The sequence below is a fragment of the Musa acuminata genome, chromosome BXJ3-8, assembly GCF_036884655.1.
Source record: "Musa acuminata AAA Group cultivar baxijiao chromosome BXJ3-8, Cavendish_Baxijiao_AAA, whole genome shotgun sequence".
Lineage (NCBI taxonomy): Eukaryota > Viridiplantae > Streptophyta > Magnoliopsida > Zingiberales > Musaceae > Musa > Musa acuminata.
Genome location: NC_088356.1, coordinates 39,233,233 through 39,373,143, shown reverse-complemented (window position 1 = coordinate 39,373,143; position 139,911 = coordinate 39,233,233). Strand labels below are relative to the sequence as shown.

Here is a 139,911-nt window from a genome sequence, read left to right as displayed (position 1 = left end):
TTAATAGTTATAATGTATAAAATATAATAAACTGAAGTTTATTTTTTATCAGAAAATATCTATATAAATATAAAATCCGGCATAGAACATACAATAAATATATGATAAACTCCTACTAATCTGAAATTTTCTCAAATTCTAATACACATATGAGCAATATACTTATGAAAGACCTTAGGTGGTATACCTTTTGTGAGAGAATCTACTAATATAAAGTTTGTCCCTAAGTGTTATATGAAAATTTGTTAACTTTACACCCTTTCTTTCACAACTAGGAACTTGATGTCAATGTGCTTTGACTTAGTCGAGCTCCTATTATTGTTGGAGTATAAAATAGTTAATTTATTATCATAATATATCTTTAGCAATCTTTTAACCCCTTGTACTATTTGCAGCCCTATGACAAATTTTCTTAGTCAAATTTCATGATTGGATACCTCAAAATATACTACAAATTTTGTTACCATGGTGAAAGAATTAATAAGAGATTTCTTGGCACTACGCCAAGAAATCGGCCCACCAGCCAACATATAATTGTAGCCCAATAATTTCCTGATATCTTGGCATCCAACAAAATTGGAGTCAGAATACCCAATGATCTCCAAATAATTTGATCTGAGCATATGACATTTTGTTCCTTTTAAATATCTCATGACTCTTTTAGCTACCTTCCAAATCTATTCCAAGATTGTTTAAATATCTATCTAACACTTCAACAATGTACACTATATCTAGACGCGTATAAACCTATGCATGCATTAAACTCACTACAACTGATGCATAGGGAATCTTTTGCATTTCTTTCTATATTTCCTTTAGAGCACTGATTGAGACTGAACTTGTCTCCCGTTGCGATAGAGGTGTCTCCTAATTTGTAATCCTGCATGCTAAACCTTTTGAGTACCTTATCGATATAGCTCTTTTGTGATAATCCTAGAATACTCGAGATCTATTTCGATGTATTTGGATTCCTAATATAAAAAAAGTGTCACCAATATCTTTCATTTCAAAATTTCTTGATAGAAATATCTTGGTTATATACAATATGCTTATATCATTTGTGGCAACCGGAATGTTATCCACATACAATATCAGAAAAATGAATTTGCTCCCATTGAACTTGTGATGCACATAATCATCAACAGCATTCACCTCAAAACCAAATTAGAGAATTATTTGGTGAAATTTATGATACCATTGACGAGATACCTATTTTAGCACATAGATGGATTTTATAAATTTACAAATCATTTTCTTTAGGTCTCCTAACACAAAGCTTTTTATTATACCATATAAATTATTTCACCAATGTTTCCATTGAGAAATATTATTTTTACATGCATATGATGAAACTTCAAATCAAAATGTACAACTAGAGCCAAAATTGTCCTAAAAGAGTCATTCGTTGAAACTAGAGAGAATGTCTCTTTAAAGTCAATCATTTTTTTTTAGTATTACACTTTGCCACAAGACGTATCTTATGCCTCTCCACATTACCATTAGAATCCCTATTGATTTTAGAAATCTGTTTACAACCAATGAGTTTCACACCTTCTGGTAATATGATAAGTTCAAACTTTATTGTCTTGCATAGACTTATACTCCCGATTCATTGCTTCAATCTACTCATCCGAATTGGAATCCTCCATAGCTTTACGGAAGTTGATTGGATCATCTTCCATCATACCACTACTTTATTCATGTTTTTAGAGAAATACCATATAATCATCCGAAAGGACACTCCTCCTTTCTCTAGTGGATCTTCGCAAAGGTGCTAACTCTTGTGGTAGGGGTTCTTGTGGATGTTGAGTTTGTTCTTTATGAACAATTTCCTTATACTATATGGGAGCTGAAATGATTATATACTTTTGAGGTACTAAATTTATCACATCAATACCAACTATATGAATTAGATTAGATTGAACCAATTCTTCCTCAAAGGTAAAGTCTTTAAGCTTATTTCTCCCCCCAAACTCAATATCCTCAAAGAATGTAACAATTCCCATCTCAAAAATATTTTTTGATTTGAGATCATAAAATTTATACCCCTTAGATCGGTTAGAATAACTAAGAAAGTAACTACTCGCTGTTTGGGATTCCAATTCCTTTTCATTAGGCTTGTAAGGCCTTGCCTCAACTAAATAACCCCATATATGAAAGTGCTTTAGACTAGGCTTTCTCCCAGTCCAAAACTTATAAGGTGTTTTTGCAGTTGCTTTAGTTGGTACTCTATTATGAATGTAAGCTGCAGTCTTTATTGTTCTCCTTAGAGTAACTCTGGCAAATTAAATAGAGGAATCATACTTCTTACCATGTCCTTAAGTGTATGGTTTCATCTTTCAGTTATACTATTCATGCTAAGTGACCCTAACATTGTATATAGAAGGACAATTCCATACTCCTCTAGGTATAGAGCAAATGGTCTTGGAAGTTGTTCACTTGAGCTATCATTTCTATCGTAAAATTCCCCTCCACAGTCAGATCTAATGCTTTTTATCCTTTTGCTGAGTTGGTTTTCAACTTCAGCTTTAAATGATTTGAACATATCTAAATATCGGGACTTTTCATATATTAGATACAAGTATCCATATCTAGAGTAATCGTCTATAAATGATATAAAGTATTGTTGATCATTCTATAAAGGTATAGGAAATGACTCACAAATATTAGTATGCATCAATTCTAAAACATTTGTAGCTCTATATGCACTTGATCTTTTAGATTTGATTTGTTTACCTTTTATACATTTAACACAAACATTTAAATATGATAAATCAATGGGATCAAGATTCCCTTCTGACATAAGTCTTTCAACTCTATATCTAGAGATGTGACCTAACCGTTTGTGTCATAATACACTCGAATTTTTAATTTTACGTTTAGTACCTCGCAATTCTGCATTCATGGATTCATGATAGAATGCTATAGTATCAAGTAAATATAGATTGTCATAAGTCATAAATGAACCAATTCTAATCACATTTGAATTTAAAGACAAAATAAACTGATTGTTTCCAAATGAATAAGAATAATAAGATTTGTCCAAATAAGAAACAGAAATTAAATTTCATCTAAATGATGGTACAACAAAATTATCTTTTAAATCTAAATAGTATCCAATACACAATAACAATTTAAATGTATCTATAGCTTCCATATCCATCGATTTTTCATCCCCACATAAATGCATCTCTTAACATCATTGGCCCTTTGGCATCTTAGGTAACCTTGCATTGAAACACTAATGTTAGTAATTGCACCGAAGTCTAATCACCAAGTGTTTCTAGGTACTAAAGTTAAATTGACTTCAAAATAAACCAAAAAAAGGAACATACCCTTTTTAGCACACCAAGCATGATATTTGGTACAATCCTTCTTTAAATGCCTAGATTTCTTATAGAAGAAACAAGTATTAGCCTTTTTTTTTTTTTTTGTTGGACCCTTATCAGTCTCATTCTTTTAGTATTTGTATTTTCTTTTCTTGCCCTTATCCTTACAAGTGCTAACCAAGTTAGCACCTTCAATCTCTTCTTGCTTCAACCTTTCCTCTTCTTGCACACAATATGAAATGAGCTCAGAGCTCATTAAGAGATCATTTGTCCTTTTGACAATTATAACTGACCTTAAACTAACTAAATTATGCAAGGAGAGATATAAGAATTAAATGGACAAGTAAGTCCTCTGATAAGTCAAGCTTTAATGCTTTGAAGCAATATTAAACATCTTCAATGTACTCCTTTATATTTCCTTTGTCATTGTACCTCATGGAAATCAAGCTCTAAAGCATAGTACTTGTTTCCGCCTTATCATTTTTAAGAAAACACATTTTCTATTTAGGTAAGAAAATATTTGGCCTTAATAATCCCTTTGGATATTGTACTCCTAAAAGCCACCGAAATATCATGCTTAATGATTATGATACTTATGCGATTAGACCTGTCTCACTTCTTATATAGTCTCCTTTCATCAAGAGTACTAGTTTTCATAAGAGAAGCGGGTTGGTCTTCCCTTAGTGCAAGGTCCATATCTATGCAGCCTATAACGATCAAAATGTTTTCCTTCCAATCCTTAAAGTTGATTCCATTTCGGTACTAAATTGAGGTTAGCAGATATTATAGCCAGAGAATAATATACAACCATAAATTATACTTAAGTAAATTCAAATAATGATATAACTCATCTTAAGATACCAAATGCAACATTTATATCTTGTCTTTGGACTTCAATATTAATTGTTAGTGATAGTCTTATTGTAATGATCAAACATTGAATTCATCTTTGGATTGATTTATCATTCATATGTATAATTTTATAATGGTTACATGTTTACCATTACAAGTGTGTATAAAATCTTATCAGTCGTTAACCTTCTTTTGGGTCGAGTAATTAGTGCATGGATATAAATTCACACTACATTTAATATATTTTCATGAGAAATGTCACTCATGAGAGATCACTTTGGTGACTCATGCATCAAATTACTTAATCTAACATTAAACAACTATATAATCATTAATTAAATTTGAACCATATTAGTCAAATTAGCTTGACCTTAATTTGTTGACTCAAATATTTAGGGTATATACACTATTCAATTTATGTCAACAAATAATTTTATAGAACCAATATTATGCATAAACTAATTATTATTAATTAAATTTATATGAATTTAATTAATGAGAAAATCCAAAGGCGTTGCAACGAGCAATGTTTTTAGAAAAAGGCATTGAAGAAACATTTTAAAAAATAAACTAAGGATACACTACAACAAGAAGATTTATGCATTATAGTGCTAAGGCACGATAGACCGTGAAGCACGTTGCAATGTAATTACATAAAACCATCGTCTTCCTCGACGATGATAGAACTAAATCATGCTAAAATACTACCAAAATATCATAAAAATATGTGAAAAATAAGCCTAGATGTTCAGTAATTATTGTTGGATGGCTTTGATACCAATGTTATGTTATTCATTGTTGGTAATTTAACACAACAAATATGGATCAAACATGCTTTATAGACCTAAAACTAAATTTTAGAATGTTTTCATAAAACTTATTACATCCACAATAATATACTTGAAATCCTACAATAATTATGAAACACATTAATACAGAAGCATATTTGATGAATCCATCAGAGTATTTACCGAATTAACCAATCAATTGGCTTTCCAATTGCAGAGTATCCTTAATAACCTTTTAATTTCTCTTTGACAGGTGAAGAGAATTTGAATTTAATATTGCAACAGAGGACTATAACCCTATTTATATTCATAATTGTATCTATAGTTATGCCCTAGGATGTTTAATATTTCTAATTTATCTAATCACTAAGTTAGAAATATTATTGATGGTATCTACACAATTAATTTTTATGATAATTATGCCTCTTAGCCAAATAATTTTATTTTAATTAGGTCACTTTATTTTTAGCTAATCAAAATAATGACTTAACACATTTAATTATACATGTATGATCCCAAATATTCTAACAAATCTGATTAAAGATTAAGTAAGAAAATAAGCCAAATTTAATGATCTAAAGCCCCCATAAGAGATCATAATAGACTTGTCCGACAACTTCCCGAGCAAATAGAGTGAAAACTCTCTTCTTCGTTGAGAGCAAAAACTAATCAATTAATCCTTCGTCGAAAACTCAAGAGTGCTGAGTGTATAGCATATGCTTAAGACATCAAAGAAATATAAACCTTGTCAATTTGGCAAATTATAATAAGGGGTAATTATATATTATCCCCTATAGTTAACTATGATTAGGATCTTGATCCCTATACTTTAAAAAGTAGTATTGGAGTCCCTTACACTTAAAAGTGAAATATTTAACCCCAATTATTCTTTTGTTGTTAACTTCATCAACGGAAGAAGGTGCACGTGGTGCAAAAGGGGCACAAATGGAAAGAAAAAAAAAATAATTTTACTATTTTTACATTATTAATTTTATATAACCTTCCCTACATGGCCATGACCATCAGTTATAGAGTTACAATTATCTATCACAATGATTAAAACCATTGATTTGTTGAATCTCGGATTTTGATGATGAAGTCAATTGTCATTTGTTGTCTAATCTATATGTTGAGATAAGTGTGCATGATTAACTACGATGAAAGTAAGATGTGCAGCAGGAGTTGCGCTGGAGTCAAGACAATGATCACATTGGGAGTTCGAGAGTTCGACGGAAGTTCGGACAGTCGTCGGAGGTTCTGCGGGAACAAATCCGAGTAGTCCATAAGCTTGCCAAAGAAGCTCGTCGGAACTCGCCAAGTGGATCGTTGCAAGTCCAGGAGTTTGCCGGAAGTCCGCAGGAGCATCACTGAGGGTTCATCGGATGATCGACGGAAGTTCGCCGGAAGCTCGTCGGAAGAAGCGATTGACGCACCGGAGCAAGTTGCAGTAAATGTCTTAGGAAATATCATAGTTAGCACAATGATTAAGTTGAAAATGGGAGGTGATCCCATTAACTTAATCTTGGGGCAATTGGGCCCCTGAAAAACCCAAATTGGGCCAAATGGATCAACCCATTCGGACCCTGATTTCTACCAGGCGGTTGAACCGCCCAAGCCAGGAGGTGGCACCGCCTGGGCTCAGTCTCCGAGCGAGACTGGGCGGTGCAACCTCCCCTGACAAGAGGTGGCACCGCTTGGGCTCGGTCTCCGAGCTCTGGCTGAGCGGTGCAACCGCCTCAGTCAGGAGGTGGCACCGCCTGAGCTCGGTCTTCGAGCTCTAGCAGGAGGTGTAACCGCCCCTGACAGGAGGTGGCACCGCCCAGAGGCTCAGTCTTCGAGCTCTGCCAGGCGGTGCAACCGCTCCAGTCAGGAGGTGCAATCGCCAGATCCCAGAATTCCGGGAATTGATAGTTTTGAGCTCCAAATTCAAACTGGGTTGGGGCCTATAAATACCCCACCCATTCAGTACTGATACACCGAAATCCTGATCTTGTTCTGTGATTTTTAGAGCTCAAAATTGTTGTAAAGGCCAAAAGTTCTTCTCCCTCTTTTCTTCCAAGTTCTGAGTTTTAAAAAGAGGAGAGAAAATTCTGTAAGGGTTGTCTCCTAAGCCCGTCAAAAGGAGTAAAACTGTAAATGGTTGGTTGGCCTTCGCCTATTGAAGGAAGGCCTCTAGTTGACGTCGGTGACCTCGTCGGTGGAGGAAGCCAAAAGTGGAGTAGGTCAAGATTTACCGAACCACTCTAAATCTCGGTTTGCATTTACTTTGAACATATTATCTTTACTACAAACCTCCTGTAAAGCTTACTGCTTTCTACGCATATACGATCGGGTTTCAAGCTTTACACTTTCCAAATCGACGTTTAGACGTAAATCAGTTTTATCGTACGATCATCATATTTCTGTTTGCGTTTACGTTTTGATTTCTATCATAACTGCAAACTACCTTTATATCCTTGCTTAAACTGTATCTTGCTTAATCAAGTGATTTACGAATCAGCATTTAGACGTAAATCAGTTTTTTCGTACGAATATCATATTTCAATTTGCGCCTACTATCTGATTAGAATCATAACTGCAAATTGCATTTATATCTTTGCTGCATCTCGCTTAAACAAAAGTTAAAGTGATTTACGAATCAGCTTTCTTACCAAAATCACTTTTAACGAACGAACGCAGTTTTTATTTTTCGTAGAAGGTTTTCCGCTGCACTAAATCACCCACCCGCGCACCCCCCCCCCCCCCCCCCCCCTCTTAGTGCTCTTGATCCTAATCCGAATTTAAGGTTTTGATGCTCCCAAAAAAACCTCCAAGAGTGGTGCAGTTGAGGCTGCTAATCATAGGTGCTCTGCAAGTCAATCACATGAATGATAGTACGTGTGACATGACACACTCTTTTTTATCATTATTATTATTATATTTTTCTCACTTTATATTATTATTATTATTCTTATTATATATATATATATTGTGATATCAATGGATATTATATATATATATATATATATATATATATTGTGATATCAATGGATCTATGCAATAGGAATCAGATCATGATGAGATCATGATAATGAGACCGATTCATCTTTAAACACAGATCCTAAAGAATCTCAGTCATAAGTTACTCGAGAGGGACATCGAAGATAACTGAACAAACTGGTATACTATATACCTATCCATATGATGAAAGCTGTTAGTCGCATAGCTGGTCTCATTGGAGAATGAGTTCACTAATTGATCCGCTCATAAAATGTTAAATGGTTGATGATATCTCATTGTTAAATAATGATTCTGTCATCTCAATAGTGTATCTGGTCCTTAGACTTGAGACACTAAAGATGTCCTGTATGAGTACTTCACTGTTTGATACCGAACTTATAAGTCTAGAAGTTTCAGATTTAGCACAGTCGGTTATCGAGAGTGGTAGCCAACCTTACGAGGGTTATTGAGTGTCGATAGATGATCATCTGCTCTCGGTGTCATGAGAGAAATATCATATGTGTTCTTACTCAGACAAATCCCTAGCTAGAGTCATTCGGATTGAGAGAGAAAGAGTTCTTCAAGAGAATCCGATTAGAGCGAGACTGTAGTAGAAACCATATAGGTCTGACAACACAATGCCCAATATACAATCTTTGAGATATTAGATGAATAAGGGACTATAAATATATGGTAACTGAGAACATATAAGTCCAATGGATTGGATTTTCTTGTATCGTCTGGGGACTACGGCGTAGTGGCCTAGTATGCCTATGAGTCGAGTGAATTATTATGGAGATAATAATTCAGTGAGCCGGAAGGAATTCTGACAGATATGACTCACGACCAGCTCGATATTGAGCCTAGAGGGTCACACATATGGTAGGTGCTACGACGAGTAGAGATTCAAATATGAGATATCCGCTAGAGTCCCTATCTTATCGGATATCCAATATGCCTTTTTATTATTAGATCTTATGGATGAGATCCAATAAGAGCCAATGAGATATTATAGGGTTGAGATCCAATCTAATAAGCTTAGGTAGTTGGATGAAGATCAATACCCAATAGGACAGGATCCATTAGGGTTATGTTGATAGGGGGCCTCTATAAATAGGAGGGAATCAAAGGGCCATAAGCTAGGCCTTTTTTACTACCACCTCTTACTTTCCTCTTCCCTTTTCCTCCTCAGCCAACAGCCCTTATTTGGGGTGTGTGAAGATTTGGGCTGCGATTCAAGGAGCATCTTCGCAGCCCCTACCGTGTAGATCATTACTACAGAGGATAGTTGACCTCCTTCATCCTCTCCCACAGATCTGTAGAAATTCAGGAATATATGATCTCCTTGGGTAACATAACTACGTGATTTTTAGTTCCGTAAGTTTTTGCGCACCAATCTTCGCATGATGATGAAACTTTTTTATGAAAATTTAGGATTTTTCCTTTTGTTCTTCTATTGCGCTTGTGATGTCGCTCATAAATTTTCCTATAGAGGTGAGGGGAGTTATCATTTCACCATAGTCAGCACTCTTTGAGGCAGCACCTTGATCAACCCAATCTTACCGACGATGAAGCGAAAGAAGTGGAGAGAGGAGGAGGCGATGCTGATCTGGAGCACGCGACCCTGCTGTCGTCGCTATTAGGGGGTGCCCTCCTTGCCAGACTTTGTACGCGGGAGAAGAAGTTATAATCGATCACGGATCGAGTGAACACTACCCACCACCTTCGCGACCCTCGTGGCCTTCCCCTTCTGTTGGTCTCGACGGGATATCTCCGTCAAGATCCATAACATGCGATACCAGTTCCTTCACATCAAGCGCAAGCTCCTCGCCCACCTCCACCCCAACCATGCCCTCCACCTTTGGCCAAACTTCCTCCTCTACAAGTAGATCATCTTGACCCTTACCTCCACCCATCCTCCAAAACCCTTACTTCCAACATTGATCATGAGGATGATGAGAGCCTCAACAAAAAAGATTACAAATATGAAAATGATGACGTTGAGGAGGACGAGGAGCAATTAGCCACCGATCTCTTTGCCTTCGATCAGGAAGAAGTGGTGAACAATGACAAAAGGAGGTGTGACGGGCGAGCAAGATTAACAGTAGGTGCATCGAGCGACGCACAAGTTGGGGAAGAGGAAATCGATCGTGACGAAAAATTTATATAAAATTAATAATTTAAAATATAGTAAAATTAATAATTTATAATTTAAAATATAATAAAATTAAGAATTAAGGTTAAATATTTTAAACCCCAATACTACTTTTTAAAATATAAGGATCGGAATACTAATCATAGTTAACTATAAAAAACAATATATAATTACCCATATAATACATCATATACTGCTCACAGCAAATGCCTATTCAAACAGACAAAATATGCAACCTAGCATAGAGAATTGTGAAAGCCAATTATCTAAGCACCAGCTGACAGATTCTAAACCAAGTCCATTGATGAATCCTCAAAGATCTGGTCAATATTAGTTGTGGACCAAGCTGTACATCATACGTTACACATCAAATGAACTTGTATAAATAGTCATAGCAAAAAAGACTAACATGCATAAACCAATCTTCTAAGCACTTGTTAGACAGCAAAACTCACTATACTTGTGATCTTTGCAAAAGGGGTGTTTACTTCAACATCCTTTTATATTCTCCAAGAAGAGCAAAGATGTCAGAAGCAAGAGAAGTTGCATATATGGTGGCCATCATCTGTTATCTAATTCAGTATGAGGCCTTCTGCTTCTTGTTTGCAGTTAAATCATGGAAATATGAAAGAGGAGGACTCAGCTGCTTTATTTTCCAAACAAAAAGAGCAAGACAACATACTCCTGCTAATTAACTAGACACATTTCTCATTCTCACCAAGAAACCGAGCACAACATTAGCAGAGTTATATTTGCAATCCAACCCTAAAGTCCATCTAAATCACTCTAAAACTACTGCAAACAAAATCCTTCAGAAGATCATCCGCAGCATATCGATACAGGTGAACAAGCAGTTGATGGCAGACCGGTAGGAGCAAGGATGGAGTAGAGCCAGCCCCTGAGAGGAGAGTAAGCCACATGATCACTAGTTCAAACCCTTGTCTTACAACCTCCTCCCACAGACACTAGGCCTGATCTCGGATTAGTCCAAGAAGGTTTCCATGATGTCTTGGTAGATCCCGGCCTCCGAGCCCCTGTAATCCATGGGCTGTGGTGTTGATGCATGATGATGGTCCAACGAAGACGACGAAGAAGAGGTAGTCATTCTTGCGGGTAATGTGAAGCTCCTCTTGAACTTGCTGTTCTCCATCTTCCTAGCCTTGCCGGAATGGCTTTCCAAACTCAAGAGATCCTCGGTGTTACTGGCACTGAGTGCTGCGCCGCTATCGCCTATATTTCCCTGGCCCGGCAAGCCAGAAGCCTCGATGGCCTTCGACTCATCCGCATTGCCACAGATGCTGACCGGAGAGCTTGCAGTCAGATTCTTCCGAGCCGTCATGAGAGGATGCTGATGAGGTGGTGGTCGGTGTCCCAACATCTCGGCACCAAACAGTAGCTTGGCATCATCTGTTCTTCCCGTTAAAGCAGTGAAGAAAGACAGTCCATTGGGCCATTTCAGGTCGGATTCCTGCTCCGGCATCATCTCATCCATCTGTGCTTCGGAGGAGGGAGGGAGGAGGTACAGCTGGGTGTCGTCTTTGTTGCTGGGTAGTCCCATTTGAGCCGAAGGGTGGTAAGCAGGGGAAGCGAGTGGAGGGTGGCTCCAGTTGAAGACCGGCGGCGGAGGCCGAGCTGGGATCTGCTTCACCGGGGCAGATGGTGATGGAGAGCTGTTCCTGGAAGAGGAAAACAGCTGGGAAAGGAAGAAGCCAGATTGGTAACCCAGTGACTCAAACATGTGTCTCATCCTCAACACAAAATGCAGGTCTTCAGGTATCTGATACACATCCATACAAACGGATGGAGGAGGAGCATGTCAATATGAAGCACTTGGGGACTGTTCATCTTGGTCCACAAACAGAAAGAAGAACATTGCCACTCACAATGTTGCAGGAACCCAGCTGTAGCAGCCCATGGCCAGCTTGAATCACAGCTATAGTCTGTGCACAGAACATCAATACATCAGAACACAGAATCACTCACCTCAGCACCAGCAACGGAAGGTGAATAAAACAGGATTAAAAAAGAGTGGAAATGGGAGTGTGGGTTTTGCCTGAATGCCAGAAGCAAATTGATCATTCCATTCAGGAGGAAGCTGCAATGACCAGAAAACAACATGAACAGAGAAGCTAGCATATGAATCCACTACTAGTGTTACAGGACCTCTTTCTTTCACTCGTTCAACAAAAGGAAGGAAGAAACCAAAAAAGCAAAACAGTGGCACAGGGGCAAGGGGTACATACAGCATCAAAGGAGCTCTGCCAGTAGTTGGCGATGTTGGGTTCGCATTCAGAAGGTTCCTTGAAGACCCATTTGTGACACTTATCAGAAGCAACCTTACCCATCAGCCTGTTCGAATCAAATCAATCAAACCATATTAAGGTTGAAGCCTGAGCTAGAGCTAGAGAGAAGATGAAGAAGAAGAAGAAGAAGAAGAAGAAGAAGAAGTGAAAAAAGCAAAAGTTGCAAAACAACTCCCCTCTTTCCCGTCCTAATTTCCCTTTGCTCCTCCTGCTCTTTACCTTTTCCAGACCAATGACAACAAAATAGAGGACACAAAGACTAGCACTAACTTGTACTGGCTAAAGAAACAAATTTGGGCAAAGGATTACACCACAGGCAAAATGAAGAGAAAGATAATAATTATAGTGTCCCTTTCTGTGAAAATAATAACAACACCTACCCAGTACCCACCCTTCTCCATAATTATACAGCTGAATGGACATCTTGCTGAAGGCCTTTCTCACTTGGTCTTCTCCATCGATATCATCCACTCTTGTCCTACAGAACCCATCCTCCCACATCAACATCCTGCAGGCCAAAGGAAGCAATCAAATAGAAGGGAATCAGACAAAACAAAAATAAAAAAAATTAAATTAAATTATTTTGCAAAAGAGCAACACGAGGTGGTGTGGAGTGAAGAACACGACTCACAGGTTGCCATTGTCGTCCCCAACCTTGCAGCCATTTCCTCCTCTACACCTCCTGCAGCAGCAAACCACACATCACAAAGAGTTCAAGAAATAGGAGTCGGGGGAAGGGGGAGCCAAGAGATGATGATGATGATGATGAATCGAAGAAGATGGGAGAGAGAGCGGAGGGGATACGGGCGAGGTCGGATGGTCCAGAAGACGGAGTAAGTCCAATCCGAGTTGAGGCAGACGTTCCTGAGGGCCTCGTGGAGAGCCAACATGCCCACGGCCTCCTTGCTTCTACTATCTCCTCCCACTCCTGAGCCCACCATCTCTTTCTTCCTTCTATCTCTATCTCTATCTCTATCTCACTCTTTGTTTGATATATACTTATTTTTCCCTTTCACCCTCCTTGAACTTGCTCCGATGATGCTATCACACCTTCGATCAACAGTGCAACCAAACCCCACACCAAGGTTGGGTAAGTAAAGAGGAGTGGCAGGGCCCCTCGGCTTTCTTTCTCTCTGGTCTCTCTCCAACTCTCTCTTTGCAGCAGGAGGTCTCACATCCCCACCTCAGCTTTCCTACCTTTCCCAGTGGCCTGACCAAGTTTGTTAACAAAAGAGCAGAGAGAGAGAGAGAGAGTGAGGGATTTTGGAGCTGTTGGTGTCTGGCTATTACTTTTGGGAGGAGTAGAAAACAGTTCAACGTTGAGGAGGATACGGGTGAGCTTCTTTCCCTTGCTGCTTTGTCATGTGGCATGCTGGTCCTGTCTCTTTTAACCTCGGGTTACTTTTTAACTCCTATTACAGACCTACCCTCGAGCGCAGTTGACAACACTGTTGCTTGTTCAGGTGACGGAGATGAGAGAGGGATGCCAACAGTTGCCCAGCTCACGCTCGCCATGAACCTGCATGCATGCTTCGTTCCCGCTCCACTTGGTCCACAAACCATGGCCATCCCGCAATCCAAGGAAACATGGATGGCGGACGGATCAAACTTCCACCGCCGCACAGAATTCCAGCAGAACAGCTCGAATTACCCTGGTCATACAATCCGATACCAGATTCAGCCACCACAAATGATCAGATCTCCACCTTACAGCGCACGTGAGTAGACAGTAAAGAGGCAACAGGGAGACCATTGAATAGTCTCTCGGTAGCATCTTCGAACAAGAAATGCTGCCCACATTTTGCATTCTGCCAAACAATATGTCGACTGGTTGGCACATTTCCTCAAGGATCAAGGTGACTGCAGCTGGCAGAACCCCCCTCCCCCCGGTTAATCTTGTCGTCAGTCTCCTCTGCAAGAGGAACCAAAAGAAAAGAAATCTGCAAAAAAGAAGAAAGAGAACAAAATTGGCACTACCTAAGCAACCTTGGCTGTTGCAGCCTGCAGATGTCAGCTGTTACATTGAGCTCTGTTTCGGTGGTGGGGGGGAGGATGGTGTTAGTACGCGAAAGCAGGGGCAAATGTGCAGCTCAGGGTCGGCATCCACGGCGAGCCCCTGGCCGCAGGGCAGTATAATATCAGGGGGACTCACGTGCGCACGTGCTGTGGCAGTGGGGCGGTGCCTCGTGAGGCATAAAGAAAGCAAAAGGGAGCAGAGAGAGAGAGCGGCTTAAGCTCTCATCACTCGCAGAAACAACACACAGTGGCCACCAAACTCTGGTGTGCGTGGCTCAAACCGAGACGGAGCAGTCAACCAAGGAAGAAGAAAGGGGAAGAGGGACGAAGGGAAAGCGAGGGCGCACGAATCGCGGGGCGCTGCGCCCTCTACACGCGACATCCTCAACCTAAACAACCCTCCTCGCTCCACCCCCCGCATTGACCGCCCACCTCTCTCTCTCTCTCTCTCTCTTCTTCCCTCTGCCCACGCTGATTCCGACTTCTTGTCCGTGTCTCTGGGCCCGGTCCCGGGCCCCACCTAATTATTGTTGACTGGCGGTCCGAATCCGATCCCCGTCAGATTCGCCGGGTTGGGTACGTATCCCGCATAGCTGGTACCCAGAAAAATACCCGTGAGCAAGGAGGAATCTTTTTTTGCCCCTTTCTTTAGTACTTCAGTTTATTTGTGATTTTAATGATATAATAACTTGACACAATTCTTGCTGTATTTTTCTCAGCCAAAGTTTAGTAATCTGTCAGCATAAATGAATTAACACCATCATTTTATGCCTGTTCATTCTGACACACTGGAGTGTAGAGTAAAGATAGTGTATGAGGTGAGGAGGACCATGAGAGACATGAGCTGAGAGATCAGATTTGGACCACTATATTCTTTTTTGTTTGTGATTCAAGCTGGATCATTAATTTTCATTGAAATGTATAACTTACCCCTTTTTTTCCCTCTTTCTTCCTTGCCTCCAAATAGGCTGTTTACAGAGGAGATGGACTTGATTTGTTCCTGTCAGGCTGGGAGAGGGTAGTCAGCAAGTCCTCTGCTACCAATCTACCAACAACACTCACCCAGTTGGCACTCCACACAAGCCTATATAAATGCTGAGATATGCTATCAAAGATATGCCAATCTCATAAATGCTAGGACAGGAGGGAGGATCCTAACATCATGGTAAAATCATTCTTTTATGGCCTTAAAAAAAGGATATTTTTTCTCTTTCCTCAAAATAATCTCTATGCTTGATAAGACTATAAGACATTCCTTGTATGTTACTAAATATATTCTTGAACACTTTGAAAAAGGAGATGATGCTAATATGATACATACAAACAATTGGTTGTGACCTATCAATGCATGCCACATATATATAATCGAGGAACATTAACTATGTAATAATACAAGTGACTTGGGATCAGCTCGAATAAAACTACTGGTTTTGCATAAACAGACCAATTCCAAAGGTCTCCTCTGCATTATGGTATATTAAGCCATGCATGTCCACAAGTTGAGATACTTGTGTTGGGCTGTGTTTTTTTCCTTCAACCTATTAACCTAACATAATTGCATAAATACATAATACCTAAACATTATAAAGATTGGTTTTGTATTGTAAAAAAGAGTGATGAAGAGGGCCTTTCATGGGCATCAAAGACTGGTGTAGCTCCTTGAAAGTGGAGCCTGTCCATCATGCATGCTTTGTGAAGACCATGTGCCTAAACAAATGAGTTACCACTCAACCAATGGCACCATGAAAGCATAGTGATAATTAATGGTGAAAGAAGAAGATCCCTCAAGAGCTAAAGAACAGTTCAATGCACATAATAATGGCAGCCACTGTCACCTCTCCCACAGCTAGACTCCTCTAACTCAGCTTTTCAGAGATGTCCATTGTTTTCTACTCGTGACTTTTGGTTCAAAGAGAGATTGGAATCTTGTGCGTGTACTATGGTTGATATAGCTGTCATTTGAGAGGAGATCAAATTGGATATTTGAGCTAGTAGTAAGTACTATGGCACTTGTATTTATTTTAATTTTAATTTTCATGTCTGTGTTGGTTGTGGAGATCCATTCATTGTTGGCATGGCCACTGGGAAAGGCAATTGGAGATGAATTAGGTAATGGGGTGCTTAAAAAGACAGCCATCATCACCCTCTTCATGCAATTAAGTCATTGTGGATTAAACATGCTACACACATAAAACATGCATGCTTTTCGTTATCTACCAGGAGTGCATTAATGGATAAGCCGAAAACTCAATTGGAATGTTACTTGGATCCGAAATAATTAATATTTTCTAACCTGATATTTATTCCTGAGTGTATACGTTCAATTCTGAGATGTTGGCAAATAACATGAATTGCAATCCAAAAACAAGATTTAGATTCCACGTGGATCCTACACCAAACCACAAATGTAGTTAAAACAGGGAATATATATCGATCGATACATACAGAAATTACAGATTAAATTTGATTTGTAAATTTGCTTGTTTGTTACTATTCGGAGATAGATGCATGTAAAATATAGTTTTTAGTTGTCTCTACATCTTAATTGCTACACAAAAAAAGCCAAAACGAAACCTAAATTTTCTTATTACTCAATAAATATATATAAATGTACAGAAGAAATTAACTGGAGCCAGCCAGAAAAGTGAAATCATACCTCGTTGCATGATTCCGGGGAGATCGAACGGACCGCATTGTCTTTGACCGGGTGCAAACCAAGTCAACGTCGGCATCGGCTATTAACAAAACCAGGCCGGATATGCAGGCATGCAAACCCTACGCATACAAGTCTTTCAGAATTCCCTCCATCACCGTCCATCCATTCCCTCCTATGATCCCAGCCACTCATCGGTGTTCGAGTCAGACGGACGGACGGTCATTCATGCATAGAATCCGCGTTCAAATTCTAACGAGGGCCCCATAAAAAGAGGCGGAGTCGTCGACTCTTCCTCGGAAGACTTTTGTTTTTCTTTGGTGGGGGTGGTGGTACGCGATCCATCTCCTCCTCCGACGCTTCGTCTTCTTCTTCTTGAAAGAGAAAAGAGAGAGAGAGAGAGAGAGAGATGGAGCATATGATGGGGCTTCTCAGGGTGCGGGTGGTGAGAGGGGTGAACCTTGCGTACCGCGATGCCCGAGGCAGCGACCCATACGTGGTCATGCGCATGGGCGGCCAGGTCTATCAGAACCCTTCTCCCCATGCCTGTCATCCCTGTGTTACATTCATTCCTTCATCTCAGATATCTCTGTAAGCTTTGGATGTTTCAGGACTAATATTCCTCCTATTGTCGAGGGCTTATTCCTAGAATTCCTTCTTTAGTTGCATGTCTAATTTTCTGTGATATGATGCACACCAGATAGCATTAGAATCGGTACTAGTTTTCAAATACATGGTAGAATCATGAACAAGTCTTTTCATTGGACAAGATAATAATGGCCTCTTCTTCTACATCCAACCTGATTTATACAATGTTAAGAGATAAGTTTTTGATGGTGGGAAGTTTAGGGCCCCTATGTTCCATTTTTATAACGTTAGCTAAATTTATTGTCCACATATTGATATTTAATCTCACATTATTCAATGATTTCTTGCTTTACCAAATGGTTATTTTTATCTATCATTTTGTTGGGCAGAAACTGAAGACCAGTGTCAAGAAACACAATGTTAATCCGGTTTGGAATGAGGATCTCACTCTTTCTGTTTCGGAGCCTCTCCGACCAATTAAACTTGTATGCGCCTGTCTTTGCTTATATAATCTTTCTACTCTGCTAGCTAAACTCTATAGAGGACATGAAGAGTTTGCTTGCTATGAACAGATTAGGACCAAAAAAAAAAAATCCTAACATGTGTCTGCTTTAATGGATACACAAACAAAAACATAACCTACACATAATAAGATGCCATTTATTAATATAAATCTAGTGCTCAATGTTGCTTTGGACAAACATTTTGCTAATATACAGACAGCTAAAAAGAAGCATGAAGGTTGATCGACTATTATCGATATCGGCTATGAGAAAATGGTAATCTTGATGAACTGCTTCTCATGATAATGCACTGAACAAGAAGCATGAACTCGAGTTTGAAAAAGTAGCAGCAAATTGACTACAATGAAATAATGCAATATAAAGTGTTAGCTACTATGATCAACTTCTTAAAGTAGTGCAAGAAACTAGTTAATGGCAAGAAGATGGCTTGTCTAGTCCTATTGCATAAATTAGATCAAAGTCAAAGAGCAAACCTTGAGATAATATCTGTGCCTTGTTGTAACTGCTGTTGATATGATCTTGTAGCAAGTTTATGACAAGGACACATTCAGCAGAGATGATAAGATGGGTGATGCCGAGATCGATATCCAGCCATTTGTGGAGGCAGTCAAAATGAACTTCTCTGGCCTCCCAAATGGTACCATAATCAAAACTTTGACTCCCAACAGGCAGAACTGCTTGGCTGAGGAGAGTGCCATTGTTTGGAAGGATGACATGATTGTGCAAGATGTTGTTCTCAGGCTCAGAAATGTGGAGAGCGGTGAACTGGAGCTGCAACTTAACTGGATTAACATACCTGGTGCATTAGGCTTGTAGGCTTTTATTTGTATACCCAGCAAGATGTGCAATTTACTCATGAAACCCCATATGCACACTGCACTTTTAACTCCATTTCCTACAGTTTTGTACCACTTAATACTGTTGCTGGAATGTAGTCTTATCAACATGCAGACTTGCCAAAGTGATAAATATGATGATCTCATGTATAATGAAAAATATTGACACCCAACTATCCATCAGGCAATGATTTCGTGTGCCCACAGAAGTCACCAGATGTGTAACACAGCTGCAATCCAAGAAATTACTGTGTAGACATGGGGATCTATAACCAACTTCATCCACCAGTAATTTCCTGATCTGAGGTAGCCATAATAGCCTTGATAAAATACAAGTTAGTCTCAAAGAGAGCTTCCATACAAATGATAACTGATACGCTTAGTGAAACTCTAGATGAATATGGTGTGATCACTAATATACACTGTCCAACAGAAAAACCCATAAATCATCAGTGTTTCCAACAAAATTTCATCACTAAGTCGAGATATCTGATGAATTAATGCAGACTCTTCCAAAAATATTTACTTGAAGCGTCTAGCATCTAGTAGGGCCTCACCTTCAAATGACTCCTGGTCCTCAATCATGGCATTCACCCTCTCTTTCTGTGCTTCATCAGAAATGTCAACCTTGGTCCAGTCATACAACTCCATATCGTAGACCTTATCAAGCACAAACTTTGGAATCTCCAGTCCATGGAAAAGCCACAGCCCCTTCGCCTTGAAGGGTGGGTCAGAACCAATCACGAGCATCTTTCCAAATGCATATTTGCGAGCCAAGTCCATGCGCTGCAGGAAGCCACTGACCTTGTTCAGGGTCACGAATTACAGTGTTCTCGTCATTGTACCTTGTAGTCACAGAACCAAAGAGAGTAACCCTCAGGATCATACATATCCCAGAAACCTGGAGTCATGCTCCATAATAAAAGGAGTCAGTAAAGCTACCCGAAATATAATGCAAAAACAAAAAGTTTTTTACTGCATTACAAGATAAAGCTAGAACATGGAATATGGTTCATACAACTATTAGAAATAGAATCAATAGAAAAGGTCATTGGTTCTCCTACCATTTATTAAATGTACAGAAAAAAAAAATAAACTTATTGCCACCCTTGAATAAAAAACAGTCATCACTGTTTATTAGTTCTTATAAAGTCTTCTTAGGCTTCTTCTATCACTTTGCACCGCATTAGTTCTTATCCATTATCAATTCTCACTAGAATCTACACCTCTGCTCTTAAATCCTCTACAAATGTTCTGTCATGAGTGCTACCTATATCACAAATAGGTTAAAAAGTACACTATTATAGACTTGTTAAAACCAAAATCCATCATATATTTAAGCATGTCTTGTTTCAAGAATTGCAATGAATTAGGTTTAGCAGATATTGCTACCTATATCATAAAAATAAATGAACAGTGAATTACCAATTAAGTAGCTAAAGACATCATACACATTAAAAAAATCAAAATCTATCATCAGTGATCATACTATCTAGTTCTCCTTCATTGTCAAATTCAATCAGCAACCCAATTCAATCACAACTTAATGATCATCAGAAAAACAAATTCAATCAGGATCCAAAGCTAGAAGAGATACCTTTGATGGCAAGCTCACGAAAGTTAGCTTTTGTATTCGAATAGAGCCTCTTCCACTCATCCAATATCATCTTACTAGGTGGCAATAGGTCTAGAGGATTTTTCGGATTGGGCTTGGGAGCCTCCTCTTCCTCTTCCACAACCTCCTGTACTTTGGGTTTCACAGCCTCCTGCTTTGGTTCTTTCTTGACTTCCTTTGGCTTAACTGCCTCTTTAGTTTGAGACTTATTTTGTGATGGAACAGATGGAACTGAGTCTGCCTGCTTGACCACGCCTCACCTTTCTGAAGTTTGGTTGATTAACCATAGTCCAGAAATACCTTTCCACATGAGGGAACTCCAAGGTAAAACTCTTAAGCATGATCAGACTGAACCCGAGGTATAAATTGCATGTCATGATAATATCAACTAAAGTAACAGAATGGCCAACAAGAAACGTGTTCACGGCAAGATGAGGGTTCAGAACATGAAGTTTCCTCTTCAGACAAGATATTGCAGATTCCTCAGCCTAAAAGACAATTTCTACAACTTATATAATGCAATTACAAGTGTCACGCTCACAACAGCAAGGTAAGGCATATGGCCAAGTCATGGATAAAGCCAGCGGGAAGTATTTGCATCAACTTCCATCGAGGCAAAGTCAATTATCTGTTCAATGTGGGCCTGACAACAACATGAATTAACAATTAGGTAAACTGTAAGAGGAGGCCAAAAAAGATAAAGACAGCAAATAACTTACATAATCCATACGTGAACTGCCATAAAGAGGGTTATCAGTCTTCAAGTGAGTAACTGAAGAGACCAAAAGAGCAAAGAAGTACACATCACCTTTGTTATTGGTCAAATGGAAATTTGCACTTTTTAGTGGCATCAGTCATGTGAAAAACAAATCACAATTCTAGTGCATTAAAACTATTTAAATATGAATATTTAATGGAAGAATAATGTGTATGAAATACTCATAATCACTGATGGTGAACAAACCATAATAAATTAAAAACTTGAAAATAAAGTGGTTCTTTCATACCATAACGAGCTACAGCATTGCTCTAAAATATGGGACCATCAGGTGTTTCCAGTACAGGCACCTGAAACCAAAAGTAATTCCAGATTTTACAAAAGATATACAACTTACACAAGCTTGTACTATGGTATGAAAATAAAATAAACATTTGCATATAGAAACATTACCTACCTTTCCTATACGGTTCGTCTTGAGAAACTCGAAGTTTTATTCGAAACACCCATTTCAAAGTTCTTGGTTAACTCAACTTGGACCCCGCTGTAGTCTGCTGCAATGAGTGTCTTAAATGCATTCTTGTTTGTGTTGCCAGCATGCAGAACCTGAGGAACAAAAGTCTGAAACATCATGCAGCTGTAAAACCAAAAGATTTACCAAAGAAGATGAATCTCTTTGCCAAAACATGGTAAAGTGCACAGTCTGCAGACACACGAACTGATAAGAACTCTACAAAGAGAAAAAAAATAGAAACTTTATTTCATACTAAGACAACCTGGGCCCAAACAAACTAGGAAAATAGAAGGAAGCCACACGAGATGTCAAAAGTAGAGGTTAATAGGGAAGTTGCTTCTAGGCTCCAAGAGATCTTTGTATTTGAATCTCAATATGCCTTGAGCCATTAATAGCTTTGATTGCTATTGGTGTTGCATAATCTAGCTGCAGATATCAAGGCGACAAGAAAAACACATAACATTAAATTCTCTTAAGTTTTACCAGTTACTTATAATTAAAATAGCAGGAAAAAAGTTTGCTGATTAGCAATTTTTCTGAAAACCCTTTTTTCATGGCTCCCAACTGCATGGCCGAGGCCACTATTACCAACTAACATCAGCTTCCTGAACTATCATATAGACTAGCAACGCTTACCCAGTCCACCCGACCACTTGAGCACCGAGTTCTCACACCTTTCTTTCTTGGCTTAATGATAAAAAACAGCAAACCCTTAGTCCCAACTATACGAAGTCAACACGAATCCCCGACAACCCCTGTGAAACTACTATAGTTGAGCCAAACTCTTAAAAAGTCAAACAACAATTGACCCAAGCAAATGGTAATTTGTCACTATCTAATGTCATTTAAGTCGATTAATACTGTTATCCATTAACATACAGCATAAATGACAAAAGTCAGCAAGCCTTGGTGGTTAGAACAACCAGAGGAGAAGCGACATGAGTGGATTTCTACAAGATCAACCGGACCCCCACAGGTACGGAAAAGGAATAGAATGTAGAAAAAAATGTCCAGCGAGAACGACATTATAACTGCAAATAGAAGCAGGAGCATGTGGATCCAACAGCTAAATCTCTTTTTTGACCTAAATTGATATCATAACATAGATCCATCTGTTGCAAGCACATGTTAGATTACAATTACACAAGGATGGGAGCATATCAAAAGACAGCATGTTCCGATAAAGATCCAACAACACCAACACGGCCGAAAACCCAAAGATGACTTCTTATGTTCCGAACCCCAGATAACAATTGCGGACAAATCAAAACAAAAGTGACAGCATGACTGGTAATCCAATCACACTTTCAAATGAATAAAGAGACCTAACTCTCGGACGAAGAGGGCCGATCAATAAAAGAAATACAACTACAGGAACAAAAATGGTTACATCGTTCCAAAAACTCACCAGCGCCATCGCATCCGTGACCCGCGACCGCCTCGATGCCGGATCTAATCGACACGAGATAATCAAGTCAAATCAATAATAAATCAGCGAATAGATCAAGAAAGAATGGGGAATCTGTCGTTGGAGAGTACACCAAGAGGGGGAAGAGAGGGCGAGAGCGGACGGGTGGCGTCGAGAAGCGAGTGAGGATTAACCGAGACCCGAAGTAACGGCAGCCCAAACGCTCTGTTTCTTGAATCCTACGGCTCAGATTATACCGTTCGGGCCTCAGTCCGTAGGATTAACCGAGAGCGATAAGGGGTCGGGTTCGGGTCATCTGGTTCGGGTTCGGTCAGCTTCCTCCAAAACAAGCTTTTTAATGTACATAACAAAAGTCATTGATTCACGTAATATTTCTATGCTCCAAGTCATTGAGCCGACTCTTAATCAATTACATGAAACAGGTTTTCCTTGATGAATTTTCCTTGGAACAATTACAAGGTGGACTGAAATATTCTGTAAGGGTTCATGCTGATATGACACAGCAAAGCAACTTCCATAATCAGAGAGAATTCTTCCTTTTCCTTGCGGTTTCAGTATGCTTCAACTTCCATTTAATCGATCTACATCCGGGAGTAACCTCTGTAATCTTCATATTGTTCCATGAACTCATCATTGAATTTCTTGAAACTGTCCATGATTGCCGGCATTTCTTCTTCTGCTGGCAAGATGGTTGTCCTTAGATGGAAAACCCTGTCAAGAACCAAAGGCTTGATTATTATAAGCTTCTTTGAGGTTTTGAGACCTTTGTTTCATACAGGCTTTGCCTGTCAACTTCCACGAGAAAAAAGGAAATCAAATTCCTATTCCATCACATTCAAAGGTTAGCAAAATCTCAAACTTAAAAATTCAATGAAAAGAACTTCTATATTTCAATAGAACTGCAAGACATTTAAGCTGAACTTGATTGAAGAAATTGTCGTTATTTTAAGTAGAGCTTCTAAAGATCAACTCCTAGCTTTGCCGAGTAGCAGCAAATTTTGTCTCAAGTTTTTCATGTAACCCAAAACAAAAGCGATAATCAGGGCCCATTATTTCTTCCTCGAGAAATATCTATGCTCTATAAACTCTGGTCCTAATCCTTAATGATCATGATTCCTTTGCATAAACTTTCTAAATCAAAATTATTATCAAATTATGTATGTATTGCTCGAAATAACCAATTTACATAGCACAATTAGGACAATGGAATTTTTCTTGCGTCAAAAAACCAGAATGAATGGATTTCCTTAAATTGTTGCATACCCATTTATGTGAATCATACTTCATTTATAGATCATTATATACTTCAATCTCGAGAACTTAGATTCGAGAAACCTGATAAGATGAATTAAAAAAATCTAAAAGCAGTTTACAGAATAACTCATAAGTACCCTTCTTTTTGGCCGAAACCTGAGCCTGGTACTGTTGAAATTCCTGTAGCTTCCACAAGCTTGAGGCAATAGAAAACATCAGGAGCCTTGCCAGCCCTTTTAGCAGCTTCAATTGCTTTTGGTGGTAAGCGTATTTGTGGAAATGAATACATGGCACCTAAAACCAGCCTCAACTTTAGTAGCCAATAGTTCATGCTGACTAATGTTGACACAATATGATTCACATGTATTACCTTCTGTAAAGTTGCAGACAACATTTCTGCAACTATTAAACCCATCAGTCATTATATGGGCTCTTCTCTTCAAGGACTCGAGGATTGCATTACTGCACCATAATTTAACAGCATGACATATTATTATACGCCTAGGTCCAGTTAAATAATAACGATGTGCATTCAATATTTGTAATACAGAATTATATAAATAATTATGACATTAAAAACATTTATTTTTAATTAAAATAGATAAAATTAATCCCATAAAAAATTGATTACACAAATCAACTGGCAAGGTGTTGCAAACCAAACAGGTGGGTCAGGCAGTGATTTGAGCATCAATTCTATATCACATCAAATGACATATGACAGATTCACATGATATAAATTCCAATTGCAAAGCATCAACCTGTGTGATAATGAAAAACTGCAATTGATATATTTAAATCCAAATTGACCCAGTCATTCCAATCAATTACTCCAAAACATGTCATTTTCTTTAGTCTATCTGCCTAAACTGTTAGGTTATTCTTTTCTATACTTTCTTATTGATGTAATGCAAACTAGTTGATGTTGGATTATACATGGGAATTCATAGACAGTGAATGTGTAAATCAAGTGTTTAACCTGTTTGTCTAGGATCATGATCTTTGATGTTCCAAAAAATCCTATTTTCCATATTAGGAGGTCATACAGCTTGATCTAGTTATAGTGGTATGGTAGCAAATCTGATGGTTTTCAGTAAAAAGTTGCAAACTTCCATTTTTCCATGTTTAGTCTAACTAAATTATAGGGAAGTTAGTCCACATAATTGACATAAGCAAGATTTAAAAAATCAGTATAAATAATGGTCAACACTATCATAAATGATTTTTCTTCACATTTGGAAAGCTACAATGTCAAACTTGATACAGGGGACCAAGTTTGCTGCTAGGATTTTCCAATGCAAGTACAGATATTCGGGCTGCTACAGCATTCATTGTTGTTCTTATACCATTTGTACAAGACAATGTACATAACATTATACAACAGAAACTAAATGAAGACTTTATAGTACATAGGCATTTAGACAAGACAAGTGATAGGTTTCATCATTAATTTTAGGTAACATTGGAAAACATTAATTTGCATCATGAAGATAACATAATCAATGATGTCACATGCATTTTTACCAAAAGAGCTACATATATAAAGCTTGTATGGACTAGGTTAAATATGATACACATCATCAATTCTTGATTGGTACATGTTGATGCATTTGAAAATACGACGACGACGATAACAACAAAGTCATAAGTCCCAACTATTTGGAGTCGGTTACATGAATATTTTAACCCGTTGAAATATGTAAAAAATCATATATTTAGTTAAGCTTAGAGTACTTTAATTTTTATTTATGATTTTTATTAGGGTCTTTTTAGGTTTTCTTTTATCTCTCCTCGTATCATTAATCATTTCATCTCTTTTAACTACTGCATCCATAGGTCTCCTAAATATATGTTCATACTATCTCAAACAATTTTCTCTCATCTTATCCTCTATTAAAGTGATACATGATTGTTCATTAATAAAAATATTTTTTTTATCTTTCCTAATAACTTCACACATCCATCTTAATATTTTTATCTTGGTAACACAAACTTTTTGTATATTTTGTTTCTTAAATGCCCAATACTCAGATCCATAAAGTATTATTGGTCTCACAACTATCTTATAAAATTTTTCTTTTAATCTCAAAGGCATCCGATGATTACACAAAACTCCTAACACCCCTCGCTATTTTAATCATCTTGTTTTCACAGAAGGTAACTGGTGATCACCTTTTGTATACGTTGATGTATTTGAAAATGAGATCTTAAAATGCATATCTCATACTAAAATCTGGAAAAGGAAAGACACTGATCCTGGAAGTTGCTTACTAATTATTCGTACCTCTCTGCAGCAAACCTCAAGTAAGAGATATCTCCTGGTTTGGGGGGGTTAACCATCAGCCCTAACTGAAAAGTAAATCACCTTTTTCATATTATGATATAACAAGCAGTTACAGTTAAAGAGCAACCTGAACCAAGTTAACAAGAAAAATAAACTTACAAAGATCTGTCCAGGAACATTAGGACTGAGTGACACTGATGCAACTTTGTAGATCTCATCTACAGTCTGTAAAAGAATTAAATGTTACGCATAATATTAAAAATCAAGCAGTATCATTAGAATAGGGCATCTGGTTATGAGGAAAGCACTGTGAAGGACTGCTTATGATATTGTCGGTTGCATTAACCTTGATAGCTCCAAATACCATAATCTGGTTCCTTTATGAGATCCCTAAAATTTCACTTGTAAACTTAAGGAATATAAATCAATCCTTTGCAAAATTTGTTAACAAGTTTTTTTAATTAATTCTAGAGCTGGTGGTAGATGTATCTCATCCCATCTTAACAAATTAATAATTTGCTTTACTAGCTAGTTGCTTTATGGACAAACTTGCATTCGTTTATGAAAATTTGAACATTGGCATATCTGATTCCTCTGTGATGCACCAAAAAGAATTACCCATGATCGGATAAAAGCTCTTAATCATGTCAAGTGTTATTAATGAAAACATGCTGATAAAACTATTCTGATAATTCTGGAACTGATTAGCATAGAGATATCATCTTATTTTTAGTGCAGACATAAATTTGTCAACATCTAGTTGGTATAGGACATCATTCAGGTACTGATCATATTCAAATTTCCATCAGACATTTATAGGCACGGATGAGCAGATCACATCAAGCACTAGGACAAACGATTTTTCTTTGGACTTTGTAAAAATGTACAAAAGGTATTTTATTTCATGCATCTTCTAGTGTTCGGTGATCATAACAGAAGGATAAACATGCAATGCATCACTAAGATGTAATAGAGTATAAAACAGCAGTTAAAAAATTTGAAAAAATGCACCTTAGCAGGTAGGTTAGTCATTTCAAAGTATCCTCCACGCTGACCACATTCTCCCCAATATCCTTTTGACACAGTGTGGAAAGACACAAGTTGGACCTCCGTACTAAGAGGTGGCCCCATGTCCAACAATATCTGGAAGTATTGAGTAGATTCTAGATCAAAATACCAGTCATGACAAATCATACAAGAATTTTAGCAATGAAAACACATTTCCACTTCCTTACTTTTCTTGCACTTATGAAGGGTCGTTCATCCTGATATATGTTTTGTTGATAAACTTCATCAGCAAGTAGGACTATGTTTTCTTGAAAACAAAATTTCAACAATTCTCTTAAATTGGCCTCACTCAGACATTGGCCAGTGGGATTTCCTGGGTTTATGATAACTAGAGCTCGAACCTGTGTCCACAACAACATTATTTGTTATGCTAGCTAAGGTGCAGAGCCTCCAGCTGAAGTCGATAAAAATAAAACACAAAATATGTTTTTAATTGTAATCAAGGAAAAGCAAGCACCATAACAGATAGGATATTGATGAGAACTTCTCCAAAGCCAAAAACATATATATACAGACAAAAAATTTCAACTTTTGTCGTTTGATTCAAGCCTAGTGGGACTTGGGAGGAAAGTACATAGTTTAACTGTACTTGATTAATATAAAATACTAGGAATTGGATAGCGATGGCGTACGTGGTTATGCCGCACAGAGAATTTTGAGAAGCTAAAAATTTTCATATTTATATCTTTTTAGAATGGTTAAACACTTGATTGCTTTAAAGGTGCAATGAAGATGCATGGAAGGGCCACAATGTTGCTATTGGTAAAAGAGTAAAGAGAAATTTCCATACAGATAACATGCAAGTTGTTATCTGATTATAGTACAAATGACATAAAAGAGTGAAGAGTAATATCATATGAAGAAATTAATTCAGAGGCTGGAATGTTATTAACTGCAATAAAACATAAATGAAAAGTTGAACAGTGACCAAGAATTTGTTTTTTAAACAATACTATAACAACATATTGATACTTGTAGTTGTTAGTAGTAAAAGATGCAATGCTGACAAGTAGTGGGAAGTTGGAACTTTGATTTGGTTGTCACCAACATCAACAAAAAGCTAGGTTCTTGAAAATTACTTCAAGAAAAACATAAATGTAAAATTGAAAACAACACTAGCTTACACAAATTCCTTTCATCCGAGCAGCTGCTACAGATTGGCGAATGTGATTGATATCAAGACCCCAATTGGCCTCTTCTTCTAAATAATATGGAACAAGAGATCCACCAAACAAGGATATTGTAGCTGAATAAAGAGGGTATTGTGGAACTGGAACCAAAATCTGTCAAGTTACAAGTATTTAATCCCGACAATCTTAGAAGAAGAAAAACTGCAAATTAGAGAAATCAATAATGGCTAACATTATGTATCATGGTTTCTTTCCTTTTTGAGTTTTGTTTGGGTATATGTTTATATTCTCAAGAAAAATCTTACACCATCGTTCTCATTTCTGATTATAGTATTTAAAATCTGCATCACACCTTTGCTAGCTCCATCAGTGAGATATATTAACTCTGGGTCACTGCAATTAGTGAGATACAAGATTAATATCCTTACTAAAATTTAGTTACTATGTTCCTTTGTTAGAATATAATCAGTCAGCTAGGTCATAATCTTGTTACCTAGGGTACCCATCACGCCGTCCAATAAACTCAGCAATTTCTTTCCTGATTCCAGGAAGACCTCGGGAATCACTATAGGCACCTGATAGCTCAAAGAAAATTGATGATTCTTGTCAAGAATACCAAAGCATATCATTCTCTTGGATTTATTGCATAATAATAGCTAATAAAAGAATCAAATCTAAGAAATGAGACTGAAAGATTATGAACACCAAACACTGCACTTGAGAATTAAAAATTTTGATTAACCTGGTAAAATACAAAAAAAATGTTGCAACATAGCATCGTCACATTTTACATGAGCTTGGAATAGGCCTAGTATACTAGCATGAACTATAAATATGGGGACTCTGGGTAGTAGGATTAACAATTTTCCTTTCTGACTTATGATTAAGATCAGATAATCTGGTAAAACAAATATAGCTTCATTGCTGGTTTATTTGGAAAAAAAATACTAAATGACCAAAATCACATCATATCATATGTGTCTAATTATATAGTTTTCTAGATCTAATGTTTAATGGATCTTGAGGTGCGTGCACACCGAAGAATAATTACGGGTGATATATCCGAAGGCAAATTTGTCCTGAACTGCTGCACCATTGGGAACAATATGCATCCTAAAATGGTGCAACACATTGAAAACATCAGGTTTCATTTTGTTAAATGCCAGTATGATGTATTTATATGCTAATGCAGCCAATCCAGTCATTATATAACTCCAAATTATATGCCCCACATATGGATACCAAAACCTAATCGTAAATTAACTGAAATGGTAAAAAGCAACAAGTAGATGCAACACTTGAGTGATTATGGAGCCATACTTCTGCAGGCAAAAAAGATAAGCAAACAGAAACACATGGAAAAGATAATAATAAGGTAACACTGAAACAGTTAGGAATAAGAAATACATAGAATAGAGACAATCAAGATTTATCATTAAAAGTAAAGACCAAAGTGGGTCTTCGAATGAATTGATATTATCAATTTAAAGTCATATGTGATAAAACTAGAGAAAAACAAAGATGGATTATTGGTTGAACCAGAAGTAGCAGACTTTGCACTTATTATTGATCAATGTCTCAAAAGCCCATTAATGAAAAGCATGAACAAGTATGGAGAGATATTTCATCTAATTGCCATCTTAAGATCAACCACCAGTGAACAAAAGTGAAAATTTAAGATCTCCAAGCCTGATAAACGAGAAGCATGAACTCTACAGAAAACAGGTTTGACCAAGTTGCCATCTTGAAGCAGGTGACCAATAGAGTACCTAAACCACCCGAGGTCAACGAAAGATAATGTTTAGCTCTATCAATGGCATCTGCTGGGAAGAGAAGCCCAACATTAGGATCATCCAACAAAAATGGAGCCTGGCATAATGCTATCACCTGCAATAGAATGTACCACATAATGTCAAAATTACACAACCAGAAGCGATATCTAAAAAAAAAAAAACTTCATGAAGTCCGAGCAGGAAAATTTGCTCCATATTGAAACAAATATGTCACCTAACGAGACCTATGAACTTTACACTGTCTATAAGTTTCTCAAACAAATATAAAAGTAGAATAAAACATTAAAGAAGAAAGAAATTGATAATGATGCATCAACTAGTTTATTGAAAAAGGATAGTGAAGACAGGGAAGACAAATAACCTGACGGGGGAATGTTAGTGGCTTCTGTCCTAGAGCATGAGGATTCCCAACATTTGTAAAAATAATCTGCAAATAACAGAAAATTTCAAATTCATAACAAAATTATGTAAACAAGATTCTCATGCATATCAATTTTTACCGGTTAAAGACTTTCCAAGAAGACTAACCCCAAATTGCAACATACTTTTTGAGAGTAAATTGCAACTTGATATTTTTTTTCATTATAAATCTTGATCTTACACAGGATACGCCAAAGAAATAATAAGAACCTAAAGCAGTAAAATTCTTCAATACTGACATCAATTCTAAAACTAGATATGTTCAATATCAAGGCATTCGACAACACAAGGAAAATTAATTCAAAATCTGATCCACGTGACGATGCTCAGGATCATTCTCTCTTTCCGAAACACGATTCTTAATAAAAGCACAATCAGCAATGTACAACCTAAACCCTGATGCCGCAAAATCAAACATGGTGAAGCGGAAGAAAACAAAACCTTCTTCCCTTCCTTTTGCAGCTCCGAAGCGCGCAGATAAAGCTCGCCTCTCACAGCATACGCGACCTTCTTCACGTTCTCGTTCAGCGACTCGTAATCCAACGGCTTCGGTGCCATTCCCGATGGAGATCCCTCACCTCCTATCCCTGAAATCCAGTCGAAAAAGCCAACTCTTACCCCCAAACAAAAACCGATTTGATGAGATAAGCCATCCGAAAACGATAAAGAAAAGTTGGACTGCGTCCGATCCGATCGGATTACCACCTGAAAATCTCGAGGGTCAGAGGAGGAGAACAGAGTGAGAGTGCAGACGGAGCCGTTTTAGTGGGTTTCTGACGGCAGAGTTCAAAGCCACTGCACCAACAAAATAAGAAACAAGAAAGGGGGCCGGCAATAAGAATATTGGCTGGTCATCGTTTCACGAATATATATGTATATATATATATATATACATATATATATACCTTAGAAAAATATGTGTTTTTTTTTTGGATCATTCGTCAGGAGATAATGTACAGAGCAGTCTGTCCTCTCCTTTTATTATTTGTTTATTACTATTTTTATAACACAGAATTTGGGATTGAATCAACGCCACAGAAACTGACAGAAATATATATATTTATTATATATATATATATAATTAATGAATGAGAGAGAGAGAGAGAGAGACAGAGAAACTCTGATTGATAGAAAAGAAGAGATAACAAACAGATCTGTAATTGAAGCAAAGGCCACAGAAAGAAGAGAGAGAGAGAGAGAGAGAGAGAGAGACTGCCAATCCAAAGAGTGCGGTGGGGGATGAATACGAAACTCTTGGTGGAAAAACTTGAAGAATTGAGAGCTCCAACAAAGGATTCATCAGGCTTTTATGCAAAGATTTTACGGAGCTTGTGATCTTGTGGAGAATATCAGATATGGAAATTGACGAGGGTAATAATGACGATAAGACCCGGGCGACGTGAGCTCCCCGTCTCGACAGCACCTGATCAACATAGATAGGACGACGACCGGGGCACGCCATGTCCTGCGCAAGCCCGGTCGTCCATGTCACGCCAACACCAGTATCAGACGTTACCAGGAGTACGAGCCTGTCCCCTGCAAGCGAGCACATAAGGAAACAATAAGCTTCCCTATAAATACCCTCGCGTCCTGAACAAGGAGAAGAAGAAAAAGGAGACACAACTCCGTTAAAGAAACCCCCTGCGACTACCCACTAACTTGATCGTCGGAGGGGTTGGTTCGAGCTCCCCTTGAGGAGAATTATTTCAGATACGGAAACAAAACAATCGCCACTTGAGGAGAATTAATTGATTCATATAATTTATGCACATTATAATGTATTTTAGTTCTTGTGTTATCATTCATTTAATATAAATCATTGATAAAAATACTTACATAAAATTGATAATAATATATTTATCAGATGCTTCATCCTACTTAAATATCAAATATAATAATTCGATTTGATTAATTAACTAACTCATCAATTTTATTTGATTTAAATCACTAATTAAAACATTTAGATTAAAACATTGATTTTTAATATGAGACAAATCGAAATATTATAATTATGCCCAACCACCCTCTATAAAATATTGAACACATGTGATAGTTTCCCATTGTTATGATCCTTAGGATAATAATGATTTTGATGGCTGTCACAATAGATTAAAGAAAAAACCCTTACAATACTTCCCCACCCCCTAATTTACGGATTTGGTGAACTCGAAAGTCCAAACGACCAATTTTCTATCACCTCTCTCTAGTCCACTCCGTCATTTCATTGCATTTCAAACGAAGAACCGAAGGAAGAGCAACACCATGCCTCCGTTTCTCTTCTTCCATCGGCTCCCCCACTCCCAACATAAGCGGCTTACGTTCTCAATCGTCATAGTACGAACAGGAGGCTCTCGGTGTCCTCCGTTCCCGAGGCTCAGCTGCCTAAACTAGCTTGTCGGTGGTGGCGAGCATGCCCATCTTTTCTTCGCCTTTGGGTTTGTTTGATGCGAGCATGCATTTAATGTGGCCCTGTCGGTCCCCAACCACTCGCCAAAGTCGTTCTACCTAGCAGTCCGATCATAATGTTTACATAAAGGCAGTGGAGGCTGAATGAAGTAGGTTTCTTCCCCGTAACAGAGCTCGAGATTCCTGTGGGAATGGTGATCATGTGACGCATTCAAATACGTTGTTATACTAACCCTAGACGGTAATGTTGTACCGAGGTAAAAGCATTTATAAAGATCCAAGTGGCCGCTCTACATCTTCATGCAACTCCTCTGAAAACGTTGTACGCAGGACGTAGCTGTTCCCCGTCCCAAGACAGCCCGACGCTGTTCTCTTTCCTCGCCGCAGCCACCCACAGGGAGCTTTTTACCCTTCTTCCTGGACCTCTCTCTCGCTCTCTCTACGTCTATTTGTCTCGTTCTCTTTGGGAAGCCTATTTGCAAAGGAAGCAATACGTGCAGCTACGTAGAAGAAACGAAAAAGTAATTAAGGATGCTGGCAGGCGCCGCTCCGCTCCTCGGTCCGTACGGTAAGTGGGGGACGAGACAGCGAGAGATGGAAGAGCGAGTAGCGCAAGCGGGTGAGAGACCGCACGCCTGTACCCGCTTCTCAAGCTGTGGTAGGGCTGACGCCAGGCTCACATGAGGTCGCTGCGACACGTCAAATCATGCGGCGGCTCACCTCTCTCTTCCCCTTCCCCTCTTATTGAGTTGTACATGTCTCTTCGAAGACGGCAGCAGCAGCGTGTAGGTGAGCAGGAAACATCGGTGGCCAAAACCCATACACATACACGCATCTCTCTGTCGCTCTCTCGGTCGCTGTTTCCTTCTTCTGTTCACGAGGATTGTAGAGGAGTAACGTTGCGGTGGGAACCTGTGTGAGACGGCAAGGAGAATGGAGGGGACGAGGTCAGGAGGAGAAAGGAAGCAGCAGCAGCAGCACTACAGGGGGGTGAGAAAGAGACCGTGGGGGCGATACGCGGCGGAGATACGGGACCCGTGGAGGAAGGCGCGGGTGTGGCTCGGCACCTTCGACACCCCCGTGGAGGCCGCCCTCGCCTACGACCGCGCGGCTCGGTCTCTGCGGGGAATCAAGGCCAAGACCAACTTCCCCCACCAGTTCGCGCCAGCCCCCCCGCCTCCGCCAAACCCTCCGCCCTCCTTCGCAGCCGCTCTCGACCTCAACCACCCATCCTTGCACCTCTGGCTCGGCCCAACCCCACCCTCGCCATCGCCACCTTCTCCACCGCCGTCAACCAAGCTGGCCTTGGGAGGGTTCGTGCCTCGAGAGCCTCCGGCTGCTGCCACCTCGTTCTACGCCGTCTCTGCCGGGGGCTTACCGTTGGATCTCAACGAGCCACCGCCGCAGCTGGCGCCTGCCTTATCGCTACTCTTCAATTGAGCAGCCTTCCTCTGATATGCTAGCATTAATATGCTCCGCTGATCTGATCCGTGCATGTGATATCTTTCTCTTGTTATTTACGCTTTCTTTCTTCTTCTACTCGTTTTAAGATTCTTGACGTAGGTTTCGGAGAAGAACAGTAGGGAAAGTAGCAAGCATGCACCTAAAAAATCCATCCAGCTGTATATACTTGATGTTTAAGTGCGTCTTCTCGAATCCTTTTCCTTCAAGGATAGTTTTATGTGGTCGATCCGCACATGTTCTTCTTTGTATTACCATCCTATTCTCCCTCCTTGGTTCCAAGTCCTTCATGCGGACCTTCGGGAAGTCGATCCTTCTGTATATCGTCATACATTTACAAACCTTCAGCGCATGCATGCTCATGCTTTTCTGTATACATCATCGAGTTCGGTGGTGGTTCCCACAAAGTTAGGCTTTTTCTTCGTCGTGTTGTGGGATTCATAGGACCATTGTGGCCGTGGATAAAAAAGAAAAAGGAGACAAAGGAGCGGCGGCCGCAGCGCGGTGCACGCACATCTTTTATTTAATGCAGCGACGAGTCCTTGGGCTTTGCTTTTGGACGAAGAATAGTGGCCGAGTCACGTGTCGCCAAAGCAAGAGCGGAAAGCAATGATCTTGCGCTTGGGGCAGCTGACGTCGACCCGATTTCATGTTGTCATGGGAAATTACGGAGGGCGGAATAACCACTGTTTCTGTGGAATAAAGCCATTTCATGTTGGTCTTTAGTAATCGTTGTTTCACATAATCGAATGAACCACTACGATCATCACCTGTCGAAAGTGGCGACGAATAATATTTGATGAAGAAGGTGCATTGCAAAGCCCAAAATCTGAGTCCCAACCAAATTTGATGAGAGAAGAATCAGGAGCGAAAGAAAGTAGAGATGTAAATTAAGAAGTGAGAATTGCGGCAAACGAAAAAGGAGGACAAAAAGAATAAGAATCATACGTCTGCAACTTGGCATAAGATCGGATAACATCCATGTCTCTATCTATGATTTGGTGACCTCAGGTTGACCCCAGAGTCTTCGCTGGAAACTGTTGCTCGGCCGCACCTCTTCCACATCAGAAGCGGCATCGTGAAAGACTCGGCCAGATAATGCGGTTGTTGGGTGATCTTTTGGTAGGGATCTTCCGTGTTCTGTCGCCATGGATCTGAACCTGTGAAGGTACGAACTGGCCATCAACTTCATCACTGTGGCTGTTGCTGCACAGCAACCAAAGGGGCAGGCGGCCTGGACGGTGGTGCGGAAACGGTTGAGATCGCACCGTTCGCGCTCTAAGATGAGCAGATAGGTGGGGCCGGATTGTGATGGGTGGGGGTCCAGCCGGTGGAGATTGGTCAGTAAGCGTGTACACGTTAAGCATCGAAGCCAACATTTATGGCGTCTTCAAAGCAACGTTGCGTGGTTTTTGCATCGCTGTCACACATTTCCCCCACCTCTCTCCCTCCTGTTCTGGCCGCCGGTAAATCCAACAACAAAAGAATAAGAGAAAAAAATATTTCGATACCCACTTCACTTACCGTCAGGTTGTCCTGCGTGGGCCCACACACTCGAACATATCAACACACAGAATGGACGGACCGGTAAACATTTGGGTGGAGGAAAGCATATCCGAAAGCAAAAGGAGCGCTTGCGGGCCCCACTTGCTCTCTCCGCGCGTGTTAAAGGGGCGGGATTAGATGCGTTTTAAGTACGGGCCGGCCGCAGGCAGGTAGACAGCCAAGCGGCACGTGGCTCTAAGCGGCACGGTCCACGTGCGGGGCCCTTCGCTCAACCACCGAACCACGACGCGTCACGCGACGAGCGCGGCTCGACGATGGCAACTAATGACACCATCTGCTGACGTTTCATGTTATCGTTGGCTGGGAATCGGCGGAGCCCTTCGATCAACGAAGAGATCTACGATCCTTCTGGCGAATAGAAGCCCGCCACGTCGTCCAAGGTATTTGTATGCTGTCCGCTAAAGGACAGCCGTGCCCGGCCACCCGCCGCGACCGCCGTTCCTCCTCCTTAACGTCACCTTCTCCCACACGCTTCCCCCTCACTGCCTCCGCTGGGTCCGAGACGTGCCCTCCTCGACCGGACCACTCGAAACCCCTCCGTGCGGCAGCGGCCATGCTTAGCAACCCACCGCCCCCCCCGCAAAACAAGAAAACCACACCGCTAATGTGCCTCGAACGAAGGCTCTCCATTTTACCCCTTCATCATTGGCGAAAAGAATGTGGGGCCCCAGTCCAGAGGTGCGATTAGCGACGCGGGTAACGAATCGCAGGTGGGGAAACAATCGGTGTGATACGAGAGAGCAAGCTTCTGCATAGAACTCGATCACGACCGCGACGGGGGTCCATGTAAAAGCTGCCGCCCCTCCCCGCGCCACCCCACATCCCCAACCACCGCGCCGGACCATTCACGTGCCCGAAACTTCCGCAAGAATATTCTAACCCGAGGAAGGGCCGGTTTCCCCTCGCCGTCAACGAAACCGCTCTAAACCCACCGTTTCTGCAGACGACAGGATCCGTGGGGCCCAGCCGGCCCCCGACAGAGAGAGCTAAAAGTGTGGCGTGGATTTAAACCGGCACACATCAGGCGCGCACACGTGTCCCACCCTGTCCCCTACACCGCGAGTCCGGCTGCCGTCAACACGCTTCTACCCACGCCCAAATAGCACTCGTGATTCGCTCTCTCAGGTCTCATCGATCGCCACGCGTCGACCGGTTCGATCCAGCACCCATTTTAAAGCAATCGTGAGAGAGGAAACACTATCATCATGATGAAAATTAATAATATATTCTGAAAGATAAGAGCACTGAGAGTACACCTCATCTCGGAGCCGACTACATGAGTTCCTTCCCGGAAGGCAAAAGGAAAAAGGCGAAATAACAGAAGAAAAGCTAAATATTTACAAAATTTGCTTCCTTTTTTCGAACATCGCTTGCATAAGCGGAAAAAGAAGGAAATAAAGAGGATTTTTTTTTTCTTTTGTTGATATCAGAGGAGTGGAAGAGTTTGGGGGACGGTCTGACGGTTTCCGAGTCACACGATCTCCTCCGGCGGAGGGAGGTTGAGGTCGAAAGCGAAAGGGAACGTCTTCGCCTGCGGCGGAGGAGAGCGATAGTCCGGGTGGAGATCTACGACGGAGGAGGAGTCGGAGTCGCTCTGCACGGCGACGGCGGGCGGCGGCTGGAAGCAGGCGACGAACATCGGCGGGCAAAGGGCCAGCTGGCGGTTATTCGTGGCCGACTTTGCGTCCAGGAAAAAGAACTGCTGGGCCGACGGGGCGGCGGTTGGGTATGACTGAAAGGGGAAGCGACCGCCGGTTCCGCCGCGGTAGAGGAGGCCCAGATCGAGGGAGGGTGGGAGCGGAACAGCGAGTGGAGGCACCGCCGCCGCAGCCACCTCGCGGCCTGAGGATTCCACGGTGCTGCTCTGGCTACTGGGGCTGCCAGTGGCAGCCGGGACGGCGCTGGGGCTGCTGCAGGCGTCTGAGAAGGCGAAGTTGGTCTTGGCCTTGGCACCGCGGAAATCGCGGGCGGCGTTGTCGTAGGCTCTGGCGGCCTCCTCTGCGGTGTCGAACGTGCCGAGCCAGACTCGGGTCTTCTTGCTGGGGTCGCGTATCTCGGCGGCGTACCGGCCCCACGGCCGCTTCCTCACCCCTCGGAAACGCATCTCCTTCCCTTCACCGTCGGCGACGGTGCTGAGCTTCCCCCTTGGAGCCATGGAAAAGGAACCAAACTCACGCCTTTCTTTCGACTGTTCGATCCTCTCTCTCTGTTTCGTTTTCCGCGGTACCTCTGCAGACGACGCAGGGCATTATATATATAGTGGGAAGGGGGTGAGCGGCTTGGATTAGTGTATTAAATAACGATTAGGCTCAGTCAACGAGTGCTTTGACTGTCTCGCCTCGCCCCCCTCGGTGCCGAGCGTGGTCGCATTTAATCGTCCTCTCCGTCCATGCACTTGCTTCGGGAACCCTTTCGGCCACCCTGTAGTGGTACACTAGCGGGCGCCACCCAACGTCCTTACCCAGCCGGCCTCTAGGGGCCCGAAAGAGTTTTGGTTTACGCACCGCGTACGTGGCCGGAAGCAGTCGTGACACGCCCTTCGGGGCGGCTTCCGCTTTTTCGGACATGACGCCGTCACTTGGCGGGCGGGCGGGCGGGCGGGCGGGCGTCAAGATACGTGGACGCGACGGCTGTTCCACCGGGTCGAGTAAACAGGCACTTCCGTGGCGGAGGGCGTCTGCCGCCTCACCGCTTGCGTGACGCGCGTAGGATTCTTCGAGTGGGCTTAGGCAGTCGGGGGGTAAACGGCGTGACTCGCGGCGCCTCCGGGTGGCGATGGGGCCCGCACCGCCTGTCGGCATCGCGCCGCGAGTAACTCGGATCACGGAGGGGCCACTCGGCACGGAAATCGAAGCGGCTGCGAACCAACGCGTGTCCTCGTTGATTCTGCGCCGGCCTTTTGTGGGCGGAGGGCTCCCCGCGTGGGTGGGGCGACACGATTGGATGGACTCAGTCACGGGAGGTGGGGCGGGGCGGGGCGGAGGCATCGGACGGCTTTGATGGCTCCTCACGGAAACGAACGGCTAGGATGAAACGGTGGAGGATATAATGGACCGACGCTAACGCGGCAGGGTGTCGGCACTGGTACGGGACTCTCCGTGCGAGTCGCGTCCACGTGCCGCCTATACTTTTTTCGTGTCGCAAAATGGAATGCCTGCTGTTGTTTACCCCCTCATCGTCGCCATGGGTAATGCTTTAGGGCGACAATCCTATTTCAGAAAAAAATAAAATAAAAAGAAGGTTATATTCACAAATAATTTTGATTATACAAATGAGAAGAATTTATGAAAAAGAAAAAAAAAGATTTCCCAATCGGAACCAATTAAATCCGATCTCATTTAAGATTATCATTCTTGATTGCAGCATATATTTCTTTTGTATGGTTTTTGGTATATAGCTTGGCAGATCCACGATCCTTCTCTCTATTCGCCTTGACGTGTGACGACGCAACATGTGATGCCGTGGCTCGCCGACATTTGCCTCTGCGTCATGTTACGCTGAGTTGACTTGGTCACCGTCGTTGATTTCGTCTTGATGCTCTGTGATATGCAATCTACAAAGAGGGTGAGACTGAAAGAGTTGATCGAGTAGGTTACATGGAGCACCTGCCTGTAGTCCCATGGATTTGCGTCGAAAGCAACTCTTAACATAAGAGTCTCTCCCCAACAAAGATAGGGCTGACAGTGAGAGTATTTATTATCCATATTCACCCGATTTATTTAATTAAAAATTGGAAAATTAGAAACATCAAGAACGTTACGATTCATTAGTATATCCATCGTGGGTTTCATTTATTCCTCCAATCTAACATGACATTGTCATTCTAGTCACACCTGATGAAATCCATCACATTATCAAATAATCTGGATTTTATTTATCATTTTGTTTTTTTTTTATCAATATCAGGTTCCGATAAGGATATCAAAGGGATATAATTGCACAAAATAAAATGACCCACCCTCTGAAACAAATGCAACAAAAGTAAAATTACAATATGCTTCTACACTTGCACGAACCAATGGAGTTTCATAAAGGAGATAGGAAGATGAACACAATTTTATGGAGACTGCACTTGGAATGTTCATCTACAGTATTCTACACTGCATTATGTATATCCCTTTTAACTTATTTCAAACAATATCAAACCACACTTGGTAGCGAATATAAACTAGTGCTAGGAGTTACGGTAAACTGAAACATCTTACCTAGGTAAACTTAACTACTATGCAAGAAATATCATCTTTGCTCTTCCTTGCAACAGCCTCCTCTGTCAGATGCTTGGCAGCTGCTTGAGGATCTCTCGTATCCTTGATGAGATCCACTGCCTCTTCGTTTGACATTACCTGGTCAAAAACGTAAAGAGAAAAAATATTCTTAGAAAAAAGAAAGGAAATACTTCAATAAATAAGAGCTGTCCGATCTCTTTTAATCTCCTCTTGTGAAGGACATATTGATGTACTTGGTTGCAGAAGCATGCAACATTCTCTATACAACAATACAAGTAAACTTCTATTCTACTTTATACTAAATTTGTTGGTCATTGCATGTATGCTATGGCAACCAAAATTTTCCTCACAGTCCTGCTTAAGGCTGAGAAATGATCTCGGTCATTCTCACCCAGTTAATTTTAACATTTAAGTCTTATGAGAAAATGCTAATCTCAGGAAAGCAAAGGACTGCCACGAATCTACATGAATGCACCTTCTGACATAGGTACACATCCAATGGAAGGAAGCCCCCAAATTAATGGGCAAAATGCATTTCATGTGGTTTGTAATTTCATCACCAAGAATAAGTCCATGAATTTTCAATCTGTAATCAAATTGTTCCATGTGATGATGCTTGCCCTTTTCAATAGAGAGTTTACCTTCCATAATCCATCACTTGCTAGGATCAGTGACTCTGTGTCATCATCGATGACATCATCGGCCACATCAGGTTCAGAACTGAGGTGTGCCTTTAAGCTGCAATCTCCGAATGCCCTTGCCACAGCCAGCTGCCCATCCACACGTGGTACATCTCCTGAAACAAGATATTGCTAATCAGTTTTTAAGGCTCATGCTCAACAGCAAACTATCACATTCCAGAATTGCAAATCACATATATAGGTAGCAACAGAATTATTTATCTTGTCTGCTGACACATCCCAAGCATCAGTTGCTTCAAAATGTAACCTGAATAGCAAGAAATTTTGCCTACGTAGAAGGATTTTTACAATGTGATCGATAGACAACCAGCCCAAGGCCAGTCGTATCTGTAGTCGCAATGGCATTTCAGTTTAAGGTGGACCACACAAATCTTGATGGCACACAAATAAGATAGGAAAACAAAGAAATAGTCAAGTCATAGTTATTAACTACAAATTACGATTGTCAAAAAAGGCCGCCACCTATCTTGGAGTACCACAATAGAGTTAAATAATTTTTATTGATATTTCAGATGAATTATTGTTGTTACCCTGTTCATCTAACCAATGGTTGACAGTTTTATCTAGGTCAAACCGTTAAATATCAGTCAGCAGACTATGGCATGGTCCATGTTGACCGATGCGAGCCAAATCACAATACCAAGGATGTTAAATATATTTTCTGCTTGACACGAAACTCCTGATTAGCATCTTGGTAGTCCAATGGTCCCATTGCTTTAGCAATCCATGGTGCTATGATGCCCCACTTGAGATTTGGTTTTATTTAGAGTAGATAATAGGTCATGAGGATATGAGATTGGGGAATCTTGGAGGTTATGTTATATAGAATTTTGTGAAGAGTAATGCAACGGCTAAAATGGAAAGATTCATAATTATGTAAAAGATCTACATAGATTATGGCATCATGTTACCTATGCTACTTTATTACATAAACTATACATAATGACAAGTGTTTTATATCAACCTCTAGAGAATGACAAGTATCATATATCCATATCAATTTTATCCACATGTTTAAATAAAATAAATCACACTTCTCATGAGCCAATATAACTTTTAGAAAATCGACTAGATTTGCTATTTGGTTGTTTACCATCTGTGTCACACACCTTCAAAAATATTCACAGACACCAACTGCACAACTTTTACCCATAGCCAAGTCGTTTATCACAAACTGCTTTGTTCAGAAGACGTCACGTCCCAACTATTTAAGATAAGCTACATGAATTTTCCACTCTACTAAGCTCTGTCCAAAGGAATATACCGCACTAGTCAAATTAAGAGTCACCAAATCTCTATATTACTGTTTCTAAAATTGTCTTTCTTCCTCTACTATCCTCACATCACTAGTTTTGATTGATCCATATCATCTAACCAAGTGCATCTATAGGTGGACAAGTGCATTTCATCTTAAACATATCACCTTATATATTTTTTGCTCACCTCGAAATTTTGTACTCACTAGAAAAAAATCTTATATTTTTATTTTTTCTAGTTTCCCACATACTCATTTTAACATTATCATCTTAGTGACAGATACTAACTACTTTGTGTTGCTTCCTATCAGTACAGCATTTTTATCCATAAAATATAGCCGAACTTACAATGTCCTTAAGATCTTTTTACTTGCAATGATCACAAAACACTCCTAGCACCGCCTCTTTGCACATTAATTATCTCTTTTTGAATCTTGAACAATATCTTCATAAATATCTCTCTTCTGATGAATAAGATATCAAACATATCTATAACTTTTACTTCTTCAAAAGGTTTCTTGACCATGTATGTTTACTGTACACCTTAATTCTTCCCTTGGTATTATTAGAATTGCACTTCATATTTCTCCCCAGTTTAGGACTTTCTTGTTATCATTTGTCTTTATAACACAAGCTCAAAATTAGTTATACCCTTGATTTCTCACTTGGTGATGCTCATAATTTTCACTGTCATCAGTAGAACTCTGGACGATTGGTGAGTTTGCAATAATTTCTTTTCAACATATACATTAACAATGAGGAATCAAGTGAGACATTAGGTTCCTTCTCTTATCTATTATCACAAGCAAAGTACTTGAGGTTTTTCTCGTTCAATAAAGTCTTGTAAAGAATACTTTGCTGATATTCCTTGAAATCTCTACCATGGCTTGTTCAATTAATCAGCAATCTTGGTTCACTGGAAACTTTTCTTACCTGATTGGAAACAAGAATTACAATTTTGAATTTGTTAAAATACTTTGTGTTAAAGTTCAAGTCATAAAGACTAGTTTTAAAAGTAGCTATCTCTCTGTTTGCAAGATGCAAATGGTCCACATTAATTATGAAATTCATCATAAAGGTATAATGTTCTCTAGAGATTAGAGCATAACAAGAAAATTTCAGGATAAAATACAATGGAGAAGACAGGAAAAATGGATAAAGCTGATTTAGCGGAAAACTAAAGAACATCACATTCTAATAATAAAGAGGAGGTACAAGAAAACAGAAGAAATATGACAGGTATGAAGGAAGGATAATCAAAAGAAGAGAGCAGAAAGACACTCGGAAGAGCCAGAGCCAGTAGACAAGAAAACCATCAATTTATTGCTCAAGATTATCACAATAACTCACACTTCTAGGCAATTGTACATTATGCTTATAATAATTTTGTTTCACTTTGTTGGACAAAGACTCTACAAGATCCATGAAGAAATAAATTAGTCAATTGGCACCTTATCTAAAGCAGGGTTCATCGTACCGAGCTGTACCGCTCGATATGGGCGGTATGTATCGGTCCAATAGGGTATCGATAAGCGGACCACCCTATACTGGGTGGTACCCATTATATGATCTTGTATCAGGCGATACAAGGTCTATACCAATCGATAACGATCGAAATCCAATCATTACCAATCAAAGGGTGAGATTGCTCTATTTCAAATGGTCAATTTGACCGTCTAAACCATAGGAAAGGGTTTTTCAAATCCTTTTCTCCCCTCTCTTTCAATCCATTTTACTCTCACAATCTCTTCAACTCTTTCAAACTCTTTCTCACTCGTATCTCTCTCTCATCCAAGAGAATCCTTTACTTGATGAGGCAAGAGATCCTCCACGTCCTTCGTGTTTTATCGCTAAGGCAATAGAAGAAAAGAAAACACATCCCCAATAGGAGGAAGATCCCCCTCACTCAGAGCGTGTTGTAAGAAGTCAGATACCATGGAGTCAGACTGCTCGAGGAACTAGAGATAACCAACCGTCACAATCATCCGCCTAACGCACAAAGGCAAAGGCAAAGGCAAAGGCAGTGGGAAGACATGAGCATCAGTTACACGATTAGAAATAATCGAGTCGAGCAATGAGTCACCTTCTCAATCGCATTCAACAACCCGCTCAGTCCAAAGATATGATAGCAACGTGGATAGTAGTGCCTTGACCGTGGATGGCGATGACACCGGGGAGTCGATGGTCCCCTCTACACAATTTGAGAGTAGTGCATCGACCAAGGAGCAGCATTTTACACATGTCACCCAAAATTCACTAAAACCATTCAGTTCCTTAAATAAGTAAGATAAACAAAAAAAAAGAAAAAAGAAAACTTGAGCAATCGAACCATATTTTCAGCCAAAACTTACCAAGACATGGATTGCAGTTGAGTTTGTTCTAAACCTATGTAATTCTAGCAATTCCCAATCATGCAAACAGTCTGCCCCTTTTATTATCTTACCAAGCTAGTAATTACCTTAAAATTTTGTCATTTAGCCATGCGTTGTATTAAATTCGTTTAAATCATTACCAGAAATTTGACACGATGTTATGAAATTTTTATGGCGATCCATCAAGTTTGATATTATAACTCTTCTCTGTTCTCCAGGTACTACATATATGGCATATACAGCACATCAACCACTTTCCATTCAGTTCCAACTTGTTGCCATTTTTGTTCATAGGTTAAATAAATTGGGAAGGGAGCCTCAACAACTTAAAGTAACAAAAATAAATAATTTATAAGTTACCTGGAATGTTTGACACAAATCCTCCCTTTTCCTCAATCAAACGCTGCTCGGTGCTTGGTTCATGATCGACAGAAAGTTGTCTGGCTACACCATTCTTTGAAATTACAGCTCGTGAATCTCCAATATTAGCTACCACCAGCTTTACTCCATCTATTAAAATAGCTGTAACTGCAGTAGAACCTCCTCTTCCCAACTCAGCTGCTTTTTCCAGTATTTTCTGATCAGTGCGATCATATGCTTTCCTGATTGCACTTTCTATATCACTCCAAATTTCAGGCTGCAGGAATATGAAGGTTAGCAGAGTTTACATATTCAAGCATGTAATTAGTATTTGCATCATGAATGTTTGATGGTATGAGTAACAATCTTACAGAACGTCGCTAAAGCAAATGTTGAAAATGCAATTTGGTTACCTCTTTCAATATGTTCTCGAATAGATGAGATCGCAGATAATCAGCAACATCATGGCCCAAGTGGCCATCAAAAATCGCAAACAATCCCAATTCATGGTCATCAACTTTCTTAAATTCCGCCACCAGATAGTCCTCCATTGGATGGCTGGATTTTCCCTTCACCAAGTGATAGCCATGTCGGATATTCCTGCCAGAGATCTTGCACCTGCCCTTTCCAGTCTCTGACGATGAAGCAAACCCCGCTTTTGCCTGCGAGGATAACATGATCCCACGTAAATCGCACTTGGAAACCGCATGATAGATTTGATTATAGAGAAAGATAAGAAAACTAGTGTATGAAGTCAACATATCAAGCTCAACAAAGATTCAAATGATGCTCAAAAGGCTTAAATTTTCCATCGCTGCTTTGTTCCGTGCCGCCGAATTTTCGAGTAGCATCGTGGAATTCCGCATCAACCTCAACAAAATTTATACTCATCGAAAGAAAGAAAGAAAGAAGCGACGAACAAGATCAGAGCAGAAATGATGTCACAAACCAAGCATCAAGATCAAGATCCGTACGGGTAAGGCAACGGATACTAGAAGCGAAACGAAAATTGAAAGACATGGAAACACAAGATTTGAGGCAGGTTGTGATGACGCACTTTCAACTTGTGCAGGATCTCCTTCCCCGTCATTCTTCAGATCTGCTCCGCTCGCGATCAACCGGCGCTCGAAACCTAACGATATCTTTTTGGCTAGAGAAGAGGAAAAGGGAGAGTGAAGGAAAAAAGACGTGCTGTGAAGATTAATAGATCAAAAAGGAAAGAAGCACTCTTTCTTCCTTCGACACGGGATCTTATGAACGGAGAAATCCAACTTGGGGGCGTTCGTTGTCGTTGTGCAGTCGGTCGGTGGCCTCATGGCGAAACCCTCCGCCCCTTCCGTTTCCCTCGGTACTCCTCCTCGAGCTTCTCCTGTCTTATCCACGACAGGGTCCGGGGCTTTGTCATCCTCTAAGAGAATGCGGGACGGGACGAGTGTCTATTTGGCCTCGTGGAGCCCACAGCTGCCAACAATTAATAAGCGAACAACAACCCACTCGATCTCTCGAGCGGGACACGATAACCGGACTCCGCGAGTGGGGCCCATGCGTCGGCCACCCTGAACCATGCAAGGGCTCGAATAGCTGAGCCTCAGAACGGACTCGGAACGCGAAAGCATTCGTCTCTACAACAGGTCACAAGGGGTCCCAAGATGATCCGGTGAAGGGAGGCTTGTCTCGATCCTGATATGATGATGGCCACGGTGGATGCGCGCGCTTCTCTCGCAGCCTTTGTTGACCAGGATCAAATCCAGTTGTTTAATGAACGGTGGTGATGCCGCGAGATATGGCTTCCGCGTCGTCGTCATCCTGATGACACCGCCGTGGAAAGATCACCGACCAAAAACACGTGCGTCGAAAGAGACTCTCCCTGGCTTTTATGTGAAGTCATATACACGTCTCCAACCGCCGAGCTCTTTACCTCAGGAAGTAGTTGTAGGCGAATTATTGAGGAGCTTTTCCAGAATCATCCCCGTGACAATTCGAACTAGCATTTGTGCAACGTCCTCCATATATCAACATAAAAACAAACCACTATGATCTAATCTAATGGCCAATGTCTGCAAGTTTGGAATAAATCAAAATTTAGAGAGAGAAATACACAACAAATGGAGGCCCAAATAGTTGAGCAGTTTGATGGTTGACTTCCTGCAGCATTTGTTTAAGCTATCAATTTAATCAAGATACGCTTCGGGGACTCCTGACTCACAATGCATCAAAGCCAGTTGACAATTGCATCAAAAGAATTTGATTGTGTAGAATATACGACTGGCTACGTAGTACACACACTCGGTTCCTGAGTTGTTCCTCTTCCTTTCAGCAGAAAGATGTTACATATTGTGCAGACAGACTGGTGGTTCAAACAGTCTTGAACGACTGCAGAAGCAAATCATCTCATGTGAAATGCCTGCCGCAGCTCGACTCTTTGATTCACACGCAAGTCTGGTGACTTTGGCTTTGTAGCTTCCTTCGTAGATCTGTAAACATATTACCGCAATCTAGTCAGAAATAAAGAAACAAGGAAGCAGAGGTTTCTATTGATTCTAGTATCAGTTTTCATACTTCTGAGGGACAAATGGATTGCTAAATTTTGGAAGGGGCTTTGCGTGAGGCACCATTGTTCTCCTCATCTGCTTCACTGCCTTCTCTTCTTCCATCTGGAGACAAGAATAAATTCATAATCACGAACCGACCGAAGGTGAACAAATCTAAATTGCAAATTTTCAGTGGTTACCATCTGCGCAAATTCCTGCTCTTCTCTTAATCTCTTGTATGTCAATTCTTTCTCCTTAATCTGCACATGGTATCGACAAACTCAAGATCACACCTTTATGATGTTGCTTCCGGAGGGGTTATTTCATACTACTCCTCACTCCTCTCTCTCAACAGTGAGACATAATAAACATGTGCAAGCAGAATGTGTCGGAGCAGAAACAGTTAAATGCAGGCAGACATAATTCTAGCAAGGGGACTTTGAGCTCTTCAATATTCTAACTTTTCACAGTAGAAAGTTAGAAAACAAATGATGTAAGGAGTTGTAAAGAAATTAAATGATGTACAGTCTTGTGAAGAAAACAAATGATGTACTACTACACACACAGCTGCTCAGGAGCAGCAAACAAGTATTTATTTAAGACTGAGAAGGATGGAAGGGTACAAAACAGATTTGACAATAAGAATTCAGAAAAAAGGTAGTCAACTGTGGAATCAACAAGGCCAGATTTGACAATAAGAATTCAGAAAAACGGTAGTCAACTGTGAAATCAACAAAGCTGGCACAGCTTAATTACCAGATATGACAAAGAGATGCATGAAGAATGAATTAACAGTGAAGAGTAACCTTTTGATCAAATTCTGTTCTTTCGACAGCTCTATGATCCAAATGCAATACAAACTCCTTGATTTCAGTGAGAGGCTTTCTCTCCCTTTGTGGAAGTGGTAGAGGGTCACTGCCATAATGTCGCAAAATATACTTTCAGTTTGTCTTCAACTAACGCACTGAAATTGTGAATTAAAAAGTACTGGAACTTACTCGTTTAAAATGGGCTGTGCTCTAAAAATTCTTCGTTGTGCCTCCTCTCTTTCCATCCTCTCTTTCTCTTCTAACTTTCTCTGCATCTCCTCTTCGTGTCTTACAAGGCTTTCTAACTGAAAGGCTTCTGGCTTTGTACAATGCTTAGGCTCAGGTTTGGGAGGTATCTGCAAGCACGCGAAAATTGCCAAAATGCAATGAGAGCAAGGTATCGTTGTAATTGTGTTGTCATTGGTAATAAATAGATAGTGCTTCTTACCACCGGATAATCAGTAGTATATGGGTAAGGGTTTGCCTTTGGAATTCTAGCCCTTTCCTCTTCCAACTCTTTCTGTAAAATCTGTTCTGCAAGTTGCCTTTCTTTCTCAAACCCTCGCTCCTAAAACAAGGGGAGATCAGGAGAGTCTTAGATTATAACTGAAAAATGGAAAACCAGCATTCGCAAAGAACATAGTCCACATACCTCTGTATGAAGATGGAAAGGAGTTGGAATTGTGACTCTAGGAACTTCTTTCCTCTCATGATTAGAAGTTTCAGAATGCAGTGAAAGCTGAAAATTTTGAAATGCAATTATCAGTAAATTTCTCATACTTCTGCTTGATGTAAAACCAAAAAGCAATCTGATGCCTGCCTTATCGAAAAGTTGCACTACTGCTGCAGGAGGACCCAACCTCTCATTTGTTGCAAAGTGAAATTCCTCAGTAATAGTAATCTGGGGCTTTGGATTACAAAACAAGCCTATTTCCCCTTTGCTCTCAAGAATCTGGATATATCAGACAGAATTTGGTAAATGCATCAATCTATAAATGAGTGAGAAAAATATTGCATGGTTTGTTTGATTAAAGAGACCTTCTTATTGAGTGGCCTAGCCTTGAACTTCGGTATCTTTTCAAGATCCTCCAACTCTAATTCCTGAGTACTCTTGATCCTGTAAAAGACAGGTCTATCAGTAACAGTGAAGCAACATAATAGTGCATGATGCAACGTTCTCTACGACATATAACTGAGATTATACATTGGTGGTCGAGCTCGGAGTGACGTTTCAAGATGAGGAGGCCTCGGTTCAGTAAGTCGGAAAGGTTTGTTCTGATTCTGTTAGATTGTGTGATCAATTTATTAGAAGCAATATTATATGAATGACATCCTCAACAATTAGCAAAGACGAAACAAGGAGAGGTACCTGAACGGAACCATCTATAGAGGAGACTACTGATGATGTTTCAGTATGTTGATTTGCTCTGTCCATTGTCTTAAGATGGAATTCCTTTGCAAATTTATAAAATAGGTAAGTCACAACTGCCAACTTCTTCATAGCTGATGGAAAATCAAGCAAATCCAACCTGGAAAATAGGTGGTTGTGGAACACTTTTGGGCAATGCAGGAAATGAAGGTGCTTCAAAAATCTGCAAAATTAAAAAAATATTGACATAAATATAGACCTCAAGTCTGACGGAAACAAAGGTTCTTGAGAGAAACAGGAAACCTTCTTATTTAACGGACGAGCTTTGAACTTGGGGATCTTTGCCAGCATCTCTTCTTCTAGCTCAGCAGAGCTCTTAATCCGTACTGCACGAACTCGGTGGGCTGTTTCAAATTCAGGATTTTTTGGCCTCGTCAAGGTAAGTTTAGGCCTCCTTTGTATTACTGAAGCTGTATCATCCTGAATAAAATATCATATGAGAAAATGAAGGCCTTCTAGAGATTGTCAAAAATCGGAAGCAAAGAGCAAAAACTTATGACACATCACAGGTAAAAAATTATATATTGAGAACTATATATCTTTAAGATCTAGACATTTGTGAATATCTTGCAATGAGAATAACCAGGCACACTCCAATACCAAGATAATAAAATATGTAAGGCCGTGCTGGTGATCTCATTCGACTAATATGATTGCAATAAATCTTAAGTGAGCAATATAAGTTGAGCAATATAATCTCATTCGACTAATATGATCTCATTCGACTAATATGATTGCAATAAATCTTAAGTGAGCAATATAAGTTGAGCACTAGAAAGCAATCAACTAAGTCAACTCTTTACTTGCAAGGGAAAGCATGTCTAAGTGATCCATTTCAGTGTGACCAATGTGCAACTTCTCTGGTTTGAAGCTAGCTACGTGTCTTTAAGCTAGTTTTGTCTTTGTCTTCTGCAGTTGAGTTTGATGTCAACACTAGTCTTGTAAAAGATAATAGACAAAACATAAAGATGCAGCTAAACATCGAAGTAATAGTTGTTATTAATAGGCATATTATGCACAAACAACACAAGTAATTCCCACTAACGCTCGTACCTACTACCAAAAAGTAATATATCTGCAACATAACGAAGTATGCAAAGTATACAAGTTCTTGGATCTACTCAAAATTCTTCCTTTGGAATGCCCTTAATGTTTTAGAATAAATAACAGAGAAAATGAAGATCAGGGAATCACCAAATTTCAAGCTGATTAAGAATGAAGCTCAAGAGGGCCACCTAAGATCAAGCTGATTCAAAACGAATCTCAAGAAAAACACCTAAGATCAAGGTGATCAGAAAAGCACTATGCATTCAGTTCTGAGTATGAAATCAGGCTGTTCTATAAAATGTGACCAGATTGCTAATTCGCTGATAAGAATCAGAGCCGACTTAAAAGAAATTAGCATAAGCTACTTGACTGAGCCTACACTTACAGAGTTCATTTACACATCAAGAAAAAAGATAGATAAATCACACTGTGGAGTGAGAGAAAAGTCTTAGATTCTAACTAACATTTGAAAGTGATCTATTCTGAGAGAGATCCAAGTCTCTAGTCCTTGAATGGAATTTATTAATCATCTCTGCAGCAGATATGAAGGGTGATATTTCCTGTTTCACAACACAAAACACAAGTTATTTTGTGTTAAAGAAACATAAAATATGGCTACTATATCACAGAGTATTCTAACAGTCTTGCAAATTATCAGTAGTTCAAAAAGAATTTATACCTTTCGCGATGATTTCTCTTCCAGACAACCTTTAGCAGCAGAAGTAGACATACCAGTGCCACCAGTTAAACCTAATCTCGGCTTGTGGAGTAGAACTCTATTTTTGATATTGTGTATCTGAAAATGGTCATGTCAAAGTGAATTTGTATCAACATCTATTTGAACTAAAATTTCTGTACTTCTGAAGAAAAAAATTGCAAAGCTTAATAAACCTGTCTGGATCTTCCATCATCCAGCTTTTGTCGTTTTACTGCTTGATTCTCTTGTGCAATTTCAGCAGCCATGGAACTCTTTGCAGCAAGGCTACCAGGACGTCTATCACAGACAAATATGCCAATCTAGGTGATCCATTAAGTAAATAACTGCTAGATGATATTGTTGCAGACACAAAACGTACTTGATTATATTCTTTCCTTTGGTGCTTTTTGAAGATTGGATAGGTGACTTGGTTTTTGGCTTTAAAGCAGAAGGCTGTCGCATCATACTTGCATTTTTTCTAGTTGTTAAATGCTTTGAACTGCTCGGTGCTACTCCTTTTTCTGGAACTCTCTGCGCTCTAGGGGTGAAAGCTTCAACAGTCACATGGTTGTTCACGGTACTAGGTGCTACCAATTTTGTGCAACTCTTCTGTGCTTTGGCAGTACAAGCTGTTGATGTTATCAATACATTCAAGTAATACAAACAAAATCAATAAAAGGAATAATTTAACCAAACTACGGCAATGGAAATTTGTCCATGAATCAGTAGTATATACCCGCAGCCACTGGAGCACCACCTGGAGCAATATGGAACTCCAAACAAGGAGCTTCTTCCTTGCTCGATGCTAAGGAAGAAATGCTACATGGAAAACTGTCGTCAAAAGAATGTTTGAGCAATAAGCGAGTTGGGTTATGTTTCTAGTAAGAAAGCAGAATGGAAAAGGCTCTGAATTAAAAACCTCGTCTTCTGTTGTGGAAGAATGTTAGTCTGAGGCTTAACTTCGGACACCTAGACATACACACAGGTAAAAACATTTTAGAACTTGAGGACCGGGTATATATATCAATAGAGTATTGTGTTCCCAAACCAGCATCTTTTAACTTACAAACTCGAAAGAATTTTTCCTATCCTCTACTTCTTGGCTTTGTTCAGGTTTAACCAAAGGCTTGGTTTCAAGCTCCTGCTGATAATTTCTGAATGCACGAACAAGAAACAATGTTTCAGGTCAGTTCTCGGCAATATAGCATGTATCCCTCCAACAGAGAAAAAAGAAGCATTTGCTCGATAAATTCAGGTCAGGTCTCAGCAAGTTAGCATATATTAAGGAGTCAATAGATAGATTTTCCACCTTGTGGTGTTCTCTGCTTCATTCAATGCATCAGTTTGGGTAACTTTGGTTGATACTTCCACCTGATATTGAAAGAGTGAAAAGAGCAGACACAACTTAGCTAAAAGCTTCCGTTTCTACTCGACTAGCACAATAAAAAAAAAAGAAGTTTGGTAACATTAAAAATCACCTTTTGTTGTTGATCAACGTTTCCAAAGTCACAGAGACTGTCAATTTGAACAGATCTACCCTCTCTGATTCTGGGCATGAAAGCTAGAGCAACAAAAAGAAACATAATTGAGCCCTATTTTCCTACTCAAAGAAAAAAGAAACTCTCTCAAGGAAAGAAGGAAAAATCTAAAGAACCGACGGTATCCAGAGGGGAGAAATCTGGAACTTTGATATTAGAATCAAGAAACTCATTGCCCGACACAGAAGTAAAACACTTTCTTGATCGAACACAAACACAATCTTAGTATCAAATTCCAGTTCAAGGTACAAGAACCTAAAACAAAGCCCTGATTCCCCACGATCTATACGAAATAACAGCAAACAAAACCCTAAACCCACCATCATCGACATCAAGAAAGCAACGAGTTCAAATACAACTCCTCTACCAACAATCAGGAACATCAATTGGAAGAACCAAATGCAAAATAAGGTAGAAAGAGAGGCGTACGAGACGGGGCGTAGCTGCGCGAGGTCTCAAACCAAAGCTCGGCCCTTTTGATGTCCTCCTCAGTCTCTTCGTTGACGAAATCGAAGAACCGAGGCGCGCGGAACTCGTACGCCTCGTCGATCTGTAGGACATCGACTCCACCGTTCGCCATCAGATTCGATCCCCTTCTCCTCGTCTCTTGCTGCGAAATCGATAAGAGGGGAACCACGAGAAGCGATAGATGGCAACGGAAAATGGGGTTGTTTAGTTCCTAATCCTGCAAAAGATTCGTTGATCTTCGCGATGGAAGGGCACGGCGTTTCTCTTTCTTGAGGCTCTCTCTCTCTCTCTCTCACTCCGTCTCTCTCCCCGCCTCTCACTCCCTCTCTCTCTCTCTCCTTCTTGATCGAGGAGTAATATTTCCTTGGAAGGGCGATGAATGAAATAAACGATTCCAGGTGGCAACGGTCGAATTTTTTGAAACAGTTGATCGGTCGGACCAACGGCTATTTTCTAGGCGCTTCGTGGGGTGTGGACCCGCCTCTGCACGTGTTACGCACGCCGATACTAGTCGTTACTAAAATCGTAGCGTCACCAATCGGAACACAAATATAACATTTTTAAATAATAATTACATCGAAATATTTTTCTCACAAATTATAGGAAAAATAGATCCAACGCAATGTTTATGTTCGAGTGGCATTGCCATGAATCAATCATATGCAGATAATTCTCACTATTTTACAAATAAATTTAAAAATAATTATATAACTTCCACAGACAATCAGTTGTGCTCCTAATCTAAAAGATCATTAAAATAATTTATATATATATATATATATATATATATTAAATAGTGTATTTCAGAGTCCGATGTCACTATTTATCATATACAAAATCATAATTAATTTTTAAATAAATTAATTTAATTCAATTGAATCAAATTTGATTTAATTAATCGATTTGAACCAATTTAGTATCAAAAACTCAGTTGAATTTATATCTTTCAAATTAAAATCAATTTGATTTGGTTTGATTAATCAAACAAAAAAAGGCATCCTCAAACTATTAATAACATTTAAAATCGAATCCATCCAAATAAAAAAGATTTCAAATCAAACTAAATTGAGCATTATTTTTTCTTTTGATTTGAACACCCCTAATATACTATCATCATGTATCATATTCGTTGACATGGCATGCAAGTTCTTTTAGATCGTAGTTGACAGTTAAAGTTGGGGTGGTCTCCTGTAGCCTCCGGAAACATGGCTTTGACTGACTTTTTGGTGCGAATGGGTCGGACCTGGTCTGGCTCAATTCAACCCGTTCCGTGAGTGCAAATAGCTACAGGCTCAATCAAGGCTATGGGCTGGGCTAATCATGTATAGTTCATGTTGCGAGCTCAACTGGTTTCGACCTAATCTATGATTACGGTCTTTAGAATTAGAGTTAGAGTTAGAGTTATCTTCTTATCTCTTCGTATCTATGATTCACGAGATCATTATAAGTGATATAATATGGACTAAGAATGATTGAGAATATATCTCATATCGTATATAGTTTTTAAGAGGTTTTATTTATTTATAAGAGTAGAGGATTTGGATAAATAATTAGGAGAGTCACTTTCAATAAAAAATCATCTCTTAATGAATCCTTCTATAATTAATTTTTTTATTGATTGATAACTATAATCAGAATCCAATCAGATCTCTAATATATCTTACTCAATTAAATATGATCAGACAATCTAATTTTTTCTAATTATCCAATAATTATTAAGATATAAAAGAAATTCAAAATTAAATAAATAAAATAAAAAAAAATATATTAAAAAAATAATTTTACCTAATAGGATTTTAAAAGTTTTGAAAAGTATTTTATATCTTGCTTTGAATTTTAAAATAGGTTACTAAGTCTAATAAATATAATAATACTATATTAAGTCTAACTACCAATACGAGTTATATCGGCTGTTTATCATTAATATCATACTCCCTTCTATATATCATAATACTATTAGTATTTCTTAATATAGTTTAGAATGATCCTTACAATTTATCTTATCTGGACAATCATGTTATCATTGTTGAATCATATATTTTGATAATAAAACTAATTGATGAGTTTATTAGACTAAATATGTTTTTGAGATAAGTGACATGTTGGAAACCTTAATAAAGCATCACATATACAAATATAAAACAAAATTAGTTCCCAAAGCTTCAATATCAAATCGTCGTGCGAAAATTGGTGTGTAAAAAATCGTAAAATTGAAAATCGTATATTACGTGTGAGATGATTTACCTAGGGGAGATCATATATTCCTAAAAATGCATATCCAACTGTTTGATGAAGGAGGTCAGATGCCCTCCTTTCTAGCGGTGATCCACGCAGTAGATGAAGTGATGACGCTCCTCCTTTTATAGCCCAAATCCTCGTAGTCTTTGCACACCACCTCACAGCAAAGATCAAGGAGGGCTGGCCCTTTGTTACTGTTCTCTTGCACCACCAAGAGGGTTGTCAACTCAGGAGGAGAGGGAGGAACGAGAATAGGAGGTGGTAGCTAAAAAGAGTATAACCTATTACCCATTTGGTTCCATCCTATTTATATAGGTCCATGTCAACTTAGCCATAATATATTTTGTCATATTGAGTATTGGATCTCTATCTAACTACCCAAACCTCTTGTATTAATTGATTTCTATCCAATAATACAGGAGCTTATTGGATATCCAATAAAACATAGGCTCGATGGATATCTCGTATCCAAATCTCTATCCGTCGCAACACCTATCATATATATGTGACTCTCTATGCCCAATACTGAGTTTGCCATGAGTCATATCTATCAGAACTCTTTCTGACTTAGTGAATTATTATTTGCATAACAATTCACTCGACTCATCGACTATGGACGTACTAGGTCACTATGTCATAGTCCCTAGACGATACAGGGAGATCAAATCCATTGGACTTGTCCACTCTCAGTTACCGTGTATCTATAGTCCCTCATCTATCTAATATCCCAAAGATCGTATATCAGGTATAATGCTATCAGGCCCATACACAATCTACTCGAGCCTCACTTTAATCAAATTCTCTTAGAAAACTCCTTTCTCTCTCAATCTGAATGACCCTAGCTATGGATTTGCTTGAGTAAGAACACATGAGACATTCCTCTCTTGATATTTAGAGTGGATGATCCTCTATTGACACTCAATTACTCTCGTAAAGTTGGCTACTACTATCGATGATCGATTGTGCTAGATTTGAAACTTTCAGATTTATAAGTCCGATATCAAATAGTTGAGTACTCATATAAGATATCATTGGTGTCTCAAGTCTAAGGACCAGACACATAATTGAGATAACAAAATTGATGTCTAATGATGAGATATCATTAACCATCTAATATTCCGTGAGCGGATCATTCATAGACTCATTCTCCAATGAACACTAGCACTATACCCCTAATGTCCCCACATGAGCAATTATGAGACCAACAACCTTCATTATATGGATGGACATACAACATATTGGTCTGTCCGACTATCTCAATATCTCTCTCTCGAGTAATTTATGATCGAAAATATTTAGGGTCTATATTTATAGGCGAATTGGTCTCATTATCATGATCTCATTATGATCTAATTCCTATTGCACATATCCAATGACATCATAATATATGCAATAGGTTATTAGGAAATCTAGAGCAACATCACATACACAATAGAAGAACAGAAAATAAAAATTTTAGATTTCCATATAAAATAGTTTCTTATCATTGTGCGAAGATTGGTGCATAAAAATCCATAAAATCGAAAAACCACATGTGTTAAAGGATATGTGTCACTTAAGGAGATCGTATATCCCTAAAAACCAGTAGATCTGTAGGAGAGGATGAAGGCGGTCAACTATCCTCCTTTCTAGTAGTGATTACATGGTAGGGGCTGCAAAGATGCTCCTCAAATCGTTGCTCAAATCTCATTGTCGCGTGCATCACGCAATCAAGAAGGGGCCGACCCTTCTTATTGTCCACATTATTGAATCTTGTATTTTGATGATGAAACCAATTGATAAGTGTTTAAGATTTAATATACATTTTGAGTGACGTAGGATGCTTCGATCAGGATGAGACAATTAAAGCAGGAAGAATCATGTTGGGTCGGGGGAAAACATGTCAAAAGATTGGACGTCGGGTCGAAGGATCGGTCGACGTATCAACAGAAGGCTTCGGGCCATGGATTCAGGCATCAGGCCAAGAAGAGCGGATATTCTGTCAAGAATATCGGAGTTGTGGAGTCAACTTACCGATTGGGCAATAGGTCGCAAGAGAGGACGATGCGCCGAAGAATCGGATGAAGCGTCAATGGACCAATGACATGCCGGACAACATGATTCAAGCTTAGTAATAATTGTCTAGATTGAAGTGTGTTTTTACATGTGTAGGATTAACTATGATAGCAAGGCATAAAGCAAAATGAAGTCCCGGAGTCAAGAACGCGATTTTGTTAGAAGTTCGAGAGTTCATCGGAAGTCCAGACGTTCGTCAAAAGTTCTGTAGGAATAAGCCAAGAAGTCTCAGAGCTTGCCAGAGAAGCTCATCGGAACTCACCAAGAAGATTCTTGTGAAGTCCAGGAGCTTGCCAGGAGTCCACTAGAACATTGCCGAGAGATCGTCGGAAGTTCGCTGGAAGATCGCCGGAAGAAACTAGACTTATGGATTTGTTTAGCTTAGGAAATGTCTTAGAATTCATAGTTAACACATAATTGGAATTGGATTTGAGCCAACCCAATTAGGGGCCAGTTGGGCCCATGTAAGGACTGTATTGGGCTCAATGAAAGGCTCAAACAATAACTCAAGAAGTGGCACCGTAGTGGCACAGTCTTCGAGACTATATCAGGCGGTGGTACCGCCCTGCGCAGTGTTAGTGTCAGACTGACACTAGCGGTGGTACCGCCCAGCACAGGCAGTGGTACTGCTCGGACTCAGGAAACCCGGGATGAGATGTTTTTAGGCTCTAAGTTTGAATCAACTTAAAGCTTATAAATACCCCTATCATCCCTAGTTAAAATACACAAGTACAGAGTATTTAAAAGTGAGAACACGCTGTTGCAATCACTAGAGAAATCCCCTCCTATAGTCTAAGTTTAGAATTCTGTTTAGAAGTAGTGTGTGCTTGTAAGGGTTGTCTCCTAAACCCGGTAAAAGGAGAAGAGGGGTGTAAGAAGGAGATTGATCTTCACCTATTAAAAGAAGATCAATAGTAGATGTCGATGGCTTCGACGGAAGAGGAATCGACGAAGTGGATGTAGGTCACGATGATTGAACCACTCTAAAATCTGGTTTGCGTTTTACTTTGAGCAATTTATCTTTACTGCAAACCTCTTTAATAGCTTACTGCCTTCAATACATTTACAAACACGTGTTTTAAGTTAAGCATTTACGAGTTCGACTTTTGTCATATGAAAAGTTTTTGGAACTAACGTAATTTTTACTACTGCACTAATTCAGCCCCCCCTCTTAGTGCCGACCCCTGTTCCTAACACACATACCCTAAATAGAGGCTGCTAGCTGAGGAGGAGAATGGGAGAGGAGAATAGGATATGGTAGCCAAAAGGGATCTAGCTTATAGCTCTTTAATTCTCTCATATTTATAGATGCCTCATATTAACTAAACCCTAACGGATGTTGCTCTATTGAATATTGAATCTCCATCCAACTATCCAAGCTTCTTAGATTAATGGATCTCTATCCAATAATCTCATATTAGCTCTTATTGGATCTTATCCACAAGATCCAATAATTTAGGGGCTTTATTGGATATCCAATAAGATAGGGGTTCTAACGGATATCTCATATTCGAACCTTTACTTGTCGTGACACCTACCATATGTGTGTGACCCTCTAGGCCTAATATCAAGCTGGCCGTAAGTTATACCTGTCAGAACTTCTTTTGGCTCAGTAAATTATTATCTGTATAATAATTCACTCGATTTATCGATTACAAACGTACTAGGCCACTACACCATAGTCTACAAACATGTCTAATTCATTGGACATGTTTGTTCTTAGTTTCTATGTATCTATAGTCCCTCATCTATCTAATATCTTAAAGAACATATACTAAGTATGGTGCTGTTAGGCCCATACGATTTCTACTCGAGTCTTGCTATAATCGGATTCTCCCAAAGAACTCTTTCTCTCTCAATCCGAATGACATTGTCTAGGGATTTGCCTAAGCAAGAACACATGGGATATTTCTCTCATGATACTGAGAGTGAATGATCCTCTATCGACACCCAATAGCCCTCGTAAGGTTGGTTTTCACTCTCGATAACCGATTATGCTAGATTTGTAACTTCCAAGCCTATAAGTCTAATATCGAAAAGTAGAATACTCATATAGAACATCCTTGGTATCTCAAGTCTAAGGACCAGATATACCATTAGGATGATAGAATTATTGTCTAACAATGAGGTATCATCAACCATCCAATACTTCGTGAGCAGATCAATTAGTGAACTCATTCTCTAATGTGCACTTGCGTGGTATCCCTAGTGTCCTCATATGGGCAACTATGAGACTAGCCGCATCCATTATATGGATAGGTGTAATATCCCATTAGTCCCACATCGGAAGTGGAGAATGTGTATGATTAGCTTATAAGGGCCTGATGAGTATACTACGAAAACCTCCCGCTTAAGCATTTTGGTTCGCCGTTGAGGACCAAAATGGAGTTATTGGCCAGTTAGCTCATCAGACCCGGGTCGTGACATTTGGTATCAGAGAACTCATCACGGCGTAGAGCCACCACTGAGTTAATCCTCACATGCACTATGCTAGGGTTCGATATGGGTTAGCTTATAAGGGCCTGATGAGTATACTACGAAAACCTCCCGCTTAAGCATTTTGGTCCGCTGTTGAGGACCATAATAGAGTTATTGGCCAGTTAGCTCATCAGACCCGGGTCATGCATATGGGTTAGCTTATAAGGGCCTGATGAGTATACTACAAAAACCTCCCGCTTAAGCATTTTGGTCCACCGTTGAGGACCAAAATAGAGTTATTGGCCAGTTAGCTCATCAGACCCGGGTCATGACAATATGCCCTCGAGAGGCTCGACTAAGCATATTATGTCCTTAGGTTACTGGTAACATTTCTATGTCATAGATAAGATACCGAATTGCGATATAAGTGAGTCTTGAGGGACTCGACCAACTCAACCTACGTTGGGAATCGATTTTTCCTTATAACAATCGAAGGCCACATTGGTCAATCTAATTGTCTCACATTTACCGACTTAATATTATTGAGAAAGGATATTTTAATATATTCTTTGACGTGTCACACATATACATATTTAATATATATCTATATCGCATGCAAATATATATACATATCTAGTGAGTGTATAAGCAGTTACATTACATGAGTAATCACACAAGATAATCATGGACCACGATCTAATGTGATCAAGCCTGAGCCAATGGGCCTAATCACTCACATCATGATCTATATGTGCATCGGCACATCTCCATGCTCTGTGATCATCCATCTCGTCCTCGTCGATTTTGTCAATGTTTCGGTGCATCTCCAAACGTTGCGATCATCTGTCTTAACCTCGTGGGTCTCGCTATCGCCTTCATGCTTTCGCTATGCCTTTTTATATAATTACAACATAATCACAAGCACATAGACTTGACAATAAACGAGAAAAAATAGAGGTGTAGACCCCAATAATAATAATAATAATCATAATACTATTATGATCAAGAGCGGCACTAAGAGGGGGGGTGAATTAGTGCAGCGGAAAACTTTTCGAATTTAAAAGACTTTAAAAGCTTTCGTAAAAGTGCAAGAAAGAATTAAGGAGATTTGCAGTAATGTAAATTGCTCAAATGAAAAGCAAACCAGGATTTAGAGTGGTTCGGTCAATGTGACCTAATCCACTTTCGGATTTCTCTTCCGACGAGGTCTCCGACATCCACTAAAGGCCTTCCTTCAATATGTGAAGACCAACCACCTCTTTTACAATGCTTTTTCCTTTTTATGGATTTAGGAGAGAACCCTTATAAGTCTCACACCTCTCTTGAATGGTCCCAAAACTTAGAAAGGGAGGAGGAGAACTCTAGCACTTGTTTACAATACTTTTACACCCCAATAACTCAAGATTATCTCAATGTTTTCGTGTCCTTTCATGCAAAAAGGGTGGAGTTTTTATAGGCCCCAACATCTTTAAAAATGGAGCCAAAAAATGTCTAATCTCGTACTTTCGGGGTCCTAGCGGTACCACCGTTATTACTGTATGGTACCACCACCTTACACCTGACACTAGGTGGTACTACCACTCAGTTTGGGTGGTACCATCGCCTGACAGAGCTCGGAGACTGAGCTCTGGCAGTACCACCGCCTAACAGGGGCGGTACCACCATTGGCAGCAATAATTGTCGACAGTACCACCGCCTAGATTTCCTAGGGCATTGCTTTTCAAGCGGTGCTAGCGTCGACCAAGAATTCAGGGGTTGAATTGGGTGCTTAATTCGGCCTAATTCAGCCATGTTAAGGGCCCAATTGTCCTCTAATTAAGTTAGTGAGATTACCTCACAATCCTAACTTAATTTACACTCTAACTATGATAATTAAGACATGTTTACTGCACTTCTTGTTCCGGTTCGTCAATTGCTCTTCCGGCGTACTTCCGGCGAACATCCGACGAACTCTTAGTAATGCTCCAGCGGACTCCCGACAAGCTCCTGAACTTTACGACGATCTTTTTGGCAAGTTCCGATGAGCTTCTTTGGTAAGCTCCTAGACTTCTCGGTGTTTCCGACAAAACTTCTGACGAACGTCCGGACTTCATATGAACTCTCGAACTCCTAACGTGATCTCGATCTCGACTCAAGTTTTCAGTCTGATATCGATGATAGCAAGTCGAATTCAGGATATGTGTACACCTTGAATGGAGGAGCAGTGTGCTGGAAGAGTTCTAAGTAAGATACTACTGCTGACTCGACCATAGAGACGGAGTACATTGTTGCATCAGATGCAGCAAATGAGGGAGTCTGGTTGAAGAAGTTCATCACAGATTTGGGAGTTGTGCCGGATAGCGAAAAGCCGACTTCCTTATATTACGACAACTATGGGGCGATTACTCAAATAAGGGAACCCGAGTCTCATCAGAAGTGTTCTGAGGAGGTTCCAGCTTATCAAAGAGATCGTAACCTGAGAAGATGTAGTAGTGGAAAGTGTTCCATCCGAAGATAACATTGCAGATCCACTGACAAAGTCATTGTCTCAGATTGTCTTTGAGCGTCACAGGGGTCTGATGGGGATCAGACACATAGGTGATTGGCTTTAGGTCAAGTGGGAGATTGCCAGTCATAGGTGCCCAACAAGCCAATCACGTGAGTGATGGCATGTGTGACTTGATACAGAATCTTTTTTCTTATTATATTTTGGTATATATCACTTTATAATTATAACTATATATATATATATATATATATATATATATATATATATATATATATATATATATATATATATATATATATATATATATATATATATTGTGATGTCGTTGGATTTGTGCAATGGGAATCGGATCGTGATGAAATCACGATAATGAGTTCGATTCACCTTTAAACACAAATCCTAAATAATCCTAGTTATAGGTTACTCAGAGAGGGACATCGTGATAACCGGACAGACTGGTATGCTGTATACCCGTCCAAATGATGGATGTAGCTGGTCTCATAGCTGCTCGTGTATGGACACTAGGGATACAATACAAGTGCTCATTAGAGAATAAGTTCACTGATTGATCCGCTTACAGAATGCTGGATGGTTGATGATGCTTTATTGTCAGACAAAGATTCCGTAGTCGTAGTGGTGTATCTGGTCCTTAGACTTGAGACACCAAGGATGTCCTGTACGAGTGCTCCACTCTTTGATACCATACTTATAGGTTTGGCTGTCCCAGATCTAGTACAACTGGTCATTGGGAGTGGTAGTCGACCTTACGAGGACTATTGAGTGTCGATAGAGGATCATCTACTCTCGGCGTCATGAGAGGAATATTCCATGTGTTCTTGCTCGGACAAATCCCTGGCCAGGGTCATTCGGGTTGAGAGAAAAAGAGTTCTCTAGGAGAATCCGATTAGAGCGAGACTCGAGTAGAAACGGTATAGGTCTGACAACACCATGCTCGATATACGGTCTCTGGGATATTAGATGGATGAGGGACTATAGGTACACGGTAACTAAGGACAGACAGGTCTAATGGATTGGATTCTCCTGTATCGTCTGGGGACTACGGCGTAGTGGCCTAGTACGTCCGTAGTCGATGAGTCAAGTGAATTATTACAGAGATAATAATTCACTGAGTTAGAAGGAGTTCTGATAAGTATAACTCATGGCCAGCTCGATATTGGGCCTAGAGGGTCACACATATACGGTAGGCATTGCGATGAATAGAGGTTCGAATATGAGATATTCGACGGAGCCCTTGTCTTATTTGATATCTAATAAGCCTCTGAATTATTGGATCCCATAGACGAGATCCAATAAGAGCCCATGAGAGATTATTGGATAGAGATCTACTAATCTAAAAAGGCTTAGGTTATTGGATGTAGATCCAATACCCACTAGGCGAGGATCCATTAGGGTTTGACAGGGGACCTATATAAATAGGAGGGATTCAGAGCCTCATAGGCTAGAGCCTTTGCTTGCCTCTCCTATTCTCCTCTCTTGCCGTGTGGATCACCGCTAGAGAGGAGGACGCTTGACCTCCTTCACCCTCTCCTAAAGATCTGCAAAGAAATAGGAATATACGATCTCCCTAGGTAACACAATCTACTCTATACGCAGTTTTAAGTTTCGCGAATTTTACGCACCAATCTTCGCACGACAACGAACATCTTTTTGGGAATCGGAGATTTTTTTTTCTTGTTCTTTCGCTGCGCATGTGATGTCGCCCCCAATATTTCCCAACACAATGTCTGCTCTTCTAGGCTCGATGCCCAAACTCATGGCACGAAGCCTTCTGTCGATACGTCGACCGATCCTCAACTCGACGTCCAATCTTCTAACATATTTCACTCTGGCCCAACATTGATTCTTCCTAGTTTAACTATCTCTTCATGATCAAAGCTAGTCTTGTGTTACTAAAAAATACAGATTATATCATAAACTCTATCAATTTGTTTCATCATCAAAATATGAGATTCAACAATATCGACTAGTGTTAGGCAGTGGTACTACTAGATTGGGCAATGGTGCCGCCCAATGTCAGAGTACCAGCTATGGTACTGCCCAGCATAGGTAGTGGTACCGTTAGTACCTTGAAATCTTATGGATTTGAATTTTGGCTCAAAATTTTAAAGTCATTTGGGGTCTATAAATATCCTAATCTTTCTTGCTTAATGTAGCAAGAAAGTAAAATAAAACTTTATGATTCTAAAGCTGTAAACCCTTGTAAAGTGTAGAGTCCCTTATCCTAAAATTTAGAGACTATTCTAAAAGAGAGTACGAGGGAAACTTTGTAAAAAGGGGGTGTAAAGGTTCTCCTGAGCTCGTTAAAAGGAGAAAAGAGTTATAAGAGGGTAGTTGGTCTTTGTCCATTGAACGAAAACCATTAATGGATACCGGTGGCCTCAACGGAGGAGGAATAGATAGTGAACGCAGGTCACGATGACCAAACTATTAAATATCCGGTGTGCTCTTTTCTTTTGCTATTTACCTTTATTGCTTATTAATTTTATTGCTTATTATGTTCTATAAATATTTTCAAGTTAAGTATCTTTTCGATACGGGGTTTATTCAACGATATTTTTCTAAATCGTCATTTTTAACAAAGCACTAATTCAAACCCCCACCCCCCCCCCCCCCTCGATTTCGGTCCTAACAATCATTTCTATTTTATTATTGGTTGAAATATTAATATATCTAATGTTCACAAAAGATTTTATAATTATGGAGGACTGATATTATTTTTGTGAAATTGTATTGTTATCCTTGGTCCTGAACTACAAGAATATTAAAAATAATATCATCCTATTTCATCATATATTCCTTTGAGACTATCTAAATCTTCTAATTATGTATGCTATTATAAATATTATTTTTCTTAATATTATTTAAGACTAATCCTTAATGTAATTTTATAAATTTATTAATATAGATAATTTTGATGGCTATAAAACTAATATAATAAAATATATTTTAAATATCATATCAATGATAAAATATTTATTATAATTCATATCCCATAAGTCCATCAACCTATATCACTTTAGTGATTACAAATTAAATAAAAATTAGGAAAAAATTTATAAATATTACTTAATATTTTTAAAATATAATTCATTCAAAATAGTTTAATAATTATTATAATAATTATTGAACTTTTTTTAGTATAAAAAAACTCATATGGTAATTGTAATCATAATAAAACATAAATAATACCTTTATATGAATAATAAATATTATTTTATTTTTTAATATACATATGAATAATCATATAAATATTCAAAAGTAATAATTTGAATTTAAGTACCATAAATAAATAAAAATACCAATATTATATATATAAATAATGAAAATTCAATATTTTTAATTTTTAATTCTATACGGAACCTTAAATTAGGGCAACTACTTAATTAGAAAATCCAAAAATTAGGTGGGTCAAATATTAACCCAATTAATTAAGTTGCATAAAATTAAAATTGACCAAGGTCAAATAAAGTTGATTAATTCAAAAACTTAAATTTTGATCAAATTATGCTATTACATGAAATATTTTTACCAAAATCAAAGTCAAACAATGATATATTAAGATTGAAATTGTGTACTTTCAATGCAATGCAGAATACCTTTCTTCTCATCTACAAACACATCGTCATTGAATTCAAAGGAAGCAGCAATGTTAATTTATAAAGAGAACTAAACTAGTCTTCTCCTCTCTTCCTATTTTTTACAGAATAACTATAAGTGATGGACTATGAACTAAGAGAGATTGAGAATAGATCTTCAGTTTATTTATAGGCAATAGGCGAGAGTAAAGGGCTTAGGATAAGTAATTAGAAGAGTCATTCCCATCAAGATTATCTTCTAAAAAATTCTACTATAATTAAACATTCTTTCAATTGGCCTATAAACATATCAAAATCTAATTAGATCTCTAATATATCTTATCTAATTAGATATGATCACATAATCTAACAAAAAGAAAATCAAATATCAAATATCTTAATTAAAAAATAAAAAATTCAAATATATATCAATTAAAAAAACTTATGGAAAAGACATATATAGAAACCATGTTTGAAGTAAGAATTTATAGAAAACATATCAACGTGGGAATATCATATAAACTATTACAAATATGTATTAATACATATGAACCAAATATATTAATTTTCAAGGCTTCATAGGTAGCTGGTTTTTCTCTTAAGTTGGCACATTTTTCTCATGTTAGAATAAATTGTTTTCAAATCTCAGTTGATTTGTTCATTCAATATTTATGAGTTAAGCTGAAATCTCATCATTAATTACATCATATACTTTGTCATATCTCATGTTAACAGCCTCCAGAAATTGATAGACAAATCATTATACATTTACTTTAGCAAGCTCTTGTAATATATTATAAATCATGTTATCCATGAAAACTGTTTTCTAGGATTTTTCAAGAACAAATCTTTGCAGGTTCCTCAGCTTACATTATCCTCACTAAGTCTGTATTAGTAAGGCTTCAATTATCATGTCAATATGAATATAAGCAGCTCCAAATTTAAAATTATCTATAACTGAAATCAAATATTTTTACAAGTATAGAATGAAAAATCATATACTTTAAAGTTTATTTTGGTAATTAAAAGGACAAAACATCAAAATTTTTGAAACCCTGACTAAAATAACTAATCTTCAAATGACTTCTTTAAAACCATATGTTTTCTTTAAAGTAGAAATAATTTTATTATGGAAATGATTTTCTACCACTAATTACTTTGTACAAGTCAAACTGTGGCACAATTTCATATAGCCATAGCTGTAACTTATATACTCTTCATAACTTGGCATCAGCTCTGTGATAGTTCAACTTAACCTGGATTTCTCCATATGATATTTAGGTTACATATATGCTTCTTAGATTACAGCACAATCAATGACCCAAAACTATAAGTTACATATATTTATTTTCAATGCCATAAGCAAGGGAGGGAGGGTTTGTCTTGTTCACCATCGAAACTATCTTATGAACAAATGACAATGCCTGTTTTCTAGCCATGGCTAAGAAGAAGACCAGCATACCATTCTAATCAAAACAAGTCTACCATTCCCAAGAGTAAGGATACTTTCCTTTTCCTGGTAGGTTCTGTGCATCTTGTGTTCTATAAGTTAGTGCCATTCACTGAAGAAATAGATAAGCAGCAACTCGAAGAACATAAGAACAGAATCTAGTCTCTCTTTCTTGTTGTTCCCCCTTCTATCTACAAGCATAAAATCTGAGTGTTTACAGTGGTTACATGATCTTCTCCTGATCTTGTTTCGCATAGAAACTTAATCATCACAGACACCACAACAACTGCAAACTTCTCCTGATGATACTCAAATATTATAGCTGGTAGATTACTACACAATTACTGACATCTAAGCAGGTTGTTCTAATGCTATCATCAAATAATAAGTTTCTAACGCATCAAAGGGAAAAGGTCAAAGAGGAAAGTGATGAACAATGGCAGTCAAGGCGAATCTAATAGCTCCAAGTGCTACGTTACATGTAGGAAAAAGTTAGGGTTTTTGTTGCCCCCACTATGTGGGTTATACCTTTTTATCCTTTACCTGATGATGAAGAGTTGTCCATGAAATCCAAGAAGACAAACCTGTACAAAAGCCGAAACACATGACTGTCAAACTGATGCGTCTCTACAAGCATGTACGAAACACATGCAAGCCATGCCTGCACAAATGCATTTCTTCCCTACCAAAGATTCAACTGACATGATAACCATGAAGGCAAGGAAAGCTCCACCCAGAAGAACACAAACTCTAGCTAGAATACTGCTGAGAAAGACAGTCATTGCACTTCTGAACATAATCATCAGAACAAATAAAACCACTCAGTCCATTGTCAATACAGTCAAGGAGAGATAGAGAGAGAGAGAGAGAGATTCGCAAAGGTTATCGATACACCTGTTACAATGGAAGAAAGCCCAAAAAAGGCAAACCCTAAAAACCACTCATAAAAGTGAAATAAAGCCCCACTCCAGAAGATTATTGTACTAAATCTTTTCTGCAAGTACACCAAAGAAAAGAGAAAAGAGAAAACAGTAGTAGAAGAAGAAGAAGAAGAAGAAGAAGAAGAAGAAGAAGAAGAAAAGGACTTGGTTGTTAATTGGCTTCTGCACCAACTGAGATCACATTTACTGATGAAGAAGAAGAAGAAGAAGCTATGATGAAAGACCAACCACGCAGTAACCAGTACATTAGAAGAAGATGGTATGCCATGCCTGCCATGTAGACACATGCACAACCAGCTCACTCCTCCAGCACCTCTACAGAAGTCTTCTTCCTCTTCCTTCCCAATTCACAAGGCTAAACATCATCCGAGTACGATCGGAGATGGATAATGCATGTTACCGATTAAGCCGAATGGATCCGAGGTTCCTCTCGGAGCAAACGGTCTTCTTGATGCCACAATGACTGAAAAAACACAAGGGGCTTGAGACGTTTGCGTCCGACAGGAACTCTCCGATCCGCATTCCCTCCGGTGATCCGCCCTTGTTGCCCCCATCACGACGAACATGAAATATAGTTATAGCCCACTACTACTACTGGTAATTGAGAGAAGCAGCAAGTATGAACGATGAGCAAAGTTGAGAGACGGTACTAATTATCCATTCGGACTAGATCAGAGGCGTGACCGACGACCCACCCGCAGTTTGTGCCGTCTGGCCAACCGGCGCCGCCGCTGATGGCAGCATTCCAGTACACTGCTGCAGCTGGACCGTAATCATCCAAAGAATTCTCCGGTGGAATCTGCCAATCTATGCAGCTGTTGATGTTGTCGTTCACCATGTGATTGGTCTGCCCTTCTAATTTCACTTCCTTCATCATCCCATTAATGCTCTCGCTCATCCCGCCAGAGGTTTGCAGTTCATCAAGCGGCAACAAGACTTGATGGTCCTCCACTTGCTTGGGCCGTTTAATGCCCGATACTAGAAGCGATGCAGATGACAGAGATGAACCAAAGATTGGATAGTCGTTCAAGAGTGAAATCGCGGCTGAGCTCATCGGCGCTAATGGCTGAAGCTCCCCGAGATGGTACTCGTTTTCGAGCAGCGGGTCGGACGACAGCCCGAGACCAAGTGCGCCGAGATGAGGCTGCAGATCGAAGGCAGAAGCGCAAGACGGGAAGTGGATGCTGTTCGCGATAATTGGCAACGTGAGGCTCATGTCCGAAGATGAAGCCGCCGCTTGCAGGGCGTAAATCGCGGCGGCGTCGAGTTGGGAAGAGGAAGATCTCTGCGCCGACAAACAAGCGATCGGATCCGGCGGAAAAAGGGGGCGGGGGTGCGGATTACCCGGCGGCACCATGGGAGCGGCTGCCGGCTTCTTGGCGCGCTTGTTTTTGCGGCACCCGCCGCCGACGGGGACGTTCCGGAGCGTGCCGCCGCGGGTCCAGTATCGCTTGCACGCCTTGCAGAAGTGCCTCGGCTGAGACAGGCTATAATTGTTGTAGTAACAGAACTTGGTGTTGGAGGAGTCACATCGGGGGCATCTCAGGGCCGCCTGTGGATGATCTTGCGCTGACGGCTTGTCCATAACCCTAGCAACACCGGGAGTAGTAGAATTGACATGGACCATATCGTTGTTGTTGGTGTTAGTGATGGTACTGCTACCATTGTTGTTGTTGGTGATGGTGGTTGTAGTGGTGATACTATTGCAGCTCTTAGCAGCGGTCATAGGTCTTTCACCCACCATCTGCAGAGAAAATTGAACAGAGGAGTTCAGAGAAGATCTGACAAGGGGGGAGAGAGAGAAAGAAAGCTAGGGTTGGAGGGGTATGAATGATGAAAACCAGAGAAGGTTCCCTGACAAAAGCTAGCCAACAAAAACAAGCATGCAGTACCATTGACTGATGGCGATAGGGAGAGAGAGATAGAAAGAGAAAGAGAGGCTAACGAGGAGGAACAGATGCCACATGTGGACTAGCGGAAGAAGGGAAAAATCGGTGCCAACCTACCTGTGGCCGTTCCTTGCCTGAGCTGATGCCCAACTTCTCTCCATTGCAGAGCATCTTCCTTCCTCACTGCCAACCGCAACTCCGGATACCGATGATATCTCGATAGAAGTTCAAGGCAACAGAAGCAAGAGAGAGAGAGAGAGAAGAAGAAGCGAGAAGGGTGTGCTTATGATCAAAGCAACACTAACTCAAAGAGTTGGGTGAGCAAAATTTACCCAAGAAACAGAGCATTTAAGTAGTAGTGGTGGTAGTAGGAAGAGGAAGGGAGCAGGAATCCCGATGCAGGAGTAAGCGAGAGAAACGAGGCAACCGAGGGGCAGGAGAAGAATCCTTGCGACTGCCACTCGCCTCTCTTTTCTTTACTTTGCCTTTAGTTTTTTGTTTGTGCCCGCTGTGCCTCTCCCAACTGTTCAAAGCAGCCTCCCTCCTCTACCTCAAAAGAAAGGAACTCCCACAGGAAAGCGACAACGCTCACCATGTGATCTCATGAGTAAAAGAGAAGAGAGAGAGAGCGAGAGAGAGAGAGAGAGAGAGAGAGAGAGAGAGAGAGACTGTGGGTTTTAGGTCTCGTTGCTGCTCTTCTCTGTTGCGAGTTCCCGTTAGGCCCAGGCGTGCCACTGCTTTAATAGGACAGCGGATGGGCTCACCCATGTGATCGAGCAGCTCACAACTCCCTCCTCGTCCTCCTCCTCTCTCTCTCCCCCCTCCATCTGTAAGAAAGAAGAAGGCATTCATCTATTCACGTTCCAGGGAGAGGAACAAACGACAAGGGGATTTTGTAGTGTCCCGAGGGATCTCCACTACACCCCACCATTATTCTCCCCTAAACCGACACTCTATCTTCTGTGTCATAGCCACACAAGACGATTGTTAAGCTACATCTCATTCCTGTAAACCCAAGCTCAAAAGGAGCAGCAACAACACTTGTTACTCGGTCTTTTGAAGGTCCTATTGGCGTCCACAAAAAGAGCAAGAACCACAAGCAATACCGAGCCCTGGAACATGGTGGTGTTTCATGCATGCTGCAGTGAAGATAGACAGTAGCACTGCTTGGTCCTTTGAACGTTTGGTAGCACTACCAATCATTCAAACCTGGTGTTGTTTTGTGCTGCAGCGGGGGTAAGCACTGGCAGTACTTGTTGTTCTTGTATTGTCTTCTGAAGGGTTTGTTGATTCAAAGATGGCGTTGAAGGTCTGTACATGTAACAGTGAGGAGACATGGAGGAGAAGGCAAGCTGGGTAAAGGCTTCAGGTCAAACACATGAATGGGGGAAGTGGGTGGCGGGGCCCTCCTGGGGGCCCCACCCACTACCACCACGGATTCCCATGCATTGCATGATGATCATAGAAGGACAATGTCCCATAACGAGCGTTAAGTGATCCCCGTTTGGCACGGTAAAGAATGTTTTGATGATCGAAAGAGAGCTTAACGTGTGACTGACAAGTGAGCGGCGTAAGAGAGAGAAAGAGAGTGAGAGAAGAATCCTCAGTGTACCACGACGACAAAGATCTTAGTTCCGATTAGGCTGTTCTATTCTAACCTATGACATTCTCATGAGTAAACTATTCATGAATATGATATTAGGTTCTCTCTCTCTCTCTGTCTCTGTCTATCCATCTATCTATACATATATAAAATAGACTGATAAAGGGATGTTTATAGTGCTAAAATTCGAGCATTACAAACTACAAAAATTGTGCTTTTAATGCAGGCAACAATTAAGGTTAATGACTGTCTTCTGACTAATTTTGCTAATGTTTTTTAGGATCAGTGTGTGAGGAATGATATTGATATCAATCCCATTCGGTATTAAAGTAATAATTATTGTTTTTCGATGATACTATACCATATTTTAAACCTTGAATATAAAAAAAATTCACCATTTTCCTTTTGATAATGTTCTAAAAAGTGCTTACGACAAGAATAATACAAGTATTTCATCTGATTATTTTTTATCGATTACGACGAGCGAGTATAATACATTACGAAAACTATCAGCTTCATTAATTTTATATCAGGCCACCTATCATCATCATCATTCAGATTCAAAATTTCATTTTGTTATTTTGTTTTTTTTTGTGTGACAATAATGATTGCAATAAAGAAATAATGGGTTATGGTGGTAGTCAATTTCATCTTCGTTGATATTTATGTGAGATTAAGTTCCTACAAATTTACAATTGAAGTTATAAATAGTGACTTTTTTCTCAAAGTAGTAATGGCTAATGGAGGCATCTATCTTGAAAGCCTCAACACGATCAAAGTGGTCGACCAAAACTCGAATCAATTGACACAGGTACTAATATTTTCGAAAGTGAATGACCAGAAGAACAACAATGCACATGAGAAATGCATGAGACTCATGAAATCTTGTCAGGTCCAAGTGCACTAAATGGTGTTCCAATCATAGCATATGGCAAGCCTGTCAAAAGATCACACTGTCCAACTGATCATTGTGGAGACTTGATGTGGTTTTATTGAATATGTGAATCTTATCTTATGTTCCATAATTTGATGCGAAAACCAAACCCAGTCTTATCTTAAATTAATATTATTACTTCACAAAAATATGGATTGCATACACATGAACACATGACAAATGTCTTCCATGTACTAATATTTTCCTTAATTCCCTGATCCATCTGATGAACAACATATCAAAATCATAGTATATGTACTAAAGAAAACCTCTTGTGAATTCAATGTACCTTCCATGGTCGATCAATTTCGATGCTGTAGCAAAGTTGAACTTGTGTGAGAATATCTCATGAAGTAATCTTGGTGGTTTTGACCCTAAGAACACAGGACAACAGTTCCTTTCATGTTTTATGTGTATTGTGTTGACAATCCCACTCGATGAGATGGATACATGGTGGAGAGAAATGCATTGCCAAAGTGGATTTGACAACTCCATCAAGTCAACACCCAATAAAAAAAATGGTAATAGAAAGAGAACTACAGGTTTAATCTAATCATTATTCCATGGAAATGAATATGTAGAAATACATTTGCAAAAAAATTACATCTACTCCTAATGTCATGCATGATGTCCCTATAAATACATTTAGAGATAAAAAAAAACATATTCACAAGCTAATTATGGCAGCATACTATTCAATTCCTTTGTGTCTGTGTGTCTTCTGATCATCTTGTTGCCTATATATATATATATATATATATATATATATATATATATATATATATATATATATATATATATATATATATATATATATATATATATATATATATATATCACAGTCACAGCCTCAAAAGCATCATTTCGAGGGTGACAGATTGATGCGACACACCACAAGGAATCGATTACAGTCATTATCCTCATATATTGGCGGCCAATGCCAGCTTGCTCAACTAGTGGAATCTAAGATCTCCCGAGTGTGTCCATGGCCATGCCACTCCCCTTCCTTCTCCCTCATGGCAATGTTTAACATCAGATCATGCTCATCCACACAGTCTCATGGTCCTATGGACCGTTAGGATCTCGTTACTAGCTCATCATAAGACTTGAGTCGCATAAAGAAAGGGGGAAGGTGGCCGACGACACTGGAGCAGATGCATCTTCCTTGTTTGCACCACCTGCTCTTTGTACTACGTTTTGGTGTTTGCTTCTGTGACACTCGCTTCCCTTGTTTTTATTGATGTATTATTTGTCGTTGATCAGGTGCAGAGAACCTGAAGCTTGTTGTCTAGGAATTTGGTGAGACTTTTGTGCAGCTTACGCGTGCTTTAGAGTCAAAGATTGGTCCCAAACACTGTGATTTTTCCTTCAGAAAGCATTACTCCTACCACTGTGTTGTAGATCTTCTCCAGATATGACTCAGCTTTCTTTTGACCTTTGATCTCCGGAACAGAGAAAGAAAGCGATGGAATCTAACAGTGATGAATCCTGTTGTGCAAGCTTAATTCATGGATCTCACTGGTTGGCAAAGATCAAATCAATCCAACATAAATCCACGTATATGAACACAGAGAGGGAGCAACCTGGTCTGAGATGGAACATTGGAAGAAACAAACGCCTTCGCAAAGTATGGCCTCATCGCATGGAAAACAGTAAAGAAGAGGAATAACTCTGGCAGGAATCCCCAGTTTACTTTTCCCAGATTTGATGGTAGACAAACAGCATCATCCCTTTCTTGCTAGAGAAGGATCCTCGTCCTCCTCTTTCAAGTTGATCTGCTCTTTTTCTTAATCCCAGCCATTCTCACCAGCTTCGGGTCTCGGGTTTTGGAATTGCATGCCTGGAATTCCGGGAAAGGGAATGTTTCGGGTGGCTCAGGTTGACACAGGTGGCATGGAGATTAATTTAGTCTTAATCCAAGCTCCACTTGGTCCCACTAAGATCGCTTGTTGGATCTTGTTAAGAGTAATTGGATCGAGCATGTCTTTTTAGCATGTTCTTGAGGCTCCTCTGTGCTATATGCCATGATGATGAGCATTACTCTACGTGCAGTTCCCCACCAAGGTGGCAAATAAGTCTCCATAAACCAGCAGCTGACGTCGTGTGATCATGAGCATAATAATATATATATATGCCTAATGGAAGCTCATTTGCCTCAGAACGATTCAAAAGCTTAAGCATCATTCATTCGTAGGCCTCATACATCGTAATTGTCTCATTCCGATCATGGAGACGAGCTTTAAGTTGAGGAAGACATCTCCAGTTGTCGTGTTTCAGAACGAAGGAAGGGTTCTCAGCAAGATGACAGGAGTCTCAAGCCACTCCTCCATGGTTAACTCATTCCGACGGTGCTGTCACTGAACTTTTAGGTGGTCAGAGACCTACAGCAGAGGAATCTGCAATCCACGAGGGAGGAGGAGGGGAAACAGAAGGCCGAGCTACCTTGCAAAGCTATGTTTAGCATCAAATGATGCTTCCCACAACGTTGGGATGTGACACTGCACATATTTTTAGGAGCTCCACTATGCCCAATACGTGATCTCACGCAGCAAGAACAAGATCGAATGAGTGTTGTTTCAAGTTCCTCCTACTTGGATTTGCAGGTCATTCTTTGAAGCATTGGGTTTCTTCCAACATATCTAGGGAGTCTAGTCTACTTCTCGTGTCTATATGGTCTTTCCTGGCTGGCCCTTTAGCTAAAGATGATGAATTATATTAAAAGATTAGTGCAAAAGCAGTGCCTTGTATCCATGCATATATATACAATCTTATAGGATCCCATGTCATTCCATTGCCTTTGGGTGAAGATGAAGAGTTAATTGGGTTCATTGGCAGTCCTATAAAAAGAAAAGCACGCTTCTTCGATCACTCATACACTAGAAAGGGAAAAAGAAGACAAAATTGAGAACACAAATTGAAACGGATCAGTTTGCTAACTTATATCCATGGACGAAGAAGACGAAGATAAAAAACAATGCAAGATAAAGACGACAGAATTGCTGCATAAATGAAGTATCAGAATACACGGAAACTCCAAACTGTAGGAAAAATCATAATAAAATGGTATAATAGACAACTCTAAGATAACATAGAATGGCCAAAATTGATCACGAAAGATAATTCGATTTATTTTAAAATCATCTGCACGATGTCCTGATAGGGATTGAACACAAAGCATGACCCACAATCAAAGATCTACATAAGGTTGCCAATACAAATCACAAGTAACCAAAGAACATCTCTGCAGTCGTGAATATACTCACGTTTCAAGGCAAGCTAAACTGTTCTGAAGGTTGAGTAAACGTATCTAATACCGAATGCATTGCATATACAATGTACACTAGACTGAAAAAGGGTGACCCCAGAATATATCGGTCTGCTGCATCTGTGTATTGAACTCTAATCATCAAGATGTCATTATTAGATGCAATCTTCTACCACAACAAAAAGGGAGAGAAGTTGCATCGAGAAACAAGTGAACGATTTCCTCCCTATCAAAGTGAATGGGCAATCAGTTCTCTACAAACAACTCTTTCGATAATATCTTTGTTAGCATTTAAAGATCCAGGGTCAGCTGAATCTACAAATTAGACCACCTTTCAAACAGTTCCAAACATATGGGAACCAACTATTTGTAAACCCAACTTGAAGAAAAAGCAGCAACCAGGAAATCAGACCATGTAAGTCATGCCCACCTGCATCAGGTTTGTATGGGGAACGCTTAGTGATGCAATACCTCTTCTGCAGTTCCTTCTCAAGAAAGCATAGAAGTAGTTTATAACCAGCTTCTTAATGAACCAAGATTCCTTCCTAGCCCTAATGTCACCATGTCCAAGAAGATAAACTACGCCGGACTCTTTTGCCTTGTGTATGAATGAGAGCTCCCGCTCAAGGCTTTGTCGTGCATCTGTCACAGTTTCATCACGTGGCTCATCAAAGGAAGTGCTTGCTTCTGAGATTGTCCTATCAATACCGCTATAACCAGCCATAAGTGGGACACCAAGAGAATAAACGCTGCCATTAGGAGCTACAAGAATGTTTGAACAAGAAACCTCAGTTTCAGAGTCTGTGTCACGATCCTCGTCGCTCTCCAGTGAACGTTCTTGGGCTTCTCTGCGTATGAACTTCTCAAGGCTTTCAATCAAAAGTTGTTCAAATATCAGGTGATGCTCTTTACGCACATCCTTGTAGCCATACCTGCATCAAATAACTAAAACTAAGCACACTAGCAGACAAATTAGTGGAAGTGTTGAACAACTGTACTGTGATAGATGGTACAAGTCATCGACTCCTTGTAAGCATAGCATCCATAGGACAGCAGTGTGGTGCATATCAATCAGTGAGCTACAGACCACCAACTGACTAAATGACCAGGGTGAGGTGCCAGAGATATCATCCCTACTTGAGTATATTATAACAATATCATGGAAAGAAGAAAAATAGGACAGCAAATTATGAACATAGAATATGCTGGATATGTTTTCTAAAGAGAGTTTCAATGACATGTAGCTGTTTGAATAACAATAAAATGTTTCTGAAAATTCATAAAAAATATCCATAAATATACAAACAGATAAGAGAACTTAAATCTGACTCAACTCAATTTTTAGTTTGAGTTTAACCAATTTTCAACGTAAAATTTTACTGTTAAGATTAAGATCTTTTAGGACTCCTAATTTCATCTTTGTAACTCGATTAAAAAAAAATTAGACCTTTCATTCTAGTTTAGGTCGTAGTTGTACAGAACCAAATTCAAGACAAGAATCCTCATTTGGTGCATAGACACGGGATCTGTTTCTCACTCGTTGAGTTTCCCACTGATAATAGTTTCCTAGAGAGAACATCAACATCTAAGTCAAGGCACTAGGAGTGCGAACAATGACCAGTCATGGAAACCTTCAGAATTGTCAATATAGTAAATGCACTAGAAGAAAATAAATATTGTTTTGCAAATTTTAATTGACAGAAGAAACTGGAAGTGTTTTTCATTGTTTTATCTTTGCCACAGTGTTATCCTAAACTACTAAATATAAACATCTCAAAAGCCTAGTAAATTATTCTCACCGAGCAATGCAACGAAACACGTGAAAACTTTTAGGGCAGACCCGCCTGAAGAGAAACCTTTCTGTCTGTGGCACGACAGGAACTGGCACATATTTTATGCACACAAATATGATCATTGAGTGAATTGCTGGCAAAGTGGTCAAGAAATGACCAAAGATTGCAGGGATTCCTTTGACTAGCTCATTGTAAACCAAGCCAATTCCAGGGGCCCTTATAGTACCAAGGTTGCTACCCAGTTCCATCATCAAATCCATAGAAAGTTTCTGTTTCACTTCAGTTTCATACTTAAGCTTGCTGCCATAGTTCCATATGTACATTATCATAAACAATACTGCTGCAAAAACCAACATCACCCAGCTACCATCTACCACACTACCCAGAACTGAAGAGAAGAAAAGTAGTTCCAACCCCAGAAAGAAAGTCAAGAAGCATAACACAAATACAATGTTGATCTGCCATATAAGAAGCATAATTATAGTTACTAAGATTGTGGTCATAATCATCACGCCAAGCTCGGCAATGCCTGCACAATATGTTTTGTCAATAAAGGAAACAAAACAGGAGACATATATGAATGAATGGGCTATTCCGATCAGTAAAAAGGAAAAAAATTCAAAAATATTTTGGAAAAGGGAAACAAATATATAATGAAATAGGAAGAACCAGTATTGTTGGAAATATCAATAGTGAGACAATCTCATAATCTTTCACATTTTCTGATCAAAAGTTTCAAGAGGCATTAACTGAAAATTCTTCATTGTGTATGCCACATGGACTCAGGATTCAGGAAGCATATTCCATATAGCAGAAAAACTAATCAAAATGCCAATGACCGAAGGACCATATTCACTATGACATGCTCTTTCTGACCATGAAGATAAAAAACTCCTAACAATAATTATCATCATACGTGTGTAGATTTCTCAAGCTTCCAAAATTTTACCATCTTATTCTATTATTCCATTTAGGAAGTGGGATGTGAATTCCTAGGAGAGAGCCTCACTAATCCTAATAACTCTTGAGTTGGTCTTGGACTTCTCATCAAACACTTGCTTATATCAAAATCAAGAGGAAACTTTGATCATGGAAGGTATACTACAAGATGTAAGAATGGGTAAATAAGAATCATGACAATCCATCCATCAGAGCATCATAAGAAAACCTTTGCATGTGAATGTCCATATGTTATCCAACATTCAGTCAGACTGTACACAGGCAATTATATTCAAAATGGTTAAGAAAGGTGGTGTAACTTTAATCTCAGTGACTGAAAATGAGTTCCAAGAACTATTGGTCAACAACAACAAGAACAACAAGTCTTAAGCCCCAAACGTGGGCTGGCTAACCAAACGACATAGAGATGAAGAGACAAAATTATGGAGAAATAAAAAGTGTGACACATAAAGAGGTGATCCATAGAAAGAGTATGACTACTTGCTTCAATGCATCAGAAATTTCTCTTCTCTCCACCTACATATTACCCATAGCTTTTTTATCCCCAACCAAAAGACATTGTCATGAAGATTATCATCATAATTAAACAAAAATTTAAAAAAGGACCACAATATCATTTTCAAGGCAAAAGATAAGCAAAAGGATAGGAATAAAGCACCATATGCATTGCCAATCTCATATATGTTACCAAAGGTAGCAACAAATGCCACACAGAAAACCAGCAGAAACCAGTTTATCACTGGAATATATATTTGGCCCATGAACTTCCGAGACGTATGTATGATTTTAAGTCGAGGAAAACAGCCAAGAGCTATTGATTGTTTTATGCATGAAAAAGTTGCTGTTGTCATTGCTCGACTTGCAATTAGCGCAGCTATAGTTGCTATGAGAAAAACTGGCCAGAAAGCTTCACCTGCAATTGTAAATAGCATAGTTATGTCCTGAAAATTTGCCAAACCTTGAAAGCATACTTGTGATATTAAATGGATTTTGACCTAGTTTACTGATCAAAAGTTGTAATGTTGCTCAAAGATTGATGGTGTCATGGATTAGAACATCACAAGTACAAGCAGAAGACAACCTTGCAGATACAAAAGAGTAACAAAGACAAGAAATAGATTGATCTAGCTTCAACTAGCAGATATCAGTTAGAAGAAAGTAATGAAGACAGGAAATAGATTGATCTAGCTTACTCGGGATAGATGAAAAGAAGACCTGCTGATTTTCCGTAAAATTTTCCATAAGGAATGCAGCCTGACCAAGGTACCCCAAGATAAGGCATGGCAGAACGAGAAACAAAAAGGTGAGCTGCAATAAGGAGCTAAAGTAATCAGAGCATGTAAAAATGTTATAAAATAAGTTCTGAAAGAACAGGAAAGGAAACAAAAAGAAACAAATTTTCATAGTTCTCGATGCTTTACCTGGACGGATCTAACAGAGAAATAGCAAAGGTCAGCAAACATTGCCTCAGATCCTGAAATACAATGGCCAAGTCAATCACTTAGCTTGAAGAAATAGTTATAGATAATGTTGAGCAACAGAGAATCTGAAGAAGGGCTACAGAAGTATTTGTTATGAGTAACTAAGGATTTCAGTTTTTTACTTCACATAATCTCCATGCTATCATATTCATTATACTCAAGTTGCCACATGAGTCATTTTGTCAAGTTATATCAAAATCAGACTGCTACTAGAAAGCACTTCGGATCCTGAACTAAAGAAACTATTAACAAAATAACATGTTTGTTATGGTAGAAAGCTCCAATTCATATTAATTGAATACTGAGTTGACTTTGGAGTAGTTAAAAAATGCAACAATGTCCTATTTTTCTGGGATCTTAGCTGACACAGCTGGGAATTACAGTATTGCTGTTGTGTGTTGAATGCAACCTAAAGATATCTTGGTAGAATGCCATTGTCTTGGACAACATTGTAAATATTACATATTCACAAACAGACATCAAACATGGTTCAAGTTTTTTGTTTCCTCAAGGTACAGTTGTATTGTACAGTTTAGTTTATATTGGTTCATCCATATTTAATGGAGATAGTCATTGGTTTTTGATATGGCAACAAGCTGGACATACTACTCAGTGAAGAAGTCAAAAAATGGTAGCATCTAACTGTTTAATGTCATCAAAGACGATTTTGGCTACTAATGAAAAATAGTAAACATCTAATATATCACAACTAGATTACCTAATTGGACTAAGATCAACAATATTAGTTTATCAATTAGATCCCAACTTGTTCTGATGGAAGACAAACACTGATTGGACAATTACAGTCAACAAATTTTGTAGAATGCATATAATGGACCTTTAATCAGACAGTGAAAATACTATAACTTTACCATTTAAACCTGATGGAAGCAATAAAAACCTAGAACGCTTATTTGGCCATAATAAGTTGCAGTTATTCCTGAGGTACAGATTAGGCATGAAGAATGTACCAATCTATGTCAAACCTCCACTATTGCAACACAAGATACAGTTGCTTTTTCAAGAAAAAATAGTATGTTAAAATAGAACCTGATGACAATACCCAAGACATCGAGTGTAATGACTTGTTCTTTTGCTTTAAGTAAATAAGTAAAATTAAAAGATTGCTCCTTACCTGTTGCACAAAGAAGACAACCCCCAAGAGACATCCATGCCTGAGTTGGATTTCTTTGGAAAAAATAGTAGATATAAACAGGGCTAAATGCTCTCAAAACATCTGTTCCATACTTAAAAAGGTTGTAGATTCCAACGAATCCAAGTGAGCAAAACCATATAAACAGTGCAGGACCCACAGCAAGCCCAACTTTGCTTGTTCCAAACCTCTGAACACTGAACAGGACAATAAGAGATGCAATTGAAATCATCACCACTTCATCTGCAAAAAGTTGTAGAGAAAATTAACTATACACGCTGATAAAATATCGTAAGAAAACTAAACAGACAAAAAAAAGAGCTACACTTGAATTTCATGCTCCAATCTAAGATTTATAATAATACATCCCTCACCATGGATTATCTTCACAGGCTTACTTTGCCCAGGTGTGTTTTCAGTGAACAAACTACACTAGAAGAATCTGCAAGATCTTGATACATTAACTAATGGTTATCAATTTCTTTAATTGGTGAGGTTAAGGTAAGGGTGGGAAAAAGATCATCCAATCCATTTGACAAGCCTAATAAGACACAAATTTGGACTCAAATATCGCAAGTCATGCCTGATAACTAGCTTTGAACATATTTATTCTGATTAAAATAAAACAGCATTGGTCAGAAACTACATTTTTGGACTATCTGAGTGGCAATAACCCAATTCTATCAGTGGAGGGCTAATCCAAACCAGCCACATTGATCAATGAGATGGAAACAACCATGTGACAAGACGTATTTTTATAAATGGCATGGTTTTGGTGGTGGATGGTCTGCATTAATGAATAACGACCCATGTCATCCACAAAAGGTAACACTTAAATTATGTCACAAAATCCACATGTGGTATCATCATCTCACCGCATGGGTTATAGTAAGCCCGACACTTCACACCCATACAATTCACCAAACCGTACTTGGAGAATGGTCATCCTCCCATACCCAGCTATGGAAAAATGACTCCTACCTTAGGAAAGATGGAATACCGCAAATGGCAATACTTCTTCAATCATGCAAGATTCCTCTTTATGTCTCTCATCACCCCTTTTTCTAACAACAATTATCCTAAACAGTTAAAAGATTGTAAGAGGAAAGATGAAGCTCAGAAGGCATAGGAGAATTTCAACTTACTCCAAGCCATACACAATGGAAGGCATGAAGCTCATAAGGCATACAAAAATTTCAACTAACTCCAAGGACACAATGGAAGTCCTTTCATATATGATAGACAGCCTTGGACCACATGTACCGTGCACAGATAAAAAAAAGTAATATGGTGTGCAGCTAGTGGGCAACCCATGAATCTCACCAGCCACACAGCCTTCTACATCACATATAGTATAGATATTAGATAAACCAGTTAAATTATCACAACATATATTGATTAAAAACTATCAGAAGAATTGCAGGAATGTTAAATGTGATCAGTAATGCTCACATTTCACCAGTTGTTAAATGAAAACATTCATATAAAGATGCCTGCATCTGAATAATAGTTATGATCACAAGGTTACCTTGCTCCACACTAGATATTCCAAGCTTCAATCCACTGAAAGCTGACATAACTGCGATCACAAATATTAAATAAAATAATCATATAAGAAGAAGTAACAAAAAAAAAGAAGACATATTACTAGTTAGGCAAAGCAACAAGATTTTTATGTTTGTTCTCAAATGTTAGGCAACATGATAGCAGTAAATATGGATTTGAGGAAACTAATCACGCAACCTGACATTGCTGGAGTGACAACACCATCAGCAATCACCATAGAGGTACCGAAAAGAACCAAAATCAAAAGCAGCTTTTTGAGTAATAATGAATTTTCAAGATATTCCTTGATTTTTAGAGACCTTTCCAGCTCCGGCGATGGCACCTTGAGCCTAAAACTCGATATGCGAGCATCAGAAGGCAACTGATTTGGAAGAAGACTGGCCTTTGCATTTCTGCATATCAAAGAATACAAAGCAAAGGTGCCCCCTGCAAAAGGTACAGCATAATGAGAAGACACCAAAATAACCTCCTAGTAAAAAAGGGTTGCATACAATAATACCCATGCATACGGCTCCTAGCATACCTTCGCCATTATCATTGGCCCAGAGGACAACCAAGATGTACTTCACAAGTGGTATCAAGATCAAAGTATATAAAACAAGAGAGAGTGCTCCTAGAACATCTTCCTTCTGAGCGAGAGGATACTTGTTGAACAAAACATCAAAAGTATACAACGGGCTGGTCCCAACATCACCAAACACCACTCCAAGTGTCTGAAGAGCAAGCACTATATGTCTTCCCAGACTATCATCCTGCGCAATCAAGCAGACCGGCTTTAGAGAGCAATCACCAGCACGAAAATACATATTCCAAAGGAAGGTTATCTTTAAAGCTGGCCAAATCTAAATCCTCAATTGCCACACTACCAAGAGTTATGCACCACCATTTTCTTTTTGAAGAATCAATTCTTTCATATTCTTTAAAGATAATCAGAAAATATCAACATAATTAATTGCATTGGAAAATATGCTGCACAATAGCCATCAGGATACATTGACATACCAATCAAATTAACATGACAAATTCAAGAAATATCCCAATTTGATGATCAATACCCACCTCAAAATCGTTCCTAGGGGCACCAGGTACCTCGAGAGCCTCGACGTCGAAGGAATCGATTCGGGGGGCGGTTCGGATCAGCCTCTGCTCCACATTATCATCTTCCTCCTCCGACTCCAGGCCCATCCTCTGCGACAACGACTCCCCTTCCTCATCCGAATCCTCCTCCTCGTCCCGGGCGACCCATCTGGATTCGGTGGAGTCCATCTTGGCCAGCTGCCCGTACACCCTCTCCGACCCTTCCGCCATCGAGCTCTGCACCAATTATTTCCCAAACCGAACCCTAATCCATCAGGAACCACATAAAAGATCACCAGGATGAAAATGAATCGAGAGAAGACAAGGAATTAGGGATTAAGACTCTATAGAGAGAGGAAATGGGAAGAAGCATCAGAGAGTGGACAATCGGAAGCGTACGCACGAAGCCGGATATCCAGGGTGGAAAAAATAAATAAATAAAAGAATATTTCGGAGACGGCGTTTACAAGGGAGGCCCGAAACCACGGGCGTTACGAGGAAAGCAAGCCTCCTGTCTGTTGTGAGTCAGGGAACACGGATGAAAACCCACAAATAAAGCTGATACGATAACATATGAACATATGGCCCACTGGGTACTGAGAGTTAGCGTGGATCCCGCATGGATCAAGGCAGCTGAGCTACACAGGTCTGACTGCGGTGCTCCCTGACGTGGTTTCGCTAAACGGCCGTCATAGCGGTCATAGTATAGAGATAGAATATAACTAACTGGTGTAATTACATATGTCTTTTGACTAATCGAAGGTTCAAATTTTGTTTCCTAATTATTTATTGCCTACTCATTTCACCTTCCTACCCCTTCCAATTAATTATCTATACACATATATATTAAAACAAAAGGGTTATTCATATATCGTATGTATTAATGCATGTATTAACGTATTGCAGGTGCCAATTTTTTTGTCCCACTATCATCCGTGAACGCTCGACTCCGTGCACTCCTCCCCTGATGGCGCGACGATCTGCTGACCTCTGTCGCCTGCGTCACTTCGACCCCCTCCACAAAGCCTCCTTCCCTTCATTCCTCCGATCTCAGTGCCATCTGCACCTCCGCACCAAAGCCGCTCGCCGCCGCCCCGATGACGACCCCGACGATCGGCACAGGCGGAACGACGCCGGAGGCGGTGGCGAACCTTGGGACCGCAGCTTCCGCCTCGACAAGGGCCGCGGCCAGTACCTCCTCACCAACCCCCGCGTCCTCGACACCATCGCCCGAGTCGCCGGACTCCGCCCCTCCGACACCGTTCTCGAGATTGGCCCCGGCACCGGCAATCTCACCGCCCGGCTCCTCCAGTCTGCCCGCAGAGTCGTCGCTGTAGAGATCGATCCACGCATGGTCGATTCTGTCCTCGCTCGCGCGTCTCGCCTCGGCGTCGACGATCGACTTACGGTACTCGATCCCACGCCCTTAATTTGTTCGTCGTAATTCCTCGGTGAAGTAAGAATAGGAATTTGCTGTAACTTGTTGGGTTGAATGGGAACATGACGTATCAGGTAATCACTGGCGACGCGCTGAAGACGGAGTTCCCAGAGTTCGACATCTGCGTCGCTAACATACCTTACGGGATCTCGTCACCTCTTATCGCGAAGCTTCTCTTCAGTACGAGCAGGCCATCCAGCTTCAGGAGCGCGGTGCTCTTGCTCCAAAAGGAGTTCGCCCGGCGGCTCCTGGCCGTGCCAGGTGACTCGGAGTTCAACCGGCTGGCTGCAAACGTGAGACTGGTGGCCACAGTGGAGCTGCTGATGGACGTGAGCAAGAAGGACTTCGTGCCTTGCCCAAAGGTGGACTCTACGCTGGTGCGTCTCCGGCCCAGGACTGATGTTCCTGAGGTTGATTTGGATGAATGGTTGGCTTTCTCCCGCACATGCTTCAGCAACAAGAACAAGACCCTGGGTGCCATCTTTAAGCAGAAGAAGAGGATCGCCGAATTACTTGGGAGGTCCAAGTCTGAAGGAAGATCTACCAAAGTTTTCATGGAAGAGGAGCAGAATGATAATGGAGCCGAGGAGAATGATGATGACAATCGTGATGATGATGATCTTTTGGAGCAGAATGCATCTGAAGTAAGTTCTTTTAAGGAGAAGGCTGTTGGGATATTGAAGTCTGGGGGCTTTGAAGGGAAGAGACCTTCCAAATTATCCAACGAAGAATTATTGCATCTGCTACAGCTTTTTAATCAAAATGGTGTTCAGTTTCGATAGCTCAAGTTCAACTTATTTGGTCCCATTGTGTTTGATTGCAAGCAAAAGCAATTCCCAGAGCAGCTGTCTGCTCTATTTGTGGATAGATCTTGTGATATAACCAGCATTATAAGCTCCAGACTACCTGATTACTTGTACTCACATGGGTTACAAAGAGTCAACAGAAAGGTTTTGTGAGCTCTGACTTATGCCACTGATATGATTCAAGGAGTTGCTTGTTGCTGGGAAAATGAAATGAATATTCTCCAATTTATTGGAAGTCTTTCTTCCGAGGATTCAACAAAGCTCAATGTGAAGTACTCTGTTTCTCTTCTATCCACAACCCTAGGTGAAGGCAATCTTTAAACTGCAGATACCATCATGTTACACGTCCAGAACAACTGACAAGCCTACTGCCTTTTCTGTTATGCTAGAAGCTGATGCAGAGCTTTTGACATTTGATGTCTCTCTAATATGTGATCCTAAGCTTGTTGTTGCTGAAGTACCAATATTTAGATCATCGCTCAGTTGACTGCAGATATGTACGTATCTATTTCACTTTCCATGATCAAATTGCAAACGGATGTTGGAGTATGACTCATCAATTAAGGTATCAGCATTATGTTTCATAGCTTTCTGAGTTCTCCTAGAAATCAAGAGGTCTTTACATAATATTGGTTTAGCAGTCTATGCATAAGAATTAAAACCAATCACTCATTAAGTGTTGATTAATATGGATGAAATAGAGAAGGGCACCATGAAGCCAGCTCTTGCTTTTTGATTGATAGGAGTGATCCAGGTTCCACAATTAGGATTACAAAAACCTTCACGTTTGTGATGAGACTTGTTACTTAAGTTATTATCTACTATTTATAATTGTGAGATTGACACAAGAGGCGCTGTCATTGTTCTGTTATGAATGTTTGATGATTAATGCTATTTTGTGATATACTCAATTTTAACTGTGTGGTCTGCTAAAGGATTTCCCACATCTGATGGTCCTCTCACAATGGTAATGTCATTTGACTAGATAGTAAGTAAAAAAATTGCCTAGAATTGGATACTGCTTGTGCCATGGGTGTCTATTCAGTCACTAATTACTTGAACTAGTAGGACTAAAATCAAAATCAATTTTTGGAGGAACTATAAATGAGTGAAAACTTCCAAACATAATACAGTGTGCCTCATGTAATACACTTGCCCACCAGAAAAGGGTTTTATGCCACAGACATCATGGGGTAAAATGACTGCTTCTTGAAAGCCAATACTATTATCTGATAATTATTTCCTTAGAAACAAAAAAGGAGCAACTGATTGATTAAAGCATTAACATAAATTTAATAGAGAATAAAATTGTAGCATTTAGCTCATAGTGCACACACACACACACACAGGTAAAACAGGCAGCATCTTCCTCTTTCCTGTATGAAAGCTCTGGTATTGCTTCCATGCTAATCATGTCCACCTTGCCGAATCTGAAGTTGTTTAATTTGCAGATGAACCTATCCAGTCTTTTCCGCAATGGCCTGTTGTGCATTAACATTGGGTTTGACCTGGTATCGGAAGTCCATCCTTTCTCTTCAAGTCTCAGCTCACTCCAAGCATCAATCCAACCATCGTGCAGAGGGAAAGGGCCATCTAACTATTAATCTGAGTTCATATCACCACCAAATATAACATTGGGTGCATTTGATAGAAGATTAAGAGCCATTTTAGCCTGTGTTAGACCCTCCATACTGTGCATAATTGGTGGTATTGGGCTCTCCAGATGGCTAGTTGCAAGTTGCAACTGTTAGATTCTGACCCATGCCAAATCAATCTCAGCTGCTCAAAGCTCTCTTCCCATAGAGGAGTTTGGAAAGCGACCACAGTAGAACCTTTTGCCAGGTGACTTGGTCAACTACAAGAGGTTAACAATTTTTAGTTTTAGCATTAGCGTTAGCAATAACATTAGCACATTGTCAATCAAACATAATTAGTTTGCTATTAAGCTCACAGTTCAACTTTACCCTACATATTTTATTTTATGCCAGACTGTTGCAAAAAAAAAGCAAAGGAACCAAAAGGCTAAGCCTACTTTCTGGTGGTTGCTTGTACATGTTTTTGTTTAAATCTTGATCCCTGCATGCAACATAGGAGCTTAGATATTCATGATCACCCTCTAGATTCATCACAAAAAGATACAGCAGGAATGTAGCATATATATAAACCCGACAAGGAATGTATCTGTTCATATAAATGTGATCAGTTGAATGGATGATCTACTTATGCAATGAAAGAGAAAAAGATGGATCCAAATTTTTGCAATTGATTACCTTGAGGCACAAATGTCAAACAATATAATATGATATATTTTAACAAATTAAAGAAAACAACAAGGATTCAATGACTTAACAACACACATGCACACGTATTCCAGATATGAGTATACCAGCATGCAGAAGCATCTTATGTTTGCTACCTCTGATGAAACTGAACATTGATATGCTTTCCACCAGGATGAGCTCTGAGAGATGTCATAGATATTTTGTGAGACTTCTTGAATTAGGTTTATCACAGTTGAGAATAGGTGTTAAGCAGATGTTGTGTTAATGCAGAAGCTTTAAGACTTGCAGGAGTTGGTGATACCTACATCTGGAAGATGTTGCAGTATCAGGCGCCTAATTGCTTTCATTCTCTCATGCAGTTCCAGTTCTTCATTGAACCAGACATTGTAAGTCATGACTTTTACTATTCCGGCACTAAGATCTTGGCTTTCCAATGTCACAAGTAACATCATGTTTACTTATTTAGAAAGATGCAGATGATAGTGATTGTACTCTTGGTTTGTTCACTTGCAAACTTGATTTCATAATCAGAACTTTAGTAAGAGAAATTTTACTGTTAGAAATTTTGGAACCGATGTATCTCAGGAATAGGAAGTTATGAGATATGGTATAAAGAAATCCACCAGTGGTTGTTAATGTCATTTGTTCTGAAAAATAACCTAAAATCATAACTAAGCAACCTTTCTGAAGGGAAAATGGAGTGAATAATTATTCAAACTTGAACCGATGATTATTTCAGCCTGAAGTATTTGCACCCAACAACATATCAACACTTGTTTTTAGAACAACTTGGCTCTCTATTGTAGTCAAATGTCAAAAAATAATCTGAAGAAAAAGTAGCTGAGAAATTTCTATCTTAGATAAATTCTGTGAATGAACTGCAAGATCATGTTCTGATCCCTCCAGGTCTTTTATACTGATAATATACCTTTAGGGGTTTCTTTGAAAAACAGAAAATTTTGTTTTCTATATATCCTTGTAAGGTTTGAGAAATGACATATATCATGTATTGATATTCCAACTCTTTGGCATCAATTACATGAATTTTAGTATAGTCTAAGATAGTATTTATCCTATGCATATGTCATTCTTATTAGTATCCATCTAGAAATAGTGAAGATAACTGTTCTGAGGATAAAAGAAGTCTATACAATATTTGAAATGTTGCTAATGCTTTTCAAGTATGAGCTTTACACGATCTCAACATAAATTAGAATTTTCAATTAACAGCAAACTTACAGCAGCTAAAGAAAGTTAACCATATGTTACATATGAAAATTCTTTTGTTACATACAAAGAATTACTCAAAGTAGGTGGAATAAAAATTGTGGAATTAATGTTGTTTGATAACGATGCATGTGCATAGAGATGGATGCATGTGCATAGAGATGGTCTTAAGCTTTAATTAGGTAATGGGACGGTGTCTTTGAGCTGAGACATTCACATGTAAGTCTACGGTTCTTCCTTGCCCCATGATCATGTCATGCAAATTGGACATTATTATCACCTTCCAAGATGACTCTGTCACACCAACTTCATATTCTTTTGGCCACCACCTTCCATAGACAGACTAACATAAATTGCTGGAAGAAGGATTTTGATCACTGCCTTTTCGCATCAATCAAATGCGTTGATTAAGTAATAATGCCTATGCGCGTAGAGCCTTCTCGCGCTGCTCTGCAAACTCATGCCACGATAACAATTTGATCATTTCTCGCATGATACTTTCTAATATACTAACATTATTTCCTCTCCTTTATGCAATTGAGTGGTCGTCATACTTTTTTTTAGAGATCTTATGCATCCAAAACTTTGGGATTCATACGTTCGTGAATTGTACTTCGTTAAAATAGTCACATTGGTTAATTGCTACTCCCATCTCACTGAGAAACCACCGTGACAAGACGCACATTCATTGCAGATGATGCCAGAACTGTTGTTCAAGAAGTCAAAAAGACCAGCTTGGTCTCTAAGAAGCAGCAGCAGCAGCAAAGTCTGAAAGCATCTTTGCCAGATGGCACTACTCGCAAGGAAGGATTCCATTTGTCAGGTGAAAGCATTCTGGGAATTCGGTGGGTTTTCCTCGAAGAAGGTGAAATATTTACGCATCAAATCGTTTAAATGAAGGAACTTGAGATCTCCGTGAATCACAAATGCATCCCTCTCACCACCAGCTAATTCCCTTCCTTGTTTTTTTCCCCAGCATCAGCCGCTGACAGCTCATATCAGAGTGACGACTCCATTGACAGACGGGTAGCACTTTCCTCTCCCTTCTTTCTCTCGTTGTGTCTCTGCTGCGTCTATATCATGGTCATTGATCCAGAGTTGGGCTGCATGCGGTTCTCTTCTCTCCTCACTCACCTCCTTTCTGTGCAGCAGTCAGAAGGAGCCGTTCCTGCAGCAGCATCCTATTGCTAGTTTTGAGGATGGGAAAGAGTCGCCTCTTGGCCTCTTTCCTCTCTCTGCTGCTGTTGCTGCCTTCTTGCGTGCTGGGGGACAGCCCATACAGGTTCTTCACTTGGAACGTGACCTATGGCGATATCTATCCTCTCGGCGTCAAGCAACAGGTCTGCTCTTCCTTCCTGTCATGCTTCTTCCTTCTTTGGTCTCGTTGGCCTTCTCTGGAGACTGAAAGAGACTGCTCTTCTTTACTTGTGGAACCGACGCAGGGGATTTTGATCAATGGGCAGTTCCCGGGGCCACAGATCGAGGCCGTCACCAACGATAACCTCATCGTCAATGTATTCAACAGCTTGCCGGAGCCCTTCCTCTTTTCCTGGTTACTCCTCTCTGCCATTAGTCCTCTCCCTTGTTTCATCATGACGCACCATATCTTCCGTGTCTCCCTGTCTCATGTTTGGCTTATTGGTTTGACTGGGGATGCGTGCTCGACGATCTACCAGATTATTTCTTGTTTCTTTGAATCAAACCGGACGCTTTTATGGTGATAAATGTCGGTGTGTGGGATCAATCTCATGTCGCCAAGAGCAAGATCTGAAGGTCAAAAGTTCAAGGAGCTTTTAGTTCCTCTTTTTGGTGGCTATCTTGTGTCAGGTTCTGACCTGCAGAAAAGTTGCCTAGTCTGCTTTGACTCAGCTTTTAGTTCCTCTTTTTAGAGAGAGAAATCTGACTTTTGATTCAGCTTCAGTTCATCTTCTGTGCATCTGTCTCGTGCGTCGAACCTAAAAGTCTTACTCTGTTTCCATCATATATTCGATGATACCGATTTAAGACCTGTTTAAGGATATCATTGGTCTTCTTCTTACAGGAACGGAATACAACAAAGGAGAAGCTCGTGGCAAGATGGTGTTTATGGCACCAACTGCCCCATCCCCCCCGGTGGGAACTTTACGTACACCATGCAAGTGAAGGACCAGATCGGGAGCTACTTCTACTTCCCCTCGCTGGCCTTCCACAAGGCCGCCGGTGGATATGGTGGCATCAGAGTTCTAAGCCGCCCATTAATCCCAGTGCCTTTTGCACCTCCGGCCGCCGATTACACTCTCTTGGTTGGCGACTGGTACAAGGCTAGCCACACTGTAAGCATGCATCTGCTGACACTCGACTCCTTTTCTTCATGTAGTCCACTTTGATGATCCTTCCCCGCTTATCTTTTTGTGTTGTTTAGGACCTGAGAAACATATTGGACGGTGGCAAAGATCTTCCCTTCCCTGATGGTCTTCTAATTAATGGCCAAGGATCGAATGGAAGCGCATTTACTGTCGATCAAGGTACCTGTTCTCATCTCTGCATCGATCATAATCATGTAGCAGTTCATTTTCTTCACCTAAAACTCCTCGTCTTTAAGGTAAGACGTATAGGTTTCGAGTATCGAACGTGGGGGTGGCAACATCACTGAACATAAGGATTCAAGGGCATGCATTGCTGTTGGTGGAGGTGGAAGGATCTCACACCCTCCAAAACACCTATTCTTCGCTCGACATCCACCTCGGCCAGTCTTACTCCTTCCTCGTCACGGCTGATCAGCCACCCATGGACTACTACATCGTCGTTTCGACGCGATTCACCACCACCGTGCTCTCCACCACCGCCATCCTCCGTTACAGCAACTCCGACGGGAAGCGGGTCGAGCCACCGCCGGGCGGGCCGACTACTGACATCGAATGGTCCCTCAACCAGGCGAGATCGATCAGGTATATATCCTCACACTGTCGTTACATGTCAAATTGTTCCAATGATCAGGCATTCTCACATTTCTTGTGCATCCAAACACCAGGTGGAACCTGACAGCCAGTGGACCGAGACCCAATCCCCAAGGCTCTTATCACTACGGCTATGTGAACGTCACAAGGACCATCAGGCTTGCCAACTCTGCACCGGTCATCAACGGCAAGCAGAGATATGCCGTCAACAGTCTCTCCTTCATTCCAGCTGATACGCCCCTTAAGCTAGCGGACTTCTACAACATCTCCGGAGTGTTTGAACTCGGAAGCATTTCAGATATCCCCACATCCGGGCCTGCTTCTCTTCGAACATCAGTCATGGCGGCCGATTTCCGAGCTTACGTCGAGATCGTGTTCGAGAACTCCGAGACCAGCGTGCAGTCTTGGCATATCGATGGATATAACTTCTGGATCGTCGGGTAAGAACTGCTGCTGCAACATACTATCTGGAAGATTGATTTACTTGTGATTCTGTAACCAAAGGTGACTTGGAAATGGCAGAATGGATGGAGGGCAATGGACACCGGCAAGCAGGGATAGCTACAACCTAAGAGATGCAGTATCTCGTTGCACTGTTCAGGTACTATGACATTTATGCTTAGATACAGTCTTACTGGTTTGCTGAGAAGTATACATGGCATTCATTCCGGTGGGTCTGCTGCTGATGATCGCATGTGATTGCAGGTGTATCCCAACTCATGGTCAGCTATCTACATGCCTTTGGACAACGTGGGCATGTGGAACATCCGATCGGAAAACTGGGTTCGCCAGTACTTGGGTCAGCAGTTCTATATCCGCGTCTACTCACCGGCGAACTCATGGAGGGACGAGAATCCAATCCCGAGGAACGCCCTTCTCTGCGGCCGGGCGTCAGGCCGTCGAACGAGGCCACTCTGGTGAAGCACAAGCACAAGCATCTACGCTGACACGATCTCTCTTCTCTCCCTTGCCAGCTTCTTCCATTGATTTCTTCTTGGATTTTTAGATCTTACTGTTCTTTGTACTACTTCCAATCTCTCAGTCATCTCAAATACTATGAATCTCCGATTATTTCAGTGAGATCTAATTGAATCTGTGTATGATCTGCATTCATGTGATTATATCAGAACGCAGGTTAGGCAAAGAAAGCAAGCATTTAGGTACATGAAAAATCATCACGAGTATGCTGCATGCAATAAATGCCAGCTCGAAAACTCACGCAGATGTTTCGCATTTATCTGTTTTTGTAGTAGATGAAGACGTTGCAGGGCAAATGGCATCTGATTGCCCCTAACAAGCGAGGAGATAGAACCAAAAGGAAATGCAATGCCATTGCTTTTCCTCAGTTCCGGAACTGCACAACCCATAAGTAACAAGAAAATGAATCCAGATTTTGATCTAAAAAAATTCTTATTCACTGAGTTCGAATGCCAATAAAGGGAATCAAATTTTCAGGCAAATGACTTCTCTAATCATGCAATCTGATCCACATCCGGAGCTTTTACTGTTCTTATTATACGTGATGAACAACAGCTACAAGCACAACTATTCGGGGTTTTGAACTGCGTTCTTGAACCGGAACGGACCGGCCGATTGACGACCCCGTATCGGATGTCGTCTCCTCCTCCCCTCGCCGTAGGATATGATCGATTCCGAGGATCATCAATGACCCACTCGCCGTAGAATAACAACGCAATCTCCACCAGAGATCACCAGCAGGCAAACTTCTTGATCATTCATTTCTTTACATTTTCTCGTTCTTCCCTTTTTTTTTTTTTTTCCCTCCGCACATTCCCTAGATATCATACATTTAGGAACTGTCTCATTGGTGTTAAGATCGGTCTCTACAGTATCTCTGTCCTTCTGTAATAATCTTGTAAATTGTCTCTTATTGTGATCACAAATATGAATAAGTTGTTTTTCTTTTTTGTTGGTCTGATTTCCTGCTGTTTCTACCATATGTTGAACCTATTGTTTGTATAATATCTTCTTAGACAAGTTTGAGATGTTTGGGGTTTGTCTTCACATCTTCCTTAAAAATCATTTTGGTTTTATAGAAACTTTGGTCCAAGTATTTCTAAAATAGTAAAGGTTAGCTACGCTTCTTGTGTACAAAGATTAATGATAGAGAGTACTCCAGCACTAGTCATAGGTCATTGATTGATAGTCGCAAGGAACTGATATGGAGGACAACGTGACATCTATCTGATGTAGAAGAGGGTTAAGATGACATTCGACACTCCCTCAATCGTCCCTTGCCAACCCTACGTTACACAAGGTGGTACGAATCGATGCCACGTCACAGGAACCCAAATAGGTTGACTCGTGCTGTAAGAGGTTATACGGGTCAATCACTCGCATGAAGGCGCCATAAGAGGTACGAGCGGCTCTTGTAGCCGTAGTTCCCGTCCATCAACTCTACATATATAAAAACTGGTTTCAATGTCTAAAGAGAGGATCGATCCCAAAAAATCCTACCAGATATAGAACCAAATTTTCATTAGCTAACTTATGCATTGGAAGGTTTGGGTCGATAATCCTTCCCAACATCGACCTATTGCAAGGTCCCCATAGTGATTGAATATACTCTAGCTCTATCTTGGGATAACCTTGGAATCACTCTCATCGGCCCCTGCTTAGTCTTAATCACTTTTTTCCTCTCTCGAGAAGATTCATATAGATGGTTTTATACCTTCAAGACAAAACCAAGCCGCACCTGGATGGTTTTATACCTTCAAGACAAAACTAAGCCGCACTGACTCCTGATCCACGACATTAAGTTGTTAACAACTATATCTAAGTTGTTAATAACTAGCATCAATGCAATTCTAAGAAAGTCAATGAATACATTTATTTTTAGCCTGCAAGCACATTTGTTTCTGCAACTTAATCCTGATCGAATGCATTACAAACACTGCTCTTATTCTTTAAATTCTTAAATTACATTTGTTAATATCCTCCGCATCCTCCCTTGCTCTCGCCTACATGCTATCCATTTGGATATTAATATATGACATATTGTGGGAATGAATAATGCTTTTAAGTTTGAGATTCCAAAGACTTTGACGCCAGCAACTTAAGTGAAACTCCCTTCAAACATGAGATTCGACGAGGATTATTGTACACAATTCTACTTTACAGATAAAACATGCCTTATAAGATATCTAAGATAAACGCTTTGATGATTGTAAAATATATATGATTTTGTTATTAGTATAGTAAAAATAATTATTTAATATAAAATATAAAATTATTGTACAAATAATGTTTGATATAATATTTATGTATATTTTTTTAAATTTTATTTATGTTTTATATAATATATAGAGAGCTTGTAATAGGTTTGATAATCTCATTTTGGTTGTCGATTATGATCGTTTTAGTTTTGTGAATATAAGTTGTATATAATATAGTACTCTATATTGCACAGAGGTAAAACTATCCAAATAGTTATTTTGATATTTTTCAACTCCGTAGAGTGGTGCGAAGTGTCAACCAATATAGTATCCTAAAGCTACTCGAGTGGCACATGACTCTATGGCCTTTAGAGTATTATCTAGGCTAGTTTGCTATCTTATTCCATAGTAATATTGTATGAACACTTGTAGGGACTTTTGATTATGGTGAATCGCCTTTGACCCTTTGTTGCATAATTATTCAGAGTTTACAAACTCTATATTTGTAATTTGCATTGTCTATCATGTGTTTATTAAAATATTTGCTTGTAGGATCCTAAGTCATTTCCTCTAACTTATCTTCTCTTTTGTAGATTCTTAAGGGACCATAAGAGGTTTCAAGTGTTGAATCTCGGATTTTGATGATGAAACCAATTGATAGTATTTATTATTTAATCTATGTTTTGAGTGACGCAGTGTCATGGACAAAGTTCTAAACATGATGTTTGATGTAATACTTGTGTATAGCAGTATCTTTTTGTTTGTTCATGCTTTGCACAACATGTAGAGGAACGGTTAAAGGCTTAATAATCTCATTTTAGTTGGGTTTGGTGGCCTTCTTAGGTTTGTAAATAAATGTTGTGTTATGTGGACACTTGTGAGAGATATTTGGTCTGTAGTGGACCATTTTGACCATTTGTTGTGCAACCATTCAAAGCTTGTAAAGTATGTTTGTAATTTGTATTGTCTATGAAGTGTTTTTGAAAATGTTTGCTTGTGGACCCCGAGTGAAACGCTTTCTCTAACTCGTTTTCTTTTTTTTAGGTCCTAAGAGACCATAGGAGGTTTCAGGGAGGCTGACCTTTGCGGACGGACACGCAAGGGTGCCACACAACTTAGGCAAAATCAGCTAAGTTCGTAACAGCAAGATGCTTCAATCAGGGAGAGACAATTAAAGCAGGAAGAATCATGTTGGGTCGGAGAAACACATGTCAGAAGATTGGACGTCGCGTTGAAGGATCAATCGACATATTGACAGAAGGCTTCGGACCATGGTTTTGGGCATTTGGCCAAGAAGAGTGGATATTGCGCCAAGGATATCGGAGTTGCGGAGGTCAACTAGCCAATTGGGCAATAGGCCATAAGAGAGGACGATGCACCGAAGAATCAAACGAAGCGTCGATGGACCAATGACATGCCGGACAACATGATTCATGCTTAGTAATAATTATCTAGATCGAATTATGTTTTATATGTGCAGAATTAACTACGATAGCAATGCATAAATCAAAATGATGTCCCGGAGTCAAGAACGAGATTTCGTTAGGAGTTCGAGAGTTCGTCAGAAGTTCGGACGTTCATCAGAAGTTCTGCTGGAATTGACCAAGAAGTCCAAGAGTTTGCCAAAGAAATTCTTTAGAACTTTCTAAGAAGATCATCGTGAAGTCCAGGAGCTTTTTGGGAGTCCGCTGAAACATTGCCGATAGATCGTCGAAAGTTCACCAAAAGATTGTTAGAAGTTCGTCGGAAGAAACCTAGACTTACGGACTTTGTTTACTTAGTAAATATCTTAAAATTCATAGTTAGTACATAATTAGGATTAGAATTGGGTCAACCTAATTAGGGGACAGTTAGGCCCAAGTTTGGACTGTGTTGGGTTAAGAGAAAGGCCCAAATAATGACCAAACAAGTGAAACCATCGTGGCATAATCTTCAAGACTATGTCAGGCGGTGATATCACTAATCTGGGTGATGGTATTGCCCAGACACAATCTTCTAGGTGGTGGTACCACCATACTAGGCGATGGTACCGCCCAATGTTAGGTTGCATGCGGTGGTATCGCTCGTACCTTGAAATTTCAGGGATTTGAATTTTGGCTCCATTTTTTAACTCATTTGATGTTTATAAATACCCTAGCTATTCCTGCATAGAGCAGTAAGAAAAGTGAACAAAAACTTTATGTTTCTAGAGTTGAAAACCCTTGTAAAGTATAGAGTCCCTCCTCCTAAAATTTAAAGACCATTCTAAGGAAGAGTGTGAGGGAAGTTTTGTAAAAATAGGGTGTAAATATTCTCTCCTGAGCCTATAAAAGGAGAATAGAGTTATAAAAAAGAGATTGATCTTTTCCTATTAAAGAAATATCATTAGTGGATGCTGGTGACCTCGACAGAAGAGGAATCGGTGGAGTGGATGTAGGTCACAATGACTGAACTACTATAACTCGATTTGCATTTACTTCTTGCAATTTACATTTATTGCAAACTGCCCTTCTTTACTCTCACTACTCTACTTTCTCATTACATGATTACGTAAGTGTTTTTAAGTTAAACATATTTCTTATCGCTTTTAATCGTATGAAGATTTTTCAAACCGACGTGATTTTTACCGCTGTACTAATTTAGCCCCCCTCTTAGTGCCAACTCGTTCCTAACATCAAGAAGGTTAACCTTTTATGAACAGACACATCAGAGTATTATACAACTTAGACAAACCCAGCTAAGTCCATGACATATGATATCAGAGAGTGATAAGCACACCTTAAAACACTAGGTATGCAAGCGTAGGGGATCTAGTCAGGCTACGTTGAGGACAACTAGAATGGACGATTGTTTAAGGGAAAAATGTGTAGAGATATAAAGAAAGAAGTTACTTAAATAAGAGGATATCCAAGATTTGTATTCAGAAGAATGACTAATGCTTCACGTAAGAGGCACCATGAGACAAGCGAGCTAGGAAGAATATATAACGCATAAAGATTAGGATGACTAAGTTTGAATTATGGCTTAATATTGGCAACCAAGCTTAATGGTGCTCTAGGCAATCAGGCGCGCGCAAAGGATGAGACCTACAATGAGGGAAGGGTTGCTTAGCAACTGAAAGACTTGTAAAAAGGTCATAGAGATAAAGAAAATTACTAACTCAAAGAATTTGATACTCATGTAGGGCTTGTTTGAAAACAATGGACTATTTGTGGCCATCTAAAGGCAACTAAAACTCGATGTTATAGAGCAGAAAAACTTTCTCTTTGGTATAGAAAGGATACATCTATAGAAGGTTGACGTATATTATAGATTCAGCATGTTGTTAAACTTTAAGGGGCATAGTGAGGGTGGTTGTATTAGCGAAGAGTCACAATCTAACAAGTACTTTCATGGTGGTGAAATAGTATAAAGTTTGCTCAATAAGGCAGAGTAATTTAAGGGAATAGTAGTGACATGAGAGTGTCTAATTTGCTACAATCTATTCATATGGACCATACTGATAATATGATATTTTTTTCAGCCAATAATATTACCATATAATCTTCAACTCAGCTTACTCAGATAAGATAGCTCATCAGCATATTCCTTGCACAAAGAAATACATTAATGGAGTTGGTTGGCAGCTGTAAAGCTGTATCATGGTGCTTTTCTTCATGGCTAAGGAATACGTTAATGGAGTTGGTTGGCAGTTGTAAAGCACTTAATTTCGAAATTCCCTATGCATGAAGGGTTGTTTCATGCACTAGTATTTATTTTGGGGTTTAGGGCTTAGAAAGGACTTTAGAAACTGAGGATATTGGCAGAAGCTCTCTTGGAGTGCTCTTTTGAACTCTGTATCTCTTGGATGCGTCCTTGAGTGGTAAGTATTTTGCTTTCAGTTCTGTATCCTTGTTTATTATCATTAGGGTGGTGATCTTCTGTATCCCTTTTGATTTTAATCTTGGTGGTGAGCTATTTTTCGTTTTACCGAAGTTTCTTCAAGAGTTCGTTCCTTACCTTCTGTGACATTTTCTATCTGAACAACTACTCTATCGGTGTTCTTTCGAAATCCATTCTGCATTTTTACCCTCCCCGGTATCAGTTTGGTATCAGAGCTAAAGGCTAGAGATCATGGCAAGGTGGAATGGAAAAGATGTAATTGGTGAAGGTAGCGATCATGAAGATGATGCTGAGTCATTGAGGCTGCAGCTACGAAAATTACTGTGTAGCCTATAAGAAAAAAATGAAATAATTGACGAACTTCAAAGTAGACACAACCAGCATGAAAATGACGCTTGAGAATTTACTTCTGATGATGATACACCTCCTCTTCTAAAGGAGTCGAGAAGATGTCAGAGAAGAAATAGAGTCCAAGACGAGTGGCAGAATAAATATAACCCCAGATTTGATATTCTAGAATTCGAAGGTAAAATAAATGTTGATGACTTTATCGATTGGCTTAATACAGTAGAAAGAATTTTTGATTTTCATAAACTACCAAAATAAAAGAAGGTCAAACTTGTGGCACTGAAACTCAGGCGGAATACATTTTTTTGGTGGGAAAATCTAAAGAAACAAAGAGAACGTGAGGGGAAGAGTAAGATCGTTACATGGGAGAAAATGAAAATGGAGCTGAAGAGAAAATATTTACCTCATAATTATAGGCAAGAGATCTTTCTCAAAATACATGATTTCATGGAGGAGTACACTGTAGAATTCGATAATTTGATATTAAAAGGAGAGCTTGTGGAACCGGAAGAGCAAACAATTGCAAGATAGTTAGGAGGTCTGAAGTATGAGATTGCTAAAGTTGTTTAGCTACAGCCATATTGGTCTTTAAATGATGTGAGCAAGCTGGCATTAAAAGTTGAAAAATAACAGAAGTTTGAAAAGAGTTTTCGGTACAGCTTAAAAGAAGGCTATACAAAAGGAGGAAGTTTACAAGTGTCCTATGTGGCCGACGATGAAAGTTGGGTGAGAAAAAATATGTTTCACACTAAATGCACTTCTCTTAGCAAGGTGTGCTTGGTAATCATCGACAGCGGCAGCTTCAAGAATATAGTATATTTGGAGATAGTACAGAAGCTAAAGTTGGATATCATCCTTCATCCACATCTATACTAATTATGTTAGCTGCAAAAAGGAAATGACATCAATGTAACTAAAAGATGTTTAGTTTCATTTTCTATTGGCAAGTATTATAAAGATGAAGTATGGTGTGATGTTGCTCCTATGGATGCTTGTTATTTGCTGTTGGGAAGACCTTGGCATTATGATAGAAGGGTGTTGTATAATGGTTACAAACATACTTATTCTTTTAAGGTGAATGAAAAGAAGATTATTTTAGCTCCATTACAACCATCCGAAATCAGTGCACCAAAGAAGAAAGTTAGCGCTTTTATGTCCTATGGTGAATGCAAAGATGAATTAGACAAGGGAGGTCATGTTATGGCTTTAGTAATAGTAGAGGAAAATGAACAACATAAGGGGACACCAGTAATCATGAAACAAATGCTGGAAGAGTTTGAAGATGTTATACCAGAAGAGATTCCACATGGCCTTCCACCCTTGAGAGATATCCAGCATCACATTGATCTTATTTCGGGGGTTGTTCTACCTAATAAGGCAACATATAGAATGAGTCCCAAGGAGCATGAAGAACTTCATAGGCAAGTTGATGAATTGGTGAAAAAAGGGTTAATTCGGGAGAGCATGAGTCCTTGTGCGGTTTCAGCCTTGTTGGTGCCAAAGAAGGATGGTTCTTAGAGAATGTGTGTGAACAGTCGCACCATCAACAAAATCATAGTGAACTATCACTTTCTTATTCCAAGGTTAGATGATTTACTTGATCAATTATGTGGTGCTTATATTTTCTCAAAAATTGATTTGAGGAGTGGCTATCGCCAAATAAGAATGAGGCCCGGAGATGAGTGGAAAATAGCATTTAAAACTAGAGAATGCTTATATGAATGGTTGGTTATGACATTTGGGCTATATAATACTCTTAGCACCTTCATGAGATTTATAAATCACATACTTAAGCCATACATTGGAATATTTGTTGTAGTTTATTTTGACAATATATTGGTGTACAGCAAGAGCGAAGAGGAGCATATGAATCATCTGAAAGAGATCTTTCTTATTTTGAGGCATCAAAAACTTTATGCTAATTTAAAGAAGTGTGATTTCTTTACTTCTAGTATGGTATTTTTGGGATATGTTGTTTCCAAAGATGGAATCATGATGGGTCAAAGTAAGGTAGAGGCTATTCTCAGTTGGCCAACACCTGCTTCATTGCATGATATGAGGAGTTTCCATGGCTTAACTTTGTTTTATAGAAGATTTATTAAGGGTTTCAGCTCTATTATCGCTCCAATCACCGAATGTCTGAAATGTGATAAATTCAAATGGACTAGTGAAGCTAATGATGCTTTTGAGCTTTTGAAAAGAAAGGTGACCGAAGCTCCTATCTTAGTTCTATCAAATTTTGATAATGTGTTTGAAGTTGAATGTGGTGCATCTAATGTGGGAATTAGTGCTATTTTGAGCCAAGATGGAAAGCCCATTGCATTTTTTAGTGAAAAGCTGAATGATACAAGAAAGAAATACTCTACTTATGATAAGGAGTTTTATGCGATTTATCGAGCTTTATCTCATTGGAGTCCATATCTTCTTGCCAAGCCATTTGTTCTATATTCTGATCATGAGGCATTAAAGTTCATTAATCACCAGCATAAGCTAAACAAGAGGCATGCAGCTTGGGTGGAGTTTGTACAATCTTATAACTTTACAATCAAACACAAATCTGATGTTCAAAATGTAGTTGCTGACGCATTGAGCAGAAAGCATTCTTTATTATCAGCAATGGAAGTCAAAGTGGTTGGATTTGAAACATTCAAAGATCTATATGAGAATGATGTGGATTTCGGCTCGATATGGAAGAATTGTAAATCAGATTCCTTTCAATAATTTTTTATCTTTGATGGTTTTCTTTTTCGAGCTAATATTTTATGTATTCCATCTTGTTCTTTGAGACAAGTAATTCTAGCTGAAGCTCATGGTGGTGTTCTGGGAGGACATTTCGGTAGGGACAAGACTCTAGCTCTTGTTCAATCAAATTTTTACTGGCCTAAAATGTTCAGAGATGTGGATAAACATGTGAAGCAATGCCGATTGTGTCATTTGGCAAAAACAAGAAGTCAAAATTCTGGTTTGTACACTTCATTGCCTGTGCCAAATGCTCCATGGGAGGATGTGAGTCTTGATTTTGTTTTGGGACTATCAAGAACTCAAAAGAATAATGATTCTATCATAGTTGTTGTTGACAGATTTTCAAAAATGTCTCACTTTGTTCCATGCAATAAATCGAATGATGCATCTCATATTGCTGATTTATATTTTAAGGAGATTGTTAAATTGCATGGTATTCCAAGAACTATGGTGTCTGATCGAGATTCAAAATTTGTTAGTCATTTTTGGAGAACTCTTTGGAGGAAGCTGGGTACTTCTTTGAATTTCAGCAGCTCACATCATCCACAAACCGATGGGCAAACTGAGGTAACAAATAGAAGCTTGGGAAATTTGCTTAGAAGCTATGTTGGCAAGAATATTAAGCAGTGGGATGTCATTCTTCCACAAATTGAGTTTGCCTACAATCGTTCTATATATCATAGTATTGGAAAGAGTCCTTTTGAGGTAGTTTATGGTACTAGTCCTACTGGTCCTTTGGACTTAATCCCTCATTCTACAACAAAGCAATTTAGTGGAAATGCTGATGAAAGAGCTAAGCAGATAGAGAAGTTGCATGAGGGTGTGAAAGCAACCATTGAGAAACAAAATGAGAGGTACATGCAAGCTACTAACAAACACAGAAAACATGCGGAGTTTAATGCAGGTGATTTAGTCTGGATTCATCTAAGGAAGGAGAGGTTTCCACCGGGCAAATTTGAAAAACTAAAACCAAAGGCTGATGGTCCATTCAAGGTGCTTAAGAGAATTGGCAAAAATGCTTATGAGATTGAGATACCTAAAGATTACGGAGTATTCCTAATATTTAATGTGGTTGATTTAAGTCCTTTTTATAATCATGATGATAAAACAAACAAGGACTTGAGAACAAGTCTTTTTCAACCAGGGGAGATTGACACGGGAGTGTTTAATTTGCTACAATCTATTCATATGGACCATGTTGATAATATGATATTTTTTTCAGCCAATAATATTGTCATATAATCTTCAACTCAGCCTACTCAGATAAGACAGCTCATCAGCATATTCCCTGCACAAAGAAATACATTAATGGAGTTGGTTGGCAGCTGTAAAGCTGTATCATGGTGTTTTTCTTCATGGCTAAGGAATACATTAATATAGTTGGTTGGCAGTTGTAAAGCACTTAATTTTGAAATTCCCTATGCATGAAGGGTTGTTTCATGCACTAGTATTTATTTTGGGGTTTAGGGCTTAGAAAGGACTTTAGAAAATAAGGATATTGGCATAAGCTCTCTTGGAGTGCTATTTTGAACTCTATATCTCTTAAATGCATCCTTGAGTGGTGAGTCTTTTGCTTTCAGTTCTGTATCCTTGTTTATTATCATTAGGGTAGTGATCTTCTATATCCCTTTTGATTTTAAACTTGGTGGTGAACTATTTTTCGTTTTACCGAAGTTTCTTCAAGAGTTCGTTCCTTACCTTCTGTGACATTTTCTATCTGAACAATTGCTCTATCGATGTTCTTTCAAAATCCATTCTGCATTTTTACCCTCCCCGGTATCAAGTAGTCTCCCAAACTTCTAAAGAAAAAGATGCAAAAAGAAAAGGTGCTCAAATGAGATAGTTATCTAGGAGGGATAAGTCTCTATTATCTATAGGGAGAATCATGTATATAACAAATCACATATATTAAGGGGGTATCTTAAAATGATAGCTTCATAAAGCTCAATAGACTAAGTGAGTGACAAGGAGTCGTCGTATGATCTCGTGCAAGATAATGCATTAGTAGATGCATTACATAATCAAGTGGGGGAGAGATTTTATATAACACAAAACGATGGCACACTTAGAGTCGATATGAAGATCAGACTCAACAAAGGTTTGACCTGTGAAATGGTGAGTTTGAGGGCCACCATCAACTTAATACAAATCAAAGAGTGGACTAACTTGGGTGGAACTTGATGTAGTGCCCAAGTCGTATAAAAGGAGTTGACATATAAGACGAAACATGAACTGAAAGTGCAAAGCTTTCTTGGATAAAAGTCCAAGACATGAATTCTTATAGAGATAAGAGTGATATCATGTTGTTCCATGGGTCCCTTGTTTTGATAGAATAAACTCATCTTGTATGGTGTCAAAGTCAAAGGGAGTTTCGAGGCACATGTACCTTATCTTGATGAAACAATTGATAGAGTGACTAAGGTGACTCAACTTACGGAGGCTAAATTAGGGATAAAAGACTTTGACACATTATAAGATGATGAGAAGGTGGGTACTCTTGAAAAATATATCATACTACTGACATTCAAGTTACCACAAAGGAGGCTATGTATAGTGGAGATTGTACTAAGAGTAGGACCCATGATCGAGATAATGACGCACTAATTTCAGTAAAGTTGATGGATTATGATAGCTCTTGGGTGATGGAGTACCTTAGAGCTACATTTTGCCCATGTATGACTCGAGAGCGAGTGGATGAAGATCGATTGTCAAAAGAGTGAACGCAATCGGATGTGACAGAGACATTGCAATATGTTGGCAAAGGCTACACATTGAGAGTTGTATTTTGATTTCATCTCACAAAGATCATAATATAATAAGGATATCACTAAGAGGTGACATGATATAACGAATTATAGTGGAATAGTTCGAGATAATGCAACACACATGAAAGAAGTCCTATGAGTGATTTGATCATATGGAGGTATGGTCGGGAGCTCCACTTCGATGAACAACACGATGACAAAAAGGGCTATAGATTCAAGGTGAATACCATGATATTGTAGAGGTAGGTCTTCCATCCGTGCACTAAATTTGTATCGGATGAAGACTTTAGTCAATAGCATATAAGGGTTGCATACCATCAAGAGAAATTTCTGATGCAAGTACTAGTGAGTTCTATAAGGAAACTTGATCATATAAAGGTATAATCAGGATGGTTGGAGTGTTGAACTACTCTAGAGCTTATATTTACTTGAGGAAACCCAGTAAGTTAAAAGATAAGGTCGAGTGAGTGAACATTACTACTAAGGATGCAAAGGAGAATAAAATCAACATAAGCCCTGCAATATGATGCCAAAGGCCATGCATATGAGTTGTGGCATATCTTTCCATCGATCAAGGTTAATTACTTGAAGAACATAGAGGTGTTGAAGTAGATGATCGAAAGGGACGAGAAAGTAACGATGAGTCCACATAGACTTAGCTACCTGAAACTAAGTGTCAGTTAGGATGGAGATGGAATCAGAAGAGTGTTATAGTATGGTAAAGACGGATCTACCTATCATAAAGAAATTGACACATACATGAAGCAACATATAGTATAGCCATGGGTATGATAATGCCATGGTACCACCGACAAGACTTTCATAAAGTCATCGATTCCTTGCTCTTATAAAAGGAAAGTGCATGATTGTACAAGAGGGCCAAGGAGGTAAAGAATGTAGAGGCAATGGCTAGGGAATTTCATAAAACTGGTGTTGATGGGCTTCTCATCAAGATAGCTAAAAAGTGGGAGGCTTCGGGTTGACGTAGAAGTGCTTAACCAAGGAACAAAGTAGATAATATATAGTGTTGTATCTTTTCTACTCAAAGGAGTAGACGATAAAAATGATGAAAAAAATGGTATAATCCCAAAGGTGATCAAAAGTATTGGAGACTTGCTCTAAATTGGGATAAAATTTTACTTTTTTTTGGCAAAACTGCTTGTATTAAAAAAGTTTTGATGGTGATGATGAGGTAAATTATAGTAGCTAACTCATTGTAAAAAGTTCAAATACTTCAAGGGCTTCAAAAGTTTGAGCAAAGAGTAGACAAAAATTAGTAATCAACTTTATGCATTAAGTACAACCCTTGGGAAGGCGGGTGAAGTAAGTAACCTTTGTCTTCTAAACTCTTAAGAGAATAAATAAAATCGAGTATTCCAATTCTATTATTTATCTAGTAGAGAAACTCTATACAAATTCAAAGATCTTTTAAAGAAACATAGTGAAAGACTCTAGTTGTCAAATCATCACTAATGATGATTGATTCTACTAAAAGTAGATTATTTGCTTCATTTCCGAATAGAATGTCAATCTAAAACGCAAGTGATGTGAATATACTTAGAGGCGACAATTAAGTAGAAAAGGAATTGATGAGCAAATTTTATGAAGGAAAGATCTCAAAAATTTTAAAGTCTATGAGGTGATGCTTATTAAAGATAGAATAAGCATCCACTTAGTTTAAATGACACGAGATGTTTGAGAGATTGACATACAGTAAAGAGGATTTTTTCTTTCATTTAAGGGATATGTAGGAACTAACAAAATTCAGCATAACACAACCAACCCTACACTAGAGTCAGAGTCACAAGCAAGTTAAAGTAATTAGTAAATTAAAGTTTTGACTTTTTAATAATAACGATGAAAAGTAGTTAGAAATTAAGGGAGGTACATTGTAGCTAAAGCAGAACATTAAAAATTAAGCAAAAGCGAGAAGATGCACACTTGTAAGGCTTTGACGAGAATATCGAAAGAATAAGTGGAGGAGAATGTTACAAATAAATTTGTACAAAAGATGTTTGTTATAATGTTTATGTATGCTTAAGTCTTTCAGCTTATTTATGCTTTGTATAGTATATAAAGGGTTTATAGTAGGCTAGTCAACCCCATTTTGGTTAGTTTTTGTGATTGTTTTAGTTATGTAAATGTAGGCTGTGTAGTCATTGTACAAATGCAAAATTACCAAAAAATAAACTATCTAAGTAGTCATTTTGGGAGTTTTCTAGCTCCATAGAATAGTATGGAGTGTTAGTTAGTACAAGACTTTGGAACTACTTGGGTGACACATGATTAAATGGTTCTTTGGGATATTATTCAGGGTTAGTTTACTATCTATTTCACAGCAGTGTCATGTGAGCACTTATAGGGATTGTTAGTCATTGTTGATCACCTTGGACCTTTTGTCACAAGACGTTCAAAGTTTAACAAGACTATATTTATAATTTGTATTACCTATCAAGTATTTATTAAAGTATCTACTCATGGGATCCCAAGTTAAATGCTTCATATAACCCATAAAATGTTTCGAGGAGGTTGATCCTTTACGCATAGGTAAGCAAGGATGTCGTACGATTTATGTAAAACTAGTTAAGCCCATGACAATTAGTATGATAAAAATAATATTTTTTAAATACAAGATGTAAAGTTGTAAACCTTTTGCCAGTAGCATAATCGGTCATTTTCTATTGCATGCTCCAAGGATTCTGCATCTTGTGTCAAAAATGGTCAAATACATAGAGTGACTCGAGACTTTGTACTGTATCTGTATCTGGACTAAAATCTGCAGAGGGCAATGTAATAGCCCCTTATGGTCCGGAACATCCGGTCAAACTTAAGCTTACTTGCTCATCCTTTTGTGCTATAACCAGGGTTGCTTAAGCTTTAGTTGCAATCTACTGTTCGTCATCGTGTCCCTTTGTCCAAGAACATGCTCCTTTCTCTATGCCTTAAGCAAGGGTGTCGGTTTGTCGCTTGTGTTCCATGAAATGTTGAGGGAAAGCTGCATTTGCGGCTACTCCATTCCCACCATCCCCCATAGAAAATGCTTTTCTATCGGAACAAGAAAAGTCTTAATTCTGATTAAATGTTTTCTTCTTCCTTCTCATGTTTCTTTCTTCACCCGAGGCCTTTTTTTATTGGAAGTAGGATTTTACTGGTGCAGGTCGATAAGGAGGTCCCAGAGCAGGGGCAGCAAGCAGTGAATGGTGCTGTCCAATTACCATATGTTGGCTTGCCATATCAAGCTAACCAAATGATAGTCGCCTGCTTCCCACCTTCATCCAGCCAGCTGACTGCTCCTGCAGCTTCCATGTACAACCAACTCAGCACCTTCTCCCCTATCACAGCATTCGGCAGCAGCAGATGAATCAACTGCACCCAGACACACATGTTTTAGGCAAGCCAATAACAGGAGATTGCTGCAGCCTCTAATCTCAAAAACCAGAGTGGCACGGATAAAAGAGGTCATGAACAGAAATATGAGACGTTTATTCTTGAACTGATGTATAATTCATGGACCCATGCTGAGGAGAACAAGCGAAGCATCTTGCGGAAGAGCGACACTGCTGTAGCCATCACGAGGACCTATGTTTTTGACCTCCTAGTGGATGTTGTCTCTACAGAAGATGTGAAGGAACATGTGCTTGCATGTATTAGTGCCTCCTCGCCATACTATCAGCGACTTCTCAAGAAAATGCGGTTCCTAATGTTTGTGATTCTATTAGTTTCCTCTCCGCAAAGAAAAGTTCTCTAGAGTGCTAGATCACCAAACACAGTAAAATCTCTGTTCTTATTTGCTTTGACTTGGAAAGCCTCTTTCCATGGGAATAGTATCTTCCTTTTCGGCCTACTCCCATCCAGCGTGAAGTCTAATAGAGAGAAGAGGTATTTGCCAGCTTCTTTAGCGTCAAACTGTGTTCTTTCTTACTTTACGCTTAAAAGTAGCTCTCGGCTGACTCAAGCTAACTGTTCCTCGAAACCCACTTACCATTGATATCGTCCCAACGTAATCAACTGTAGCTTTCGTGTTCAGAACGGCTACGAATCTATGGACAATGTTAACAAACAACAGCAGAACGTGTGTTCCAAGTAGAGCTGAGATTAGTGTAAACCATTGACACCATGGAACGTCCTTCATCTTTAGGTGTGCAACACAGGACAAAATTATTGAGAAAAACTCATATATACATACAAACACATATGACATGAAACAACATTTACTTTTAGTTATGATCAGCTCAGCTGATGAATACACATTGATAAATCAGAAGATGCTTGGTATGAGCAGTACAGATAGAACTACTGCACCCGAGAGTAGGCGAAGACAAGAATAAGAACTTGGTCCATGATTTTTACCAGGACCTCAGTAGCGAAGGAGTCAATGTGATAGTGGTGGCAAAGTCTTAGCTGTGGAATTAAACAGGATCAATTTGACCGCCGCAATCCCCACCGAAAAGAAAGAGACATCGACCCAAACATGGTGAACGGAGGCCTCCAAATCCAAGCAGCTGTGTGCTGGTCAACGCCGAGATATCATACGGTACGTTAGGTGTGTGACAACCCCGATCACCACCCTCGCCATTGGCGGCCCTTCGAAGTCCGATGGCAGCCCACAAGGTCACTCACCAGCCGTAAGATAGGAATGTGATCCCATTGATTTCTCTCTCCTTATATAGAGCTCACCTTGAGTTAGAACTCATCTCCCTACAGCATCACAATGATTACTCCTACTACTACTGCATCCGTGACGATGTCATGCTCCTTTCTTCTGTTTCTAACGCACGCAATGTTGCCGCTCTTAATTCTTCCCTCACTTGCCTGTGCGAGAATTCTGCTTGATGATAATAGCGCTTTGGCTGAGAACAAGCGTTTCTCGCTAAAAACCGGCGGCAGCGGCAGTGGGTTTGGTATCAGTGTGAGCCATAACAGCTCTGGTACTGACATCACTATCGGTGGAGGAGCTGGTGGCGGAGCTGGCACTTCACGTGGCGGGGGAGCTAGCGTTGGCGGAGGGATCGGTGTTGGGGTCGGCATCCACATAGGGAAAGGCGGAGCGAACGTCGCAGTGGGGGTCGGCGGAGGCGGTGCTGCTAGTGCGAACAACGGCAGCGTCAGCGTCGGTGGCGGAGGTGGCGGCGGAGTTGGATTTAGTATCGGGCGTGGTGGTGTGAGCGTGAGCGTCGGAGGCGGTGCCGGAGGAGGTGCGGGGAGTGGCGGTGGAGCGTCAGGAGGTGGTGGCGGAGTGGGAACCGCCGGAGGGGTGGTAGCTAGCGGGGACGGTCATGGAAGTGCAAGTGGTAGCGGCGGAAGTGGTGGAGGCAACGGAGATGCCTCCTCGGCTGGAGGAGCCGAAGCAGGAGGTAACGGCGGCGGCGGCGGTGGTCGAGGTTGATCACGTCTCGATGTTCCAGTACACCCCGTGACGTCAGGGATTAGATAAGTTTTTGAAGCTATAATCGTAGAGGATGCAAACATATTTGCAAAAGAAATCAAACGAGCTCTTATGATTGTGTTTGCAGCATTTACATTAGATTAAATGATGTATTTTTTCCATTTTACAGAACCTCACGAGAGCAGTGTTTCGTCAAAACTTTGTGCACAGTAATGTTTCTTGGTTTCATGACCGAGTTAGAGAGTATGTCAGAGTTGGCGTCATTTCTCTGTTGTACTTCTTCTACCGTCACTGTAGACTTGAATGCTACCCATCTGAGCCATCGATTGGATACGTACGAATCATAATTGAGAGCTGCTGTAGAAACAAGTGTGCGACATTTATATATACTCTACATCATGTTAAAGATACAATTTTTCCTACCCTTTCATTTCAGTATGGACCACATTTTTATCGTACTAAGATTCTCATCATGCAAGACTAATCCCCGAGTCCACTAGCAGTAGGAGTAGCTCCTCACTGTGCTCAACAGCTGCAGCAAGCAGCGACCCCACATACCGTATCAACTCTTCTGTGGCAAACCCATCCTCCGATTCTACCCTTTCTCAACATCCATCAATATATCTATATGCCTCAAAAAAGAAAAAATAAGAACAAATTTTAAGTATCAATTGATCTAAAATCTGTATCTAATAAATAAACAACGGATGATAAATGCAAGCACAAAGTCAGCAAGAGTTACCAACATAATGATCATAATAATAATAATAAAACAAAAACTATCAATTACCCGTGTACGATACCTGTCTCCAATCAGACAGCGATGGAGTCACGGTGGGTCCCACAAGGGCTCCGTTCTCAAGTTAGAGGAGGGTGGATGTGGGGGGTACGATTTGGACGTAAACGAACAGCATCGCTTAGTGAATATATAATTGTAGACGACTTGGGAAAGGGCGGAACAGAAAAAAAAAAACAAAAAACAAAAAATAAAGGGAAAAAGGCGAGCGATGACGGCGGCGGCGGCGACGAAGAAGAAGAGGGGCCGGCCGCGGAAGAAGCGGGAGGGCGGCCACCTTCACTACTCTCCTCCTTCGCCTCCACGGCCGTCGACGGCTCCCCGCCGGACTCTCCGCCCACGGCGCCGCCGTACCCTCCTAGACGATTTCGCCGACTTCGACGACTACTTGGATGAAGAGGAGGAGGAGGAGGAGGAGGAGGTGATGGAGGAGCAGGAAGGGAAGGGGAAGAGGCGGAAGCTAAATCTCATACTCAAGTTGCCTCCTGCTGGCCCGACCACCGCCACAACGGAGGAGGAGAGGCCTCGGAGGGGTGCGCCAGTGGTGCCCGCATCGTCCTTTTCGTCGTTGGCTTCGTTTTCTTCGTATGTGGATGATGATGATGAAGAGGACGAGGAGGCGGAGGGGGAGACAATGAAGCCGCCGAAGAAGCGGCGATTAGACGGATGTGATGATGGTGTTCGTTCTGGTGGATCTGGTGACCGAGAGGTACAATGTACAGTTCAAGTTGTTCCTACACACTGCTTCTTTGTTCCCTCTAATTCCATTTCGTTCCACATGTTGATAATATTTACTGACTCTTTATTCTTGCAGACGGGGAAGATAATTCTTCTTCAGAGTTTGAAGGGCTCTGCTACAGGTTAGATTCTACGTAGTTCTTCGTTGTTTTGTGATAATGTTCGAGCAAAGTATCCTCTTTAAAATTGATGGTGTAAGCTTCTTGTCTTCAGGGGTGTCCACTAGTTCTCAGGTGGCAGGAACGTGTTTGCCCGAGAGGAAATTTCTGGAGGCCGTTCTTGACAAGATTCAGAAGTAAATTGCTCTATATGGAGAACAGTTTTTTTTTTTTTTCCCGTTGTAATTGCTTAAGTGGCATTGTGTTCCTATTGAATTCTATGATTTTGGTGTGTCAGGAAGGACACATATGGAGTGTTTGCGGAGCCAGTGGATCCTGAAGAGGTTTGTTTATACTTGATACTTCGAAAAATTAGAGGAAAGATGGTGGGCTTTGTTCAACCTTATTACAATGCTCGTTTTGTTTCAGCTTCCTGATTATTATGATGTGATTGGGCATCCGATGGACTTTGGGACTGTAAGGAAGAAGCTGGCAACCGAAGCCTATCGTTCTTTTGAACAATTTGAGGTAACCCTTCCACTTTGATTACTGCTATTGCAAATTTATATTTCGTATTCCACATAATTTAGATGCTTATTTAAGCAGCAAATTACTTTGTGAATAGCTGGAAACTATTTAGTTCCTTGAGAAGGTAGGAGTGAGAAGAAACTCATAATAAAATTATTAATGAAGTTTCCATTTGTTTTGTTGCAATGAACCCAGCCTAATCATCAGGATTTATGTGAAAAGTTTGAGAACAACTTGATGTTGGACAACCTATTATGTTATCTTTTCCAAGTTTGTGCTAATGTATTGTTGATTTTTGACTAGGTATCAAGGCAAAGCACCTAGTGTAATCATCCTTTTCTTTTACTGACAATAACCCTATTCATTTTAATTTTTTCAATGGTGTATTTGATTATGGGAAATATAGATAGTGTGGATATGCAAATCCTACATTTAACAGCAGTTTTTTTGGCTTTGGAAAAAAACCCCTTCAAAAATCAAATCTAGTCCTTTCATCTCTTTTGTAGCTCCATATTTACAGTTTGCAGCATCTATATTTCTCACAAATGTAAGGAAGTAGGCACTTTCTTCAGAACCACACATACCTTTGCCTACTTCCTTACAAGCAAAAAAAAATTGCCCTTTGCCCATACTAAGATTATGCTTTATGCTTGCTTGTTATGCATTTAATATAATAAAATGAGGTTGCTTGATTGTTACATGTTGCAGTACAGCCCAATATGCATGTTTGTCCTACCATAAATATGCAGATTGACTATACATGACCAGAATCAGACCATTGGTAAAGCTTTATGTGAACTCATTCAATGAATGATAGTTATGATAGACGTTCAACCTTGACATGGCAAGGCTAGTTAGGTGGAACCATAATACAAGTGATTTGAGCTGCAAACATATTTTTTGAAGCTATCTCAGATATCTTCTTTTTCTGAACATGGACTTAGCTTCTTGAAACAGAACATATGAAATGCACTTTTGGGGACATTTTCCCCCTTTAAAACACATTGCCTTTGTCCGTATGATAATTTCATCTAAATTTCTAGGTTCCATATTTTTGTTTCTTAAACTACAGGGCTATCTAATTTTATCCAAATAAGATTTATTATTTAAATTTACTTTCGTAGATGCATTTCAGATTGTCAACCTGAGTAGATTGCTTTTGTTACTAATTGTCATTTGTTTTACATCATATCTTCCACATTCTCATGCTTATCGCTTGTTTAATATGTAGTACTAAATATTACATTTTTGGGTTTAGGTAGTATAGTGTCTAGTTTACATGATCTACCAACAAACAGCACTTGTTTCCCCATTTGAATTCTGAACTTGGATGTGATAAAGGCGGTTGTTCTTAGTCTTCGCCTTATCAGGTTGTATTAATGTAGACAGCAATTTATGCTGCAGTTGTTTAAGCATAATTATATCAATAATCTTAGTGTGTCAATTGTAATTTTACTCATCTACAAGTGATTTCAATAGGCGCTTGAGCGAGGTGAGGCCCGAGCACCTCGCTTCATGTCCAGGCGCCTCGCTTCAAAGAGGTGCCGCCTAGGCGCTCGCTCGAGCCCAGGCGTCGAGCGCTTCGAGTGAGCGCCTAGGTTAAACTAGACGACTGAACCAGATTTTTAGGTTTGGTTGGTCTCCAATGCTTTAGTTGGTTCAATCGAACCAACTAAATCACCGATATCAGGCTCCCTCTCGCGATTTCCCCGACTTCCCCAACCCTAACACTCGCGATTTTGTCGCCAAGATTTCTTCTCCGTTGTCGCTGCTCTCTGCTGCCGCTGTCGCTGCTCGTCGTTACTGTCGCTACTCGCTGTTGCCACAATCGCTGCTCGCCGCTGCTGCCGTCGCCACTCTCGTTGTCACTCGTTGCTCCCTCTACCGCTCGTCGCTCGCGCTCCCACTCCCGCTGTCGCTCGTCACTCCCGTTGTCGCCGCTCCCGCTCCAGCAACGACTGTCGCCTGCTACCACTGTCGTTGCCTCAGCAACCTCGGTCTTCTCACACTCTTCTCACTATACTATTAACATTATATTAACAGTATACCGCTAACTGTATACTAATAATAGTATTTTTATTTATTAGATTAATAATATATTATTTTGATTTTAATACTATTAATTTTTATTTATTTAATATTATATTTATTATTTAAAAAATAAAAAATATACTATTATGATTTATTTATTTATTATGATTTTGTACCCAATTTTCTTAATTTAATAGCATATTTTTTATTTAAATAATTATATTTATTAATTATATTATATATTTTTATAGTTTAGCGTCTCGCTTTGCTCGGACGAGCGTTTGGGCGAGCGCCTTGGGCGTTTTTGGACCTTGACGCCTAGCGCTTTTTAAATCACTGCTCATCTACTTTGCATGTTAACATGCATAATGAGTGTATGGTCCTGCACACTAATTGAATATGTGTAGCATCCTTGGAAAGAACTTGGAGGGAGTTCACTTCTCATCAATAGGATCCTTATTTGCCCAAAATTAAACTAATGAGATAACCTGGAAGGAATTATAGGAAAGCAATAAAAGAACACCAGAGATGCTGTAAGCCAGGTGGCATTGCAGGTTAAAAAAGCTACCATAATTTATACTTCTTAACAATTTAAGCATGTAATGCAGCGTCATATCATGTCTACTGCATGCACTTTTCATTATACCTGCACATGGCTTCTTTCTTTTCTTGTCATTGTGCTGCACTTCACACCTGTTTTTCTTATCGTCATCGTCCACTTTTACTAGTCCCTTGCGCTGTTATAGCTGCTGTCTTTGCCACCACTCATATTTAAGTTTCTTTATTTAGTACATTCTTTATTGGGTTTTGATTGCCATATAAGCTTGTATATGGGATATCACATAATTTCTTTGTTTTTCTAATTTTTTGGGTTGTTAGCTGCTCTTTTTATCAATTAATAATTTATTGCTTATAAAGCTTCATTTAACGTCACTCGATTGGGGTCAAATGCAAATATGAATGTGCATCCACCATACATATATTTTTCTTTGGGGCTTTAGTGTTGAAATTCTTTCTGTGATACGTAAATAAATTTTTACATAAGTAGTTTGTTGAGTCAAGTGAGTTCTCCAATTGATAGTGACAATTTTGGCTAGATAGGCTTACACAATACTGTAATTTAAAAAAAAAAAACCAATAGGCTATTTCTAATTCGTGCAATCAGAGAAAAACCAAAATGGAATACAGAGGAACAAAATTTGGAAAATAAATAATTTGCATAAATTATCAGATTATAATAATGGATAAACAAACACATAAATTGAATTGTTCAAGAGGAATTAAGCAGAAGAAAAATCAAATACTAACAGCTGTAAGCCCTATTTTGTGCAAATTAGTGACTTCACCAAAGAGCAATGAAAGGATTTCAGTTATAGACAACTACAACTAACCTTTGGTTTATTAGAGAGATTTAGAGGTTCTGGAATTGAAGTCATGGTTACTGATTGAACACCAAAGAAGATGGTTAGATGGATAATGGCTGTCGATTCTTCTATTAATGTCTTCTGAATCAGTTTAAAAAAGGTTATTGACTGGGTCCATTTGTGAACCTCTGCTAAATCGCACAAACACTTAAAGGTTCTTTGTGATGGGATAAACCTCTGTTAAACTCTAGTCCATATTCTTATAGTGAACCTTAATAAAGGTAATCAGGAAAAGAAATGGGCCTAAGTACATCTACACTTGGGTACCCCTAATTGTATATATACTTATATCCTTTCAAACAGTTATGTACTATACATTTTGCAAGTTTGCACAAAACACTGGATAGACTGTATAATTGTTTTATGTTTGTACTCACAGAGAAAGGGCTCATGTCCACAGTGGTGAGTCATACATAATTTCCATGTATTCTGTGTCACAGAAGAATCGTAGATAATTATACAGCATATATCCAACACTAGTGAAGGAACTGTTGCTGACAGAGCTAGAAAATTGTAATTTATGCTTCTCCCACGTAGTCTAAGAAGCTGACCTGGCCTAGAGAGATTCCTGGAGCCAACCCCCCCTCCTCCACCCTACCCTCCTTTTTTCTTTTCCCTTTCCTGCTTCCTCTTTCTTTTCCTTCTGTTATATCACTTGGTTCCCCTTCATCATTTGTTTCACAACTAGGACAGCTGATAATTTAGATCTAGAAGCATGTTTTCGGTCCGTCTTACTGACCAAACTTGTTTATCATATATTTTAACTTTCACAATGAAAATTCAAGTTCTTCGTTCTCTCAGAAAATTGATCCTTGTAAACTTTGTTTCTTATATGGTCTCCTTATGAGATTAATTATTAAATGCAGGATGATGTCTTCTTGATTTGCAGTAATGCCATGCAGTACAATGCACCAGATACAATATACTTCAGACAGGTATTAGGAGCTCCTACTGTATTGTTCAGACAAATAGATAGATATGGTCTTCTTCATAATCATTGTTAATAATCCTTATCCTACTCCCCAAAAGGCACGGTCTATGCAAGATATTGGAAGAAAAGAATTTCAGAAGCTAAGAATTGAGGGCAAATGCATGGAAACTTATTCTAAATGTGAAGAGAAGACTGTTTTCAATCCCATTGAGAAAAAACTGCTACAGATGTGCCCGCCAAGAGTTGCTCAAGAAAATTTTGTGTCTGATATCTCTTCTGCTACAACTATTGCTTCTGGAGGTGAGCCCTGTACTGGGTTGAGCACAGCAGAAGCTAGTGGTGTAGATCCTGCAACCACTTCCAATGGTCTTGCTGATGGCAGTTCTTCCCTCGGGGAGAGTAAGTCAGAGAAGGTGGATGACCTTAGAGGTATGGTAATTAGGGGCTTTCAATAGGTTATGATATTGGTAGAAGATCTTCTACACTCTTTATTTAAATGATTCAGATGTTTTTGAAAGTATCTGATGTTCTAGAACCAAGATCGCTTGCTGTAGCTAAAAATCCTTAAAGAGTTGTGAATTGACTAGACAGTGATGGTAACCTGCAATAGCTCCTATGATGACATCGATTCGGTCGATGTTAATCAGTCATGTTTTTTTGTTGGGTTACTATAGAGTTCCCATGTGATATAGTATAATTTTACTTAACTGTGAATCATTTTGTTTCCTGAAATCCACCCAAGATTTCTTTCATTAGATACATGGCAGTTTTTTTACCCACCTTACACTAAAATATTAGATTACAAGGAGAATGCCCTTCATATTTTATAAGAAGAGGGCTAAGATGGTCCTAAAATGAAAACATCAAAAGCCATTACAAAGGAAATGAACTTTGATAATGATGTAAAAGGAAGCCGGTGTGGCCATAATGTGGTACTTGGGTGGTGCTAACACAACATGAGTGTAGGAGTCCTACAGGTTCTGCATCCGCCCAATGGATACCAGACTAACACCATGTTAAGGCCATGGGGATACTGTGTCTTGTGTCATGTCGCCACAGTATTTATTGGTGTGCAGTTTAGAAGTTATGTATTCACAACTTCAATATGGCAGTACAGGATCGCAGATCACCACATATGTGCCTTATTGACATTGTAAGTAACTTAATTTTTCATAACTTAGGATAGTCTATCTGATGTAAACATCCAAAGGTGGGTCAAGTGTTCAAATGGAATAACTGTTGGGCATAGTGATATCTGGCTAAATTCAAGTGGGTATTATATCATTGACTTTTTTAAGAAGAATTATTTCACATTTTATCTATTACTATCAATTTGTTTTCTCTTCCAGTGAAAGGCTCTCCATCTAAGCTTGGGAAAAAGTCACTTGAGGGAGATGAAAATCGGCGTGCTAGTTACAATGTATGTGACGAACAGTCTCCACAGGTGTCTGGCATGGTTTGTGATGTTCTTGATGGCGAGCAAAGGAAGCTGGTCCCTGTATGTAACAAAGGTTACTTATTGATGTCTTTCGTTTTTCCGTGCCCATCTGATTTTTTATTTTCTGAATCAGGTTGGACTCGATGCAGAATACTCGTATGCAAGGAGCCTGGCTCGTTTTGCTGGTAATCTTGGGCCCATTGCCTGGAGAATTGCTTCACAGAGAATTGAAAGTGCATTGCCTTCTGGTGTTAAGTTTGGTTCTGGTTGGGTTGGAGAATATGAACCACTTCCAACTCCTATTCTTTCTTTCGAGAACATTCCCCAGCTACAGCATCAGCAACTAGATACAAATACAACTCTGCAGTCCAAGATGCCATTGAAGGATAAAGCAACTGCATTGGGTAAAAAAGCCAATGGAAATAGTCGGGAAGTAAATTATGGTATCCAGAGTAAGCTAGGCACCACAATTTACAATAGAGGTTCTGGTCCTGTGACGGGGGGAAATAATCTTTGTGGATTTACAGAAGTGAAGCAACAGTCGCCTAGCTTCATCTCTGAAACTCAGCTAAGGCCAAATGCTGCTGTATTACAACAGAAGAACAAACAAGTGACCTCTAAGCTTGCCAAGGTTAGTGGTACCTTTTTGGAACAAGCCCGAGAACATCAGCAATCTTCCTCAAGTTGTAGTTTGGTAGATCAATCTGTACAAAGGCCTGAAATCTTTACAGGGGTTGCCGCTTTTAAACCTCCTGGGAGAATTTCATTAGACAGAAAACTTGGGCAGCCTGAACCTCTAAAACAAACAGTGGCAATGGTGCCATGCAGTACAACTGATGGAAGAGTTCCTGTTGGTCAATCAAGTAATGGGAAAGTCTTGGGTGGATCTAGCAGCAACATTCTGGGAAATACCATGGGATTTTCCTCCAAATATCAAAAAGGAAATGTGGGTGATGAACACCAGACATTACATGAGTATGGCCTCAATCATCCGTCAAGACTAATGGGCTGGCCAATCGAGATGCTTAACCAGTCGAACATTTCAAACAATTCTGTTGATTCTTCTAAATTTTTGCCATCAGCTGTTCCACCAACTGGTAGAGAAAGTCCAAATACTGCAGATGCTGCTGCAGCTGGAGCATGGATGTCCATTGGAGCTTCCACACAATCTAAAACGTCAGTTAATGCTGTTAATGGTCGTGACAGTCCAAATGCATCTGCTTCTACATATTTTTACGGTTCTACTTCGAGAGCACCAAAGGTATCCTCCAGAGTTTCTGATGATTCCAACACAACTTCCATGTCTCAAGCCTTTAGGCAGCCCATTCAGGTGGTTGGTTCTGAACCCCAGTTTTGTAACAAAGGACTGGTCATCTTCCCACAACTAGGCGCAACCGGTATGTCCAGATTTCAAGGTCAGACTCCACAGCAAGGCCTGCTTCGACAAACAGAAAACAGGCATCCTAAGAGCGTTTGCCCTCCAGACTTGAACATTAGCTTCCAGCCCCCAGGATCTCCTGTTCCGCACTCTTCAGGGATTCTCAAGGACTCTCAGCAGCCGGATTTGGCTTTGCAGCTTTGACATTTCATGTTTGGTCCTGTTAAATTCGCCACGCAGGAAGTTATTGATGTTGTGCAACCAGCCATTGTGAATTGATGCATGCAAAAGGAGAGGTTAATCGATGTGGAATTCCTCTATACTGGATGAAGCTTGTGGCAGGAAGTTTGGTAGATACTTGAAGGGGAAAACACACCGAGTGGTGATCGCTCAATGCAACAGATCTTTTGCTTGAATCATTTGTTATGGCCGGGCATGTCGCGGAAGAATTAGGTAATTCCGAAGACCAGACTAGCAGATGACCTATGTGGATTGCAAGTATGTGGTTAGAGAATTATGTATCTTCATAGACCACAATGGATGATGGCTTCAGGTTGCTGATACTCTCATCTTTAGCTTCCACCATGGCAACATATCATCTTGCAGTGGATTAGCAAGTGAATTGGGCAGATGTACTTTGGGCAATTCAGTTGATCTGGTCTTTCTTCCGTTACTGTTTAACAGCTGTAGCAGAATCTTTTTTAGATTCTGTCCAATGAAAAGAAGCCAAATTATGATTGTGATCATCTTTTTTTCATGGTATTTAATTTTTCTATATATTTATATCCGTATTATTGGATCGATGATGAGAGTCTCGAGTATATTTATTGAAAATGATTTTTCTTTTACTAAATGATAAGCTTCTCGAAAATTTTGAATTGTAAAACAACAAAGAAAAAAGAGTAAATCATGAATTATTGAATCCAAAATCATCAAAAGTGGTTGAGGGCTCGTTGGCTTAAAAACAAATCTACCGTACACTAAAATTGTCGCATTACATCTGTGTTTAGCATTCAAACTAACGAGAAGGAAATCCTGTTGAATGCTTCCATCCTCATATACTCGACCACTGTCCACTAATCCCACCGATACTTGACATGAACAGTAAACGAGGTAACCCTAAGATTCGCTGACAGAATCCTTGTCGATAACCAAAAGATTTGCCGTTCAACCGTCCGTGTCTTTGAACTGGTAGAAGCACCGCACCTGGCTCGCTTTAAGAGCGATCTCTGCCTGCGCCGGCCACCAACAGTAGCCTTTCAAACATTTGTAGCATTCGAAGCATCCGCACGCATCGAAAAGTTCCGTTTTCTCCTACCTGCCTAAGTTTCCAGTACAATTCCTCTCATCTTCCCTCTCTGATGAAATGGCGCGATCTGGGCCCTGAAATCTCGGAATCCCGAAGCAGAGGATGGATTTGAAGGCTCCGGGGACGTGTTCTTGTGGCGCCCGCCGTCTGCGTTGGAGGGATCTGGGACATGGGAAGCCGGTAGCGCTGTCGGTGCCGGTGCCAGCTTGGAGGCGGGAGAGGGCGCAAGGCAGGAGACCGAAGCATTTCGGTTTGTCCGTTAAGCTGGTGAAAGATGAGAGCTTGTCATTGCCGCGGGCTTCTTTCTCCTTGACTCCAACTCCTCCCGAGGAGGAGTCCGTAAGGAACCAGAACCTTAGTTTGCTCCCGCTCCCAAGTGGGTTTTCGATTTGGATTTGAGTACTTTCCTTTTCTACTTGCGTGGACGTTGGTGATTTGCTGTTACTGATTGGTGGAGTAAGATTGAGGTGGATTTGTTTCTAATGTTTGGATGTTTGAGTGCAATGTGATGAAATGCATGAAAACTGTCCTACTCTGGTTTCTTTCTGCTGATGCTATTTCATGCTTTCTTGAGAGGGAAAGATGTGAATTTATATTAGGCAGTTTATGTTAGAAATTTGATGGTTTTACTATTGTGTTTATGTATTTGTGTGTGGCATGTCTCGGTCTATTGATGAACGTATCATAAGGTCACAGTAATGCTGCTAGTTCGTATTTTAGATTCCATTTCTTTAGCTGTTGTACCATTGATAACTCATCATTGAAACTTCCGTGATAAAGATACGCCATAGTATAAAAGTTATGTGACATTTTGCTTAGTAATCCCTTTCGTTTAAATTTGCAGAACCATTGTCTTCAACAGATCTTTCTGTTTCTGGCCATAAACCTAACATACGTGTAGCATATCAGGTATCCCTTTTGGTATATTAACTGCTGTTTGTGTTTTCCATAGTGACTCTTAAAGCTTTGCATAAACATCGGTGTTCTTCTCTTGTTATGCGTAGGGTTGCCCAGGTGCATTCGGTGAGGCTGCTGCTCGTAAAGTATACCCAGATTGTCAAGCAGTTCCATGCGAACAGTTTGAAGTTGCTTTCAAGGTTCTTGATTGTAGCATGTTGAAAGTACCACATTAATCAAAAATTTAAACAAAATGTCATCTTCAACCAGACTCTACTCTCTCATTTGCAGGCGGTCCAACTTTGGCTGGCTGATAAAGCAGTTCTTCCAATTGAGAATTCATCATTTGGAAGCTATCATCGGACTCATGACTTGCTTCTTTCTCATAGTTTGCATATTGTGGGTGAGGTGCAATTGGCTGTTGACCACTGTCTTATGGCTCTGCCAGGTGTGAAAAAAAAGGAGCTAAAACGTGTCTTAAGCCACCCGCAGGTTGATATCTATTCGTCTGATGTTTAATATATCTCGATTTTGTGGTTCTCAACAACATATCACTTGCAGGCACTTGGGCAATGCGAGATTGCACTGAGCAAATTAGGCGTCATTCGAGAGAGTTTTGATGATACTGCTGGTGCTGCTCGGGTAATGCTTTTATACATTTGTTCCATACTTGTTGCCTTTTCACATTATCAGTATCGTGTAGAGGATTCTATATTTTGTTAGCTTTCTTAACATTCTCCCAGTTGATAGCTTCAAAAGGTTTAGGAGATGTTGGAGCAATTGCAAGTGCCCAAGCTGCAGAGATATACGGGCTTCATATACTTGAGGACAAGATACAGGTAATTGATGTTTTCTATCACAAAAAAATTGTTTTATGTACCCTTGCCCTTACACTGGGATGTCCTACATAATCAGTGATAGACATCCCTCATTTTCAAACTTTATATCAGTTGTATTCTGCCTAGTCATCACCCTAAAATACTTGGAATATTATGGCTTATCAATGTTCTAAATCAGTAATATTCTGCTCAGATCTTTGGGGCCTTTTGATGCCCCTTTTCATCTATCACCTTCTAGTGACCAAGGATAGACTTGACTTAATTCCTTATCTTGAGCTAATGTGAGTTGTATCTGTTTCTCCATTCTATCTCAAGCTGACATGAATCTTATCTGGATTTCCTATATGATCTGGTTTCCATGAACATAACCGAGTTCTAAACTATCATCATCTTATTGTCTGACTCCTCTTATCAAATTGTTCATCTTTTGGAGCTTTAAATTGTGAATCTATTGTCTACTGAGAGAAGACTGATATGGAATGGTACTTATATATTGTATCAAGATTCGATAAAATATCAACCATAAGGCTGTCTCTGTTGGTTAGTGCATTATTGCATAAGTGATAGGTCTCAAGTTTGAGTTCACATGTGAGTGTCATTTATGCCATCTAATGTAATGAAGATTTCTTTCATTTTTTTTTTAAGTAAAAAAAGCCAGCCATGAGGCTTGTTTGTGGTACAGTTCAGTGTCATTGATTCAAGAGTCTAAATTCTGTTATGCTGATTATTCTTCACTTGATCTATGCATGAGGGTTTTTTTGCTTGTGAACTCACTTTTGTTGTCTGCTAGAACAATTATCTGAACTAGATTAAAATTCGTGGTTTATTAATCATCTATTAGGATCCAATTACATCAGGATCTTTAACTAGGGTAATATTCATAATGCAATGCAACTTTTGATATCCTTCCAATTGCAATCAAACATTTTCCTTAAGAATTAGCATGTCGACAAAGTTGCATGGTAAGACCATCTGTTGTTTGATTGCTAGCTCTGTAATAAACCAAGTCAATTTTGATTCTAGATTAGGTTTTTAGATGACTTCTGCTTAATTTATGTTTACTTTTTCTTCTTATCTTTGAGGTACTTTTACTTGGTTTGTGTTAATTTACTCTTATAAGGGTCCACAAGTCTTAGTTAGGAAAGGTGTGTGCAGAAATGTGTCTGCTTTTGATTCTATTGAAAGATGCTTGCAGCTATTGTATTCTCAGATGTTTGTCATATGTGAAAAGATTCTCTGGCAAATGGAATTTCCTATTGCCTTTTTTTTTCTTTTCTGCTGTTTATTTTCATGTCTGTTAACCTATTTTCTCTGATTGTTTATCTCTTCTTTGCAATTTAATCTCTATGCAATCCTGTTCTTTCATAATAGCAACAACATATCTGATGTTTTCTCATTGTAGTAGAAGTTTCCTGCAGGATCTCCTTCAAATAGCTCCTAATTTTAAAGATCAAATTCCTATAGTATCCTTTGCAGATAAAGGAAATACATCGAAAAACTTCTTCAAAAGTGAAACTTGATTTTAGCTCTACAGTTTAATTTAAAAGAATGATTACGTATGAAATTTTTTGGCAAACATCATACTGGCCATGATAACTTGTGTCGAGCACCATGTCTTCTGCTTGTTTGGTGTCCAAAACACCAGCCTCCATAACCAACAAGAGTCTGCAAAACCTTGAGATAAAGGATCTCCAGTCTGCACTAGTAATCATTCAGACGTGTCTGCTCCAAACACAGGCTGCATTATTTTGCAAATTAATATTCATGACTGCTCCCTGGTCTCATTTTATGGTACATTCTAGGACAGGAAATTTTTAAGAACAATCATCAACAATGGCTGCTTTAAAGTTCATTTATCTTATGATGCAACACAATTGCTCGAGCATGGCAGTTCATCCACACAAAAGTTTGGCCACATAGCTCTAGTGTAATCGTCGTTGCTGTCTGTATTGCAAATTATGACTCACTAGGTGGAGCACTATTTGCAGTTCTTTATTCCTCACATACACCTTTTTTAATACATTGAGCTGAACAATTTGCAAAACTTGCTAACTACCACATGACATGTTTTTGCAAAGGGTCCTAAACTCTGCAGTCACTTAGGGTACTGGAGTCTTGGCCTATCAGTAAAGTTCAGAAAGATAATAGGAACTAATATGCTTGTAAATTGTAATAGGTTAGAACACTAGTAATTTATACATGTGGGAAGTCGTTTACTTGGGATCTTTATTTTACATCTAAGGCTGCACTTCCCTAAGTTTGGGATTAGCAATCAAATTATCATTAATGAGGGTGGGCCTTGGTACAAGGTTCGAGTTACAAAAATAGCCTCTTTAAATATTTCAAGGTAAGACTACATACATTGACCCTCTCTAGACCCTGCATTGGCGGAAGCCTCGTGCATTGGTTACGTCCTTTTCTTTTTAATCAGATTATCATTAATGCCAGATATATATGTCGATTATGCTTCACCATCAAATTACACCTTCATACCATATAATTCAACATATAGTTTTCAAGTTAATTTTAGCATATATAGCAATCTCCTGTTGATTCAGAATTTTGAGTCCTCCAGCCGTTCCATCTCTAGCTGCTCTGAGTTCTCATTGTTCATGGTAACATTTTGTAACAAACATGGCAGGACATCTCTTTTAATATTACACGTTTTCTGATTCTGGCTCGGGAACCCATAATTCCAAGGATTGGCTGTCCTTTTAAGGTAGTCAACAGACTTGCTTCCTCTTATTTTTATCTGTTGGAGTGATATGAAAACAAACTCTTTTGCTAATTGTTTCAGACAAGCATTGTATTCACTCTTGAAGATGGTTCTGGGGTACTGTATAAAGCATTGGCAGTTTTTGCTCTTAGAAATATAAATCTGACAAAGGTCTGACATATAGATCAATATTTCTAGCCTAAAGAGCTTACCTAATTTGTTAGAGTTAATTGCATTTTTCTTATTGCAAATTGTAGATAGAGAGCAGGCCACAACGTAAACGCCCTCTGAGGTTTGTTGATTATACAGATCATGGTACTGCCAAGTAAGTTCTCCATTCTCTTTCCTTTTTTGTTCTCCAATTTTCTTGCAGATTGAGTGCATGTACTTACAACTCTACCATCTTAATGTAATTATTATTATGATTATGGGAAAATAATTGGTTACACATAACTATTGTATCTATTAAATGTTTGGTACGTATGCCATGGTTTAAGTGGTAACTTTCATCTTAGGTACTTTGATTATCTTTTCTACATTGATTTTGAAGCATCCATGGCGGAGCCCCGTGCACAAAATGCCTTGTCCAACCTACAGGTCAGAAAAAAAAAGCCTACTTCTCTGTCTTACTTTAGTTCTTACACTTTTGAGAAATCACAATGAAAACCCCTGTCAAGTTGTTGTCGCCGCTGACATTTTCCTGCAGGAGCTTGTCTACTTATCCAGGGATTAGTGAATTGGAAAAACATTTACCTGTACTTATAAATATTTCAGAATATATATGTATATATATATATATATATATATATATATATATATATGCTAGTCTGTGTGAAGTCATACCAAAGAACAGTTTGGAAATCCTGGTACATTTTCTAGGTCCAAGGACATGAGGTCATCCTTTAAAGAAAACATTAGCTAGGGGATGAAATTAATAGATTACAACAGCTTTTACGAAAACACAAATTAGAATAGAAGGAAATGATTGCTGGTGGGAAATATCAAAGCATTAACCTAATACCCAAAAAAAGTGTAACACTCATCTTTAGATTATTCTTTAGCACAAACGATAACCTTTTTAATGTTATTATTCACTGAGGAACAGTTAAGACGGCGGTTCTGCAGAAGTTTCAGGACACCTTCACCATTTATGTCCGTCTTGGTCATTTTGAAGTAGGAAGATTTCATCATCTAATGATATCATATTATATTGAATTAAGCAGACAATTTTGATCATTTATGATCTTGAAAGATAAACTTCTACTTCTTTCCTTGTTTCTTCATTGCTAAACCCTTTTTTTGTTGCTTAGTGTTTAATGACACGACTAATAAGTTCAGATGTAGGATGGTCTTTTCATTTTTCTTCATACATTTATCAAGTTGTTTTTTTTCCTCATTTCAGCGGAGTCATGAATGTAAACTTGTAAACAAATCACTAGTCAAGATTTGATAAAATCATTTTAGTAGCATAAACTATCACCTTCTTCATGTTATTATTCACTGAGAAACAGTTGAGACTGCAGTTGTGCACAAGTGAGGGCACCTTCACCATTTAGTCTATGATGACTCTTGTTGGAAGGTAAAGGTCTTCATTGTGTTACTCCATTAACCTAGTTTTGCTTGTGCAGGAATTTGTTACATTTCTTCGAGTTCTAGGCTCTTTTCCAATGGATATAACTCTGTAATATCTCCAAAGAAATTTTCCTACATACATTACTAAGACAAGGCCCGATCAAGGTTCATTTGTCGAAAATTTATGCTGATGAATGCTCTCCTAGAAGCTCAAAGGGTTCTCTCTAATGAAGGATATGAACATCCTGTTTCCAGTTCCTTGTAAGTTTTACATTGTCTAATCCCATCAAGAAAACTTGATCCTATTATTCTTTCACATTGATTCATCTATCTTCAGCTTTGGTGTTTTCTAAAAGAGTGCAGCAATAAGAATTGTGTGCCATTATTTTCTTGCAATCTGAGTCTTACATGGATCTTCAAATGGCAACCGTAAGAGATCCAACGTGTTAGCTATTACGATTTACACGTACACATGCACACACACACACAAGCACGCACGTGCATGCGTGCGCACGCACGTGCGTTCAAGCACACACCAAATTAGGTTTCAATATAACAACAATTTAAAGTGATCCATTTGGAAAACAAAATCAAGATTTTGTATCAAGCTAACTAGATTTCTTTTAGAAATTAATCGAGATCAACGCATTTACCATAATCATGATTTTTTTGTTACCTAATAAGAATGGAGAATGCAAATTTTGTTTGGAAGTAGTAGTAAAAGATTTGTGGAAAAAATCAACAAAGTAAGAAAAGTGTGTGGGAGTACTGATCCTAGAAAATGAAAAACAAGTTTCTCATCCCAAGTATGATTCTTCAGATTTCATTACCATTCTTTTCCCCCACAAGTTTTACAGGGTTGACCTAACCACCGATCTCAGGAACAAAAAGGTAAAAAGAAAGAAAACGAAATCTCCAGTTTTCAGCATGCACCAGTAACTCATTGTTGGACAAGAAAAAAAATCTGAGCTGATGTAGATTTTGGGTTGCATGCACCGCCGGACGAGTACTGGAAATTTCTACTCGATGCATAATTTCTGCCCAAATACTTTGGTGGCTTTCCTTAGCTCCAAGCTTAATTAATATTGTGTTGTTGTTGATAGGCCTTCTTCAGGTGAAGTGATGAGCTGATTGGAACACCCATGATCATGTCCTTGTGAGTTTCCCCATTAGATTCCCGTACTAATCTATGCATTTACTACGAAGTGATGGGTTGATGGGAGCGATAAAGTAGAGGAATCTTTCTTCTGCTGACTCGCAGGCATCATCGGACCCTGAAGACATGCTTTCCTTGTCAGGAAGCTAAAAATGCCAACTTTGTATGGTTTGTGTTCTCTTCCAAAGGTCGTAGTTTTGAATGATTGCAGAGATGGCGTCCAAAGTATTTTACTCGGATAAATCTTAAAGGAAGAGAATCCGTTGTTTCATAGTCAAAAGCATTAAAAGACATGCCCAAAGGAGAAGAAAGATCGATCTGTGTAGCTGAGATAGCAGAAAAAAAGGCTTCTTCTTTCAACAAGAAAGAAAGTGAAAGCGTACCTCAGACGTGAGTGTATGACGGAGGGAGATATTGACGCGGCTCAATCCAAAGACAAGGCCCGTTCGAGCACATTATCCGGCCGTGTCTTCAGATTGAGGCACGCCAATACCTCCCATGTCATCAACCGCTCCCTTTCAGATCTATCTCATCCTGTGCTCGTTCTTCCTCCTCGACGACGGGCGGCGAACTCAAACAGATCAGTATCGCCGATGTTCATCGGCGTCTCTGCCGCGAGCTACGTGTCATGCAAAGTTCGGATTGTCCGAGGATGGAGGCAAGAGTAGTTGCGGAAACAGAGGGGAGAAACATGAGGTTTTCCTTTCATCCGAGTCGTAATAGAGTTGTTCTTCCGCTGTAGTTCTCCGCTCGCGAACTTTTCGTGGTGATGTTGAAAGAGTAGAGGATGAAGGAAGCGAAGCTGATAGAGAACCACATCGACATGAACAAGTCTCGAGGCAGTACACGTTTATATTGGCTGTAGCCAGTAAAATTGCCTAGGAATCATCTGTCATATGTCTGCTGTTAACTAGGAGTCTAATGCATGTAGACAAAGTACTAGGAGTCCACAAAGAAAAAGGGGGAAGCATTTAGGGATATTATAAATAGTTGAGTATGTGGATGATCCTTCCTTCTTCTGAATGATCTGAATAGAGCCAAGAAGACATCATCAGTAAAGTTGCCTAATAGTCATCCGTCATATATTTTGTCTCTCTCTCTCTCTCTCTCTCACAGGAGCATTATTCAGATGAGTGAAAGAATGAACATGGAAATGAGAAAGATACCGAGTAGGGAGTTGTGCAAAGGAGAGACCTCAACAATGATGTATCGGATGGAAGAGAAGGAAGGACCTGGTGGACCACACAGACACAATGATTTGGTGGAGTCAAGAGGTGTGACTCGCCTTGGGTTTGTTTGTTGGGGGGTGCATTAAACTTCTTCGGGATCATCATCTCATCTCTCTGTGGGGTGACCAACACCATTTCCATGTGCTTCTTGCCAAGCTTCAGAGCATCGATGCAGCCTTTGTCCTGCCTATCTATCACCACTGGAGCTGGTGGGGCTCGACCGGAGCCTTTACCGACGTTGTTCTTCTTGTTTTGCTTCGACTTTTTTTACTTTCTTTTGCTACTTCGGGGTGTGGTTCTGCAGCAGCAGCAGCAGCAGCAGACGACCAGCCAGAGTTATATTACTGTAGCTTCGATGGGACCATTTGTCCCATGCCCAAATTTCTTGTCAAATTAAGATGACGACTAGGGATATATTAGTCTAGTCAAAGTACAAGAAATGTGTAGCATGTAAATACATTTTTGTTCACATAACAATTTTTCGACATAAGAAATGTAAAACTAACAATACATTTTTTTTTTGCTAATAGAAATACTCCAACTTGTAATTGAACCCGTTTTATTGGCAACATTCGTGTTGCTGCTTTAGCAGTTTAACTAACTAACTAACTAACTAATAATGTATTATTACTTTCTTGATCATGGCAAAGGACGAATGTAAAAGACAGTAAGTATGAACGAGTAATAGGAAACCACCACCGATGACAAGGGACTTGTATTAATGCCACGATTGAGATGTGAAAGCTATCGATGTGATGCTTCTGCTGTCTGGCATAGGAGAAGCAATCAATTAATTAATGGTTTCACGCGAGGTGTTGTTACACTTGCCAAATAAATCGCTGTGGCTGTGGCTGTGGCTGTGGCTGTGGCTGTTGTGGGCTATTCAAGTTTCTTCTGTTGGGAGCCTAACATTAACTGTTGTTTGCTTGGTGCGACACAGCAGCTTGTTCTTAATTTTCTCAGGCCTCAGGTGGATTAACTGCCTTATTTAGTATTAGGCTTAGTTAATCGCTTTTCAGAATCGCTATCTTCTTCCCCTCCCCTCCCCTCCCCTCCCCTCCCCTCCACTCGTGTTGTGTGTAAAACGCCTTGGACGATAAGATCACTCACCGACAATAGAAACAGACAGGTCCACGAACATTCATCAATGTGATGTACGCAGCACATCTGACTCGGAACACTTTCACATGTGGTGATTGAAAACTCTGACACGCTAAAAAGCCTCACAAAACATCAGACGATAATAAATCTGGGGAGTTCCAAGTTGTGATGATGGAGGTTCTTTGGATGAATGGAGTTCTATCACTGCTTATCGCAAACCTGGGTAACACAAGTCACACAAAAAAGGCTGTCGAACTTTGATCTTTAGGAAATAACTCAGGCAATTCAATACCAATTTATTACCAGGTTCAGGTTTTGATGTTATTCTTTTAACCATTCCACTAGATGACTACAACGAGAAATTAAATTACATCAACAGTAAAAAGAAATTAAATTACAACGATTGTATATTTTGCTCTTTTTTTTCTTTTTCTTGTTTAGAGACCGCCACCAGGACAAGAGCTGCACCAAGTGTGCAGAGGACCGGCCAAGCTAGAGGATCATAAAGAGGGAATGTCCTTGCCGGCAGAGGGAATGGGTGCTACTGAGATTTAACTCAGCTGAGACATAACAGAGAAGAAAACTTGAGCAAAAACATGTTTCATCCTCCAAACTTTGAAATTATCAGCTCCTTGAGCTTCCTCCTAAAGGTATCCTCTCCCTGTCCGTAAGATGGCATGATTTGAAAAGAAGAACACAGGACCAGAACATCAAAATTGTGTATCTCCCTTAAAATTAGTGCATCACGATCATAGTCCTGACCAGAAGAAAAATAATCCAATACCCAGGTTGATACCAAGTAATGAAACAAATGACAGTTTAAGCTTTTGATTCAATTCTTTGTGTTTCTTAAACCTTCTGAGTAGTCTCCCATGAATGATTTTAAAAACTAAAAAAGTAAATCAAAATTGCAATGATACCTTTTCCGTCACCACTGCAACAACTTCAGTATTGAATCTATCCTTGAGTTTGCCAAGTCTCTCTTTGATCATCTCAATATCCTATATATTTGGAGATTCAACAAGCCTTCAGATGAACCACATATAAAGTAACAAGCAAATAAAACTAATCGCTTTAACTGAAACTATGCCACATATTTTCCATGCTTGCAAAAATAAGATTTAAGATATTTTATCTTACGGAAGTAATCTCATCCCTACATTAAGTACTTCATGAAAGAAAATAATAGTAGCCAATCAATATTAGGATTAGCATCTTTCAGCACATGTCAAATGGTCGAAGTCCCACAACAATTCTACAGTTCGGTAAACATATATATATATATATATATATATATATATATATATATATATATATATATATGGACTGGACCGAGAAGATAAGTATGAACTGTCTTTCTAGGAGACCAATACCACTCATGACTCACAAGTCACACTTTTGTTATTTTCAGAAGCAAAAATCCTTTTTTTTTAACTACCAGAAATAATTGAAACAGTATCATGTGTCAGAAGAAATAGCAATCATTATGAATGATATTTTTCAACTCTGTTTTTTGACAGGAAAAAGAAATGATTCCAAACAGGTCCTGAGTTCTACTCACAAGCCAAGCATTCATGTTCATGCAGAAAAGCATATTTAGTCAAACAACTTTCCTATAATCTTGTGCACACGAAGGTGTCCACACAATCCAATGCTTGATGTGAATCACATGGCACAATGCTCAGGTCACAGAAAACAACAATTAGCACTAGCTGATGGATGACATGACCTTCTGGAACCATACAACCTAGATACTGGATAACATCCAAAATAGCAATGCCCAGCAATTTTTAAATTATAGTACCACATGTCATATAATGCATTATCTTCCATTATGTAACTTCGTTCGTGAAATATGAGCTTAAGTAAAATAATGAAATTGTGGTTTGATTACATAATGCTAATATACCTTCAGTTACTTGGCTACATAAATTTATTTAGTACAATGTGCCAAGAGAATATGAAATAAACATTGATCTTTGCAAGAAAAAAAATTCACGGATGGTTTCATCTGACTGGTGTGAGTCCAACCAGGACTATTCTGGTGAATCCTTCACTGTATAATATATTAGGTCAGTTGGAGGACAACTTTCCTTTTGGAAATAGGAAATCCCACTTGGTGGAATGGAGCTGCAGACAAGATCAGAACATCTTTCATAGCAACCTTTTTGTCTTTTCATAAACATGGATGGCATAAAACTCACCTTTTCATTATTTTGTTAATGCACCAGCAATGTTCTTTAATGCCTATTACAAGCTTTACAAAACTCTTGCTGTAGTCCAGAATTTTAACAACCTAAAAAAGGATTTTAAAGAAGGTACATGTTGTTATGCTGCTCCATCTTATTGCATATAACATATACCAAGGATTGCATGTATGAGTTAATATCAGGTTTCACACAATTTTAAAATACCAAGACAAAGCCACAGGCTAAAAATGGAAAATTGGAGAAAATTGAAAAAGAGAGATGTGTGGAAATAGAAAGATGGAGGGTAGAGATGACAGCAGGTAAGGTTTCTTGGGTACCCATTCCAGCCTAACCCGTTTAAGATTGATTAGTTACCAATTAATTGGGTTTGGAATAAGTACCAACATGTATCATGCAGTATGGCTGTTATTCCATTATATGTACCACTTCATAATAAAAAACTAATTCCTGGTTTCTTCATCATATAGTCAATTCATTATTTGGTAGGTTTCCCCATATGATTTGCTTTAGTAGCCCTCCATATATGGAGAAAACCACCTGGAAGTCTTTCATAATTTTAACATTCAATAGATTCTCTAGCAGATGCTAATTACTTTTTGTCAAGTCACCAATTCTTCAGCAACTGACAAAATAAATCATACAGATACATATTTACAGCAACAGTGGGAGGAAAAAAAGATACTCACATTTAATTGAATGGAGTGATGATCACCGAAGTCTAACCTATCAACAAGCAATGGCCCAATCTGCAAAAGACAGGCGAGAACTTTAAAAAAGAATACAGCAACCAGGAGTTACTTAATCTGATAGTTTAACGAATACGACTTCAAAAGAAACTTCGAACAATAAATAAACATTAATGCTTTTGTTACATGTTTAGAATATACTAAATATTTGGCAAAATAATATTTAATTTATATTGAACACCCCAATTGAACCAAAGTGAAAATATCGGACAACCTTCCCAACTGCCTGGACAAAAGCATTTGGAAAACCAATGGCAGAAACACACAGTACAACCCTGTTAAGCACCACACTGAGTGGCAATGTTGAGTGCTGATTCTTGACTTCAAAAAAGTGTGATGGTGCCAATCTAGTGAAAAATACCGCATGGCATGCATCAACAGTCTGCATCTTTGACTTTATGACTTTAAGCTGCCCATCAGATACCTGCAAAGAGCAAAGTAGTCAATGAAGCTTCACTTAAGGCTGAAAAAGGTATCTGCAATCTAATGCAAGCTTGGTAAGCAATAGAGACCAAAAAAAGTAAGCAGAAAGGGCACTCAGGCCTTTCCTGGCAGTAGGCAACCACAATGAAGGTTGTGGGACAAAGTTGACAGCGACACATATTAACAGGAAGAAATTTTAAAGTATTTTCAGCTTCTTATTTTATAATGTGAAGTTCGAACAAAGTTGAGTTAGGAGTCTAGTAAGAGAATGAGGCTTGTAACCTATAAGTACATGTGGATGTAAGCCTCTAAAGCTCATGCTTAAACTATTGTCTATCTTTCTTCAACTAAATATAACTTGGAAAAATTATTAGCTCTTAGGAGGCTTCTTCTCCACCTCAAACCAAGTACACGTTAGAGGCAGAACTTTTACAGATCACAGATACATACCAAATCTGCATGATGAACTACAATGATATCCGCTCTAGAAAGTGCACCCAGTGGTTCTCTCAAAGACCCACGCGGAATCAAATGGTTGTTCCCCCAAGGCATTAAGCCATTTAACATAACAATTTCCACATCACACAACATGCTCCAATGCTGCCTATCAAAAGACACAAGAGGACATTAAGTTAGAACAGATTATGTTATCAATAATAACATACTTAATCAGATAAATAACCTGATACAATCAGGTTTCAGAAAATTATTGTGTTTCTTATTCACCTACTTGAAAGCAGAGGATGTAATCCTAACTATGTTGCCTAGATAAGGTACAAAGCTTAAAATAGTCTGAATAAGATCATCATGATTTCAAATGTTTAATAGGATAATAACAAAAAAATAATTTTCAGGGTTATTAGTGATAAGGTCATTTAGTCTCACATTGGTTGAGGAGTATGAGAACTAAGAGCTCATAAGTCTACCGGGTATCTCTTATCCTAAAAGGCGTCTTTTAGAGCTCACGAGCTCTGAAAGGGCAAAACCGTACGGCTACACCCACCACTCAAAACGAGCAATTCCTCGTAAGCCTACAAGCTGCACTAATGATCGACCAACCAAATTGTCCCTTATCAGATTGGCGCTAGAAGGAGGGCCCGAGGCCTGCACCTCGGTTGAGCAAACACGCTCCCGAGCCATGCACCTTGGCTCCCCTCCCCTACATGAGGGAGCACTGATAAAGTTATTTAGTCCCATATTGGTTGAAGAGTATGGGAACCAAGGGCTCATAAATCCACCAGATCTCCCTTACCCTCAGAGGTGCCTTTTAGAACTCACGAGCTCTGAAAGGGCAAAACCGTGCGGGTACATAAAACGGACAATTCCTCGCGAGCCTACGGGCCGCACCAATGGCCGACCAACCAAATGGTTCCTTATCAATTATCTGAAAAAGTTGTTGGAATGCATATAAGAAATAGCACAATACAAATAAATACCTGCATTCCATCATCCAGGATGGCAACACCAACTTTTCCATTCTCTGATGCAGATCCAAACTCGTGAGGATTTGAGAGTTTCTTTGAATATAATGTGTTTTCAAATTTCATGTATCCATGCCTTTCAAATATAGAAGCTGCAACAGCAGTCCTGTTTGCACCTACACCAATCCTAGCAGAAGTCCCTGAAAGATGTCTCTCAAGCATTTTAGCTTCATCACCACTTGCATAGCCCTGCAAAGATGATAACCACTATGTCATGGTAAAATAATATCTCATAAACAGAACCAGTGACATGATTCATCAAAGGAAGCAACGCTGAAGACACGATCTTGATGCGATACAGCCTATGCATCAAATTCCTAATTCGATACTGTTTAACCCAAGAACAAGATGAAATGAACATTATCCGTCCCATTGATTTGTCTTTAAATTAGCATACCATTTGTCTAAGAAAAATAACAAGCCATAGGGTGCATTGCTACATGGTCTTTTCCTGCTTTTTAGCTTTATCAAAGGCCAAGCTTCTTTATTAAACAAAGAATAATGCATACAAAGTGATATCTATAATTGAGAGCCATCAAATTACTTAATTACAAACATAATACCAGAACCCACATTAATAACAAAGGAAGTGGAAAATGAAAAGACAGTGTCCAATAGTTTGGCAGATAAAAAGAATCAAGGAAAGTTCAAAAAGAAAATAGAATTTCTAAGCAGCTTCTTGAGTAATTGATAAGCACATCATGTGCACCAAAAATGTACACCTTCTACTTGCCACTAAACTAACTTTACGATTTTGTTGCCTGATATCAGGCACCAAAAAGTATGAAAAATTAACAAATCAGATAACAACATTACGATTTATTCAATGAGTTAATTTTTCTAAATAGTTTCTAAAGAAATTATCAGCACATCTAGCAATTTAGGCCCTGGGCTTGCAACTGAGATAACTTTACAGCTTTGCTGCCTGTTGATCCCAGAAGAAGCTAAGCTAAGCAATTGAAAGTATAGAAAAAGGTTTCCTTTGTCTTGCTACGACAGTAAGTAGCAGAAGAAGATCTGAACGAAATTCTCACCAATGGCTAAGGTTTTTGGTCTATTCCCTCCCTTTGTAGGTTGTGAGTTGTGACTATGGGTTAGCAGAAAAGAGAGAAGGAAAAAGGCCCTGGTGAATCATGCCTAAAGCACCAGAATGTCGAATAATCTACATCCAACAATACAACCTCCAATCCCTCAGCTGAAACTGAAACTGAAACCATAAAGCTTCACCTTGTTAGGCCACGGCTTCACCGTCGATGCCTTTGTTCTTAGAGATCATATTTGGTTTCCAGAAGAAAAGGAACTTCTCTCTGGAAAGATAAATATCAGTTCCATGTTTAAGCAGAACATTTGTAATCTGACAAGCTCTGGACGAAAAATAATGCAAGCAACATGATGATTAATTGGTTCCACGTTCAATAGAGCATCACGGCTGAGGTAGAAGAAATGAATCAATAAGCAACAACTGAAGACATTTCAAGATGCTTCGAAAATCGCCACTGGTTCATCAAGCACACATCATTTCTGTGTCAAAGAATGAGTTTGGATTCATAACCAGTGCCTAGCGTCGTGAACAATAATATTCTTTAACCCTAGAGACAACTCCGATGCTTTAGCTAACTGACACCTGACAAGGATCATTACCAAACGAACCCATTTTGCAGATCCACAAGAACACGGAAACGCTTTACATAAATAACATAAAGGTATTTAAAGAAACCAAGCTTCTTGATCAAGATTACCCTGGTGAGGATGAGAGGCGGGATTCCGGCCTCGACACAGATCCGGGCGATGAATTCCACCATGGGCGTCTTCCCATTGCCGCCCCATGTCAGATTGCCAACACTGATTACCGGCACCGGCAACCTGGAAGAGGAAAAAAAACGAGAAGATCATCAAACTCACAAGATCCAAAAGAGAGAGAGAAAGGGGAACAAGAACCGAGGAGGATCGAGGGTTTAAGGCTCTGCCTGTGTCGAGGGAGGAGGCCGAAGCGGTAGAGACGGCGGCGTAGGGCGACGGAGAGGCGGAAGAGAGAGGAAGCGAAGGAGAGAAGAGGGAGGAGGAGGGAGCGTTGGAGGAACGGCAGCTCCTGGAGGCGGCCATCCGGGGTGGCGGCTACTCGGATCACCGCCCTCTTTAACGCCTCCATGTGCTTCTTTGCTGCTCAATCCCTGTGGGTTCAAGAAACCACCAAAAACAGGCGAAGTAGCAACATAAATATCATGTTGGTGAATTCCTCACCAATATATATATATATATATATATATATATCAAAACGGCACCTTTTATTTTTTAAAAAAATAATATTAATCTTAAAAAATCATTTGAGTTCACAAGGGATTAAATCAGATAAAAAAATTAAGTTAAATTAAACCAATGCTTTTATTATATGGTATACATCTCTTTCTGTTTTACTTTTACTAATTGACACAACCTGTATTGTATGATCTTTAATTTTTTACTGCTTCCTATTTAATCTTCGTTGCCTCAATATACTTCACAACCTCAAACCATTATTGACATTTTGTGTTATTGTGTTTAGGATTAAGTTTTATTATCTACATGTGTCGAATTTCTATTCTATCATTATTATAAGGTGGGTTCTAGGGTTCGAATGTTTTACGCTTCTAGGGTTTCAAAACTATAGCAACAACTAACATTATTTGCCATGGAACTTCGATAATTTTTTAAGGTATATTTTTTTAAAAAATATTTATTAAAAAATTTAAGCTTTCAATTTATTGTGTAGCTAGGGTTCTAGGGTTGTATTGATGTTTACTATGTTAAATAATGATTTGAAAACTTTTTGTTTTACTATCAATATTTTGAGTATTTTTTTATGAAAATAAAATCTTTATCTAGAACAATGTACCATTATTTA

The 139,911-nt window shown here is 39.4% G+C and overlaps 15 protein-coding genes and 1 pseudogene across 25 annotated transcripts; 7 read left to right on the top strand and 9 right to left on the bottom strand.

The window, feature by feature from the left end:
- Positions 1–10,722: 10,722 nt before the first annotated feature.
- LOC103994680 (protein RICE SALT SENSITIVE 3) lies at positions 10,723–15,037 on the bottom strand. Its single transcript, XM_009415083.3, has 7 exons — positions 13,211–15,037; positions 13,038–13,088; positions 12,798–12,914; positions 12,347–12,452; positions 12,157–12,198; positions 11,987–12,043; positions 10,723–11,880 (listed from the first exon to the last, which is right to left on the bottom strand). Exons 1-7 carry the CDS (start codon positions 13,345–13,347, stop codon positions 11,086–11,088), a joined length of 1,305 nt encoding a protein of 434 aa, XP_009413358.2. The 5' UTR covers positions 13,348–15,037; the 3' UTR covers positions 10,723–11,085.
- A 2,354-nt stretch (positions 15,038–17,391) lies between these two features.
- On the top strand, positions 17,392–19,164 carry LOC103994681 (protein C2-DOMAIN ABA-RELATED 3). Of its 2 annotated transcripts, XM_009415085.3 has the most exons (3): positions 17,392–17,595; positions 18,053–18,148; positions 18,713–19,164. In XM_009415085.3, exons 1-3 carry the CDS (start codon positions 17,485–17,487, stop codon positions 19,001–19,003), a joined length of 498 nt encoding a protein of 165 aa, XP_009413360.1. In that variant the 5' UTR covers positions 17,392–17,484; the 3' UTR covers positions 19,004–19,164. The 2 variants fall into 2 exon arrangements, with proteins under 2 accessions (XP_009413360.1, XP_018686264.1); XM_018830719.2 differs by lacking the exon at positions 18,053–18,148.
- LOC135646037 (elongation factor 1-gamma 1-like) lies at positions 18,299–23,492 on the bottom strand (annotated as a pseudogene).
- Positions 23,493–23,639: 147 nt separating this feature from the next.
- On the bottom strand, positions 23,640–32,114 carry LOC135646035 (glutamate--glyoxylate aminotransferase 2-like). The gene is made up of 14 exons (XM_065165118.1): positions 31,954–32,114; positions 31,690–31,835; positions 31,190–31,255; positions 30,805–30,922; positions 29,529–29,610; positions 29,341–29,428; positions 29,030–29,188; positions 28,073–28,246; positions 27,849–27,980; positions 26,997–27,062; positions 26,838–26,902; positions 24,924–25,015; positions 24,691–24,847; positions 23,640–24,010 (listed from the first exon to the last, which is right to left on the bottom strand). The coding sequence occupies exons 2-14, from the start codon at positions 31,804–31,806 to the stop codon at positions 23,881–23,883; spliced, it is 1,446 nt and encodes a 481-aa protein (XP_065021190.1). The 5' UTR covers positions 31,807–31,835; positions 31,954–32,114; the 3' UTR covers positions 23,640–23,880.
- A 1,846-nt stretch (positions 32,115–33,960) lies between these two features.
- On the top strand, positions 33,961–35,346 carry LOC135646036 (ethylene-responsive transcription factor 12-like). The gene has a single exon (XM_065165119.1). The coding sequence runs from the start codon at positions 34,588–34,590 to the stop codon at positions 35,092–35,094; it is 507 nt and encodes a 168-aa protein (XP_065021191.1). The 5' UTR covers positions 33,961–34,587; the 3' UTR covers positions 35,095–35,346.
- Positions 35,347–37,887: 2,541 nt separating this feature from the next.
- On the bottom strand, positions 37,888–38,984 carry LOC103994685 (ethylene-responsive transcription factor 4). Its single transcript, XM_009415089.3, has one exon. It carries the CDS (start codon positions 38,834–38,836, stop codon positions 38,153–38,155), a length of 684 nt encoding a protein of 227 aa, XP_009413364.2. The 5' UTR covers positions 38,837–38,984; the 3' UTR covers positions 37,888–38,152.
- A 1,743-nt stretch (positions 38,985–40,727) lies between these two features.
- LOC135645502 (probable protein phosphatase 2C 62) lies at positions 40,728–47,018 on the bottom strand. The gene is made up of 5 exons (XM_065163930.1): positions 46,654–47,018; positions 46,010–46,258; positions 45,597–45,873; positions 41,549–41,703; positions 40,728–41,024 (listed from the first exon to the last, which is right to left on the bottom strand). Exons 1-5 carry the CDS (start codon positions 46,684–46,686, stop codon positions 40,887–40,889), a joined length of 852 nt encoding a protein of 283 aa, XP_065020002.1. The 5' UTR covers positions 46,687–47,018; the 3' UTR covers positions 40,728–40,886.
- A 776-nt stretch (positions 47,019–47,794) lies between these two features.
- On the bottom strand, positions 47,795–54,452 carry LOC103994687 (protein TPX2-like). 2 transcript variants are annotated; one of them, XM_018829828.2, is made up of 23 exons: positions 54,077–54,452; positions 53,588–53,670; positions 53,419–53,480; positions 53,176–53,263; positions 53,029–53,078; positions 52,846–52,940; positions 52,489–52,738; positions 52,304–52,406; positions 52,092–52,208; positions 51,877–51,972; positions 50,609–50,785; positions 50,466–50,528; positions 50,306–50,389; positions 50,141–50,217; positions 49,975–50,053; positions 49,757–49,888; positions 49,589–49,675; positions 49,385–49,504; positions 49,126–49,292; positions 48,934–49,042; positions 48,328–48,387; positions 48,156–48,250; positions 47,795–48,070 (listed from the first exon to the last, which is right to left on the bottom strand). In XM_018829828.2, the coding sequence occupies exons 1-23, from the start codon at positions 54,225–54,227 to the stop codon at positions 47,983–47,985; spliced, it is 2,433 nt and encodes an 810-aa protein (XP_018685373.2). In that variant the 5' UTR covers positions 54,228–54,452; the 3' UTR covers positions 47,795–47,982. The 2 variants fall into 2 exon arrangements, with proteins under 2 accessions (XP_018685373.2, XP_065020001.1); XM_065163929.1 differs by having other exon boundaries at positions 52,846–52,928.
- Positions 54,453–69,156: 14,704 nt separating this feature from the next.
- Positions 69,157–71,777, bottom strand: LOC103994688 (dof zinc finger protein DOF1.4). Of its 2 annotated transcripts, none has more exons than XM_065161997.1 (2): positions 71,304–71,777; positions 69,157–71,045 (listed from the first exon to the last, which is right to left on the bottom strand). In XM_065161997.1, the coding sequence occupies exon 2, from the start codon at positions 71,043–71,045 to the stop codon at positions 69,951–69,953; it is 1,095 nt and encodes a 364-aa protein (XP_065018069.1). In that variant the 5' UTR covers positions 71,304–71,777; the 3' UTR covers positions 69,157–69,950. The 2 variants fall into 2 exon arrangements, with proteins under 2 accessions (XP_065018069.1, XP_009413370.2); XM_009415095.3 differs by having other exon boundaries at positions 71,308–71,777.
- A 5,342-nt stretch (positions 71,778–77,119) lies between these two features.
- On the bottom strand, positions 77,120–85,427 carry LOC135586490 (potassium transporter 7-like). Its single transcript, XM_065164128.1, has 10 exons — positions 85,005–85,427; positions 84,469–84,697; positions 84,123–84,371; positions 83,908–83,958; positions 82,362–82,622; positions 81,167–81,219; positions 80,939–81,053; positions 80,404–80,658; positions 78,792–79,314; positions 77,120–77,924 (listed from the first exon to the last, which is right to left on the bottom strand). Exons 1-10 carry the CDS (start codon positions 85,251–85,253, stop codon positions 77,399–77,401), a joined length of 2,511 nt encoding a protein of 836 aa, XP_065020200.1. The 5' UTR covers positions 85,254–85,427; the 3' UTR covers positions 77,120–77,398.
- Positions 85,428–85,932: 505 nt separating this feature from the next.
- LOC135583856 (ribosomal RNA small subunit methyltransferase, mitochondrial-like) lies at positions 85,933–87,834 on the top strand. The gene is made up of 2 exons (XM_065165112.1): positions 85,933–86,430; positions 86,535–87,834. Exons 1-2 carry the CDS (start codon positions 85,990–85,992, stop codon positions 87,240–87,242), a joined length of 1,149 nt encoding a protein of 382 aa, XP_065021184.1. The 5' UTR covers positions 85,933–85,989; the 3' UTR covers positions 87,243–87,834.
- Positions 87,835–89,747: 1,913 nt separating this feature from the next.
- On the top strand, positions 89,748–94,805 carry LOC135583861 (L-ascorbate oxidase homolog). Of its 4 annotated transcripts, none has more exons than XM_065165110.1 (11): positions 89,748–89,934; positions 91,470–91,640; positions 91,752–91,801; positions 91,928–92,115; positions 92,218–92,327; positions 92,817–93,087; positions 93,177–93,279; positions 93,357–93,702; positions 93,786–94,151; positions 94,234–94,312; positions 94,417–94,805. In XM_065165110.1, exons 4-11 carry the CDS (start codon positions 91,975–91,977, stop codon positions 94,630–94,632), a joined length of 1,632 nt encoding a protein of 543 aa, XP_065021182.1. In that variant the 5' UTR covers positions 89,748–89,934; positions 91,470–91,640; positions 91,752–91,801; positions 91,928–91,974; the 3' UTR covers positions 94,633–94,805. The 4 variants fall into 4 exon arrangements, with proteins under 4 accessions (XP_065021182.1, XP_065021181.1, XP_065021183.1 ...); XM_065165109.1 differs by having other exon boundaries at positions 91,925–92,115; XM_065165111.1 differs by lacking the exons at positions 89,748–89,934; positions 91,470–91,640 and having other exon boundaries at positions 91,748–91,801; positions 91,925–92,115.
- A 16,578-nt stretch (positions 94,806–111,383) lies between these two features.
- On the top strand, positions 111,384–111,989 carry LOC135644189 (glycine-rich cell wall structural protein-like). Its single transcript, XM_065161656.1, has one exon. It carries the CDS (start codon positions 111,384–111,386, stop codon positions 111,987–111,989), a length of 606 nt encoding a protein of 201 aa, XP_065017728.1.
- Positions 111,990–112,948: 959 nt separating this feature from the next.
- On the top strand, positions 112,949–122,154 carry LOC135644982 (uncharacterized). Of its 2 annotated transcripts, none has more exons than XM_065162986.1 (9): positions 112,949–113,494; positions 113,600–113,645; positions 113,737–113,818; positions 113,920–113,965; positions 114,051–114,149; positions 118,471–118,539; positions 118,634–118,964; positions 119,885–120,033; positions 120,107–122,154. In XM_065162986.1, exons 1-9 carry the CDS (start codon positions 112,997–112,999, stop codon positions 121,553–121,555), a joined length of 2,769 nt encoding a protein of 922 aa, XP_065019058.1. In that variant the 5' UTR covers positions 112,949–112,996; the 3' UTR covers positions 121,556–122,154. The 2 variants fall into 2 exon arrangements, with proteins under 2 accessions (XP_065019058.1, XP_065019060.1); XM_065162988.1 differs by having other exon boundaries at positions 119,885–120,046; positions 120,123–122,154.
- Positions 122,155–122,409: 255 nt separating this feature from the next.
- Positions 122,410–129,000, top strand: LOC135644984 (arogenate dehydratase/prephenate dehydratase 6, chloroplastic-like). Of its 2 annotated transcripts, XM_065162993.1 has the most exons (11): positions 122,411–123,036; positions 123,505–123,569; positions 123,665–123,757; positions 123,849–124,049; positions 124,119–124,199; positions 124,301–124,396; positions 127,038–127,115; positions 127,194–127,283; positions 127,370–127,437; positions 127,628–127,709; positions 128,741–129,000. In XM_065162993.1, exons 1-11 carry the CDS (start codon positions 122,763–122,765, stop codon positions 128,795–128,797), a joined length of 1,185 nt encoding a protein of 394 aa, XP_065019065.1. In that variant the 5' UTR covers positions 122,411–122,762; the 3' UTR covers positions 128,798–129,000. The 2 variants fall into 2 exon arrangements, with proteins under 2 accessions (XP_065019064.1, XP_065019065.1); XM_065162992.1 differs by having other exon boundaries at positions 122,410–123,036; positions 127,628–129,000.
- A 3,433-nt stretch (positions 129,001–132,433) lies between these two features.
- Positions 132,434–139,237, bottom strand: LOC135644983 (probable tetraacyldisaccharide 4'-kinase, mitochondrial). 3 transcript variants are annotated; one of them, XM_065162989.1, is made up of 8 exons: positions 138,998–139,237; positions 138,770–138,893; positions 136,986–137,219; positions 136,000–136,149; positions 135,341–135,550; positions 135,067–135,126; positions 133,091–133,171; positions 132,434–132,927 (listed from the first exon to the last, which is right to left on the bottom strand). In XM_065162989.1, exons 1-8 carry the CDS (start codon positions 139,177–139,179, stop codon positions 132,772–132,774), a joined length of 1,197 nt encoding a protein of 398 aa, XP_065019061.1. In that variant the 5' UTR covers positions 139,180–139,237; the 3' UTR covers positions 132,434–132,771. The 3 variants fall into 3 exon arrangements, with proteins under 3 accessions (XP_065019061.1, XP_065019062.1, XP_065019063.1); XM_065162990.1 differs by having other exon boundaries at positions 135,488–135,550; XM_065162991.1 differs by lacking the exon at positions 136,000–136,149.
- Positions 139,238–139,911: the final 674 nt, after the last annotated feature.

Excerpts from the sequence above, each read along its gene's own strand:
- LOC103994687 (XM_018829828.2), bottom strand. The coding sequence starts at position 54,227 with ATGGCGAACGGTGGAGTCGATGTCCTACAGATCGACGAGGCGTACGAG. Across the intron at positions 50,786-51,876 it reads AGAATAGATCACTTTCAAAT|GATGATACAGCTTCAGTAAT; the intron begins GTTAGTTAGAAT and ends TATTTTATTCAG. Across the intron at positions 48,251-48,327 it reads AGCAGGAATTTGCGCAGATG|ATGGAAGAAGAGAAGGCAGT; the intron begins GTAACCACTGAA and ends TCTTGTCTCCAG.
- LOC103994688 (XM_009415095.3), bottom strand. The coding sequence starts at position 71,361 with ATGCTCTGCAATGGAGAGAAGTTGGGCATCAGCTCAGGCAAGGAACGG. Across the intron at positions 71,046-71,307 it reads CAGGCAAGGAACGGCCACAG|ATGGTGGGTGAAAGACCTAT; the intron begins GTAGGTTGGCAC and ends TTTTCTCTGCAG.
- LOC103994681 (XM_009415085.3), top strand. The coding sequence starts at position 17,485 with ATGGAGCATATGATGGGGCTTCTCAGGGTGCGGGTGGTGAGAGGGGTG. Across the intron at positions 17,596-18,052 it reads TCATGCGCATGGGCGGCCAG|AAACTGAAGACCAGTGTCAA; the intron begins GTCTATCAGAAC and ends TTTGTTGGGCAG. Across the intron at positions 18,149-18,712 it reads CTCTCCGACCAATTAAACTT|CAAGTTTATGACAAGGACAC; the intron begins GTATGCGCCTGT and ends ATGATCTTGTAG.
- LOC135644983 (XM_065162989.1), bottom strand. The coding sequence starts at position 139,179 with ATGGAGGCGTTAAAGAGGGCGGTGATCCGAGTAGCCGCCACCCCGGAT. Across the intron at positions 135,127-135,340 it reads TTGTCCAGGCAGTTGGGAAG|ATTGGGCCATTGCTTGTTGA; the intron begins GTTGTCCGATAT and ends TGTCTTTTGCAG. Across the intron at positions 132,928-133,090 it reads TTGCAGTGGTGACGGAAAAG|GACTATGATCGTGATGCACT; the intron begins GTATCATTGCAA and ends TCTTCTGGTCAG.
- LOC103994680 (XM_009415083.3), bottom strand. The coding sequence starts at position 13,347 with ATGGTGGGCTCAGGAGTGGGAGGAGATAGTAGAAGCAAGGAGGCCGTG. Across the intron at positions 13,089-13,210 it reads TGGACCATCCGACCTCGCCC|GAGGTGTAGAGGAGGAAATG; the intron begins GTATCCCCTCCG and ends TTGCTGCTGCAG. Across the intron at positions 12,915-13,037 it reads GGGGACGACAATGGCAACCT|GATGTTGATGTGGGAGGATG; the intron begins GTGAGTCGTGTT and ends TTTGGCCTGCAG.
- LOC135644982 (XM_065162986.1), top strand. The coding sequence starts at position 112,997 with ATGACGGCGGCGGCGGCGACGAAGAAGAAGAGGGGCCGGCCGCGGAAG. Across the intron at positions 113,495-113,599 it reads GTGGATCTGGTGACCGAGAG|ACGGGGAAGATAATTCTTCT; the intron begins GTACAATGTACA and ends TTATTCTTGCAG. Across the intron at positions 113,646-113,736 it reads TTTGAAGGGCTCTGCTACAG|GGGTGTCCACTAGTTCTCAG; the intron begins GTTAGATTCTAC and ends TCTTGTCTTCAG.
- LOC135646035 (XM_065165118.1), bottom strand. The coding sequence starts at position 31,806 with ATGGCACCGAAGCCGTTGGATTACGAGTCGCTGAACGAGAACGTGAAG. Across the intron at positions 29,189-29,340 it reads TCAGAAATGAGAACGATGGT|ATTTTGGTTCCAGTTCCACA; the intron begins GTAAGATTTTTC and ends GTAACTTGACAG. Across the intron at positions 28,247-29,029 it reads CTCGGATGAAAGGAATTTGT|GTTCGAGCTCTAGTTATCAT; the intron begins GTAAGCTAGTGT and ends TTGTGGACACAG.
- LOC135644984 (XM_065162992.1), top strand. The coding sequence starts at position 122,763 with ATGGATTTGAAGGCTCCGGGGACGTGTTCTTGTGGCGCCCGCCGTCTG. Across the intron at positions 124,397-127,037 it reads TACTTGAGGACAAGATACAG|GACATCTCTTTTAATATTAC; the intron begins GTAATTGATGTT and ends CAAACATGGCAG. Across the intron at positions 127,116-127,193 it reads GGATTGGCTGTCCTTTTAAG|ACAAGCATTGTATTCACTCT; the intron begins GTAGTCAACAGA and ends TAATTGTTTCAG.
- LOC135644189 (XM_065161656.1), top strand. The coding sequence starts at position 111,384 with ATGTTGCCGCTCTTAATTCTTCCCTCACTTGCCTGTGCGAGAATTCTG.
- LOC135646036 (XM_065165119.1), top strand. The coding sequence starts at position 34,588 with ATGGAGGGGACGAGGTCAGGAGGAGAAAGGAAGCAGCAGCAGCAGCAC.
- LOC135586490 (XM_065164128.1), bottom strand. The coding sequence starts at position 85,253 with ATGGCGGAAGGGTCGGAGAGGGTGTACGGGCAGCTGGCCAAGATGGAC. Across the intron at positions 81,054-81,166 it reads TCTCTGTTAGATCCGTCCAG|CTCACCTTTTTGTTTCTCGT; the intron begins GTAAAGCATCGA and ends TCCTTATTGCAG. Across the intron at positions 77,925-78,791 it reads GTGTTTCGTTGCATTGCTCG|GTATGGCTACAAGGATGTGC; the intron begins GTGAGAATAATT and ends TATTTGATGCAG.
- LOC135645502 (XM_065163930.1), bottom strand. The coding sequence starts at position 46,686 with ATGACGGGGAAGGAGATCCTGCACAAGTTGAAA. Across the intron at positions 45,874-46,009 it reads TCGAGAACATATTGAAAGAG|CCTGAAATTTGGAGTGATAT; the intron begins GTAACCAAATTG and ends ATATTCCTGCAG. Across the intron at positions 41,025-41,548 it reads CAAGTGATGGATTATGGAAG|GTAATGTCAAACGAAGAGGC; the intron begins GTAAACTCTCTA and ends GTTTTTGACCAG.
- LOC135583856 (XM_065165112.1), top strand. The coding sequence starts at position 85,990 with ATGGCGCGACGATCTGCTGACCTCTGTCGCCTGCGTCACTTCGACCCC. Across the intron at positions 86,431-86,534 it reads GCGTCGACGATCGACTTACG|GTAATCACTGGCGACGCGCT; the intron begins GTACTCGATCCC and ends ATGACGTATCAG.
- LOC103994685 (XM_009415089.3), bottom strand. The coding sequence starts at position 38,836 with ATGGCTCCAAGGGGGAAGCTCAGCACCGTCGCCGACGGTGAAGGGAAG.
- LOC135583861 (XM_065165110.1), top strand. The coding sequence starts at position 91,975 with ATGGGAAAGAGTCGCCTCTTGGCCTCTTTCCTCTCTCTGCTGCTGTTG. Across the intron at positions 93,088-93,176 it reads GGTACAAGGCTAGCCACACT|GACCTGAGAAACATATTGGA; the intron begins GTAAGCATGCAT and ends TGTGTTGTTTAG. Across the intron at positions 93,280-93,356 it reads CGCATTTACTGTCGATCAAG|GTAAGACGTATAGGTTTCGA; the intron begins GTACCTGTTCTC and ends CTCGTCTTTAAG.